The sequence below is a fragment of the Halichoerus grypus genome, chromosome 2 (genome assembly GCF_964656455.1).
Source record: "Halichoerus grypus chromosome 2, mHalGry1.hap1.1, whole genome shotgun sequence".
Lineage (NCBI taxonomy): Eukaryota > Metazoa > Chordata > Mammalia > Carnivora > Phocidae > Halichoerus > Halichoerus grypus.
In genome coordinates this window covers 189,993,105-190,119,010 of record NC_135713.1, presented here as the reverse complement: position 1 = coordinate 190,119,010, position 125,906 = coordinate 189,993,105, and the positions used below count along the sequence as shown (strand labels likewise).

The 125,906-nt window shown below is 48.1% G+C and overlaps 8 protein-coding genes and 2 long non-coding RNA genes across 21 annotated transcripts; 4 read left to right on the top strand and 6 right to left on the bottom strand.

The window, feature by feature from the left end:
- Positions 1 to 2,204: 2,204 nt before the first annotated feature.
- On the bottom strand, positions 2,205 to 10,581 carry RUNDC1 (RUN domain containing 1). Its single transcript, XM_036095547.2, has 5 exons — positions 10,038 to 10,581; positions 7,335 to 7,493; positions 6,108 to 6,306; positions 4,842 to 4,961; positions 2,205 to 4,452 (listed from the first exon to the last, which is right to left on the bottom strand). Exons 1-5 carry the CDS (start codon positions 10,533 to 10,535, stop codon positions 3,587 to 3,589), a joined length of 1,842 nt encoding a protein of 613 aa, XP_035951440.1. The 5' UTR covers positions 10,536 to 10,581; the 3' UTR covers positions 2,205 to 3,586.
- A 195-nt stretch (positions 10,582 to 10,776) lies between these two features.
- Positions 10,777 to 16,348, top strand: PTGES3L (prostaglandin E synthase 3 like). 4 transcript variants are annotated; one of them, XM_036095552.2, is made up of 8 exons: positions 10,783 to 11,061; positions 11,404 to 11,539; positions 11,646 to 11,712; positions 11,818 to 11,916; positions 13,817 to 13,906; positions 15,162 to 15,215; positions 15,721 to 15,761; positions 16,147 to 16,348. In XM_036095552.2, the coding sequence occupies exons 1-7, from the start codon at positions 11,028 to 11,030 to the stop codon at positions 15,754 to 15,756; spliced, it is 516 nt and encodes a 171-aa protein (XP_035951445.1). In that variant the 5' UTR covers positions 10,783 to 11,027; the 3' UTR covers positions 15,757 to 15,761; positions 16,147 to 16,348. The 4 variants fall into 4 exon arrangements, with proteins under 4 accessions (XP_035951446.1, XP_035951445.1, XP_035951444.1 ...); XM_036095551.2 differs by having other exon boundaries at positions 10,790 to 11,061; positions 15,721 to 15,748; XM_036095554.2 differs by having other exon boundaries at positions 10,922 to 11,061; positions 11,426 to 11,539; positions 15,721 to 15,748.
- Positions 16,349 to 19,933: 3,585 nt separating this feature from the next.
- Positions 19,934 to 29,694, top strand: AARSD1 (alanyl-tRNA synthetase domain containing 1). The gene is made up of 12 exons (XM_036095548.2): positions 19,934 to 20,082; positions 20,215 to 20,346; positions 22,525 to 22,684; positions 24,114 to 24,171; positions 24,590 to 24,746; positions 24,844 to 24,960; positions 25,186 to 25,316; positions 25,669 to 25,735; positions 25,924 to 26,015; positions 26,493 to 26,547; positions 27,615 to 27,709; positions 29,440 to 29,694. The coding sequence occupies exons 1-12, from the start codon at positions 20,044 to 20,046 to the stop codon at positions 29,573 to 29,575; spliced, it is 1,239 nt and encodes a 412-aa protein (XP_035951441.2). The 5' UTR covers positions 19,934 to 20,043; the 3' UTR covers positions 29,576 to 29,694.
- A 27,871-nt stretch (positions 29,695 to 57,565) lies between these two features.
- G6PC1 (glucose-6-phosphatase catalytic subunit 1) lies at positions 57,566 to 66,600 on the bottom strand. 2 transcript variants are annotated; one of them, XM_036095528.2, is made up of 5 exons: positions 66,371 to 66,600; positions 64,287 to 64,396; positions 61,979 to 62,084; positions 61,021 to 61,136; positions 57,566 to 59,015 (listed from the first exon to the last, which is right to left on the bottom strand). In XM_036095528.2, exons 1-5 carry the CDS (start codon positions 66,598 to 66,600, stop codon positions 58,504 to 58,506), a joined length of 1,074 nt encoding a protein of 357 aa, XP_035951421.1. In that variant the 3' UTR covers positions 57,566 to 58,503. The 2 variants fall into 2 exon arrangements, with proteins under 2 accessions (XP_035951421.1, XP_035951422.1); XM_036095529.2 differs by lacking the exon at positions 66,371 to 66,600 and adding an exon at positions 65,930 to 66,192.
- Positions 66,601 to 81,387: 14,787 nt separating this feature from the next.
- LOC118537784 (amine oxidase [copper-containing] 3-like) lies at positions 81,388 to 89,398 on the bottom strand. The gene is given in 6 exon segments (XM_078065776.1): positions 81,388 to 82,127; positions 82,130 to 82,274; positions 82,521 to 82,651; positions 83,371 to 83,509; positions 83,512 to 83,657; positions 87,731 to 89,398. Coding segments are annotated over 6 exon segments (2,316 nt in total). The 5' UTR covers positions 89,361 to 89,398; the 3' UTR covers positions 81,388 to 82,002.
- Positions 89,399 to 96,474: 7,076 nt separating this feature from the next.
- Positions 96,475 to 103,288, bottom strand: LOC118537785 (amine oxidase [copper-containing] 3). Of its 3 annotated transcripts, XM_078065771.1 has the most exons (5): positions 102,400 to 103,288; positions 101,689 to 101,919; positions 99,999 to 100,284; positions 99,480 to 99,609; positions 96,475 to 98,311 (listed from the first exon to the last, which is right to left on the bottom strand). In XM_078065771.1, the coding sequence occupies exons 1-5, from the start codon at positions 103,286 to 103,288 to the stop codon at positions 98,036 to 98,038; spliced, it is 1,812 nt and encodes a 603-aa protein (XP_077921897.1). In that variant the 3' UTR covers positions 96,475 to 98,035. The 3 variants fall into 3 exon arrangements, with proteins under 3 accessions (XP_077921897.1, XP_035951417.1, XP_077921898.1); XM_036095524.2 differs by having other exon boundaries at positions 101,689 to 103,288; XM_078065772.1 differs by lacking the exons at positions 101,689 to 101,919; positions 102,400 to 103,288 and adding an exon at positions 101,226 to 101,395.
- LOC144380861 (uncharacterized) lies at positions 102,664 to 125,044 on the top strand. Of its 2 annotated transcripts, XR_013445093.1 has the most exons (3): positions 102,664 to 102,760; positions 122,835 to 124,591; positions 124,879 to 125,044. It is a non-coding gene; the product is annotated as an uncharacterized LOC144380861 (long non-coding RNA). The 2 variants fall into 2 exon arrangements; XR_013445092.1 differs by having other exon boundaries at positions 122,835 to 125,044.
- Positions 103,372 to 110,298, bottom strand: AOC2 (amine oxidase copper containing 2). Of its 5 annotated transcripts, none has more exons than XM_036095526.2 (4): positions 107,481 to 110,298; positions 105,316 to 105,601; positions 104,954 to 105,083; positions 103,372 to 103,614 (listed from the first exon to the last, which is right to left on the bottom strand). In XM_036095526.2, exons 1-4 carry the CDS (start codon positions 109,066 to 109,068, stop codon positions 103,372 to 103,374), a joined length of 2,247 nt encoding a protein of 748 aa, XP_035951419.1. In that variant the 5' UTR covers positions 109,069 to 110,298. The 5 variants fall into 5 exon arrangements, with proteins under 5 accessions (XP_035951419.1, XP_035951418.1, XP_035951420.1 ...); XM_036095525.2 differs by lacking the exon at positions 103,372 to 103,614 and adding an exon at positions 103,978 to 104,625; XM_036095527.2 differs by lacking the exons at positions 103,372 to 103,614; positions 107,481 to 110,298 and adding exons at positions 103,978 to 104,625; positions 107,170 to 107,460.
- Positions 105,505 to 106,655, top strand: LOC144380862 (uncharacterized). Its single transcript, XR_013445094.1, has 2 exons — positions 105,505 to 106,179; positions 106,315 to 106,655. It is a non-coding gene; the product is annotated as an uncharacterized LOC144380862 (long non-coding RNA).
- PSME3 (proteasome activator subunit 3) lies at positions 110,450 to 117,173 on the bottom strand. Its single transcript, XM_036095531.2, has 11 exons — positions 116,900 to 117,173; positions 116,174 to 116,206; positions 115,990 to 116,052; positions 115,687 to 115,791; positions 114,728 to 114,776; positions 114,067 to 114,179; positions 113,766 to 113,834; positions 113,557 to 113,624; positions 113,403 to 113,457; positions 113,196 to 113,282; positions 110,450 to 112,256 (listed from the first exon to the last, which is right to left on the bottom strand). Exons 1-11 carry the CDS (start codon positions 116,939 to 116,941, stop codon positions 112,176 to 112,178), a joined length of 765 nt encoding a protein of 254 aa, XP_035951424.1. The 5' UTR covers positions 116,942 to 117,173; the 3' UTR covers positions 110,450 to 112,175.
- Positions 125,045 to 125,906: the final 862 nt, after the last annotated feature.

Below are 125,906 nucleotides of genomic sequence, written 5' to 3'. Positions count from 1 at the left end.
AGCCAGGCAAAAACCTGTCCAAATCCTCTCCAGAGTTCTACTGGGCAGAACCAATCTCTTCCTGCTGTGCTCCCTCAGCAATCCAATCCATATTTATCTTTATTATAGAATGTATTTGGTTTGCAGGTGCCTGGGTGGCTCAGTCGGTTGGGCGTCCGACTCTTGATTTCAGCTCAGGTCATAATCTTGGGGTTGTGAGATCAAGCCCTGCGTCAGCGTGGAGACTGTTTGGGATTCTTTCTTCCTCTCCCTCTGCTCCCCACCCCCCTAAGCTTGTGCACGCACTCTCTCTCAAATAAATAAATAAAATCTTAAAAAAAAAAAGAACATATTTGGTTTGGATCAGTGGTTCTCAAAGTGTGGTCCCCAGAGCAGCTGCATCAGCATAACCTGGGAACTTGTTAGGATTGCAAATTTTCAGGCCTCACCCCAGGACTACTGAATAAAAATCTCTGAGATGGGACCCAGCAATTTTTAACAAGCTATGCAAATCTCCAGTTGGTTTGGTATCTCCTTAGTTAGACTGTGTCCTCCTTGAGGACAGGGGGTATGTTTTATTGACTTCTTTCCTTAGTATCTAGCCTGGCCCAGGCAATTGGCAGGCATTCAAGAATGAATGAATGCAGAACACCTTAGGAAACTTTTTTTTTTTTTTAAGATTTTAAATAATCTCTACACCCAATGTGGGGCTTGAATTTATAACCCTGAGACCAAGAATCGCTTGGTCTACCAACTGAGCCAGCCAGGGGCCCCCATCTTAGAAATCTTTAAGAATGCTTTGCAGATCATACTTTTATAACAAAGGAGGCTGCACTTTTATGGATACATATCTATGGCTCTTTTTCATTCTGTTCTTGCATATGCTTAGACCTAGGCTGACTGTTTCCTTCTCTCCTCCCTTGTCCTGTGTGCCTCCCCCCAAGCCTTACTGTTTTAAGTAATAATGCAGATCATATCAGTGACTACCAGGTGTCTGACTATGGGATGCTGGCGGGCTTGTCTCTGTCTCTACACATTGCCTTTACGTTTCATGAAGAACTTGGTAGAGCAGCGGCTGTCTGCCCATGTCCTTGTGGCCTAGTCCGTTGGCAGCATGAATTTCTGGTGGGTATGTGGGAAATAACTTCTCTTTCCCAAAGTGATGGTGGAACGACGTGGTGGATAAAGGAGAGAGAGGAACAAAAGATCTGGAAGCAGCATGATACAATGAGATAACATGATAGAATATAAAGACCATAGGATTTGGATTCAGGCAGCTTGAGTTCAAATCTCAGCTCTTCCATTACATAAACCTGGACAAGATGTTTAACTTCAGTTTACTCAGCTATAAAATTGGGAGAATATTGTCCTGCCTTACAAATAGTGAGAATTATATCAGAATGACTTATGGGGTGCCTGGGTGGCTCAGTCGGTTAAGCGTCCGACTCTTGGTTTCAGCTCAGGTCATGATCTCAGGGTCTTGAGATCGAGCCCCACGTTGGGCTCCGCGCTCATCGGGGAGTCTGCTTCTCTCCTTCTCCCTCTGTCCCTCCCCCCCACTAGCGCTCGCTCTCTCTCAAATAATCTTTAAAAAAATTAGGATGACTTAAAAATGCTTCCCATTGATGCTAGCACAAAACCTTGATACAAATTAGTCTTTGTGAAGATTAGAAAAGGATAATACTGGGGTGATCCAGGGCTGTGCCATATAGTTATGGCAGTTATCATCCACCCTAAATGATATCTAGACAAATGGATTTAAAAGTGCCAGCTCCAGGGGCACCTGGGTGGTTCAGTTGGTTGGGTGTCCGACTCTTGGTTTCAGCTTGGGTCGTGATCTCGGGGTTGTGAGACTGAGCACCCAGTCAGACTCTGTGCTCAGCGTGGAGTCTGCTGGAGACTCTTTTTCCCTCTCCCACTGCCCCTCACCCCTGCGCGCTCTCTAATAAATAAATGAATCAATCTTTAAAAATAAAAGTGCCAGCTCCCAAAGTGGCATGTATGGGGAGGTGTGCTGTGGGAATGGGGCCGTAGGCCTGGGTGAGATAGCAGGGTAATGTCTGGGGGAAAAAAAACACCACCAAAGCTGAGCTGATCCAGGGTGGGGAGCCAAGAAGAGGCAGAAAGGCCAAGAGCCAGACATTGCTCAAGGAAATACTGATCTGGATCAGATGGGCTAATAATGCACAGACAGACTTATAAACCAAAGCCAAGAGTCTCTAAGGTCTTTGTAGAGAAGCTACATAAAATACTATGATTTTTATTAGCAACCACAGATATATCATTTTCCACATTTTACACTTACCCTGTTTCACACAGAAAGAGGACTAATTCTAATGAATTATCATTAATACATCTTAAATAACATGTCACTGAAAAAAATTAAGTTAACGCGGACTACGCAATAGCGCAGACACGAGTGCAGCTGGTAATTTAATACAGGAAACAATGCCGATCAGCGGTATGCAGATCCCATCTGGTTTTCCAGAAAGTGATAGGATACACTTTGCCCATCTTTGGTCAGTCCTGGAGCAGTATGCAAGCTGAATGATAAATACGAACTAAAAAGGCTAAAATACTGAAGGCCAAACAGGATCACTCTAGAGTCAGTTTTACAAGGAAATGCTCAGTCGCTGTCAGCGGTGATCTACTGCAGTCCCAACCCCCTCTGTAGTCCCTACTGCGTGATCAGACCCCCTCCATCATCCGGCCTCCAGGACAAGTGGAATCCCAACCCTGGGAGGAGTTGCTGCTGATCACTAAGGCGTATTCCCATTCAACTTGACTTGGGTGGCAAGGGTTCTCCCGAGGAGTATACCTCTGGCGTATGTACTTTCAAAAAGACTGGGTCAGCGCCTTGCCGGGAGGTGTGCCCAGGAAAGGTTATTTGCCAGAGGACGTGGTACCGACAGTGGTTGCCATTCCTCATAACTAACCAGCTCTAAATCCAAAAGACCGCCATCTGTGCCATGAGAAGTGGGCCACCTTGTCAGAACAGATCTCAGTTCTTACCCACAAAAAAGGGCTCACATTGAAATCAACTTGTGGTGAACTCCCTCAGAAATGCTGTTTTCCGATATCCCCATTCCTAGTTTTAGAAGCAACTGTGGAACACACACAGCCTCCCCTGACCTGGGGTCAGGAAGAAAGGGGTGTCAGTATTTGTAAAGGAATTCAAATTCTGGCCCAACGACTCTCGAACCTGCTCCAAGCGAAGGAATACGCATCCCAGCTTGACTGAATGTCTTCCGGGACCAACGACTCACTCATGTCACCACCATAAGGAGAATGGTTAGAGCAATCTGGGTTTTGGAGAAAGCAGATGTGGCACGATGAGGTGGTCCATTAACTGTGTGCCAGAGCTGATTTCTTTTACATCGGCTCAAATATTTGTGCCCACGTGTTACACGCCAGGGCAGAACCTTGGAACGAGAGGGTCTCCAGCATCTCTGAGATGCTACTTTGGCGGGGAAAACAGACTTTGCAGTCATTTGGCTAGGGAGACTGTCTTTAACCCCTCCTCCTCCTCTTTGTTTCTATCCTAGAAGACTAACCATCTACCCCTACTCTACTGAGGAAGGTGCTGGTGAAGGACCGGGCACTCTTATCAAAAGGCATCTTTGATGTTCTTGAGCTGGCGCACGGCCAGGTCCACGGGGAGGCTGAACTTGAGGCTGCTGAGGCGACTCAGCAGGTTGAGGGCGCTCTCAAAGCCTGTGTGCGCCATGTAGCTCCAGGGCTGGTAGTGGGGCTCGATGAGTGACCCCGACTTGCAGATTAGGTTCACCCAGGACACAAGACGCTGCTCATTCAGGGCCATGCACACCAAGGCCTTCAACTCTGAGTCTGCACTGCGTTTAAAGGGGTCGTGCTCCGTCAGCACCACATGGATGGCTGTCAGAAGGCTCTGCTTGGGGGTCACAACGGTGCCTCCCATAACTGGCAGGGCAAAGGACTGGGAGAGCTTCCGGGCGGGGGATTCCACGTAAGCACGGCCATTCTTAGCATGGTAGTACTTTACAAAGAGCTCCCACGGGTGCATGGCCTCAGGGGCCGAGGAGAAGGCTGGCAGCAAACAAGCAATGGGGGCCATGACCAGGCTCATCCCTGGTGAGGAGGCGTAGAGTCCATGGGCCAGCAGGTCCCTGACGGCCACGGTCAGCTCCTTCCGCACAGCCATGGTCAGCTCGTCCTTGCCTCCCAGAGACAGGTCCTGGAGGCTGGCAGAGGTGATGATGTGGTTGTGCGGCTGGTGCCTCAAGGCTAGCTGCTTCACTCTCTCTACTGACACCTCCAGCCTCTTCAGTAAGGGGGAGTAGTCCCTGTCAGCCTGGCCCCTCTGCCACAGGGTTTGTGGGATCTGGCCCGTGGCGCAACCAAACTGGCTAGCGGCAAAGATCTGGAGCACTGCCAGCGCGCGCCGCATGAGGTGCAGCCCCGTCTCCTGAACCTTCTTCACGTCTTCTGCCTTTGCTGTTTAGAAAATGCAACGGCTCATCAGTGAGGGCCATAATGGCACAGAGGTATATTCAACTAGTCACTAGCTGAGATCTAGTCTTGCTTCTGAGCTACAGCATGGGTCCCACATGAAGCCAAGAGCCACCTAGGAGGTTGCTGGACTTAACTGTTTCGGGTTAATAATAGCTATATTGAAATATAAATCACATGCCATATAAATCACCCATTTAAGTGTATAAATCAGTGACTTTTAGTATATTTACAGAGTTGTGCACCCATCGTCCCAAAAAGAAACCTTGTACTGTTAGCATCTCCCATTCCCATCCTCCCCAACCCCGTAAGCCCTAGGCAACCACTAATCTTCTTATCTGTCTAGACCGGCCTATTCTGGAAGCCGTACTTACTCTTGCTGTTTCCTGGAGGCAGTCGGCTGCTGCCCGTTCTTGTGGAGCCACTTCCTGTCTTCCCACTGGCCTTGCACTCACAGTGCGCGCTGTCTGCCTGCAACGGGCTTCCCACTTCATCTGTAGTCAGCAGTTACAAAGTGGAGGAAAAAGAATATTTCCTAGTGCCTCCCACATGATGAGACTTTTACACATATCATCTTATTTGTGTGGAATAGTGACTGGCTCAATACATATTTGCTCAATGACGGAAGCATGAATCATCCTTTCTTGGGTGAGGACAGTGGGGCTAAAGAAGTTAGGAACCTGCCCAAGGACCCAAGGCCAGGAAGTGGCAGAACTGGGATCTGAACTATCTGGCTCTAAAATCCATGTTTTTGGGGTGCCTAGGTGGCTCAGTCAGTGAAGTGTCTGCCTTCGGCTTGGGTCGTGATCCTGGGATCCTGGAATTGAGCCCCTGCTCCACAGGGGGCCTGCTTTTCCCTCTCTCTCTGCCTGCCACTCCCCCTGCTTATGTTCTCTCTCTGTCAAATAAATTAAAATAAAGTCTTAAAAAAAAAAAAATCCATGTTTTTGGGGCACCTGGCTGGCTCAGTCCGTGAAGTGTGTGACTCTTGATCTTGGAGTTGTGAGTTCGAACCCTACACTGGGTATAGAGATTACTTAAAAATAAAATCTTTTTTTTTTAAGATTTTATTTATTTATTTGACAGAGAGACAGAGCAGGAACACAAGCAGGGGGAGTGGGAGAGGGAGAAGCAGGCTTCCTGCTGAACAGGGAGCCCAATGCGGGGCTCGATCCCAGGACCCTGGGATCATGACCTGAGCCCAAGGCAGGCGCTTAACCAACTGAGCCACCCAGGTGCCCCTAAAAATAAAATCTTTAAAAAAATAAAATAAAATCCCTGTTCTTTCCATTCTACCATGCTGGCTCCTTTACTGAGTGGTCAAACTTCCTACACAGTATATCGAGAACTGGTACCCTTAGGTACCAGTACTTGGATTACATATAATTATTATTTTTTAAAGATTTTATTTATTTGAGAGAGAGAGAGCACGCACGTGCACACGCACAGAGGGAGAGGGAGAGGCAGAGGGAGAAGCAGACTCCCTGCCGAGCAGGGAGCCCGATGCGGGGCTCGATCCCAGGACTGAGATCATGACCTGAGCCGAAGGCAGACTCTTAACCGACTGAGCCACCCAGGTGCCCCTACATATAATTATTATGACATCTGTTCATGCTTCTCTTCCCATCCCCTCCTCTGACCTTGGATGAAGTTGATGAACATCTCGAGGTCTCGGATCTGAGTTTTCAACTGTTCAACCAACTGTTCTTTCACTCGGGCTGGGTTGACAATCTGAGCCACAGCTGAATCCACACGCTGCCGGAGCTCCTCGGTGGACAGCGAACTGATGTCCTCATTCAGATTCATGTCCAGTTTCTTTATTAATTCATCTATGATCACCTATCAAGACCACAAGCAATGAGCACAGCCTTTGGAATTTTCAGGGAGAGGGTTAGGAAGAAGGAGAATATTTGCTAGTAGGTACCTTTAAATGAAAATCAAAGACAGATAGAACTCCCAAATTTGTGAGAGAAAACGATGCAACTGCTGATCAAGGTGAGAGTACAGAGCTACTTTCTCCTATGGTAACAAGGGCCCTTGGTTCCTCTCGGACAGAAATGGCTCCTCTCAACGGCAAATTTTCTTTTCTTTTTCTTTTTTTTTTTAACTGCAAACTTTCTACCAGGCCAGGCAACTCTCAGGAGAACAACAGTATGAATAACCCAAAGTGGCTGATGATCCAAAAAGCCTCACAGTTAGCTTCCCCCAAGGCCTCCAAGAGAACAAATACTGACTTCTCTTAGTGTCTAGTCCTCTTCCTCCCTTCTTGCCCCATTCTAGGCAACTAAACAAAAATCTCTACTAAACATCAAAGTGTGTTACAGTCAAAATACCCTAGTGACAATATCTGGAACAATGTGAAATCCAGATAATGTAACTCCAGCTCAGTCAGAGAAACACCCACATCACAGTGGGAGACAAACATGTTAGTAGGGGAGACTGCAGCTGTATTTTGCTGGCAGGTTACCTGTCTACCCAGGTGTTGCTTAAATAAATATGGCGTTAAAACCAGTCTGGATTCCTGGAATATTTATCAACTGGTGGTGGGGAAAAAAAAGCTGATTTACATTGTAGGATGTGTCTAAATAGAACTGTTTTAATGATCAAATGAAAAATTATTATTATTATTATATATTATTATTACTAATAACCACCCAAAAGAAAGAGCTCAATTATCATATTATAAGGCTTTGGAACTTGTGTTTCCATGTGTGAATAAAGACGTGTCCGTTTCTCTTTGATATGGGCCAGCAAAGGGATTCTCAGTAAGGCCAAGGGTGAACATGCGAAGAAAGAACGTCCTGTGATCGCCAGCAGGAACAAGGTAACCTTAGGTAGAGGTGCAGGAACCTCTAGTCTCTGCTCACCCGCTGTCTTTCCAAGACCACGGACTGCGGCAGGGAGTCGTAATTACCCTCTTGATAAGCAAACGTTTCCAGGTCATCTAGCTGGGTTTTGAGCTGTAGTATAAGTTCCTTCTGCTTCTCCCTTTGGGCTTCCAGACGTTCCCGTTTTTCCTGTTCACTCTAAGACAAGAAAATACTTAGGTCTGTTTCACAGGAAAAGGAAAAATCAGGGCACATTAGGAAGCCTCTCAAGCTAATAATGACTAGTGAAACATAAAATGTTTCCAAATAATCCCAATGAAATACAGAATTCATAAGCTAGGTTCAAAAATGAGAATAAAGATTTCATCCAGGGCAATTTATTAAATGTGTTTTCTTTAAGAAGGTATTTGTCCCTTATTGGAAATAGGATATGAATACAATGGAACCTTTTGTTAAGATAGCTCCCCCCCCCACAAAGGTCTAGTTAGGATTGAGACAACTTATCTTAGCCAAAGACAGCCTCCCAGGAACTAAACATGCCATCCTCCACAGCCAATTACCACAGATCAACTCCTGAATACTTTCTGCAGCCATATTTTGCAAGAGAATCTAGAGATAAGGGTGTAGAGAAAGGATTTATAACTCGTAACCAGTTTTCTTAAGGTTCAAAACCCCTCCAATGTATTACAGACTTCTGCAAAATCAAAAGAATTAAAGCAGATGCCTGGGGCAGTGAAAAAAAAAAACACCAAAAAACCCAAAAGCCAAGTAATAGGAGTGGGAAGGTAACCATGTTTAAAAAAAAAAAAGAGGGCGCCTGGGTAGCTCAGTCGTTAAGCATCTGCCTTCGGCTCAGGTCATGGTCCCAGGGTCCTGGGATTGAGCCCCACATCAGGCTCCCTGCTCGGTGGGAAGCCTGCTTCTCCCTCCCCCACTCTGCCTGCTTGTGTTCCCTCTCTCGCTGTGTCTCTCTCTGTCAAATAAATAAATAAAATCTTAAAAAAAAAAAAAAAAAACCTCTGGTAAGTTTCCCCCACCAGTGACTCCTTTCTCCACTGTTGGCCATCAGGTAGTTTCTGCATTTAAATGATTAAAAACCCTTCAGGGTGGTAAAGTCTTGCCAATGTATTCTCAAATACTAGCTCTTCCTTAACTTTCTTGAGTGCCAGAAACAAAACAAAGCAAAACTAGCACGTCCTGTGCAGGTGTAAGGCTGCATTTTAAACCAGCAATCTATAGAATATTAACTTTAACTTTCAAATGGTACTTACCAAGCCCTCCAGAAGACACGAGAGAGAATAAATGAAAAACAACACATTAACTTTTTGTTCAAGCTATTTAAAAAGCAATCCTCTTGCTTTAGCTTTACTCAACATGAAAGCAAGCCTTTTCTCAGGATACTTCCTCTCCAAACCTGAGGGCTGTGGTCTCTTAGAAACCTACTGTGGGAGGGCCTAACTATCCTTCAGGTTTCCTAGATCTCCCTAGGCAAAGCTGACCGTTTCTCCATCTGTATTGTGTACACACTTCTCTAGCTCATGCCGCATTGCAATTCTTTGTTGAGGATTCTGTCCCTCAGTCAATGAACTCCTTTAGGGCAAAGGCTTTGATTTTGTACCCCCAACGCCTAGCACCATGTCTGGCAGAGGGTAAGCTCTCAATACACATTTGCTGTAGGCTACTGAACTAAAACAAGTACAGAACGACACATTCCGAATAACGAGCTCTGACCAGAAGAAGCTGTCTAGCCAGCGCAAGGAGAAAGAACGGGGAAAAACTGTATGTGGAGAGAAGGGTGGTACAGTAAACACAGGATTGCGCTGGAAACATTCCAGATTAAAATAAGCAAGTCAAATCTGCTACTGATAAGCCTTCTTGGTTAAAACCAATTTAAGTGGGAAGAAAGGCATAAGTGGGTTGTAACTTGAAGAATGAAAAGGTGGAGAAGACAGCAAGTCTCTTCAACACCTCCAACAAGCTATCTACAACTGTGCACTTCCAGAGAGTCAGACTGCAAGGAAATGTTCTCTTGGCATGGCATACACACTCTCATTACTCACTGGAGGCTAACTGAATGCATCTTGTCACAGTAAAGGGGCTTCATTTATAATATCTAGTTATTGGGCAGGATGGGCAAGGAGGTTTAAAATATCAGCTTCAGGAAATGCATATAATCAGGAGTTGTATTTCTTTCAATTACTAAGTGATCCTGCCGTTCACCAAAGCTCCCACCCACACGAAAGTCTAAATATTAAAGACGTTTTCTAGATTCCAGGAAGGCAGGTACAGGCAGTAGATCTAAGTTTCCATAGATTCCAAGTCACTTACACTTCATTAGCCAATGTTCTCAACCCCAGGTCGGGGGACTTATCAGCAAATGTCCTCGGGTCTTAGGTACATTATGAGGCAACGGCAAGGTGAGCGGGAGCAGCATTGCTTTGGTTGGTTGCTGTTCCCCTCTGAATACTCTCTGCTCACCACTCTTCTGTCCCGCACGTCACCACACCTGCATCTCTTTCCAAACTTCAGACAGACACCCCTCGCCATCAGGTTCCCAGGCCTCTCTGTCCTCCTGCCCTTCAGCAGGACTGGCACACCTGTCTCACCTCCTCGTCTCGGACGCGCGTAGTACTCACCCAGACCGGCCGGCTTCTTACCACCGCTACCTCCGTCCCGGTCAGCATCGCCACCCACCCAACCCCCTATTCCCATGTCCTTCGGGACCCGGCCCCAGCTGCTCACCTGGTTCTCGCCCCGCAATCGTGGCCGGTCCCCTGGCAGCCCATCGCCATCGTCGCTGGCGGGGTCCTCGGCCCCCCCGTAACCCAGGACGTGCGGGCAGCCGCGGAACGCGAAGTCCTCGAGCTCGCGCAGGAGGCGCTGCTGCTCCGCGGGCGCTCCGCGCACCACCTGGCGCAGGCGGAACTGCACTTGCGCGAAGTGCGAGGACAGCGCGAGCAGCGCCGAGTCCAGCCGCCGCCGCTCGGCCCGCAGCCGCCGCAGTGTCCGGCCGGGCGAGTCCGGAGGGGAGCCCGGGGCCGCGCCGGGCTCCTCGGCCGACGCCTCTTCCGAGAACGCGGCCGTCCCAGGCCCGGCCTCCGCCACTGCCCCCACCGGGGCCCAGCGCACCGCCTCGCACGGTGGCAGCGACTCCTCTTCCTCCTCCTCTTCGTCCTTCGCCTTTGGACCAACAGCTGCCACCACCGTTACCGGCTCCGCAGCCGCTTCGACAGCCGCCATCTTCCCGGAAACGCCGCCGCACGTCAGCCGCGCCCCCTCACTGCCATGGCAACGGCGCGCTGTCCGGGAAACCCGAAGGCGCGGGTGGGCGGGGCTTATACGACAAACAGTTCACAGTCACGCGGGGCGGGCCTTCCCAGGGGATTTAATTCGGGCCAATAATTTTTTATTGAGCGCCTACTGTGAATCAGGCACAGAATGCACTAAGCGTTGGAGAAACGGTTGAAGTCATTCGTTGTTCATCTAGTGTGGCCCTTGTCCTGGTTCCCCGCGGGTGGGTCGTCTATTCCTAATCTGTACATTTCTGGAGACACTGAGATGTGAAGGGCTGTCGGGATTACGCTCTTCTAGAGTCTCTCCGGAGTGCGGATCTCTTGGCTGTGGGGGCCACGTTCCCCCTTCCTCTAAAGCCTTCCCCGACCATATAAGGAGAGGCAGCTGCTGGGGGCGTCCCCAGGATCTAAAGATAGCAGTCCCTGGCTCGGAGTCGAAATGCCACCGGGTAGCGGGGAGCCGCCATGGCAAGGTGAGTGTTTCCGGCCGCCCTTTTCCTCGGAGATTCCTTGTCCCACATTTTCTGGGCGCTCCTGCGAGTTCCCATGGAAATTCCAGAGTCCAGGTCTCTGTAACTTTGGGGTGATGAGGAATGTTCTCCATAACCCCCTCCCTCTCAACTCTCGCACTCTGGATTCTCCCCAGGTTCACCCTCACCTCACCACACACCCCCGCTGCCATCACTCCTCTTTCACCCCCTTCTGTCTCATTTAGCTCCACTTTGACAGGGCCGTAGCATAAAACGTCCCTAAATTGTCCCTTCCTTCCACCTTTCCCAAATGCCCTCAGTCTTCCCTCTCCCACCCCTATGAAGCCCCACCGCAACTCCTCTGCAGGCAGCATGCCCGGACGCTGTGGTATGACAGGCCCAGGTACGTGTTCATGGAGTTTTGTGTTGAGGACAGCACCGATGTCCATGTGCTCATCGAGGACCACCGTATTGTGTTCAGGTAACGGCCCTCCTCTCTGAAGGTCCTGGTTTCCTGGAACCTTTCCCTTCTCCTAATGCCCCCATGCTCGGCCTCCCGCATTTCCTCAGCTCCCTTGTCTCCTCAGCTGCAAGAATGCCGACGGAGTGGAGTTGTACAATGAGATAGAATTCTATGCTAAGGTGAACTCCAAGGTAACTGTGGGGTGGGACAGTAAGGTCTGGATGGGAAGACTGCCTGGAAAATTGGAGATTCATTCTAAACCTCACATGCTAAGAATGAGGCTCTCTATCCGGCAGGACTCCCAGGATAAGCGCTCTGGTCGCTCCATTACTTGCTTTGTGAGGAAATGGAAGGAGAAGGTAGCCTGGCCCCGACTCACTAAAGAGGATATCAAGGTAGGTGTGTGGGGGAATGGCCTGCTCTCTCTCCTGTGCTATCTCTGCACTTGGGGACATAAGTCAGGGAATCACCCTTGGCTCCTTTCCCACCAACATTCAATCATTCACAAAGTCCTATTTGACTTCCTAAATATTCTTGAATCTGTTACTTCATCTTTTCCTAATTCAGGTCTCATCCATCACTGGGTGACGTTTATTGCATATTTTTAGACCGTCCCTCAGTCCATCCTTTGCATTGCTCCCAGCATGGTCTGTCTAAAACACCCATTTGACCTGGTTACTCTTCCACCTAAGACCCTCCAGTGGCTTCTTCCTTGCTAAAAGTTGAAAATTGGCTATCTCCTGGCTGATCTGGCTCTTGAATTTGTTTTTGTGGTCTTTACAGTATTTACAAATTATTTTGATTGGTTATTGACATTTAGTTTTCATTAATTGCTGACCTATAAAAATATGGAGATTTCATATAAAACTACAGATTATCAGCTTTTCTTAGAAAACGGAGACTCTGATCACACTGGTCTAAATTCCCAAATGCCGGGCGCCTGGGTGGCTCAGTTGGTTAAGCGACTGCCTTCGGCTCAGGTCATGATCCTGGAGTCCCTGGATCGAGTCCCGCATCGGGCTCCCTGCTCGGCAGGGAGTCTGCTTCTCCCTCTGACCCTCCCCCCTCTCATGTGCTCTCTCTCATTCTCTCTCTCTCAAATAAATAAATAAATAAATCTTAAAAAATAAAAAAAATAAAAAAAATAAAAAAATAAATTCCCAAATGCCAGGGGTGCCTGGCTGGCTCAGTTGGTAGAACATACGACTCTCGATCTCAGGGCTGTGAATTCAAGCCCCATGTGCAGAGGTTACTTAAAAAAAAAAGAAAGAAATTCCCAAACGCCTAGAGATGGGCTTTAAATGGAGCATGTGTACCAGCACACTTTAATCCTTTTCATTAGTTCCCTAACTCTTTTAGGCATATGAGCTTGTCACTTCCCGCCCTTTGGGTTGAAATCCAAGCACCATAGCATGGCATATAAACTCATGACCTGGCTACTCTTCCCTTCTGTAGCATTATATCCCATTAGTTTCAGCCTTAAACTTCACAGTCCAGCCACAGCAAATGGCCTGCAGCTCTTTGGCACAGACCAGGCCATTTCTCATGAATTTACCTTTGCTCAAGCTGTGCCTTCTTCCTGGAAAGCCTCCATCATTGCTACCTGTGCCCACCTAACCTTTGCTCATCCTTTAAGTCTCTGCTACTCTAAAAAGCCTGAGTTCCTATAGCTTCTGTCTGGGTTTCCATAATATCCCCCGTGTAAGCCATCACCATACCTTTCACACTGTATTTTAATGATTTTAAATAAATCGTTAAATAAATAGATTTCCCTTCCCCACTTGCTTTGTGATAGCTGGGACTATATAGCAAACATTTTCATAATCCCAATGCCAAGCTCAGAGTCTGTGTTCAATAAATAGCCATTACATTAATGAGTGAATAACTTCCTATCTAAGTGTAAGAACTTGGAACAGGATTCCAAGGGTTTTCTCCTGACTCCAGGGAATGCAGCTTGTCTATCTTGCTTGGTGACTCCCATGATACTTTATGACACAGTTATCTTTCCAGATGTATTACCTCTCTAGTCAGTCAGCTTCCGGAGGGCGGAATTTCTATGCTTTTCTATCTACCAAAATGCCTGGCATTGTGCTTGGCACTTAGTAGGTTCCTGGCAAATCTTTGTGGATGATGATATTGGCAACCTAGAGAGGAATTAGTCAAAGAGGTGCTTTTGGGAAGACTGCGCCCCCATTGACCTTCTTTTCCCCACGCGTGCCCCTGTGCACGCGGCCATGCTCTTCCATGCACTTCTGCGCTTCCTGCCCTGTGACGCTCTGTGCTTTCCTCTTGCAGCCAGTGTGGTTGTCTGTGGACTTTGATAACTGGAGGGACTGGGAAGGGGATGAAGAGGTGGAGCTGGCTCAGGTGGAACATTACGCAGAGGTAATGCCATTTTCTGCCCCTCCTGCTCATTCTCTGTGTCTCCCTGCACACATTTCTCTGGAGGACTGTCATCAGGGCTAGACAGACACATATGAGCTCCCCTCATTGGTGCTCATATTCTTTAAATGTTCTGTGCAATGTTTATTTAGTAGGATGAGAGAAATGTATACTAGTGGAACTGTATACATGCCTTCACTCACTAGTTACAGAATTTTGAGAAAGTTTGGCAAACCCTTTCACAACTCTTTTGTAACTCTTGTTCTTTCTTCTATTTTGTGTGTGTGTGTGTGTGTGTGTGTGTGTGTATATTTCCTGAGCCACACAACTTCATGGGAAGCTCAAACTAGGCAGTATACTGGGGCGCCTGGGTGGCTCAGATGGTTAAGCGTCTGCCTTCGGCTCAGGTCATGATCCCAGGGTCCTGGGATCGAGCCCCGCATCGGGCTCCCTGCTCAAGTGGGGAGCCTGCTTCTCCCTCTCCCTCTGCCATTCTCTCCACTTGTGCTCTCTGGTTCTATCTCTCTGTCAAATAAATAAATAAAATCTTAAAAAAAAAAAAACCAAACTAGGCAGTATAAAAATTCACATCATAAAACAAATTACTAGTTCCAATTAAGTTGCACCCTGCCATAGATTATTTGGTTTTAGAATTTCAGCTACTATTTATTCAAGTTGCAAAAACACTGACAGACCCTAACCTGGATTAGTAAGGAGGATGCTCTGTGTATGTCTATTTCCTTTTTTTTTTTTTTAATTTTATTTATTTATTTGACAGAGAGAGACACAGCGAGAGAGGGAACACAAGCAGGGGGAGTGGGAGGGAGAAGCAGGCTTCCCGCAGAGCAGGGAGCCCGATGCGGGGCTCGATCCCAGGACCCTGGGATCATGACCTGAGCCGAAGGCAGACGCTTAACGACTGAGCCACCCAGGCGCCCCTCTATTTCCTTTTAAAAAGGGGATCGGGGCGCCTGGCTGGCTCAGTCAGTGGAACGTGCGTCAACTCTTGATCTCAGGGCTGTGAGTTTGAGCCTCACATCAGGTGTTACTTAAAAATAAAATCTTAAAAGAAATAAAAATAAAAATAAATGAAAAGGGGATCGATTTACTTTTCTCCAATTCATTCCAGTGATGTGTTAGGGGCTGTAAAGATGGGGCAATTGTCTGGCTGGGACCATCATCCTATGGCCCATCAATATACAGGTTGCTCTCCCCTTGCCCTTCTTTTCTCTTGTAATTACTTTCCTCTTTCCACTAGCTTTTGAAGAAGGTCAGCACCAAGAGACCTCCCCCTGGCATGGATGACCTGGATGTAAGTAAAGCCTACCCTTCAACCCTTCGGTTTCCTTTTAGCCCTAAAATATAAGATACTAGAAAGCTCTTGTCGTGGTCCCTAGCACACAGTAGTTCTCAGTGCCTGTCAGCCAAATTTGAATTTGACACAGGAGGTCGAATGTTCTTCTCCAGGCTGTAGAAAACTCGAGCAAGACCCTCCTCCCTCCCATCTCCCCTTTACTTCTCTATCCTAGAGCCGACCTGGCCCCCTTGACTGTCTTTACAGCTGTCAGGAGCAGTGGCATGAATTGAAATTCTGAAACCAAATGATGCTTGACACAGTGTTGTTTATTGAGCACCAGGGGTTGATTTTATTTCCCAAAGTATTAATCCTTCCGTGTTAGCCTGCTGGGAAGTTGTGTGATTTAGAAAATCACAAAAGAAAACTTGGAGAGCAGGAAGGAGTGAGAAGAATTTGTGAACACAAATGTCCACGCTTTGCAGATTCTACAGGTGCTTTTGTCTTTTTTTTCTTTCCCTAGGATGATTCTGACAGCACTGAAGCAACAAGTAATTAACTTCTGTACGACAGAGCTGGGGAGGAAGCTGGGGTGGAAGCTGGGGCGTCTTCCAGTTGCTCTGAAAAGTTGGGGCCGGGGTCTTTGCCAGCTCTTTAGCCATGGGGTCTCTGGGATCTCTGAACCTAGAAGCTCTCTCTCTCTTTTTTTTTTTTAATTTATTTGAGAGGGGGCATGCACGTGAGCAGTAGGAGGGGCAGGGGGAGAGGGAATCTCAAGCAGACTCCCCACTGAGCATGGAACCCACGATGGGGCTCGATCCCAGGACGCTGAGATCATGACCTGAGCGGAAATCAAGAGTCGGCCACTTCACTGACTGAGCCACCCAGGCACCCCTTTTTTTGAAGCTCTTTTTAAGGGTCCTCTTCATGTTTTATTTCTTCTTCCTAGGCACCTGAGTATGGCTGCATCAGATGGCAGGATAGGAGAGGAGTAGACTGGTGGGGCTCCTGACTTGCTACCAATTGCCTGTAATCTTTGTGTTTGGGCCAGTCATCAGGGCTCTCTTGAGTATTTGAGCATGTGTATATATGTGGTGGAGCAAAAGCCAAAGAAGCAGCAGATAGATTATAATAAATCTGTAAGAACTGTTCTTTGTCTCTTTCCTTCTTGCACTTCTTCCACCTGGAGGCAAACCTCTTCTACTCTATTGTTCCTCTCAAGGGGAGGGGTGGGTGTCACGGATCCTGGTCCTCATTGTTGAGATTGGAAGCAGAAAGATGTTGGGAGCAGGCTTGTAACCAAACTGGGGAATTTTCCCGTGCCCAGCTCCTATTTCTCAGACCATACCCAGCCTTTTGCTATATTGCCGCCCCTAGAACCATATATCTACTGCACCCCTAGAACTAGCCAGAAACCCGCCTCAGCTTTCTGCATACTCCCAAAAATTTCTTTATACTTTCAAAGCTAATTGTTATATTAGCTGTTTACTGTTTACTCTTCTGTTTACTCTTCTATTCATCAGCTACCCCATTCATCCGTTAAAATTTTTTTTTTAAGATTTTATTTCTTTGTCAGAGAGAGCACAAGCAGAGGGAGAAGCAAGCAGAGGAAGAGGGAGAAGCAGGCTCCCTGCTGAGCAGGGAGCCCGATGTGGGACTTGATCCCAGGACCCTGGGATCGTGACCTGAGCAGAAGGCAGACGCTTAACCGACTGAGCCACCCAGGCGCCCCCATAAACATTTTTTGAGTGCCTAATATGTACTTAAACAAAATGCTATACCCAGACTTTGCCCTTGAACTCATGGTAAAGTACTAAGATTTATTTAAAAAATTGAACTTGAAGGTTTATATTGGTAATATATAGACATAGTTAATAATTAAAATAGTATAGAAATTTATTTGTTAAAGATTTTTTAAAAAGATTATTTATTTATTTATTTGACAGAGAGAGACAGCGAGAGAGGGAACACCAGCAGGGGGAGTGGGAGAAGGAGAAGCAGGCTTCCTGCGGAGCAGGGAGCCTGACGTGGGGCTCGATGCCAGGACCCTGAGATCATGACCCGAGCCGAAGGCAGGTGCTTAACGACAGAGCCACCCAGGAGCCTCTTGTTAAAGATTTTTTAAAAGATTTTATTTATTTATTTGAGAGAGAGCCAGCAAGCTCGCACGAATGGGGGGGAGGGGGAGAGGAAGAGGCAGACTCCCCACTGAGCAGGGAGCCCAACATGGGGCTCAATCCCAGGACCCCAAGTGGAAGGCCAACTGACTGAGCGATCCAGGTGCCCTGAAGGGTATAAAATTTAAAGTAGAATTTGTACTCCCTCAATAGGGGTAACCACTTTGTTTTTGTTTTTTAAATTTTATTTATTTATTAGAGAGAGAGACAGAGAGAGCATAAGCAGGGCAGAGGGAGAGGGACAAGCAGACTCCCAGCTGAGCAGAGAGCCCGAAGTGGGGCTCGATCCCAGGACTCTGGGATCATGACCGAAGCCAAAGGCAGACACTTAACCAACTGAGACACCCAAGTGTCCTGGGGTAACCACTGTTAACAGCTTTTAATTTTTAAAAAAGATTTTATTTAAGAGAGAAAGAGAGCAAAACAGGGGCAGAGGGAGAGGGAGAAGCAGGCTCCCCCTGAGCAGAGAGCCTGATGTGGGATTTAATCCCAGGACCCTGGGATCATGACCTGAGCCGAAGGCAGATGCCTAACTGAGACACCCAGGCGCCCCTCTCTGATAAATTTCTATATGTATATATGTATATACACTGTATATGTTATAAGTTCCATTAATACTATAATACATATGAAACATACGGTTTTGTATATTACTTATATATAGTATAATATATATTGAAATTTAAAAGACATATAAACCAATGCAGTGTGTGTACACAATTAGAATCACACTATGTACAACTTGAGCCCTGCTTTTTTTTTTTTTTTTTAAAGATTTTATTTATTTATTTGAGACAGAGAGAATGAGAGAGAGAGAGAGCACATGAGAGGGGGGAGGGTCAGAGGGAGAAGCAGGCTCCCCGCCGAGCAGGGAGCCCGATGCAGGACTCGATCCAGGGACTCCAGGATCATGACCTGAGCCGAAGGCAGTCGCTTAACCAACTGAGCCACCCAGGCGCCCTGAGCCCTGCTTTTTATTTTACTTAATATATATTGGGACTCTTTCCAAATTAGTATATGCAAATCTAACTCTTTTTCATGCCTACATGGTATTCAATTGAATATACTTTCCATAATTTAACTGATTCCTTATTGAGGGACATTTAGGTTGTTGGTGGTCTTTTTCAGTTTTCAAACAATGATGTAATGAACATTTAAAAATGTGTATCTTTACATATCCGGAAAGAATAAGGTAGATTTCTAGAAGTGGAATTGTCAGGTCAAAGAGTAGATACATTTAAACATTTTGATAGCTGTTGCTAGGTTACTCTTAGATGAACTTGAACAGCTTCCTGCTCCCACCAGTAGAGTGCCCCATTCTCCAAAACCTTTTAGATATTTGTGAAGGTAAAAAATTGTACCTGATTTAATTTACTTATATTAATTATAAGATGTTCATTGTTTATTTTTATTAGTGATTGGTATTTCTTTTAAAGTGCTCTGTATATATCTTTTGCCCATTTTGCTGTTGACATTAAAAAAATCTGATAATACAAAATTGTATCATGCTTTACAATTTACTAAGTCTATATATTATCTCATTAAAAATTTTTGAACCTCAAATCAACCTTATAATTAGGTCTTTTCTTTATAGGTGATTGAACAGGTCACAATAAGTGGCAGAGTCGGGACTTGAACTTGTATAGCATATGTTCCTCCTCTTACCCACAATTCTGAAAACCAAAAAGTTCTGAAAACCCAGTTTAAAAAAAAAACAAACAAACTGACAGCAAAACTCATTTGGCAGCAAAACCTGACCTAAAATGATATGGAGCTAATTACAGTATTTATTTATTCTATGCAGTGCATTTATTTGTCAGCATAAATAATGTGTTTGATGACATGATGTTGCTCCAGAGTTCCAAATGGAACGTGTTACAAAGCGGATGGGGTATGCTCTGCATTACTGCCTAAAATTTGAAAAGTCCTAAAATTTGAAAAGTCCTAAATTTTGAAACACCTGGAGTCTTCAAACTTTATTATTAGCCGATTTAAGAGAGCAGGAAGTTGATTTTAACATTTAATCCGTCTAACGTTTTAAGGTACTGATTACAGTTTGTAACTTGTGTTAGCCTTGCTTATCTACACTGTCCAATTAGGTAGTACTAGTCACCTGGTGTTATTGAGCGCATGTGATTATTGAGTATTAAGATGTGGCCAGTGCAAGCTGAGATGTGCTTTAAGTGCAAAATACACATCAGCTTTCGAAAATTTTGTGCGGAAACAAAATCTCACTCATTTTTACACTCGTTATTACGCATTGACATAATATTCTGGGTCTGTTGCTCTCAATACAACATTAGCATGTGGGGCTTGCGCTAATTTCTATTGGGCAGCGCTGCCGTGTCTCCAAATGAGTACCACCCAGCCGACACTGCGCGGGGCCAAAATTGAGGGCCTTGACAAGTTCAGGCCGCAAGCAGTTTTGTTTTATTTTGTCTTCTCGTTCTTTCCAAAGTCTTCACACAGTCGCTAGGCTCCCCGGAACGTCTGCAAATCGCAAATCGCAAATCGCGTTTGCAGGAAATTTGCCCAAGCCACACCCCGTCCTTTCCCCTCTTGCTTCTGCGCGGAGACGCGCCCGCAGGGAAGATTGGCCCGCGCGGCTCTCCGTCGGGCCGCGGGCGTCCCAGGGTGCGTGGGTCCCCGCGTCCCGGGCGACGGCGGCGATGGCGTTCCGGTGTCAGCGGGACAGCTACGCCCGCGAGGTGCGGCCGGCTGGGCGAGGGCGGATGGGGCGGTGCGGGAGGAGGGCGCCGCGTGGAGGGGTGCCGAGGGAGGCTCTGTCCCGGTAGCCTGAGGGCTGGGGTCGGGCTTCTTCTCTGTCCCTCTCCGTGCAGTTCACCACCACGGTGGTCTCCTGCCGCCCGGCCGAGCTGCAGATCGAAGGAAGCAACGGCAAGAAGGATGTGCTGAGTGGCTTCCATGTGGTGCTGGAAGACACGCTGCTTTTCCCGGAGGGCGGGGGACAGGTACCAGGCCCGCGCCTCACCCCGATCCCCTCCCAGGAAGCCCCTCGTTCCTTTCCGCTCAGGTGGGAAATGCCCTCCTGCCCCTCTGCCCCAGCCGTCGTGAATGCAGATGGAAGTTAGTTCAATTCAGGTCATTTGTTCACCCAACAGATATTTATCGGGCCATAACATATGCTGGGTACTTATTCCAGGGGCTAGGGATAAGGGGTGGAGAAGGCAGCATCTATACATACAGAGAATACTTACGGGAGAAAATAGACAAAGTGGTGAATAGATAAAATAGAATGCCCGGTATGGTAAGTGCTATAAAGAAAATGAAAGCTTGAGGGAAAGACAGTGCTGGGATGTTCTCCTAGGGAGGGGGCGAGTTATTTCAGTAGAGAGCTGGGTGAAGAGAGGTGGTAAGCCATTGCAGTTGCCAAATGGTGCTGGTGGGGAAGGGGGAAGTATTCCAGGCAGCGAGAAGAGCAAGTGCAAAGCAATGAGGCATTAGCTTAGGGTGTTTGCCAGGGCCTGGAAAAGATCCCCCTGAAGGAGCACAGCAGAAGACAGGCTTATCTGTGCTGTGATGGGGTAGGGGCATGGTCCAGCGGGAACACGGGAAAGGAGGGTAATAGCAGCAAAAAGGTGGGCTTTTCCAGCAGGGATAGTAGCACAAACCAAAGGCAGGGAAGCCTGAAGGAATCTGACCTGTCTAGTTAACTGCAAATAGTCCAGTGTAGTCAGAGCCTGTGGTGTGTGTTGATGGCAGGCTGGAAATGACCTTGGAAAGGTAAATTGGGGCCAGTGCAGAGGAACTTGAAGGATGTGTTAACTGTGTAGACTTCATTCAAGAAGCTGTGGTGAGGGGCGCCTGGGTGGCACAGTCTGTTAAGCGTTGGACTCTTGGTTTTGGCTCAGGTTGTGATCTCAGGGTTGTGAGATCGAGCCCTGCATTGGGCTCTGCGCTCAGCACGGGGTCTGCTTGAGATTCTCTCTCCCTTTGCTCCACCTACTCCTGCTCTCTCTCTCTCAAATAAGAAAAAATAAATCTTAAAAAAAAAAGAAGCTGTGGCGAGCCGTGGAGGTACTTAGGCAAAGAAGTGACACAAGAGAACATGTTTAGTAAACTTGATAGTGAGAAAGTTCTGATTTCATATCCGTGTCATCATTATTATAGGGATTTTCTGCTGAAGGAAAACCTGTGACCTCAGGCAACTATGGGAGGACTCATTTTATATGTCATTTTTTGCAGGAAGTCTTCCCTGATTCCTTAAGACTATTAGGTCTCTTTCCTCTGAGCTCGTCTAGAACAATGTACTTTTCACATTGTGGCATGTCGTAGATCATAGTGCAGTGACCTGTGTGTGTGTCTGTATTCTCTTCCAGATTCTTAAGTTCCATGAGGGGCCTTGTCTTTCTCACGTTGTATTCTTGGTTGTAGTGTCTTGTAAGCAGTTGGCACTAGATATATATGTATTTTCTAACAGAGGGAGAGAGAGAGAGCACAAGCAGGGGGAGCAGCAGGCAGAGGGAGAGGGAGAAGCAGACTCTCGCTGAGCAGGGAGCCCGATGCAGGACTCGATCCCAGGACCCTGGGATCATGACCTGAGCTGAAGGCAGACACTTAACCGACTGAGCCACCCAGGTGCCCCTAGATATTTTTTTAATGAATGATTTTTTTTTTTTTTTAAAGTAATCTCTGCACCCCAGGTGGGGCTCAAACTCATGACCCCAAGATCAAGAGTCACATGCTCCACCGACTGAGCCAGCCAGGCATCCCTAAAATGAGTGAATGTTTTTGAATCTAAGTCTAGTTAGTAGTGCAGAAGATGGAGTGGAGGGAGGGAGGAAACCATTTTAGAAACTATTGAAAGATAAGAATCTAAATTAAGGCAGTGAGAGTGACGATTAAGGTTCTTTGGGTTTTACTAAAATCTTCGTTGCTGTAGTTACAATCTTTGTTTCAGTTCTGTTATTTTGTTCTAAAGAACAATATATATGGGTATTCAGGGTGAAGAGAGCAGAGTCTCTCATGGAACAAAGTGGACCACCTCATTTGTCATTGCCTTTTCTCCCTTAGGGAATCTCAAATTCTGGGTGTGTTTCTCACACCCTTTCCCTAGAGGGTCTTTGTATCCAGGAGTTAAGGTAAGCTCTGCCTCCCGCCACACTGATCAGCTTTACTTCTTTCCTTAGCCTGATGACCATGGGACAATCAATGACATCTCTGTGCTGCGAGTGACCCGCCGGGGGGCCCAGGCTGATCATTTCACACAGACACCCCTGGCCCCTGGGACCAAGGTCCAGGTCCAGGTGGACTGGGAGCGGAGGTTTGACCACATGCAGCAGCATTCAGGTAGATGGGGCGGCGTGGGGACCCTGCAGGAGGGGGGGTTGCCGTGCATGGGGATGCCGTGAGGATTGAGATGTGGTTTGGGTTCTCTAGGAGGTAACCTTTTGTAAAGGACAGACATTCAGAATCAGCTCTGATTCACGAAGGTTACAATAAGTGGTATAAAAACAACATGAACAATTAAAGTAAAAGTATTAGAATAACTGCTGGATTTGAGTATTACCAACTTCCTACTTGTTATCTTTATCTCGATATATCTTGGGCTTCTTAAATTCAGTATGTCCAAAATGGACTTAAAAAGGCATCTCTTTCCCCAGACCTGATCTTCCATTCGCATCCACCTGGTTGCTCGAATCCTGAAAGTCAGTGCAGACACCTCTTTGGGGATAGCCAGCCATGGAGTCCTGTCAGTTTATCTTCTTCTTCTTTTTTTTTTTGATTTGTTTAAAGATTTTATTTATTTATTTGAGAGAGAGAGAGAGCACGCGAGGGGAGAGGGTCAGAGGGAGAAGCAGACTCCGTGCTGAGCAGGGAGCCCGACGCGGGACTCGATCCCAGGGCTCTGGGATCATGACCCGAGCGGAAGGCAGTCACTCAACCAGCTGAGCCACCCAGGCACATGTCAGTTTATCTTCTAAAAATACCTCTTCACTTCCTTCCATTGTCAGTGCAGTCATCCTGGTCCCAGCTCTCATTGTCTGTCCCCTGGACTTCTGACATAGGTCATTTGTGAAATGGCATCATAAAACTTCTTGTAGAGTTTTCACGAGGATCTTCATATTTATTTATTTATTATCACTATTTTTTTAGAGAGTGTGCATGTGGGGGGGGAGGGGCAGAGGGAGAGAGAATGAATCTTCTTTTTTTTAAGATTTTCTTTTTTTTTTTTTAAAGATTTTATATATTTATTTGACAGAGAGAGACAGTGAGAGAGGGAACACAAGCAGGGGGAGTGGGAGAGGGAGAAGCAGGCTTCCCGCTGAGCAGAGAGCCGGATGCGGGGCTCAATCCCAGGACCCTGGGATCATGACCTGAGCCAAAGGCAGACGCCCAATGACTGAGCCACCCAGGTGCCCCAAGATTTTATTTCTTTATTTGACAGAGCACGCGCGCACAAATGGGGAGAGGCAGGCAGAGGGAGAGGGAGACAGAGAGAGGGGGAGAAACAGGCTCCCTGCTCAGCAGGGAGCCCGATTCGGGGCTCGATCCCAGGACCCCGAGATCATGACCTGAGCGGAAATCAAGAGTTGGATGCTTAACTGACTGGGCCAGCCAGGTGCCCCCTCATGAGGATTTTCAGTAAAGTATCTGTCAAGAGTACGAGGCAGTGCCTGGGAGGTGTTCAATGGGAAGAGTATCTGGGACGATATTGTGGGAATATGTGGCCGGCTGCGCTGCTCACTCTTCCCTGTCTCTTGCTCTCTCTGCTCAGGGCAGCATCTCATCACAGCAGTTGCTGACCAGCTGTTTGGGTTGAAGACCACATCATGGTGAGCAGGGGACATAAGACTAACCATAGGTCACAGGTCCCCAACTACCAGCTCCCTTCCCAGTAATGGGTCAGTAGGTAGGGGGAGAAAAGAAAGGGTAGTATTCAAAATCTGCTGTGTTCTCCTCTTCCCCTTAGGATAGGGTGGTGGGTGACCTTGTGTGTCTCGGGACACACGAGGATGGGAGAAGGAAAGAACATGGAATTTGGAGCCCAGAGACCCAGGGGGTGAATTCTCCTACATGATGTTGCTCACATTCCTTCTTAGCCCTCACCTGTGAAAAGGAAACGACAGTCTCTACCTTGCGGGCTTCTTGTGAGCATTAAATAAGATAATTTGTATGAACCTTCTCTGTAAACCTTCTTATGTTATTGCGGTCATCCTCAGCATCCGGTGACCACTCCACGTCTTCTGGCAGGGAGTTAGGGCGGGTCCGGAGTGTGGTTGAACTGGATAGCCCCTCTGTGACAGCAGAGCAGGTGGCCGCCATCGAGCAGAGCGTCAATGAAAAAATCAGGGCCCGGCTGCCTGTGAACGTGCGAGAGCTGAGCCTGGATGACCCGGAGGTGGAGCAGGTATAGGGGAGAGCCAGTAGGGCAGCGTGTGTAGAATGGCCCTCCGAGGGCCCCTCCTCAGAAGTCAGACAGCCCTTCTCCTCCCGCCGCATTCCAGGTGAGGGGCCGGGGTTTGCCGGATGATCATGCGGGGCCCGTTCGAGTCGTTACCATCGAGAGCGTTGATGCCAACATGTGCTGTGGGACCCACGTGAGCAATCTTAGTGACCTTCAGGTAGGTGAGGAAGGGCTCCTGAGTGGTTGGCAGGGAGGGTGTTAGGGAAGTGGGGATCACGACCAGCTGGGAGTGATCGAGGGGGACAGTGGAGGAGGCCTTGGTGAAGTCACTTCTGTCTCGCTTCTGAGCTGGGGGGCAGGTCTAGGGAGCTCCTACTCTCAGGTCTCGCCCCCACTGCGGTTCATGCATGTGCGTGTGTTCCCCCACCCTTGCCTCATGTAGGTCATTAAAATTCTGGGCATCGAGAAGGGGAAAAAGAACAAGACCAACCTGGCATTTCTGGCCGGGAACCGGGTGCTGAAGTGGTTGGAGAGAAGCCATGGAAGTGAAAAAGCACTGACCACCTTGCTGAAGTACATCCCCTGCCCCCTGCCCCTGCCCCTGCCCCTGCTCCCTGCCCACGCCCCCCCCCCAACGTCTGAGGTCCTGCACGCCCCAAGCTCAGCTCTTCTACCGGTTGGGGAGACTAATCTCTAAGCTCGATGGGGTGAGATACAATCGTAAATGATCAAGCACTTTGGACAGTAAGTCAGACCTCCGTAAAATGGCTTGCTCTTTTATATCTTCTTCCTCAGTTGCTTAGGAATGTCCCCAGGTCCCCATCTGGAGGGAGGTGCACTATCAAGAAGGGCTTCATGGATTTACGCCTCGCACCACAAGCCATTTGGGAAGCTGGGCGGGTGACCACGTGCCTTTCCCTTGCAGGTGTGGAGCGGAGGATCACGTGGAAGCAGTGAAGAAGCTACAGAACTCTACCAAGCTCTTGCAGAAGGTGACTTATTCCACAGAGGATGGAGAGGGCAGGGGCTCTGCCTGGAGTAAGCTCCCCAGACTCAACCCCTCCGCCCAGCCGGCTGTGTAGTTCATCAGAGCTGGGAGGGAGGGGAGAGCGAAGTGGCGGGAGGATGGTGAGCTCGCCTGTTATTCCTTCTATCCGCTGAGCGCTGGCGTCCATTTCAGAACAACCTGAATCTGCTCAGAGACCTCGCCGTGCACGTCGCCCACAGCCTTCGGAACGGCCCGGACTGGGGAGGTGTGGTCACATTACATAGGTGAGAGACAAAGTGTGGGAGCGTTGGGCTTGGGGTTCAGCCTCTCCCCTGAGTGCAGTGCATTGTGGGAGGCGGGTTGCTCACCGGTTTCTCCAGGCTGAGCAGACCCTAGGAGATGTGTTACCTTCCAGTATACCTTTATCGTCCACATTTCCTGGGTTCGATGAGAGCATCTTCCCAGCAACACTGTGACTGTAACTTTCATCGCCAGCTTTCCTCACCCCCTTCACCATCTACCAGATCTCTCCTAACCTGGGTGATCATGTTTGAGAGAGGCGCACACGAACGCAAAGCATGCTGTAAACTGCTGAGAAGGGCTCGTTGCTGGCCGTCAGCCGCCCTCTCTGCCTTTGCTAAGGGGGCCTGGGACTTCGCATGGACAGCAGCAAGGCTAGCTTTGTGAGGGGGAGCGGGGCTCCCCGCGGTTTCCCAGCTCCCACTCCAAGCCGGCTTTCATGTCTGTGTCCTTTGTTGTAGGAAGGAGGGTGATTCTGAGTTCATGAATATCATCGCCAATGAGATTGGGTCAGAGGTAAGAGGAGCGTGAGATTCTCTGTCCACCGTGAGTGGAGACCTAAGCGAGGGGCATTAGTTCAGTTGAAATTCCTTCGAATGAATACATGAAGAGCAAAGAATAGAAGTTCATTCAGCATACAGGGTTTTTTTGTTCTTTTTTTTTTTTTTTTAGCACTAGCTAAAAAAGGTGCTGAGTTAGATCTAGGATATTGATCTAGGACTCAGCTTCTGAGTTCCTCTTATCAGAGCTGGAACTCCTCCAAGCCATGCAGATTTACGTGTGCCCAAGGCCTGGTTTTAGAAGTGATGGGCTGGCTAGGCCCTTCGAGGACCGTCCCTTCCATTTTCCTTTGCCTCTGGCTTCAAGTGCCCCTGCCCATCCTGACAGTCTGCAACTTCATGATTTCCCGGTCTCTCTTTTGCATTTACTCTAAAAAATACTTTTTGGGGTCCCTGCTCCGGGCCAAGCAGCGTGTATGCCTCTTTTCATAATTCCGTATAGAGCATCCTGATTCTCAAGGAGCTCACTCTGGAGTCTGGGAAACAAGTGTGTATGTCGACATTTCTGGTTGAGGGTGGTAAATGCTGGGGGTGAGGAACATGTCACCTGAAAGGGTGGGGGGGCCCCAGGGCAGGGGGCCTGGAGGATTGCTTAGTGGTCATCAGTCAGCGGGGAGTGGAGGCTGCCGCGCAGAGGGACACCGGGAGCTTTAGGCAGCGGCAGGTGCAGGGTGCGTGGGGCAAGGCGGTGGCCAGGCTGTGAAGGTAGGGGGGCAGTCAGATCACAAAAGGCATTTAGCACCTGGCCGTGGTCAGCAGCCTTCTGCCTGCCTTTTTTTTTTTTTCTTCTTTTTTCTCTCTGCCTCCTTCTTGATGTTTAATCTAAGTTCCCATAGTCATTCTCGAAAAGTTTCTGGGCCCCGGTGGGCTACGGTATAGGGGCTGCTTTATCACTCATCAGGAACATCACTCATGGTTTAGGGGCAAAAAGTCTGATCTTGAGACTGAGGAGAGGGCAGGGTTTAAGGGGATTGACCCCACTTTCTTAAGAATCGGGGCTAATCTCCTTATCTTACCTCCTAGGACATCCTCCTGTTCTTAACTGTGGGCGATGAGAAGGGTGCTGGGCTCTTCTTACTCGCAGGGCCGGCTGAGGCCGTGGAGACGCTGGGCCCCAGGTAATCTGTGGACCGCCTGCACTAACGGGCGCATACAGCCCTTGCCCGACGAAAAGGGCCCCCTCTGCGATCTCATTTTCATTCACGTCACAGGCATGTGGGGTGGGCCGAGCGGGGATAAGTATCGCCGCCATCATTCCTAAGCTTGCAGGGAAGGGACAGCACGTCCTGTGCCCAGGATCTCGCAGGTACCGTGGCAGAACTGAGACTCAAAGCTGGGTCTTTTTTGCTCCAAATCTCCTGTGCTTTCTGTTTTTTTTCTTTTAGAAATTGAGGTACGTAAATGCTACATGAATTCAGGTGCTGGGTTATCACTAGGCAGGTGCAGCACGCGCTTCAGGCACCGGCCGAGCAGACACACAGACCACCTTTTTTGGAGAAAAAAATTAGGATTTTAAGACAAAATAAAAATAGGCATTGATAGAGTTGTTATGGAAAAATTAGAACTTTGTTGGATTTCTTTACCTTCATATTATTGTTATTTTCTTACTTTAAGTTAGATACAGAGGTGTAGTGCGCCATACTCTTTCTGGTGTTGAGGGTTTTCAAAGTCCCAGTTGGCTATGATGAATATATCGTCAAAGGAAAACATAAGGATTTATTTATTTTTATTTTATTTATTTATTTTTTTAAAGATTTTATTTATCTGACAGAGAGAGACACAGCGAGAGAGGGAACACAAGCGGGGGGAGTGGGAGAGGGAGAAGCAGGCTTCCCGCAGAGCAGGGAGCCCGATGCGGGGCTCGATCCCAGGACCCTGGGATCATGACCTGAGCCAAAGGCAGACGCTTAACAACTGAGCCACCCAGGCGCCCCAGGAAAACATAAGAATTTAAAGCACAGGTCCCTGAGAGGCAGCCAGATGTGGCCTATAGATTGGTTTGGTCTGTGTACTGTTTTCAATTTTCAAAATCATGGTTATTTATTTATTTTTTTAAAGATTTTATTTATTTGACAGAGAGAGACACAGCGAGAGAGGGAACACAAGCAGGGGGAGTGGGAGAGGGAGAAGCAGGCTTCCCGCGGAGCAGGGACCTTGGGGATCATGACCTGAGCCGAAGGCAGACGCTTAAAGACTGAGCCACCCAGGCGCCCTTCATTGTTACATTTTAAAATTGGATTTGTACATAAAAATATAGAGTTCTGGCTTTTCTCAAAAAAGGAAAAGACCAAAAGGCCCACTGGGGTGACACTGGGCCACCGCATCCCCGCATGGCAGTAGCTGCAAGGAAAGGGGTGGTGGCGCCCTCTTGAGCCAGGACAGGCTCGTCGCGCTGCCGCAGCCCCCGCTTCTCCTCACCCCCCCCCCCCCCCCCCCCCCCCCCCCCGCTTGCGGCACTGCTGCTCCTGCCTGGCATTTGTGTCCACAGCCCCTTACCTCTCGGGGACGCTCGCCCTGCTCCCTGGAGGTTCCCATAATTTATCTAGGCCCCCTCCCCCCGTTTCTAGCTACTTCCGTTTTGTCCAGTTATTCACTCTTTTTTTTTTTAAATACCTGGAACAACAGATACTAGTTCATTTTTTGTTCCCTCAGTTACTCACTCTTACAGTAAACATGGTACATCTATATCTGTGCACATGTGTAAGTACTTTTTTAAGAAGGATTTCTAGAAGCCGTCTACTCTTTCTTTCCCTCCCTCGGCCCTGGGGGAAAGACTCAGGGCTGCCTTTGGTTTTTCTGTGGTTGTTCCCTCAAAGACGTCCTCCCTGACTGTGTCTCTGCTCCCCAGGGTGGCTGAGGTTCTGGAGGGCAAAGGAGCTGGGAAGAAAGGCCGCTTCCAGGGCAAGGCCACCAGGATGAGCCGGCGGGCAGAGGTGCAGGCCCTCCTCCAGGACTACATCAGCACTCAGAGCGCCGAGGAGTGAGGACTCAGTCCCTGGGGCAGGAGAGTGAGGACTCAGTCCCTGGGGCTCCTGCCGTTGAGAATAGGCCTCCTGTGACCACAGAAAGAGTCTCTTGGACAATAAAATAGTTTGACTTGAAATGGTCGTGGTACCACATGCATATGACTGATTTACACAGCATTCCCTGGGGTGTGTTTGCGATGAGTATCTGTGAATAAACAGCTTTCTAATTTGGCCCCCGGTGGGCATAACCCGCACCAGGGGGCGTTATGGTGATGCAGTGTGCTGATTTCTCTAAAGCTACTGCAACCTTTCTTCCTGTGGAAACCTACTGCCTAAGGGGAGGGCGAGCCAGTCATTCAGCTCTCCTTGTTTTCTTGTCCTTATTTTCCTAGTCCTGTGTTTTAGACCTAAAAAGCATCGATGACTTTGTAAATAGGTCAAGAGGCCACACAGATACGGGAGAGGGAGGCTCCGTGTCTGTTACTGAGGCAGAGAAGGGCTGGAGAAAGGTGTGGAAGACTAACCCAAAGAGAGCTGGTGTCAGACCAATGAGCCTTTCAGAATCATTGTTAGAGCTAAAGAGGGACCTGTAGTGATCAAAGGAAGACAAAGTAGTTCTAGATTTGTGTGCATCTAATAACAACCTCAACATACATAAAGCAGAAATTGACAGCTGAAAGAAGAAACACAAATTTCCACTCGATGGAAGATTGAAACCGATCTTTCAGTAACTGATAGGACAAGAGGAAGCATGACCTCGACGTTAAGAACATAGATGTTGGAGTTTCATAGACCTGAGTGGAAATCCTGGCTTTGTGCACCCATGGGTGGTAAAACTAGAAAAGAAAGCGTCTTTCTTTCGGAAAGTGGTTTTTAAAAGGACGGCGTTTACCTCTTGGGGAAGGGAATGAAGCAGGATGGAGAAGGGACCCAAGACGGGGGTGGGAGGGGGGTTTCTGGGGTGCCAGCAGTGTTCTGTATTCTTGAACTGGGTGGGAGTTACATAGTTGTTGGCTTTATAGTTGTTCATTATAGTCTTGTTTTATTCCATGATGTTCTATTTCGCTATTTAAGGATACAACCAAAAAAACAAAAACAAAAAATTGTGGGTTCTGTCACTTGTTTGCCTTGGGAAAGTGTTTTTCTTTTCAACTTCAGTTTGGTCCCCAGCAAAGTGGCCGAAATGGCAGCACTTAAATTCTCTGGGGTGTGGTGAAGTAATGCATTCAACTGTAAGTGGGGAAACCACTTTGTGTGTTCCCTGAGATGACCTAAGAACACTTAATTTTTGATTGCCTAAATGTTCTGTTCCTCTTTACCTGCAAATTGCGTATTGATTGTAAGTGCACTGGGCCCCTGGGTCAATACAGCTCTGGTGGGGAATCATGTTCCCTCGGGTCAAGACGCCCTGAGGAGAGCCGACAGGGTCCACTCTGTCTTCTCCCAAAGAGAATGCAGCTGAGATGGCTCTCTGGTAAGATCGAAAGCCACAAGGCAGCTTACTTGTAAGGGACAGGAGTCCTGTCTGAGGACTTCAGCGGGAGCCAGGAGGCGGATTAGAGCCCAGCAGCATGGGGGCGGAGGTGGGGCAGAAAGACAGGGAATTTGAGTTTCTGAGGCCAAATTTAGGCATTGATGCTGCATCAGTAGGCTGCCTAGGGATGTGGAAGGTGTCGTCGAGAGGTTTTTTTTTTTTTTTAAGATTTTACTTTTAAGTAATCTCTATACCCATTGTGGGGCTTGAACTCATAACCCCGAGATCAAGAGCTGCATGGGTCCACCAACTGAGCAGGCCAGGTGCCCCAAGAAATTTTTTAAATGTATTTTTAAAGTCCTCCTCCAACCCTGCCCCTGACTCACCCAATTTCCCAGAGACAACCACCGTTATCGATCTGTGGTGTATCCTTTGGTAGGATTTTTTTCACGGATGTGCATAAATCTTCCCTCTTTTGAAACAAATGGCAGCACACTTTTCTGCAACTTGCTTTTCTCAGTTAAATGAGTGCCATGTTTTGAGATAAAACCATACTATAAAAGTCACGCAGCAAAAATAAAAATAAAAAGTCACACAGCACAAAATAGATTCATTGGTGGGAGATAGGGATGTAATATTTACCTCACAGAAGATTCCTTATTTACAGAAGGGCTCAGGCAGGATTCCCTTCAACAGAGACCCATTTGAATTCATTTTCGTGTGTGTGTGTGTGTGTGTGTGAGAGAGAGAGAGAGAGATCTCCTTGTCCTCTGTTTCTGCTTCATCGGGGTGTAATGAAAAAGCAGTGGACTGGAGGCTACCCTTGCTTGCCATCACTCAGGTCAGTTCTGCTCACAAAGACCTAGAGTAACCATTTCATTTATGACCCGAACTCAGACACCTCTAAGGGCGAAAGGGGTGCTCCAGAACCACAGTCACAAACCAGGATGATCTCAGGAAAACCAGGGTGTCCAGTCTCCCTGCTGAGACTCTCCCTGAGTTTTAGTTTCTTGACTTGAAAATAGGGATGTGAACATGGCATCCTCAGAAAGAAGGAAATTTCTGGAATAAATTAGGAAAATACAGGGTTAGTTGTCTCTTGGGAGGTTCAGAAAACAAAGCAGAATGAGTTTAATCCTTTATTAGAGTAACGTTAAATGAGCACAAGCAGAATGAAGGTATTAGCACAAAATGTGATAGTTTTACGTACACACACACACACACACACAGATCATATATCCAGGAACATTGCTGTAACCCACTTTTACAGCATAGAAATAGTGAGAAGGGGCTCCTTCTCCTTAAGTCTTATGACTTAGGTGCCCGTGAATGGCTGGAGATGCAGATGCCGGGGCTAGTGCCCAGGTGAGGGTCTCCCGTGGGAGTGTATGTGCATATGTAGGTGCTGGATCAGATGTTAGAATGGAAAACAAGAGACGTCAGATGAGAGATGGAGGCAGACTGAATTCAGGAAGGCACCGTGCCCACATGTCCTGAAGCCCCACCCCATACTCTAGTCCTGAGTGGAAGCCAGGGAGTCAGCCAAGCTATGCTGGAATGCCAGGTCTTGTCCTTAATAAGAACTCAAACTCCTGGGCCTCACTGGGAAAACAGATGGCCCAACATACCCTAATGAAAAACCCTCTTGCAGAAAGCTTCTGTGTCTCCCATTCCTTTCCTGAATTAGATCCAAACGGTGACTAAAGTGTCCTCAACGGAGGGCAACCGAGGATATTCCAGAAAGAGTGATGGAGAAATTTCTTTCTTTTTCCAGAAAGGTCTGCACCTTCTGTGCAGACGACAGCCGGCAGGGGGCCAGGCTCTCAACTTGAAGGAAGGAGAGCTGGTGTCCAGAGCAAAGAGGCTCCCACAGGGACAGCCTTCTCTCTCTCTCTCTCTCTTTCTCTCTCTCGTCCTCTCATCAACTCCCTGCAGAAGTACCCTGCTGTCAAGGCGTGCTGGGAAATAGCCCTGTCCATCCTCCAACACCAACCTCAAAGCCAAGTTTTTCAGAAATAAGGGAGGAATCGACATTTTCTTCTGGGCAAAGTCCCTCCCTCTTCCTTTCATCTCATTGAACTGCTTTGGGTTGTTGTTGACTTGTGCATATAAGAAGCAACCACAGAGTTCGTTTGTCCATTTAGTCTGTAGCCAGTTGTCGAGGAGGTAATGTGTGCTGGCCACTGTTCTGAGAAGCGGGCCACTCCGGTAAATGACACGGCTGTGGTCCCCATGCTGACGGCATGGACGGCCACGGAGGAGAAAGACAGGAAAGAGACGAGCAAATAAATGTGAAATTATACACTCCGTCAAGTCACAGAGGAAAAGAACAGGGTGAAGTAAAAGAGGATAATGCAGGGGAGGAGAGCGGGGCGGGGTGGGGGGGTAGTCGTGGCAGTGATGGGGGAGGCCCTTCACGATCCCCAGCATCCGGGCCATCTCAAATAAAGCAGTGTGCTGACTAGGCAAACAAAACCAGTGTGTTTTGACAACTCTGCTGGTTTCCCTTCCAGGCAGATGGCTGCTTCTGAGCCCTTTATGGAAATTCTAGAGCTGTGAATTGTCCCTGAGCCCCAGACGGGGACCAGGGTCCAAAGGCGCTCCTGGATTCTTCTATGAGCCATATGTATTTTGAGTACCTTTTCTTTGGCTGTTACAAGGAGGCAAAAAATAAGACAGACATGAAGCTCATTTTGCTCTTCACCCAAATGAGCCTCTCCCACCACGGCTGGGCTATTTTTTTCTGACCCTAAGAGGCCATATTTCTCCCCATTAGCAGAAGGGAAAGCCTGAATTACACGTAAGGAGAAAGAGGGTGACAAAGAGGGGGCGCCTGGGTGGCTCAGTCGGGTCAGTGTCTGACTCTTGATGTCAGCTGGGGTCATGATCTCAGGGTTGCAAGATCAAGCCCCGAGACAGCTCCATGCTGAGTGTGGGGCCTGCTTAAGATTCTCTCTCGATTTTCTCTCCCTCTGCTCTTCCCCTCCCACATGCACGCTCTCTCTCTTAAAAAAACAAAAAGAGGGCGACAAAGACACCACAGTTGAAGACCTCATGAAAGCAGGGAAGGCGTACTTGATAAAAACCTCTGCTGATTGCAATTCCAGGTATTGAAAAGCAGATGTCAGGGACACCTGGGTGGCTGAGTCAGTTGGGCGTGCGCCTTCGGCTCAGGTCATGATCCCAGGGTCCTGGTATTGAGCCCCATGTCGGGCTCCTTGATCGGCAGGGAGCCTGCTTCTCCCTCTGCCTGCCGCTCCCCCTGCTTGTGCTCTCTCTCTCTCTCTGACAAATAAATAAATAAAATCTTGAAAAAAAAGAAAAGCAGATTTCAGTGCCACCACGCACTTTTTATTTTATTATTGTTTGGCACTGTTTAATCATCGATTGGTATTAAATCAACACTTAACCTAGTTCTGCCAGCATTGTTCGAAGGACTTTATAAATATCGACGCACTCAATTCTCATAACAACTCCATGAGATAGATCCTATTGTCATCCCCATTTTACAGATGAGGATACTGAGGCACAGAGAGGTAAGGAGCTTGCTTGAGGTCACTCAGCTAGTAAATGGCAGGGCACATTTTTGAACCAGCAGCCTGGCTCCTGGGCCCATCTGCCTGACCACCGTGCTGTGTGGCCTCTCTCTGTCTACTCACATACCTTAAAAGGTCACACAAATGTATATATATGATGAATATCTTTGTTTATAAACTAGTATCTCTTTCATGGTTAAATAAGTGATTTTGAGATGGGAGCATTTAAGGATCTCAAGGCTGTCTGGTGCCTTTGGGAGGAAAAAGGATCAATTAAGCAATCTACAAATAGAAGTGAAAACCTTCCATTATAACATTGTCATGTAGCCTCTAATTTTACGTCTGTTAGGGCACGCACGTACATTATAATGCTGGAACTGAAAAGCTAGGAGTTTATTCTTTGTGGGTTCCAGAAGATAAGCTCCTAAATCCCTACATTTACTTCTAAGCCCACTCCTCTCCCTCTCCCTATTACTCTGGGCTCAATCTCTATGGAGACAGTATTACATGTGCTTCAGAAATGACACTAGAAAAAGCGTATTTTTCCTGTTTTGGAGCCTTGGTGTGGGTGAATTGGGGTTTTCCACTCAGCTTGGAAAAGGCTGAGAAGCTGCCTTGCTGGAAAAGTTTAGCTGCCCGGTTTTATTCTGCTTTGTCTTTGCTGTCTGTTACCAGCAAGATGAACTCATCCTGAGGTTTCGCATGGAAACTAATTTCGAGTTTCTTCTGCTCTTGTAATTTGCCTCTTGCCCAAGACCAGAATCCATTAGCCGTCTTGGTCCCAACACCCAGGCACTGTCCTTTGCAGTTCAACAGCAGAGGGTGCTGCGGGCCTGTGGTTGCCCAGGGCTCTGCCAGGGAAAGAAAAAAAAGAGGACTAAAAGAGCCCCTGCTAGTTCAGCTAGCCTGAAAGAAGGCTTCTAATCATCTCGTTCCCTTGTTGCTCCGAAGACCTTGTCCGTGGATTGTGGGGTCATCAGCTGTTTCCCAAAATGCAAGCAGGGAATCAAGAGACGGGGTGTGGCCTTCTGGAAGGGATTTGTCGTTTGTGTTTTTGAGTTTTAAGCCTTCTCTGATTAAATAAATGCTCGATATTTTATGCATTTACGTCCACCAAGACCAGAGATTTTGAATAGTGCTGGGTCCTAACTTAATTCAGAAAACAGTATTCATTATTCCCATTTTCCAAGGCTCCCACTGAATTTCTTTGTACTGACTCTATCAATGGCTACAAGACAACAGACGGCTTTTTTTCTTTTTTTCATTTCTTCTTAAGCTGAGGCTTGAATGTCTTCTCCAGGTTGTCTCTCAATTTTTCTCCATTTTCCTGAAATTCTGCATCACTTTTTCCCCCTCTCCTTGACTTCCTCCAGCCTTTACCTCTTGATTGTTGATGGGAAAAGTGGACGGTCCACATTTCTGGCTATTTCATTTATCTTTTGCTCCAGGCAAGTTTGCTTTATAAGAAGCTAAATGTTCTCAGGGATAAATCAGTGGGTGATTTTTTTTTTTTTTTAAAGATTTTATCTATTTGAGAGAGAGAGAGAGAACACAAGTGGGAGAAGGGACGGAGGGAGAGGGAGAAGCAGACCCCGAGATCATAACCTGAGCCGAGGTCTGGTGCTTAAACAACCGAACCACTCAGGTGCCCCAGTGGGTGATTTGTTTTTACAAAATTCTTCACAGTAGGCTTTCATGGCAAGACACGCTGATGAGTTCATAATACAACCGGATGGACACACCTTGAATTTGTTCACTACTTCCTCCAGGCATAGAGAACGTCTATGTCAGAAAGCTGGCTTCCACTGTTTTTATGCAATTTCACAGACACTGAGAGGTTCGAGGGAGATGGGGATGCACAGGGAGCTTGAGCAACACGCAGAGGAAGTGGTGACAGCCAAGACTGGCCTCTGGGTATCAACAGTCACCTGGAATGTAAACTTGACAACATTCTAGACATGAACAAAAGAGAGACACTGGCTGAAGGACTCAGCAAGCTTACTGCCTCCTCTCCCTTTCTGGAACAAACAAACAACATTTGATTTGATTTGACGTGTTGGAAAAACCCCAGCAAAACAAGAGAAGAATTCAAGAAAGAGGAAAACATAACATTGTAAGAAACTGAAACTGACTGAGAACTTCAGGTAAAGACACTTTGAGTGACACCTGCATCCTAAAACGGGGAACAGTGAAATCCTCCGAGAGCTGATTAGAAACTTCCAAATGTTCAAGAAAAGTTACAATCTGAAATAAAGCAAGTTTTAACTCGGAAATGAACTTGAGAACCCACAAAGCAGAAGGAGCAGCATTTTCTACACCAGCAGGGCCATGCCTCCGTTAGTCGGGTAATTGAGGGCGTGGGCAGCGGGGCAGTGGGATGGTGGATATTCTAATTCTGCATACAACCATTTTGGATCTTTTCTTTTGTTTTCTTTTCCTTTTCTCTTCTTTTCTTCTTTTCTTTTCTTTCTCCCCCCACTTCTCCCTTCCTTCCTTCCCTCCTTGTGTGAGAGAGAGAGAGTGAGGGAGAGAGAAAATCTCAAGCCAGCTCCACACTCAGCGGGGAGCCCAAGGTGCAGCTCGATCTCACGACCCTGAGATCATGTCCTGAGCCAAAACCAAGAGTCCATCTGGGCCACCCAGACACCCCAATCTTTTTTTTTAAAGATTTTATTTTTATTTATTTGACAGAGAGAGAGACAGCCAGAGAGGGAACACAAGCAGGGGGAGCGGGAGAGGGGGAAGCAGGCTTCCCATGGAGCAGGGAGCCCGATGTGGGGCTCGATCCCAGGACCCTGGGATCATGACCTGAGCCGAAGGCAGACGCTTAACGACTGAGCCACCCAGGTGCCCTTCTTTTTTTTTTTTTTTAAGATTTTATTTATTTATTTGACAGAGAGAGACACAGCGAGAGAGGGAACACATGCAGGGGGAGTGGGAGAGGGAGAAGCAGGCTTCCCGCTGAGCAGGGAGCCTGATGCGGGGCTGATCCCAGGACTCTGAGATCATGAGCTGAGGCGAAGTCAGACGCTTAATGACTGAGCCACCCAGGCGCCCCACACCCGAATCATTTTGGATTTATAGTGGTTGCTAACGTCAGTTATTTTCCCATGATGTGCTTTGCTTCTTTTCTTTCTTTCTTCTTTCTTTCTTTCTTTCTTTCTTTCTTTCTTTCTTTCTTCTTTCTTTCTTTCTTTCTTTCTTTCTTCTTCTTTCTTTCTTTTTCTTCCTTTCTTTCTTTCTTTCTTTCTTCTTTCTTTCTTTTTCTTCTTTCTTTCTTTCTTTTTCTTTCTTTCTCTCTTTCTTTCTTCTTTCTTTCTTTCGTCTTTGTTTCTTTTATCCTTTGGCTGCTTTTTAAAGGATACTTTTATAAGGTATTTTTAGCTGATGTATTCAAATTATTTACTAATTGCTATGGTGTGAGCACTAACCAATTTCAACAAATCTTTACCGAGCGCCTACCATATGCCAGGCACAATTCTAAGTGCTTGGAATATGTCAGTGAACAGGACAAATCTTGCCCTAGTATAGCTTATATTTTAGCGATGCAGACACACAGCAAACCATAAATCTGATCAACACGGGAAAGCAAAAGAAAAGATAAAAGGGAAGGGAAGGAGATTGGGAACACAGAGGGTGGCGAGAGAGAGGAGGGTAGTAGGGTGGGTTGGCGTTTTAAATAGGGTGGTCATGGGGATGCCTGGGTGGTTCAGTCGGTTAAGCCTTCAGCTCTTGAAGGGTCCTGGCATCGAGCCCCGGGTTGGGCTCCACGCTGAGTCTGCTTAGGATTCTCTCCCTCTGCCTCTGCCCCTCCCCCCACTCTAAATAAATAAATAAAAATTTTAAGATTTTATTTATTGATTTGTCAGAGAGAGAGAGCGCGCGAGTGAGCACAAGCGGGGTGGGGGGGGGGCAGAGGCAGAGGGAGAAGCAGGCTCCTTGCTGAGCAAGAAGCCCAAAGTGGGACTAAATCCCAGGATCCTGGGATCATGACTTCAGCCAAAGGCAGATGCTTAACCGCCTGAGCCACCCAGGCATCTCAGTAAATAAAATCTTAAAAAAAAAAAACCCAACCTTTTCTTTAAAAAGATTTTATGTATTTATTTGACAGAGAGAGACACAGCGAGAGAGGGAACACAAGCAGGGGGAGTGGGAGAGGGAGAAGCAAGCTTCCCGCCGAGCAGGGAGCACGACGCGGGGCTCGATCCCGGACCCTGAGATCATGACCTGAGCCGAAGGCAGACGCTTAACGACTGAGCCACCCAGGCGCTCCAAGATTTTATTTTTAAAATAATCTCTAGGGCGCCTGGGTGGCTCAGTCGTTAAGCGTCTGCCTTCGGCTCAGGTCATGATCCCAGGGTCCTGGGATCGAGTCCCACATCGGGCTCCCTGCTCTGCGGGAAGCCTGCTTCTCCCTCTCCCACTCCCCCTGCTTGTGTTCCTGCTCTCGCTGTGTCTCTCTCTGTCAAAAAAATAAATAAAATCTTTAAAAATAAATAAATAAATAAAATAAAATAAAATAAAATAAAATAATCTCTATACCCAAGGTGGGCCTAGAACTCACTACCCTGAGATCAAGAGTCCCATGCTCCACCCACTGAGCCAGCCAGGCACCCACATAAATACATACTTTTAAATCAGGATTATACCATCATTGATAACTTTTCATTACAACTCTTTTTTAAATTTTATTTTAATATTTTAATATTTTATTTATTTATTTGAGAGAGAGCAAGAGAGACAGTACATGAGCAGGGGAGAGGGGCAGGGCAAGGAGAAGCAGACTCCCTGCCCAGCAGGGAGCCCGACTGAGGGCCGACTGGGGGCTCCATCCCAGGACCCTGGGATCATGACCTGAGCCAAAGGCAGATGCTTAACCAACTGAGCCACCCAGACGCTCTTCATTACAACTCTTTTTTTTTTTTTTTAAAGATTTTATTTATTTGACAGAGAGAGACACAGCGAGAGAGGGAACACAAGCAGGGGGAGTGGGAGAGGGAGAAGTAGGCTTCCCGCGGAGCAGGGAGCCCGATGCAGGGAGCTGGATCCCAGGAGCCTGGGATCATGACCTGAGCCGAAGGCAGACGCTTAACGACTGAGCCACCGAGGCGCCCCCTCATTACAACTCTTAAGCATAGTGGCCCACCAGCTCTTCATATTTCTCAGATTTTTTTAACCTTTTAGAGCAACCCTAAGAAATCTCAGACGAAATATTTGCCTGAGGCTCAGCAGCTCTTTCAGGTTCATGTTGATTCCTTTTTGTTATAGTCAACACGTCTTATTTCAAAATGTTAGCAGGAGTTATTTCTGGGTGATGAGATTGGAGTGCTTTTCATTTTCATCTTTATGCTTTTCAGTGGTTCCCAGCACTTCTGAAAGGAAATGGTCTTCTTTATTATTCCTTTGTGGGACGCTCTTCAAATGAGAAACAGCAAGAACTATAATTTTAAAAAATTAAAATATCCTGCAAGAATAAATGTCACTTCCCAAAGGACAACTTAGCAAAACAGTAACAACAAAAACCAAACATTCCCTGAAACTCCCTCAGTTAGGATTTTAGTCCAGAAGGAGTCATTGTCTTAAAAGGTGTCTGGCTCTCAGGAGGCCTCTGGGAACAATGTGCATAAGGACGCTGGCTCTGGTCCGTGTGTGTGTGTGTGTGTGTGTGTGTGTGTGTGTGTGTGTTGGGGGTTTGAGTTTCCTGATGTTTGTGGAGGGAGGACAGGTTGGTCAAGAGCAGCAAGGAGACCAACCCAACAGACAACAAAGGGATGGCATGATGGTGGCTGGCAAGGTGTCGGAGGAATACAGAACAGAAGGAAATGTGATGGCATTATTGATGAAGGAATAAAAAACTGGAAGCAGAAATATTGTAGAGAAGGTAAGTTAAAAGATTTTTATATTGGAAAAAAAAAAGTAAATTCGATTGGTCTGAGCTCATGATCTTTAACAAGACTGTGCTTTTCTGTTCGGACCCTGACTGGAGCCCATCCACAGCAGGGCTCGTGCTACCCCTGCCCCCCATCCCCCCCCCCGACTTACCCAAGGACGATTCTACATCCTGGGGCAAGGCAACTTTAGAAGGGCCTAGGAAGCAAGGATTTCAGACAGTAGTGGTGGAAGGATAAGGAAGCCACTGACCAAACTGTAACAATTTTGACGTTAAAAAGGGAAAAGTAATTATGATGAACTAAAATAAGTTACGCAGGGCGCCTGGGTGGCTCAGTCGTTAAGCGTCTGCCTTCGGCTCAGCTCATGATCTCAGGGTCCTGGGATCGAGCCCCGCGTCGGGCTCCCTGCTCTGTGGGAAGCCTGCTTTTCCCTCTCCTTCTGCCTGCCCGATCCCCCTGCTTGTGTGCGCTCTCTCTCTGTCAAATAAAAAAACATTTTTTTAAATGTTAAAAAAATAAAATACAATACAATAAGTTAAGCATGTGAAGACCTCAAAACAAAAAAGGTGATATATGACTTATGAAAAGGGTCAATACACCAAGATATGTTAATTTTTATTTTTATTTATTTTATTTTATTTTATTTTTTTAAAGATTTTATTTATTTATTTGAGAGAGAGAGAATGAGAGAGAGCACATGAGAGGGGGGAGGGTCAGAGGGAGAAGCAGACTCCCTGCTGAGCAGGGAGCCCGATGCGGGACTCGATCCAGGGAGTCCAGGATCATGACCTGAGCCGAAGGTAGTCACTAAACCAACTGAGCCACCCAGGCGCCCCAAGATATGTTAATTTTTAAAAAAGGTTTTATTTATTTATTTGAGATAGAGCGAGAGAGAGAGCACAAACAGGGCTGAGAGGCAGAGCGAGAGGGAGAGAGAAGAAGAATCACATCTCTCTAGAGAGATGACGAAGCCTCTGGAGCACACTGTTCATCATAATGAGATATGATAAGGTCCATTTTTAATAATCATAACAGACCCGGCCAGTACTGCACATTCGAATGACAAGACAGTGGGATTCGGTGAAGCAAGCAAGATTAGTAGAAAGCACTATTCTGGTGAGCAACACCAACTTCCAAGGGATGGATTTTTCAGATCTTATTGATGTATTTAGTCAAGTTTAAAAATGGAAAACGGAAGCTCAGGTTGGAAAGTGTGACCAGTTTCCATACGCCGGTCCCAAATCAGTCGGTTTACAGTGCAGAAACTGAACCTTGGCTTCTCAGAGATATTATTATTTTTCCTCTTGGTTCTGAAGATTACTGTAACTCTACAAAGATAGAGGAGTAAAGAAAAATTGCTCTGAACCTAGGAGAGTGTCAAACAACCCTGGAAAGGGAACGCAGGAAAGTAAGACAAGTGTATCTACGGATGGTGCGGATGAAACTTGACATCACGGTATTAATACTTACCTGTATAATAACAAGTTCTGTATCACTGTGGTGTTTTGTATGTATCTTCGCTGCGTTCATGATGTCCAAAGCATCATAAAGGTGACAGGGAACTGCGGTGTCACCGGGGCTGAGGCTATTGGTAAAAGCAAACATCCTCCGTTGAAAGCCCATGGGGCTGAAGTAAGGTTCGGTTAACACTATCTCTCTTATCCTAGGACCTGGGAGGGTCAGTCTCTATCTTGCAAAACAGCAGCAAGCCTTAGTCATGACTTTCTAGAATGGGTGGCTGAGAGAGTTGGTTCCCCACCTACTGGGGAGTCAACTTCTCTTGGGAAGAGGCCAGCGTTTCTATTCTGCATAAGCCTACCTTGTCCTTTGGGTTTTCAACCTCTTTCTAATTTTCAGTTGGGAGTGCCTGAGAATGTCTTCTCCGCGCATCTATAATTTGTTAACTGGTTTTCCAACTCTTCAGCAAATAGCTGTATATTGTCATTATTATTCAACAAAGACATACTGAGGCCTCCTTCTGCCTTCCCTGAGGTCACTCCCAATGGTGATCAAAGCAGGCGTGGAGCTGCCTTCTTGGGGCTTTGAGTCTAGTGGGGAAGACAGACGTGACTCAGAGAATCACAAACTGACGCGCTGGAGAGCAGGGTGAAGGGAGAGCTGAGCAGGGGCCCAGCCAGGGCTCTCGATCTGGGCTTGGGGTAGGCGGGCAAGGAGGTGATTTGGACTGGAGAGGGACTTGTGAAGTGGGCACAGAGTTCTGAGAAGAGGTCTGGGCAAAAGCCCAGAGGAGGCCGGGGTGGCACCTGGAGGAGCGAGGCTATCTACATGGAGCGAGGTGAGGGGGCAAGGTAGGTGAGGCCCAGACCAGGCCGGCTCAGATCAAGCCGGCTCATGGAGGTCAGATAATTTTTTTTCGGTAAGTGCTTTATTGAGATATAATTCACATGGTGTAAAATTCATCCATTTAAAGTGTACAATTCATTGTTTTTTTAGTATATCCACAGAATGGAATAATCACTATGATCAATTTTATTTTATTTTTATTTAAAAAAATTTTTTTTAAGATTTATTTATTGGGGCACCTGGGTTGCTCAGTGGGTTAAGCATCTGCCTTCGGCTCAGGTCATGATCCTGGAGTCCCGAGATCGAACCCCACATCGGGCTTCCTGCTCAGTGAGGAGCCTGCTTCTCCCTCTCCCTCTGCTCCTCTCCCTGATCATGCTCTCTCTCTTGCTTGCTCTGTCTCTAATAAATAAATTTATTTATTATTTTAGAGAGAGAGCGAGAGCGCGGGTGAGGGAAGGGGCAGAGGGAGAGGGAGAGAGAGAATCTCAAGTAGGCTCTACATCCAGCACAGAGCCAAACACGAGACTCGATCTCACAACCCTGAGATCATGACCTGAGCCAAAATCAAGAGTCAGGCGCTTAACCATCTGAGCCACCCAGGTGCCCCTAAGAGTCAGGCGCTTAACCAACTGAGCCACCCAGGCTCCCCACTAAGATCAATTTTAGAACGTTTTTATTGCCTCTGCATAGAAATCCCATACCCTTTAGTAGTTATCCCCATTCCCCACTATTTGGGTTCTGGACCCAATTCCAGTGTGCGGAGAGAGTCGTTTGCCCACACATCCAACAGGCAATTCTCACAACACCCGCTGGGTGTCCTTTAGTTCAATTCGGACACTGTCTACCTGAAGATAGTGTCAGATCCCCCAGAGTGAGGGTTCAGTCCTACAAGACCCCCCCCCCCCCGCCCCTTCAGATGAGCAGGTCATCACCTGTGCTTCTGACAGACTGACAATAGATCCATATTTCAGGCATTCCAACGACTCCCTCCTTGGGTCGGATTAATCTGCTAGAGTGGCTCACAGAACTCAGAGGAATATTTTACCTACTAAATTGCTAGTTTATTGTTTTATTTATTTATTTATTTACTTATTTATTTATTATTTTTTTTAGATTTTATTTATTTATTTGACAGAGAGAGACACAGCGAGAGAGGGAACACAAGCAGGGGGAGTGGGAGAGGGAGAAGCAGGCTTCCCGCTGAGCAGGGAGCCTGATGCGGGGCTCGATCCCAGGGCCCTGGGATCATGACCTGAGCCGAAGGCAGACGCTTAATGACCCAGGCGCTCCTAGTTTATTGTTTTATTATAAAAAGATAGAACTCAGGAACAGCCAGATGGAAGAGAGACACAGGGCACGGTATGGGGGTAAGGCGGGAGCTTCCATGCCCTCTCTGGGTGCACTGCTCTCCCCACATCTCCACGTGTTCACCAGCCTAGGGACTCCCCAACCCCGTCCTTTTGGGGTTTTATGGAGAATTCATCACATGGGCATGATTTATGAAATCACTGGCCATTGGCGACTGATTCAACCTCCAGTCCCTCTCCCCTCCCTGCTCCCCCCAGGTCACAGTGAGAGGATGGCAAGTTCCAACCCATGATAATCACATGGCTGGTTCCCCTGGCAAACTCTCCTTAGGTGCTTTCCAGAAGTCACCTCATTAATATGAACTCAGGTGTGGTTCAAAGGGATTTGTTATGAATATCAAGACACTTTTATCACTCTTATCGCTTAGAAATTCCAAGGGTTTTAAGAGCTCTGTGCCAGAAACAGGGGACAAAGACCGTATATATTATTATACCACGCTGGGTTTGTATGTTTTGCGTTTGAGGCACCCGTGAGAAATCCAGGTAGAAAAGTGGAATGAGTAGTTGAACGCACAGCTCTAGAAAACAGTGGCTGTTTGTCTGGATGGGGGATATTGATGTGACAGTCCCTGGGGGTTAGGCAGAGGCCCGTGCGGGAAGCAGAGGGCATGCTCCAGCTGGATACTTGGAGGAGAGTGTAAGAAGGATATTGTTAATAAAAGTGTGGGTAGGGTTGATGGAAATCAATTTAAAAAGGGTGCAGCGTCCGCCGTCACAGCTCAGTGACCCCTCAGGAATAAATACCCTGGCCTTTCTCTCCATCTTGTCCCTTGTTGGTAGCTCTCCTCTGCAAAACCCAAATGCAAGCCCAGGGAAAAGAGCCTGATGAATTCCACCCAGCCCAGAGCAGGAGGCAAAAGGGTCAAACAGAAGATACACAGTGCAGACGGTAGTTTTAACCTTGGATGGGACGTGAGGGAAGCGAGGCTTGAGCCAGAGCCTGAGTCCTTGAGACATTGAAAGCCAGGGTGAAGGAGGATGAGCAGGCTGGCAGAGGAGATGGTACGAGTGGCTAGAGGGAGTAGAAATAGCAAGAATATCCTGGAAGCCAAGTTAAGTAAGGCCAAGACTCCATTGTCAGTGTTTATGGAAATAATTACCCACACAGAGGCATACTTTTCTTGCTGTTACCTGTTTTATCTGCTAGCAGCCAGAAGCAGGGGAAATGGAACTGCCTTTTGGGTTTCCTCCTCGACCACAACCAACCCCATCTAAGGCAAGCATCCCCGCTATCTCACAAGTGCTGGTGTTCTTGCTGGCCCCACAGATGAGCCTCCCCTTGGGGAACCCCCAGCAGTATTACCTGGTGCCTGTGAGCATGAGTTCTGGACAGAGGCAGATTGCCTGCCTCGGAATTCTGGCTAGTTGTACAACCTTGGGCAAATTACTTAACTTCTCCATTTACCCATCTGGAAAATGGGAACGGTGATAGTTGTGAGGATTAACTCAGGTGTCCCAGGTGAAGGACCTGGGACATGTTAATTGCTTAAAAGTGCTAGCTACTTTTTTTTTTTTTTAAATCAGAGAGAGAGAGAAAGAGAGAGCACAAGCAGGGGGAGTGGCAGGCAGAGGGAGAAGCAGGCTCCCTGCTGAGCAATGCAGGACTCGATCCCAGGACCCTAGGATAATGACCTGTCATTATGCTTAACTGGCTGAGCCACGCAGGCGTCCCTAAAGTGCTAGCTACTTTAATTCCAACAATGCCCAAGATATAGTAGGTGCTCAATAAATACTAGTTAAATGAATAAATTATTTTAGTTGAAAAATCATTAAATTGAAAGAGGGACCCTGTTTACCTAAGTTGTAATTATAAGAGATTTTATGAAGAAATAATTAAAAACCTTTAGGATTTTAAAATTTCCATTACAGTAATAAGATAATGATATTAATTTTAAACTAATCTGAGTGTTATGGTAATTAAATAAGCAACTTGTTGGCTTTCAGAGAAGGAAGGAAGTGCATAGATTGGTACCAAGACCAGTGGTGTCAAGGAGTCAAAAGTGTTCTGGAAAGTTCCCCAGCAGAGATGGAGTACAGCTGGGCAGGTGGACAAGGACTAATCAGGGCAAGTGAGCTTCAAGGAGCAAGGAAAGGCCATTTAACCTGCAGTTTATGGTAATGAAACAAAATATTTAGTTTATTGTTAATTATTTGTTTTCTTTTTTTATTTCTTTAGAGAGAGAGAGCAAGTGCACGAGCAGGAGGGACAGAGGCAGAGGGAGAGAGAGAATCCCAAGCAGGCCCCATGCTCAGTGTGAAGCCTGACGTGGGGCTCAGTCCCTCAACCCTGAGATCATGACCTGAGCCAAAATCAAGAGTTGAATGCTCAACTGACTGTACCACCCAGGGGCTCCTAGTTATTTGTTTTTCTTAAACTGAGGTCCTTTGGGATTAAAAAAATAACACATGTTACTGTTATGTAAGAGAATGTCCGTGTTCGTAGGAAACACATCAAGCATATAGCAGTAAAGGAGTCATGATTGCAAATTATCCTTAAATGACTGATCTAAAATAAGAATATGTACATATATATAGTGAGAGACATAAGGCAAACATCGCAAAATGTGAATAGTTGATGATTCAGATGTTCATTGCACTTCCTTTTTTATTTGAAATTTTTTTCAAAATACAGAGTAAGGAAAAAGGTAACACATGCTTAGAACAATTAAGAAGGGGACGCCTGGGTGGCTTATTCGGTTAAGCGTCTGCCTTCGGCTCAGGTCATGATCCCAGGGTCCTGGGATCGAGCCCCGCATCGGGCTCCCTGCTCTGCGGGAAGCCTGCTTCTCCCTCTGCCTGCCACTCCCCCTGCTTGTGCTCTCTCTCTCTGACAAATAAATAAATAAATAAATAAATATTTTTTAAAAAAGAACTATTTAGAAGTGTTTGAGAGAGCCCAAAATTGGATATTCTAGTGCGTCATCGAACCATCCCTGAGCCCCTTTTCTCTTGCTGCACCCGAGGCGGTATGGTGCAGTGGTCAGAGCACAAGGCATGGTGGTCAATTGTCTGGGTTTGAGTCTGGTCTGACATTTACTAGCTCTGTGACTTCGGGAAAGCTTCTCAGCTTTCCGATTCTGTTTTCTCACCTGCAAAGGGGGCACAATTATGGAAGTTGAGGGGATGAAATGACTGATGTGGGTAAAGCCCTTCGAAAAGTGACAGGCACATAGTACTTGGCGCATGTTCCATGTCACCATCATCATCACTATTATTAGCCTGAGGAACCAGATGGCAAGGATGACTCAGTGGGTTATTTTTGTTTGGTTTGGTTTTGATTCTTAAACTGAGGGTACCAAGGTCCTCAGGCATCACAGTTCTTAGAAGTCACTTTCAGGAGGTAAATAATCTGAATCAGAACCGGCTTATTTCTCTCTGTGTTGCTGCCATCACCAAAGAGGCAGCAATGAAAACAGAGCACGTCCCTTCTTTTTCTTTTCTTTTCTTTTTTGAGAAAGAGCGAGAGAGCGAGCATGAGTTGGGGGCAGAAGAGGGAGAGAACCTAAGCAGGCTCCCCACTGAGCAAGGAGCCCAGTGCAGGGCTCGATCTCACGACCCTGAGATCATGACCCGAGCCGAAATCAAGAGTCAGATGCTTAAACAACTGAGTCACCCAGGCACCCCTTCTTTTTATTTTCTACCTCCCTGCCCACCCTGCTCACCAAGTGCCAGCTTTAAATTCTCCCTGGAACTACTCAGCCGCAGCTATGAGCTGACGATACTTCACAGAAGCTTGGGTGTTGTTTTCTGTTCTGCCTGGAACACAGATATTTTACCCAGCCCCCGTGGTGGACATTTTACCAAGTTAGCCTAAGAGAGCTCGTCTCTGCTACAAGAGTGCGACTGTCTTCACTTTTGCTTTGTTTTGAAATTTTGTAACTCACTCCCTCACTGAAGACTATGAGAAATTAAATGCAAGTTACTCTTATTGTATATCGTGGGAAACCCGGTTAAACATTTCAAGTGCTCAAATATACCACAGTCTGTCTCAAGAATATTCTGGCAATGGGTAACAGAGCTATGAAACTTTTCAAACCTTTGACCCAGTAATACCAGTCTTGGGAATATACCCCAAGGAAATAACCCAAAAGGGAAAAAATGTAATTTGTGCAAAGATATTCATGTGTTGCTATTTATAATCCAAATAATCCAAAAGCCAAATAAGGAAATGACTCGGCAAACTATGGTATAGTGACATAAGGAAACACCAGTGACCAATTTTAAAAACAGGAATGCAGCCTTTGCTGGCTCTAGGGAATGTGTGGATTTAAGTATTTTAAGTGACAAGGAACACCACATGGAAAGTTTACAACTCTGTAAAATGCTCTGTTGCACAAAAAAGTCTGGAAGTGAGTTTTAAGGAAGGAAAAATGTAGTTTAGAGCTGAGTCTGATAACTCTTCTGTAAGGTTGCATGTGAATTACAATATCTGTTGCAGGACATTCTGGGGTCTGACCGTTTTGAGTCTGAAACAGTTATTTAAGTATGTAAAGGAGACAGTTATAATATAAATCAAGCAATTTTGTTTTGCAGCAGGAAGTCTTCATAGGTATGTGCCAAGGCATGGAAAAATGTGAACTCTGGCATCCGAACTCTTTGCTCTACAATCTAGAGATGCCTGGGAAGGACTGGAGGGCTGCTGGTATGAAGGAGACGTGTTGGGTACGAAAACCTGTTTGGAATCCGTCTGTTGTCCCCTGGCAGATCAGTCCTCAGACCTTGCTGAGGGCTCACCAATAAGCAGCCGAGTGGCAGGGACTTATTTTTTTCATGGGGAGAGAGGAGGAAATTAGATTTCAGAAGCCAGAATAAATCGGAGCTGCCAAAGGAACATTTACAAAAAGTAACACCAATTCTTCAGTTACAATTACAGAGTCAGGTCTATAGCAGACTGGCACTTCTTTTTTTAAAAACTGGGAAGAATTCAGAATAGAAAATGGGACAGTCATATCAAGAGGCTAAGAGGAGGGGTGCGTGGGTGGCTCATTCGGTGAAGCCTCGGATTTCCGTTCAGGTCCTGATCTCAGGGTCCTGGGATCAAGCCCCTCGACAGGCTCTGCACTCAGTGCAGTCTGCTTGTCCCTCCTGCCTCTCTCCCTGCTCTCTCTCTCTCTCAAATAAATAAATAAAATCTTAAAAAAAAAAAAAGAAGCTAAGAGGACATTAAATCAAGGAGCAGGAAGGAGATGGATAAATATTTGTGGCAAGTTCAGGGTTGTTTTATTTTTTTTAATAATTTATCTTGGGTAGGAGTTAATATTTAACAACTAGAAAGCAAGGAAACGTGTTCACTGGAATGGACTATTATTAGTTAAAGTTTACATATCATTTAAAATCAAATTTTCTAGTGGAGTCCCTTTTTTTTTTTTTTTAAGATTTTGTTTATTTTAGAGAGAGAGGTGCCGGGGGAGGGGCAGAGGGGGAGGGAATGGGACAAGCAGACTTTGTGTCCAGTGCAGAGCCCGACTCAGGCTCCATCCCAGAGCTCTGAGATCGTGACCTGAGCTGAAACCAAGAGTCAGATGCTTAACCAACTGAGCCATCCAGGCACCCCTACTAGTGGATTCTTAACATCATCATCAGAAGGCTATTTGTCCTGGGATTGATATTTTTCCTTTCTCAACCTTAATTTGGGCAGGAGACACAATCCAATTAGAATTTTTTTTCATTAGCAATTAACAAAAAATAAAAGAGGAGTTTGTACCAATAGTAATGGACACTGAGTTTTGTAGCAATGAGATATCAAAGAAGTATCTCTTCTGCTTTCTTTAAATAAATCAAGCCCAAGCTCGGAGGAATTAAGCCCAGTGTTATGCAGTGTGTTTTAACTACGTTCTTTGTCCAGCTAAGAATGTGTTTTGTTTCACTCATTCTTCTCCCTGGTGATTTAACAACAATGTTAAATACATCCAGAGCCTTTCCAGGGGAGCGCAATTTGTCTACCAAACTCATACTTGGTGGCTCCTGGTCAGGCCCCGCTCGCCTCCCTCACCCTAACTCTTTAGCTGAAACTCTCAACCCATCTATACCTTTATCTTGTATTTAATGATGGCCACATTTGTGGATACCCGCAACTGGTTCAGCTTCAGGGTCTCTACGAAAAGCCTGGAGGCAAGATTGATTTTACTTGCAGGCACCCAGATGCAAGGACTCCAGTTACTTTAACAAGTGGACTTTGTTGGACGGAAAGATGTTAGAATTTAGCACCATAAATCTCCCACTTGAGACAGGACTGGAGGAGGGGCTGCTGGGCACACCAGAAGGACCCATTTGCAAAGCAGTGCTCTGGTGCTGGGTTGAAAAACATTCACTGGAGAAAATTCTTTCAGGTAAACTGATTGATTCTCCTTTCTCTGGGGTTTGTTAAAGGGGATTCTCAGTCCTGGCACTATGAACATTTGGGGGAGGATAATTCTTTGTTGGGGGAGGCGCGCTGTGCCTTGTAGGATGATTAGCCACCTGCCTGGGCTCTACCCACTAGACACCACTGGCAACATCTCCAGTTATGACAACCAAAAAATGTCTCTAGACGTGGCCAAGTGTCATCTGGGAGGCAAAATCACTCCCGGTTGAGAACCATTGGTTTATTAGATATTTTGTGTGGAAATAATGGTATTGGGGTAATAGCGTGAGATTATCCTCTCTTGATGAAGACAATGAAACACTCCAACTTCATCTTCTCTGCCCCCGCTTCCCAGGAGGCTCAGCCCCAAATAAAAATTGAGGGCGACTCTTCCCCTCGTTGAACTCTTCTCCAGCACTTTCCTATCCTTCATCAAATTATTTCCCCGATTCTTTTTCCTCAGGGTTGGAGTCTTACAGGCATCCTGTAACTAACTGGAAATCAGATAAAAGAGTCCAAAGTGGGCAGAATCCTCTCCAGGTCTTTTCTCTTTCTTAACATAGGTTGAGTTCAGCCATCCCCTAATTTGAGGAGTTAACTCACCAGTCTGACAGTTACTGCGTGGGGGGTCATTTGCCCCATGGAAGTTCGTAGAAGCATACCCTGTAGGAAAGGAGAGAGGGCATAGTTCTGGAGATAACAGTGTGGTGGCCACCGTGCCTCGTGAGCCTGCTGGCAATGCATGGAGAGCCAGATCAAAGAAGGGCTGTTTGCATCAGCTTTTTCTGAAGCAACTCTGATACGTGTCAGGAGCGAGGGAGCCTCACCCAAAGCTCCCGAAACAAAGGAACCCTTTGGAGGTCTGGTGCAGGGTGTCCTCGGTGGTTTCACTGCAGTTTGTAGGGAGAGATGCTGCCGCTGTCATTCCCTTGCAGTCATTGTATGGGAGGGGTGGGGAGGGGGTGGGAAAGGGACCCATAAGGAGGGCCCTGGTCGTCTAAAGACATAACCAAAATAAAGAAAATTGATTTATGCCACTGGGGCTATCAAATCAATTCCGCTAAATTACCTCTCTCAAAGGCTCATTTGAGGGGGCGCCTGGGTGGCTCAGTCGTTGAACGTCTGCCTTCGGCTCAGGTCATGGTCCCAGGGTCCTGGGATCGAGCCCCGCATCGGGCTCCCTGCTCCGCGGGAAGCCTGCTTCTCCCTCTCCCACTCCCCCTGCTTGTGTTCCCTCTCTCGCTGTCTCTCTCTCTGTCAAATAAATAAATAAAATCTTAAAAAAAAAAAGAGGCTCATTTGTGTTCTTCAGGTGGGAGGATCAAGCACGGGTCAGGGGTGGCCTTGCCGACAGGCTGAGGTCACCCTGTTGAAGGAGGAGGTTAGTGGGGAAGACGGAGGAGAAAAGATGGGATTCTGGCGGCATGCCCTGGTCAAGGAGTGCAAACAGTTCACCGTGGAGGAGAAGGAACTCGGTTTTCTTCCTTTTGCCTCTGGGTAGAAAGTAACGAGCGCAGCTGACACAGCACTAGAATTCCCAGTTCCACGCTGGAGCGGAATGAGAGGAGTCCTAGCAGCTTTCAGACTTGGAGTTGAATTAGCTGATCTGAAGGAAATGACTGTGAACTGTGAAAAGCAGAAAATGAGAGCGAGAAGAAAGAAAAGTATTGAAAATGTGCTTCCTGGAAAACCACCCTCCTGCTTAAAAAACAACAGCAACAACTCCCCACCCCAAAAAAGACCCCACAAAAACCCTAAAACTCCATAAAAACACCAAATTGCTTCTTGTTTTAGTTACACTTCTGCCCTGGAAAGATTTTTGAGAGCAAAGGCGGAGAGGAGCACATGACATAATTAAGAACAGGCCACCTTGAGGGGCGCCTAGGGGGCTCAGTTGTTAAGTGTCTGCCTTCGGCTCAGGTCATGATCTTGGGGTCCTGGGATCAAGATCAGTATGGGGGGCGGTCCCTGCTCAGCAGGGAGTCTGCTTCTCCCTCTTTCTCTGTCCTGCCCCCCTGTTTGTACTTTTTCTCTCAAATAAATAAATAAAAAATCTTTAAGGCGGGGCGCCTGGGTAGCTCAGTCGTTAAGCGTCTGCCTTCGGTCAGGTCATGATCTCAGGGTCCTGGGATCGAACCCCCGGGGTCCCTGCTCGGCGGGAAGCCTGCTTCTCCCTCTCCCACTCCCCCTGCTTGTGTTCCCTCTCTCGCTGTGCCTCTCTCTGTCAAATAAAAAAATCTTAAAAAAAAAAAAAAGTCTTTAAGGGGCGCCTGGGGGTCTTAGTTGGTTAAGTGTCTACCTTCAGCTCAGGTCATGATTCCAGGGTCCTGGGATTGAACGTGGGGCTCCCTGCTTGGCGGGGAGTCTGCTTCTCCTTCTCCCTCTGCCCCAACCCCTGCTCATTCTCTTTCTTTCTCTTGCTCACTCTCTCTCGAATAAATAAATAAAATCTTTTTAAAATATCTTTTAAAAGAACCCTTGAGCATGGTTATTGTAGCTGCGGCTCTCATGGGGTTAACAAGCCTGGTTCTGGTTCAAATACGCTCTGCGTTCACTTCTGTTTCAACAGCTGCATGTTGACACACAGGAGACAGGCAAAGGGGAGACTGCTCTCTGCTAAGAATCAGGAGACTTGAGGACAGGTTACGTATATAGCTTAGACGAGCTGTTTTCCCTCCCTAGGCCTTATTTTCTGTATCTATGAAATAATTTTTTTTAAGATTTATTTATTTATTTATTCGACAGAGAGAGACACAGCGAGAGAGGGAACACAGCAGGGGGAGTGGGAGAGGGAGAAGCAGGCTTCCCGCGGAGCAAGGAGCCCGATGCGGGACTCGGTCCCAGGACCCTGGGACCACGACCTGAGTCGAAGGCAGACGCTTAACGGCTGAGCCACCCAGGCGCCCCTGAAATAAATTTTTGAATAGGATTAAGAGTGAGCAGCTTTTTCTTTTTTTTTTTTTAAATAAGGGCCAGTTCAGGAAAAGTAAAAATATTTATAGACTTTTTTCTTTTTTATGAAGAAGCAGCAACCCAGAGACAGCTTTTTATTTTTATTTATTTTATTATTATTTTTTATTGCAGTGCAGCTGAGACACAATGGTATGTGAGTTTCAGGTGTGCAACATAGTGATTCAGTATCTATACATTATGCTGTGCTCACTGCAAATGTAGCCACCATCTGTCTCCGTACAACACTATTACAATACCGTCCACTGTATTCCCTGTGTTGTACCTTTCATCCCAATGACTTACTGAGTCCATAACTGGAAGCCTGCTCCTTTTACTCCCCTTCACCCATTTTACCCATCCCTCCACCCCCCGCCCCTCTGCCAACCACCAGTTTGTTCTCTGTATTTATGGGTTTCTGCTTTTTTTGTTTGTTCCCGAGGCAGCTTTTTAATCTTTCACCCTGAAGTTAGATTTTGGGTTTTGGGTCGCCCATCACTGGACTAGACAATTGCTAGTTTCTTTTCCAGATTAATTAAGTTCTTGGTTCTCTAATGGAAGTGACTTTTGCTGGCTGTTTCTTCATACCATTTCTAGCCAATTCTTTCCTTAACAACATCATCTGAAGGCTCTTTGGCCAGCGTGTTTTCCGTTCTCAAGAGGCTCTTGAAAAACCCTTGGATACAAATGATATTGTCCTATTTTATTTACACATACCAGCCTTAAAGGCATCTGTCCTAGTTTGGCAGTTACCATGGAATGAAATCAATAAATATTAATAATTCAGCAGCTAAAGGAATGGTGTTCAGAAAACAGGTTAGCAAATTTTGACGGGTTACAACCAGTCAATTGATTAGGGCTGGAACTTCAAATATCCAGACATGTCTTCAATGAAATGCTCTTGGAATGCACGTTGGAACAATGAAATAAAGCCATTGCTTTATTAAAGCAGCAGGAGCTCACTGACATTTCCTCATGTGAAATCTGAACCCCTCATCAATCCTGCTGCGAAACTCTTCCAAAGTAAGGAAGTAGACAAAGCTATCAGACAGGGTATGCTTCTAGGAAATCAAAAGAGATGGCAGAACAAAAAACACTGTAAAACTTTTCCTTGCTAAACCTTTGGGAAAACAGTCTGGCACTTCCTTGAAGGGTTAAACACAGCATTACCATATGATCCAGCAATTCCACTCCTATATACATACCTAAGAGAAATGAAATCATGCATCCACACAAAAATTTGTACACAAGTGTTCACAGCAGTATTATTCATAATAGCCAAAATGTGGAAGCAACCCAAATACCATAAACAAAATTCAGTATATCCATACAGTGGAATATTATTTGGCCAAAAAAAGAAATGTAGTACTAATACATGTTATTACGACATTGATGAACCTTGAAAACATCATGCTAAGGGAAAGAAGCAGACACAAAGGGTCACATATTGCATGATTCCATTGGTATGAAATGTCTACAACAGGCAAATCTATGAAACAGGAAGTAGTTCAGTGGTGGCCTAGGGCAAGGGGGGAGCTGGGGATAAAAATGGAATTGACTTCTTTATTTTTTATTTTTTAAAGATTTTATTTATTTATTTGATAGAGAGAGAGAGAGAGGGACCATAAGCAGGTGGAGTGGCAGGCAGAGGGAGAGGGAGAAGCAGGCTCCCCGCTGAGCAGGGAGCCCGATGCGGGACTCCATCCCAGGACCCTGGGATCATGACCTGAGCCGAAGGCAGACGCTTAACCAACTGAGCCACCCAGGCATCCGAAAGCTGTACTTTCTTAATGGATCTGTTTTCCTAGGGCAGTAATACAAGTGTATAATGTGTGTGTGTGTGTGTGTGTGTGTGTATCATCCCCAAGTGTACTTCCTCAAAACTGATAGACTGCTAGAACAATCTATCAAATTATGCGGTGACATGACATGGATCTTGGTTTAAAACTGTCATCTGTCACTTATGTTTACTTCCATCCTGAGGACTCACCAGTCATTTCTAAAGCAAGCACACCTCTATAACTTGGGCAGCGGGTCAGTGATCAGAATATGCTAACACATTGGCTACCGTCTATTAGGAGTTGATCATGGGCTGATGCTCTTTCTGCTCAGCCTTTCCCATCACAAATTCTAAGCCTTTAGCACTGTTTCTCGAGGAGACAGGTGGCCATCCTAAGGAAAGGTAGCAATCTTGTCTTTGTGGATTCTCTGACCTAAGCAATTTTCACAGTCTCTTCATTTTCTACACCTGTACATGGATCTGTACCAAAAGTTCTTTGTGGTAATTCTGTCTTCTCATTTTATCTCCGTTGTAGAAATAGTCAGTTACTTCCTGTCTGACCTAGATAGTCTGAGCGTGACTCTTAAACTCTTTTTTTGAAAGAAAGAAAAGAAAGAGCTAAAGTTAAACTAATATGGTTAGTTCTAAGAGTTATGTTGTAAAATTGCTTTTGAAATATGGTATCTTCATACTTGGAAACTAAGACTAGCTCACTGGGAAGATCACTCAAAGTTTTATAATTCCTTCGACCACAAGAAAACAAATTCTCTTTGGGCTGAATTCAAAGTTGTATCTGGCATCTGAAGGAAGGTTTGAAACAGTCCCTGGTTTTTTTTTTTTTTTTCTTTCAATAATGTATTAATTTGAAGTAGGCTCCACACCCAGTGTGGGGCTTGAACTCAGGACAATGAGATCAAGAGTCGCAGGCTCCATCGACTGAGCCAGCCAGAAAGAGCCACCAGTCTACTGGCATCCATCCCTGTGACGGGGCTACAGGGTGGAGTATGGACTCTGGAATCAGGCTGCTTGGTTCTTAAACTGGCTTCACCATTCTGGGCAAGATACCTATAAGAACCTATAAGAACCCTCTACCTATAAGAACCCTTTGTTCTTATTCATATGTAATGTGCGGATAAATTATAGCCCCCACCTCACAGAGATGTTGGGAGGATTAAGTGAATTAATTGTATGAATAAATAAAATGCATAGAACAGAGCCTGGCAGAGAAGCAGTACTCAGTAAATTTTATCTGTCATGTGTCCCTATCAACCTCACCAACTGCCAGGGGCTGGGGCACTATTCACTTTCTGCAAGAATCCTCTTGCAAGGAACCTGGACCTAGTCCCTGAGAACAAATAAATCATCAAGGATGAGGTCAGGCCTGAGCAATGGGGCTTGGTTTAGGCAGAGCAAGACCATTTCCCTTCTTCCTTGGGAAGACCAGTAGCGTCTCTGAGGAGTTTCATGCCCCCTGAAGAAACCAAATCCAGTAAGAGGACTCAACTTTCCTGAAGATACACATGCAAAGTTCTGAAGTGAGTGAGCAGATGTCATCCTCAGTAGATCCAGGGTTATGCCTTTGGAGGGGGTGCCCTGCACCCAGGATGAAATGGATCATTTGGAGAGAAAACTTCGATAACTCCCTTGAGCATTCCTTGCTGCTGTGACTTGCTCTGTTTAGACTTTCTTTAACCATAACCCCAAACCTTGCTGATGCCGGCTTCCTGGATTCCAGAGTCTACCCAGTCTTTTTCCGCTGCTATGACTTACATCCCCTGATTGCTTAGTTTGGTAATGACCCTGTGTATTTGCCTTTAAGTTGCAGCTTGGTCCCTTAGAGCAACTCATGCTGACCTGTGGTCTGGTAACTAATGTTCAATCTTGGCCAATGATATCGTGTCTGTGTTGATACCCTCAAGGCTATCTGTGCCCCACGGACACTGTAGGTCCCCTGGCTCCACTGGCAATCCTGGCCAGCCCAAGACTTTCTTTCTCCAAAGGGAAAATATAGGTACACAGAGACTAAATGATTTGTTTAGGGAAAAAGAAAAGAGCTTGAAATTTAGCTGAGCCAGAATTAGAACCTTCAGATCACATTGCATCTAAAATACAGTAATCAGCAAGACTTCATTCTTAAATAAAATGTTGTTTTAATAAAATACTGCAATATATATTTTTCTTTTCAAAGATGTTATGACCAGGATGGCTGGTATGAATGGTAATATATGGTGAACTATATAATTAGTAGCAAAAACAAGGACTCTCAAATAAATAGGCTTAAGCATTTTTTTTTTAAGACATATTCTGCAAATCAGCTGAGACTTAAGAACAGGCAAGGGAGAGCTGGCTTTTCCTCCAAGCATGTGCTCTTGGTTGGCTTGGGATAGAGAAAGGAGTCATATTTACCCTCTAGGAATCAAAAGTAACATTGGAGTGACCTTCTGGAGAGAGGAATCCTTGCCGTCTCCTTGACTTTTTGCCCGAGATTTCAGAGTTTAACTAAACCATACAAAAGCACTACCCCCAGAGCTGCATTTAGGCATCTCTGTATCTGGCAGGATGTGGAGCCAGTGGAAAATTCTAGGGAAGGCCGAGCTGGGCTAACAAGGAGGAAGATCTAGTGTGATAGAGGAGAAGTTGACTATATCTGCATGCTCTGACCCAGTACAAATCTAGGTCACTGCGGCCATTAGGAAATCCTAGTAAATGCAAAGACCATGGATATATAATAGAAAAATATAAGAAGCAGAATTACCCCACTAACTACCTATTAATTATACTTTAAGTTGGTCCCTCACTATTGAGAGTCCCTTACCTAAAGATTCAAATATAATCAAAGCCATTTAGATATGGTGTAACATAATTTGCATGATGTGCAGGATATGAAAAAGTCTTCCTTAATCCATCACTCTTCTTTCTCTATCAAATCCACTGCTCCTTTCCCTTTTCTGTGTAAGGATGGGGACAGGTAGAAAATTCTCAGTTGAGATCCCCAGCCTGGGATTATGAGCTGGCCCTACCTGGAAGTCTTGTTTTTGTATATCTCAAAGAAGAACAAGTAAGTCTTTAGGGAAAAATCCAGAAGGACCCAACTTCTAACAGATAAGGCTTTCTCAACTAGCCTTATTAGTTTTTCAAAAAAAAAAACCCCACCCAATACAATTAGAATTGCAAAGGAGGAAGGGGTCAGCTGAGCTGACTCTAGCACCTCTGGCCTCAAAATGGGCTAGCAGAAGACCCTAGCCACCCTCAATGGTTGGCACGGTCATTGACTTTGAATACTGAAGGCTCCACATCCCTTACAAAGACTTCTTATCCTGCTGGCCCAGGACCCGGGCAAGGCAGTAGGGGATGAGGCCGACAGATGCCAGGGGCACGGCTGCGCTCTTGCAGAAGGACAGGACATAGAAGATCAGCTCAACTTGGGATGGGGGTTTCAAAGAGTCAAAGAGGTGCAGGAGGATGAGAGAGACCACAATGCAGCTGAGGCGGAATGGGAACCACTTGTTGAGCTTGCCCTTGCAACTCTCCCTATACATGCTGGAGTTGAGAGCCAAGCCCAGGCCAAAGAGGGTCCCCAAGTTCTTGAGGAGGCTGGCAAAGGGCGTGGTGTCAATGTGGACCCATTCCGGCCGCTCACACCATCTCTTGGCTTTTTCTAGTGTCCACAGGAGGTCTACACCCAGTCCCTTGAGCAGCAGGTAAAATCCAATGGCAAAACCAAACAAGAAGAAGGTAATGAGAAAATACTTCTTGAGGCTGGCATTGTAGATGCTCTGGATGTGACGGAAAGTTTCAGCAACAGCAATGCCTGTGTGGAAGAAAGAATGACTGTGAGAAATAGGGAAGACTCTGGACCTTCAGCTATGGGGCGGGGTTTGGAGCAATCAGTGACATATCATCCATCCTGCCATTTGTGGTAATAGATCCCAGATGCTAGATTAGAGCATCACCTGGTTTATTCCCATGTGTGACTCCAGTCTGTCCTCAGCCATAGACTCTTTCAGATGGAAGAGTCCTATCACATACATTCTCCCACCACACGCATGTTTCCTGTCGGGGGTCCTCATTTTTCTACTTGAATACCCGCAGGGGTAGAGAGCTCACTCCCACTTGGGCAGCCCATTTCATCTTTGAATGGCTTTGATTATCAAAAATTCTTCCTTGTGCTAATCTGAAATGTGACCCCCCCCTCCAATGCCATCTATTGGTCTCAGTTATTTCTGTAGGAGTTGAGTTGTAAATCTAGAACCTCTTTATAGAGCACATTTGAAGACAGTTACTCTTATCTCTAACCTATACCTTCTCAGGTCTTTCATGTAACATGGCTTCTGGGTTCTTCCTCAAACATGGCACCCAGTACTAAACGCTGCGTTACTTTTGTGGTTGTCATGAAACCATTATCTCCCCTGTACTCAATGCTCTTCTTGTAATGCTACTGTGTTCTGCTCCAACCTGTCTTCTACAATTTCCCTAAGGTCTTATATTCCAGTACCTCCCATAATGTAAAGAAAGTCTTTCTTACACTTAACCTAAGTCTTTTCTGCCCCTTATAAATGGGATCTAAGAAAACACAAGTATAGTTGACCCTTGAACAACATGGGTTTGAACTAGGTAGGTCCACTTATATGCACATTTTTTTTGATAAATATAGCAGAGCCCTGTAAATGTATTTTCTCTTCCTGCTGATTTTTTTTTTTTTTAAAGATTTTATTTATTTATTTGAAAGAGAGAGAGTGTGTGAGGTAGCATGAGCAGGAGGGAGGGGCAAAGGGAGAAGCAGACTCCCCGTTGAGTAGGGAGCCCCACATGGGGCTTGATCCCAGGACTCCGAGATCATGACTGAGCCGAAGGCAGACTCTTAACCCACTGAGCCACCCAGGTGCCCCTGATCCTGCTGATTTTCTGAAGAACATTTTCTTTTCTCTCGCTTGCTTTATTGTAAGAATGCAGGCTATAATACATATAACATGCAAAATATGTGTTAATTGACTGTTTATGTTATCGGTAAGGTTTCCAGTAGGCTATTAGTAATTAAGTTTTGGGAGAGTCAAAGTTATATGTGGATTTTCGAGTGCACGGAGCGGGGCGGGGCATCAATGCTGCTCCTAACCCTTGCATTGTTCAAGTATCAACTGTATCCAAAACTCTGAACCTATAAGAAAGACCAACTGTGGGTCTGAAAATTACCCAAATAAAGAGCTTTTCTAGGACACTGTTAATTTGTTAAATTTGGTAGATTCCCTTAAAACTAAACTAAGGGCCAGGGCTCCTGGGTGGCTCAGTCAGTTAAGCATCCGACTCGATTTCAGCTCAGGTCATGATCTCAGGGTCCTGGGATTGAGCCCCACGTCTGGCTTCACGCTCAGCGTGGAGTCTGTTTGAGGTTCTTTCTCCCTCTCCCTCTGCCCCTCCCCAACTCTCTCTATAAATAAATAAATAAATAAATAAATAAATAAATAAATAAATAAAATATTAAAAACAACAACAACTAATGAGGGGCCATTTCCAATTGAAGACCAGTAAAAAATAAAGAATATGAAAAGTAAGGAAATTTCAAGCTAATTCAATTGGTAAGTTAACTTGAAGTACTGCAACTTTTCTGAATTGTATTTAATTGTGTAGATCTGGGCCCTCCTATAGAAATGAACGGTTTCACCCACCCTTAACTCGTAGCCCACTGAAGTGCTAACAGCATTGATAGTAAGAACTCAGTAAGAACACACAGAATATGACTGGCTGGCTGGGATGGTGTCCCAGTTAGGGAGACACGGCATAGGAGGGGCAGGAAGGGAGCGAGCCAGAGCAGCTGATACCTGACAGGACTCCGGCAATGACCTGATGGGGAAAATGAGCAGCAAGGTAGATTCGGGACAGACAGACGTTTAGCTGCACGGCCCAGAATCCCAACCACAAAATGACGTTCAAGCACCTGCAACAGAAGAAGCAATCATAACAGAACCCAGATATGCACACTTTAGCAAGGAGAACAGCCTGGCAAGAACGCCGGCGCCTGGCCAACTTAGGTGCAGTCAGTGGAATTTTTGTAAATTGAAGCCTGTACCCCACAGCTCAGAGATGATGCCTGTGTCATGTACTTAACCCTTCCACACGTGAACGTTAAGTTCCCGCATTTTATATGTGTGATAATGCAGCATTTGCCCAGTGGCCGCATGCTCAGAATTCTCTGTAGTAGGAATGTCTTACGTTTCTTTGTTTTTCTTTTCTTTTTTTTTTTTTTTAAAGATTTTATTTATTTATTTGACAGAGAGAGACACAGCGAGAGAGGGAACACAAGCAGGGGGAGTGGGAGAGGGAGAAGCAGGCCTCCTGCGGAGCAGGGAGCCCGATGCGGGGCTCGATCCCAGGACCCTGAGATCATGACCTGAGCTGAAGGCAGACGCTTAACGACTGAGCCACCCAGGCGCCCCCGTTTCTTTGTTTTTCAACTTGGACCAGGCAACTCTTTGGTTGGCACAGAAATGGGTTTTTATTTAAACCCTGCCAGAACTACACTGTCTGATCTTGAGCAGTCCCTTTACCCTGTTAGGCCTTGTTTCCTTATCTGTAAAGTTAGGGGTTGCTCTTGTAGGTCCCTGACATCTTGTGCCCTTCACGTTTGCCCTCAGCAGAAATGCCACAACTCTGCTCAGTACCAACCCAAGGTGGGGTGGGCCAGCTGTGGGGAATGTGAGGGAGAGCAAGTGGTGTGTCTGTTACAGAGACAGTCACCTCCTGCCCTCCACCGCCCGCACCCCAGTGCCGAGTTCTTACCGAAATCTGTAGGTTGGCTTTCTCTTTCCCCGAAAGATAGCGAGGGTGGATGTGACCATCACGTAGTATACACCCGCTGTACCCATGGCATGGCCAGAGGGACTCCCTAAAGGGTAGGGAACAGACGAATGGATGAACTAAAGGTGAAAAGTCTCCATCTGGGACATTGTAATGGGGTGTCCTTTATCCATCCATCCATCTACCCATCCAGCTTTCCATCCATCTATCCATCCAACTGTCTGTCCATCCACCACCCATCTTTCCATCCTTTCATCCATCCATCCACCCATCCTGCCATCCATCCATTTATCCATTTAGACATTTATTAAACAAATATCTATGGGCGCCTGGGTGACTCAGTCATTAAGCGTCTGCCTTCGGCTCAGGTCATGATCCCAGGGTCCTGGGATCTAGTCTCGCTTTGGGCTCCTTACTCAGCGGGGAGCCTGCTTCTCCCTCTGCCTGTTGTTCCCCCGCTTGTACTCTCTCTCTCTGACAAATAAACAAAATCTTAAAAAAAAAACCCAAATATCTATTGGGCTCCTACCACATGCACCGCACGGTACTAGGCTCTGGGAGTAATGGTAAGCAAAACCAGAGAAGGCCCCAGCTCTTGTAGTTATATACAGTCTAGAGGCTACACAAAGAATCAGCATACTGGGTGTATAACTGCAAATCAATCTGCCCTCCATCACCTCCCTCTACTCCCTTGTTGCTCACTCTGTTCCAGTCATCTTGGCCTCGTTGCTCTCCTTTAAACATACTCCTACCTCAGGGTCTTTGTGCTATTGGTCTTTCTGGCCAGAGAACTCTTCTACCAGAAATTTACTTGCTAATTTCCTTGCCTCCTTCAAGTTTCTGCTCAAATCTCTCCTCAGGGAGTCCTACCCTGACCACCCTACTTAATACTTCAACCCATACTTCCTGATCATTCTACCCTGAGAGATAGAAGGTCTTGAGATGCACCACCCAGATTCCCTTCCAGACTGAAGGACTTATCTTCCCAGTTGAGAATGTGGTCATGGATGGCCCTCAGCTCTCAACCTTCTTCCAGCATTGCCCTGAGCTGAAGAGAGCCATTTTGATCAGGGTTACCTTTCCCCAGGGGCAGCCTCCTCCCAATCACTGCTCTAAATTGGGATATAAGGGCCTGATCCTCTTGACACAAATCTGGGCAACTCTGAAGGGCCATCCTCAGCCTCAGAGCTCCCTGTGGGGTTGGCTGAGACTGATTCCAAATTAGACTTCTCCTGCCCAGGTAGTTTCTGTTCCTTCCTTCCACATGTGTTGCTCCTGCATGCAACACATGGGAACATGGACTCCTGCATGCTAATCTACATCTGAGTCTGCTTCCCAGGGAGTCCCATAGATAAAACCTTGCCTCTCCTTTCCTCGTCATCCTCCTCCTCCTTCTTTGCTCCTTCCTCCTCCTCTCCTCCTCCTCCCATTCTTCTTCCTCTTCCTCCTCTTCATTATCATCTTCTAATATCTTATATCTTTTACTCATGTATTATGATTTTGTATATTGTGCATGCACACGCACACACACACACATCATTCAAATTTCAGCTGCACAAGGGCAGCAATATTTGTTTTATTCACTAAGGTACTCCAAGTACCTAGAGCAGTGTCTGGCACAACATAGGTGCTCAATAAATAACATCTGAATGAATGAATATGCTCTGAAGTGAACAAAGGGTTTGTGAGAACAAATAACTAAGGGCCATGCCCTAGTTTGAGAGTCAGGGATAGGGTCCCTGAGGAAGGGATGCTGGCACCGAGACTTAAGGGTGAGTGAAGAGGTTGGATATTCTATTGCCTACCGAAAAAGGAAATCTAATCTATCATTTGATTACACAAGAACTGTCTGGTTGTATCTAGTAAAGCACAAGCATGGCATGGGATTGGACAGTCAGCTCAGGAAGATACATCTACTTGGCCAAGCCTTGGGGAAGGACAGCCAGGGGCTTAGCTTCTCTTGCTCTCCCTCCCTGGACAAAGGGCTATAATGCAGTTACTCTCATGAGCCTTTTGCCCATAAGAGTACCTTTGCCTCTCTGGACTAGCAATGTAGGTTCTGGAAGTATTAGGCAGATTTCTAAAGTAGCAGTAATGTGTTCTTCAGGAAGGCCTCCTTGAATTAAATTAAACTGGAGTTGTACCCTATTGAAGACTATGCCTAAAGCTTGAAGGAGCAGTCCTCCTCATGTCCCCTCAAAGACAGCTTCGTCTGCAGTGACGGCTGACAGGTGGCCACAGTGAGCAAGGTCCACCCAGCTTCTGTCTCTACCGGGGCTGGGACTCTCACCTGGTCCAGTCTCACAGGTGACTGGAAACTGCTTAATCAGTGGCACGGAGGTGTTGCTGTAGTAATCAGTGTCCATGACCCACCAGTATGGGCGCTGTCCAAATAGAATCCTGTAAAAAAGCAGAACAAGCGTCTGGAGTTACTGCAAGAACCCTTTTGCCTGAAGCCCACACCTTTGAGAAAAGAGAGTAGTGTGAGGAGAAGATTCATGTGATCCTAAACAGAAAACTATTAGCTTTGGCTGCCTCCAAGAAGGGGACCGGGGTGGCTGGAAAGCGGTAGGGGAGGGAGACTTTTTCTGGTACATCCTTTATATAACTTTGGAATTTTGAACTATTTGAATGTATTATTTATTCAAACAGAAATAAACTCAAGAGCCTAAAAAATCCCTATTAACGGAAGCTATGTGACTTTTTTTAAATCCCAGGAAGAATTTGTCCTTCCAGGACACATACAGAACTATAGTTTGCAACTTGGACTTGCAAATCCTGCCAGGACCCTATGCTCTTTCCTCAGATCTCAGGGAGTCTTGGGTTTCCTCTGACATCAGAGAATGTGCCCTAGCCCCAGGGACAAGCACCCTCAGGAGATGTGGCCTCCTTGCCCTAAGAATTACTCTCTGTAAGGACATAGATAGCTTCAGGTGATTGCTTTGTATCCTTTCTACCTTGGAAGAGGGTATAGCTCAGACAAACCACTTCCCCCTTAAAAGTACTAGATATGTTTTTCGTTGTGGAAACAGATGTCAACGGTCAGCCCCTCGAGGGATGGAATAGTGATTTTTCACCAAAATCAGAGACAGCCACTAACTCTGACCTTTGCCAACTCAGAGAAAATGCATGATTCTTCAACTGAGATCAGATGTTTAAAATAACCCTTTATCTGTTTACTTTTTAAGGTCATGCTGTTGAATAGGGGACATTACAGACAACATTTAGATTATTCAACAGAGATTTCAGAACCATATCGATATGCCTTGGGCCTCTCGACCCCATGACAATTTTTTTTTTTTGGACACTAAGAGATGGTTTATTGTTTATGGCCAAAGAATATTAGAGCTAGAAGGGTCTTCAGAATCACTTGACAGTAGACATAGATAGTTTAGGGACGGTAAAGGTCTTAGCTGGCCCAAGCTCTTTATTTTGTAGATGAGGAAACAGAGGCCAAGCCGGTAATGTGCTAGAGTCAACAGGTACTGGCTAATAATTGTAAAATATTTAGGATTTTGGCAAGCTTGACCCACCAGTAGATTGAAAGTGGCCCCAATGGGAATATAAACACAGGAGAAATTGACAAATGCTAACATTAGGGCTTCCTCCTGCCCCCTGAGAGAGTTGGTTCATCAGCATTGAATATAACATAATTTTTAAGAACCTTGCCTCTGAAATCAGCCTGCCTGGGCTTAAATGATGCCTCTGCCATTGACTGCCACGTTGGTCTAGTTGTGGTCGTTTATCTCAATGCCTCGGTCTCTTCGTCTGTTATATTAATTATAGTAACTACCCCACAGCAAAGCACGTGGCACATGGCCTAGTACCTACTAAATGTTCAATAAATGTTAACTAGAATTATTATTAAGGTCCCAGAGATAACTTAAGTTTACAGATTATAAAACAGAAACTCAGAGAGTTGCTTGGACTTGCCCAGGACATACAGCCGGTAGGTGCCGAACAAGGGTTGGAGCCCAGTTCTCTGGGTTACTTCTCATTTTTCCATGCAATGGGTTTTTAAGTTATCAACCTGTTTCCTGTTTTCAGACATCATCTTTCATACATCTATCTTCATGTTACCTATTCTGCTTCAAAGTAATAAAACTCGGCTTCTTTGCTTATAACCTATACTTCAGACTTTTCACTAAGTCCAGCTGGCCTTCCATCCACATGAAATAGCCTTGCCTGTATCTTCAACTTATTGATGGGGTTTTCTCTGTCTTCCTTCTTTAGGTAGACGATCCAAAGTCGGAGGGGAGTAACCTGTGGCTTCCCGAATAGCACAGAGAAGGCAACTTCCGATGCACAGACATTTCCAGAGAGAATGCCGGCTTCTTCCCTTGCCGAGCTCCTCTCTGTCTGGCTCTTACTCACCACTTAAAGACGAGGTTGAGCCAGTCTCCAATCACAGCTACCCAGAGGAGCTTGATGCCCACAGCTTCACGGAGATGGAACCAGATGGGGAAGAGGACGTAGAAGGCATTCCTGAGGTCTGCGATCACGGACACCAAGATGAACCAATCCTGGGAGTCCTGGTAATTCACCTGGAGGTAGTGCGTTGACTGGATCCCAAAGTCATGAAGAGCATTCATTCCTTGCTCCATCCTTCCTCCCTGGCTCCTCAGGCAGCCTTCCGTTAAGCCCTTGCAGCGTTTACAGACTTGGTGGTGATTGCTCTGCTATCAGCCTGCGCCTTGCCCCTGTTTTTATACACCCTGGATCCAGTCTGCAGGTCAACCCAGCCCTGATCTTTGGACTCAAAAACCACTTTTGTCTAAAATCTATTGATCAAAGGTGCATCACCAGTAGGTTGATGCAAACATGTTCGGGGTGATTTACGTAAAATAGAAAAACAGGCACACAAAAACAGCCTGATCTGCCATGTACTCGGCTGGGCCAATTATTAACTTTGGCAGGCTGCTTGGTAGCACAAGGGCTGCCCTCCTGGCTCCCAAACCAGGCCAGAGACACAGGACAGAGTCTACGTCTGCCATGGTTCTTGCAAAGATCCTGATTTCCTATCTGCAAGTGCACTTATTTGCAGGCAAATAAAAGTCTTGGTGCTCTAGCTATCACGTTTTAAGAATATTCCTTTTAAAATGCGGTAAGTTCTCTCATCCTGGGAACCATCACCTTGCTGGGCCTTTCTTAACTGCAGAGGGTCTCTGAAGTGCCTCTGGTCTGGGAGCTCAAACCCTCTTCCCAGCGTTGGCTCTGTATCTCTTAGGGCCAGAAAATAATCATCTTTGAATGCACTGATTAATTCACTTAATGTCCTTCAAGTTGGGACCTCTGGGGTTTTAACACACAAGTTGAAGCAGTAGAATGAACGTGTGTTCATGCAAAAACAATGTGATAATATGTGGTTTTCAACAAAAACACCAGCAAATTGGGACGCCTGGGTGGCTCAGTTGGTTGGGTGTCTGCCTTCGGCTCAGGTCATGATCCCGGGGTCCTGGGATCGAGTCCAGCGTTGGGCTCCTTGCTTAGCAGGGAGCCTGCTTCTCCCTCTACCTGCCGCTCCCCCTGCTCATGTGTTCTCTTTCTCTCTTTCAATCTGACAAATAAATAAAATCTTAAAAAAAAAAAAAAACAACCAAAAACCAAAAAACATCAGCAAATTGGTGACTGGGGACTCTGGAAAGGGCTTCTGTACTTTTTTAATGCATTTGAATGTAGCTGAAACACAATGTTACATGAGTTTCAGGTGTACAACTTGGTGATTCAACAACTCTACACATTATGCTGTGCTCACCACAGTGTAGCCACCATCTGTCACCGTACGACATTATTACAATACCACTCACTGTATTCCCTGTGCTGTACCTTTCATCCAGGTGACTTATTCATGCCATGAGGTCTGGAAGCCTGTATCTCCCGTTCCTCTTCTCCCATTTTGCCCATCCTCCCACCCTTCTTCCCTCTGGCAACCATTAGTTTGTTCTCTGTAGTTATAGGTTTGATTCTGCTTTTTGTTGTTTATTCATTTGTTTTGTTTTTTTAGATTCCACATATAAATGAAATCATATGATATTTGTCTTTCTCAGTCTGACTTATTTCACTTAGCATAGTACCCTCTAGGTCCATCTGTGTTGTCACAAATGGCAAAAAAAAAAAACTCATCCTTTTTTATGGATGAGTAATATTCCTGTGTGTATGTGTGTGTGTGTATCTATACGTATCTATATATATACACCATATCTTTATTAATTTATCTATGGATAGATAGTTGATTTGCTTCCTTATCTTGGCTATTGTAAATAATGCTGCAATAAACACAGGAATGTATGTATCTTTTTGAACTAGTGTTTTTGTTTTCTTTGGGTAAATGCCCAGAAGTGGAATTACTGGGTCATATGGTATTTCTACTTTTTTTAAAGATTTTATTTATTTGAGAGAGAGAGAGGGAGCGGGGGGTGGGGCAGAGGGAGAGGGAGAAGCAGACTCCCTGCTGAGCAGGGAGCCCAATGTGGGGCTTGATCCTTGGGACTCCAGGGTCATGACCTGAGCCAAAGGCAGACGCTTAACCGACTGAGCCACCCAGACGCCCCTGGTATTTCTATTTTTTATTTTCGGAGGAAACTCCATACTCTTTTCCACAGTGACTGTACTAATTTACATTCTCACCAACAGTACATTAGAGTCTCTTCTTCATCACATCCTTGTCAACACTTGTTATTTCTTGTTTTGATTTTAACCATTCTGACAGGTGTATAGTGATATATATATATATATTTTTTTTAGAATAGAAGTTCAGATTTTCAAGTTTTTTTTTTTTTTAAGATTTATTTATTTATTTGAGAGAGCGAGAATGAGAGAGAAAGAGAGTACATGAGAGGGGGGAGGGTCAGAGGGAGAAGCAGACTCCGTGCTGAGCAGGGAGCCCGATGCGGCACTCGATCCAGGGACTCCAGGATCATGACCTGAGCCGAAGGCAGTCGCTTAACCAACTGAGCCACCCAGGCGCCCGATATATATTTTTAAAAATATTTATATATTAAGTAATTTCTAAACCCAGTGTGGGGCTCGATCTCATGACCCTGAGATCAAGAGTCAACACTCCTCTTACTGAGCCAGCCAGGTGCCCATGTGAGGTGATATTTTATTATGGTTTTAATTTGCATCTTCTTGAGGAGTTTCTGTATTTTCTTTCTTTCATTTGTACTTGGAGATTATATATATATATATATATATATAGTCTCCAGGAAGTCAATACAATTTTATTATAGCCCTGGATATAGACAAGGAGTAAATAAAAGTAACAGATACCAAGTTATGAGAAACAATGCTGCCTGCTTACCTGCACAAGCAGAAATCATTCTGTAGCAGTGCATAGACCAAAACCTCACACACTGGGTCACCTAGACCTCTGAAGGGAGCAGGGGGCTGAATCAGGTGACCAACTGACATTTTCAAAGATTAGAGCTAGTTAGAAAAAAGCTTTTCAAAACTTGCTTGGATTTCCCATCAGTAAGTGCATATTGCCTTGTAAGGGGTAGACTGGGGACAAGGAAAAGAAACTCAGAGCTAATGAGTGGGTAGTAAAGGTTGACAACATTCCATGCTGGAATTGATTACAATGTCATCCAGGAGGTATGATCTGGAATCCCTGCCCCCCCCCCCCCGGGCTCCCACCCAGCTCAAGCGGACTCCAGCTGCCCTTGGCCACATTGTCTGCTGGTCCAAGCAACCCCATCCCACCACCTCTAGCCTAGAGAGCAGCTAATGGTGGTGGTGGCGGCTGTGGGGTGAGGTGAGAGTGCAGATGAGGCTCGTGGTTGGCAATGTTGTGGAGGGGGGGTGTTCTGCATTGTCAGGACTGCGAGGCCACGGGTATTAGGCCTCATCAGAAAAGATGGCCCCTTCCCTCTACTAGATTAGCCCTCTTCAAAAGTATTGAGGAACTATTGTGGTGATCCCTGGGGACTGGAGTTTTTATGGTCTGAGGTGAGTCGAGGGTGAATAGGGCAGATCCTCTGACAAAATATTCAAAGGCCACTGTCTGGGTCTCCACAGGGCTGCTAGGAGCCAGAGCGTCTGACTCGGGTGGGGTTCCATCATATGCCTCAGCAGATGAGAAGCCAGTGGAGAGTCCTATCTTCTGGAAGAACCACAGGGAGAAGGCTCGTGTTGATAAAGAGTCATGATGGGGCTGATAACCCATTCTGGGCATACTGGGCAGCCTTCTGGCAGGCTGCCCTCCAGGGAGGGGGACCCTCTTGGTCAGAGCAATTGTGTACATCATGAGACCATTTACTAGTCTTTACCTTTCCACCCTCCAGCTCCTTCCTGCTGCCTCCAGCAAATTTTTATCATGTGCAGAAAAGAATGAGGCCCCAAAGGACCTGACTCTGCTAGAAAGCTGACTGAAGAGAGAAATTGTAGAGTTCTCAGATCCTCAACGGACTTGTGGATATTTGAGGTGAATACCGTGGACAAAGCGTGTGCGTTGCTAGAGATTTGGCTGAGGATCCACTCAGTTAGAGACCTGTCTCCCAGAGGCAGGGTTCCATCATTTCCCCCAAATCCTGTCAGCTTCCCCTTCAAGAAGTTCTCCAGTTTAACTCAACAAATGTTTCCTGAGCAAAGCACTTTGCCTGGCTCTCTGAGGATTCAAAGTTAAATCCCCATGTTCTCAGGGACCTCGACAATGTGGTGGGGCAGAGAGGCCAGGCCTTTAACAGCCATGTCAACTGGAGGACCCTTTAATTAAAGCTGAATCCATTTGTACAAATATAAATGAGTTCCTTATTATTTTGTTCTCAGTGGAGATGACTCAAGACTTACTAACGTCCTCTGGGGAAATGACCAGCTGAGTCTGGGAAGCAATGAAGATGGAAAATTATAGAGGCCCCCCCCCCCTTTTTTTTTTGACAGGTACACTAGCCGGGCACTCCTCAGGCACTTTCTCCACAAACAGAAACTCAGAGGCCTGGGGATCTTGGTTTGGGAAGAACATGAAGGAAAGGGGCCAGAAAGTACAGTCTGGTCTGTTATTAAGTAAGCACAGCTGATTCCAGTGTCCTGGCACATCCTTCTCCAAGAACAAGTTTGACTCACTCAATCAAACAAGTTTATTTGCCGACAGGAAAGTGAAGAGGAAAAGGAGCCAGAATTTGCCACACACCTCATCCAAAAATTGTATTTCTTACCAAAAAAGAAATTCTGACTTCACCTGCAGCCATGTCCTCTATTCTGGTTGGGGCTCTGCGTTCTGTTGAGGAAGGAGCTGCCTTTACCTCGCTCAGCTGTCATCACTAGAGGGGTCTTGTCTGCACACGGAAGCAGGGATGCAAAACCCAGCTTCAATCCAGGGCTTTGAGCAGAGTAGACTTCTCTGAAGGATGATAGCTCAAACTGTACAAGATCCAGTTTTATTTTTTTTAATTTCTTTATTTTGGGGTGTGTGTGTGTTTTGTTTTCCTATGAAGTGATCAGTGGGGGTAAGGTGTTTAGGGGTAGACAGTAGACACTGGCTGGATTGACGACTGTCACCCTTTCAACGAGTGACCCAGTTCATTTTTTACGAAAACATGTTGGGGAAAGCAGGTGGAGGGAGAGGTGGGTTAATCATTGTTAGCCAGTGAAAATGGCTGACTAATCTCTGGCGTGGTGAGAAAGTTCAGCTTCAGGACCTTGAACTGTGCATCTATTGACCAGGTGAAGGGAGCATGGTTGATGTCTCAGGATGGGCTGGACATTTTGTCCACAGAAAAATCCTGGAGGGCATTTGCTTCATCGTCAACAGTGAAGAACTCCCCGCTCGCTCCCTTTCTCCTGCCAGCCCAGGGTCTGCCTTCTACCAGCATCAGGTGGATCAGGAGAACTTTTACAGGAAGCATGGACGGACCGTCCTTTGCCTCCCGGCCATCTTCCTTAACCGTCCTCCCCAAAGACGCTGTTGTTCCCTCCAGAGAATACCCTGTTTCCACCAATGGTCAACCAGCCCCCTCCCCACCAGACGGTAGACAGTTCTCCCACTCTTCATCAACCCTGTGGCAGGGCCAAATCACCCGAGCCCTCAGGACACATTCTTGCTGTCAGATTTGATCCTTCCTGCCAGGCGTTAAACTTTGTCGATGGTGCACTGCACAGGCAGAAGCAAGGGAAGTAAGTCTCCAAAACAGTGGTCGGAACTATTTGCAAAAAGCTCATTTTCCCCTTTGTTTTGGTCTGTACCCCAGAGGCAAAGAGGGGGTGTCTGAGGTGAGACGGGAAATGTGACTCAAGCTAAGGATCCAGTCCCAACCTGCCATGCCCTCCTTGCTTCTTTTTTTTATTTTTTATTTTTTTTTAAAGATTTTATTTATTTATTTGACAGAGAGAGAGCACAAGCAGGGGGAGCAGCAGAGAGAGAGGGAGAAGCAGGATCTCCGCTGAGCAGGGAGCCCGATGCGGGGCTCCATCCCAGGACCCTGGGATCATGACCTGAGCCAAAGGCAGAGGCTCAACCGCTCAACCGACTGAGCCACCCAGGTGCCACCCCCCCTCCTCGCTCCTTGCTTCAACTCACAGATTCTTCGAAATTCTTTGAAAGAATCAGGACCGGGGAGAGAAGAAGGGAAGGGAAACTAAGTCCTACAGCAGCCAGAGCTCAGCCAGGTGGGAGGTGGAGTGAGGTGGGGGCTGTGGGGTATCGGTGGCTGTGGGGCAGAAGGAGGGTCTTTGGTTTTCCTCAGAAGATTCTCGGAAACACTCTCAGGCCTCCAGTGGGCAGCCCCGGAGACCGCCCCTCCCCCACCGCTATCACTAGGATTTAAAAGGAAAAGAAAATATTACAAGGGAATATTAAAGAGCTATGTGACCTTGGCTGAGTCACTACAGTTGTCTGGGTTTGACTTTTGTCAACAGTTAAATCAGACTTGGCGACTGTCACCCTCTGTTCTGAGTTAACCTTCCTGAGTCTTTGGTAGCTCCAGGGAGGTGGTGCCTGGCTTTTAATGATCTAACAGAAGTCAATGATCCATGATTGCTCGAAGGAAAAGATAAATATTTTCATATCTTTTTCATTAAAATACTTTCTAAAGTCCTATAGTCACAGGGCGCCTGGCTGGCTCAATTGGGGGAGGGGGCAACTCTTGATCTTGGGAGTGGGTTTGAGCCCTACATTGGGGTGTAGAGATTACCTAAAAAAAAAAAAAAAAAAGGCGGGACGCCTGGGTGGCTCAGTCGTTAAGCGTCTGCCTTCGGCTCAGGTCATGATCCCAGGGTCCTGGGATCGAGCCCCACATCGGGCTCCCTGCTCAGCGGAGAGCCTGCTTCTCCCTCTCCCTTTGCCCCTCCCCCGCTTATGCGTGCTCTCTCTCTCTCTCTCATATAAATAAATAAAATCTTTAAAAAAAAAGGCAATATAGTCACACAGTTTTTAAAAAATTCAGAGTTCAAAGGAGTATTCAGTGAAGCCAGTTCCTCCTCCTACCTCTGGGCACCTTCCAGACACTGGTGGGGCCAGCATGCAGCCCAGAGCTGCCGGGGGCCAGGGGGCCAGGAAGCCCCCCACGGGTCTCCAGTGGAGGGGAGCTCCCCCCACCAAAGCAGGCAGCCAGCCCAGACCCAGATTGGAGGAGGGGGCTGTCCCCTCCCCCTCTCTCCTCCCCTGTCTCTTTCTCCCCCAGCTCCGCCCTGCAGTCTTTTAATCAACTCTTTCCTTAATGGCCGCAGCATTTTCATCCCAACCCAAACACCATACTGTACAGCCAGTTATTAGCCCTTCCCTCTTCTGGAGCCCGGCTTGGGGGGACATAATTAGGAAATCAGTAGTCTTGGACCCTCTGAGCCCACACCTTATCCCCTCTGAGAATTCCCAAGTGAGGACCACAATGCAGAGAAAGAGGAAGAGGTGAGGCCTGGAATTGTCCAGAAAACAAACAGTGAGGCTTCCCCGCCCCCCAGGCCTGCAGAGGGCCAAGGAACTATTCTGAGCTATGAAAACACGGCAGGGCTCTGCTAGGAAGTAAACAGCCGTCTGTCCCGCCAACGCCTGTCTCCCTGGACACGGGTCCTGACAGTGCCCGATCTCCGGCCAACAGGCAGGAGACAGAGGGAGAAAGGCAGGGAGAGTCTTGCGTGCCTCCCTCCTCTAGGATGAAAAGGAAAGACAGTGTTTGCTCTATTTTTAGGATTTTAAAGATTTCCTTCACTTTAGTAGGGCTGAAGTGGAAGGAGGGTGGCACTGGAGTCCCGGAAGTCAAGGGGATCTCTCCAACCTTGAATTCCAGAAGGCAGGAAGCCTGCTGCTCCCTCCTCAGCCCTGTGCAACCTCAGCCTCTGCTCTCCTGGGGACTCACCATGACCTTTTCACTGTCAGCTCTGCTGGTTGGTCTTTTCTCATCCTTCTTCTTCCTTGATCTTTTGGTCACATCTGACATTTCTGACAGCTGTCTTGAAGCGTTCACGCTCTTTGCGCTCCAGCAAGCTCTCCTTTCCTTTCTCCTCTTCCTCCTCCCACAGCATGATGTTGGACTCTGCTTGGACACCACTTGGATGTCCCACACATTCCCCTTCCAGACCTGTTCCTCCTCCGGACTTTCTTGCTTTGCATACACCTCTCTTCTTCTGCCATCCTCCAGGCACTGAGCCTGGCACTTTGAGTCATCCTTGATGCCGCCTCATTGGGTTCTGACCATATATTTTCTACTCTTGCTTCTCCTTGTCAATCTCTCTGCTTAGACCTGCTGGTCACTCCCTTACCTAATTATCTCCTACTCCCCTTCTCGCTGCTGGCCCAAGCCATCCAATATACTACTGGCAAAAGAGCCTTCTTACAATACAGCTCTTCTCACTTGTCACCTGGAAAATATCCAGTGGCTCCCCATTGCCTCCAGAGTGAAGTTCAAATTCAAGCTTACTCACAATCAGACCCCAGGTTATCTTTCTAGTCTCATGTTTCCAATCTCTCCTTCATGGACCCCCTCACTCTAGTTTTATACTAGATGGGTTTGGATTTCCCAGATGCATCTTGGTTTTCCTAAATTTGCTCTTCCCTCCACCTGGAATACAATTTTCCCCATCCCCACGTGTCCAGATTCTAACCATGTTCAAAGGCAAGCTAATAAAGCCTTCCCAACCCACCAATGCTCACCCTTCCTCAGCTATAAAGGATCACACTGACCTGAACTCCCCTAGCACTTCACTGTTCCTAACTTGGGGGCACTTCTCATGTTCAAACCTTGCATTACAGTTACTTTGCTTATGTCTCAACCCTTTCCCTACTACCCTGGGCCCTGAGGGCCATGAAAACTTCCCTTCCAGCCTTCAGAACCAGGTTCTGTGTGTATGTCTAGTACCAGCATGGTGGCCTGTGTAAATGGCTGTGACAGTTCTTCTCATCATGGCCACCTGTTCTTTTGCATTGTGACTTTGCCTGTCTTCTTATCAACATGTAAAGTTTACATCTCCATTCTTTGAATCTGGGCTTGATCTTCTGCCTTGGCCAGTGGGACATTAGCAAATGTGACGCAAGCAGAGGCTTGGAAAGCCTTCGCTCACTAGGGCGTATCCGTTTGGGGCTGCAATTGGAATCCTGGGCCCCAAAGGGGAAAAGTCAAGGCTGGTCTGCTGAGACTCACTGCTGTAACATGTGAACTGACAGCCAGCCCCAGCTACCAGACATGTGAGTGACACCAAATTAGACCATCCAGCTCCAGTGCATCTGCCAGAGATCTGTGGTTGGGTGAGTGATCCCGGCTGACTCCAGCAGAAGTTCCCATCTGAGCCCAGCCCAGATAGCTGACCTATGGAATAAAGAACAAATAAAACAGTTTGTTGTTTTAAGTCATTAAATTTCAGGGTGGTTTGTTATGCAGTAACAAACACGCAGCAGATGCTGGTTAATAAACTATTAAATACTAGCTAGTATTCATTGAGCATTTACGATATGTCAAGAACTGGTTTTGGAAAATTACACGGATTAACTCATTGAATCCTCATAAAAATTCCAAGGTAGATTTTATTACTGTCCCCATTTTACAAGTGTGGAAAATGAGCTACAGAGAAGTTAAGTAAGTTGCCCAGCGGTGACATTTGCCAGATCCAAATGTCAGCAATCTGGTTCTAGAAGCCACACCATGAACACCATACCATGTTGTGGAATGAGTGAACTCATTGAGGATGTTGCCTCACAAACACCATTTCCCACAGGCATGCCAAATTCTACAGCATTTGGGGGTCCACAGCTCAGCTTCTGCCTCTAACCCTCCCACCCCGTGCTTCTTTGGGTCTATCCCAGGCTCTGGGCCTTTCCTGTTTCAGGAAAAGCCCGGCGTGGGGAACTGATTTACAGATCTGCCAATGTCCACCTACTCAGAAACCTTCTGTGCCATCTCCCCCCCTTCCTGTGACCTTTGCTGGGTAATGGTTCCAGCGGTGCAGGTCTCATCTGGAGAGGGAATGCTCAGGCTCAGCGTGTCAGTGTCGCCCTTTGGCCCCATGTCCTGGCTTAACCGGTACAACCAGGGTGATTTCTCACTTGGAATCTTTGGGCTTTCTTAGATCTTCTTTTCTGAGGTAGTCAAAAAGGAAAAACTGGATATGAAACGGCTTTTTACAAAACTGAGAATTACTTGAATATAACAATAGTTACTGTTTTTTCAGATTTCAACAAAGATGTATTTAAGCACCAATAATGGACATGACACCATGCTAGGCGCCAGGCCAGGGAAGCCAACAGGACATGGGTTTTGCCCCTGAGAGCTCAGTCTCTCAGATGGGGAGTGAAGGGAGGATACGTGGAGATGATGAACTAGGAATCAGTGAATGAACCTCTTTTGTAGGGTTCTGTCCAAAGTACCAAGGGAACAGGGAGAACAAAGCAACTAGGTTTGCTCAGGGGGTGCTATTTGAGGATGAGTAAATGGAGGAAGGAGGAGGAAGGGGGAAGAGGAAGGAACCAGAGGAAGGAAGGAGGAGAGTGCAGAGACGTGAGTGGTTGGGAATGGACTGGGGAAAGACACATGGTTGGGGCATCTGGAGTGTGGGACATCAGGATGGCAGGGGCTGCTGAAACCAGTTTGTGAATGATCTCATATGTCTACTCTCTAGTAAGGAGCTCTGAAGATTTATTTACACTTTTATTTTTTTAGAGAGAGAGCAGGTGCGTGCGAGCCGTGCTGGAGGGGCAGAGGGAGAGGGAGAATCTTAAGCAGGCTTAAGATTTCACCCAGTGCGGAGCCTGATGTGGGGCTCGATCTCATGACCCTGAGATCATGACCTGAGCTGAAAACAAGAGTCGGATGCTTAACCAACTGAGCCACCCAGGTGCCCCCAAGGAGTTCTGAATATTTATAAGGATCAGTTGGCCAAGGAAAAACTGTAGGAAGAGAAGGGAAGGAAGGTGAGGATTTGCTTGCAGTGAGTTTCTGCTCTGGAAGTTAGATGTGAAATCCAGGCAAGGCTGGGTGGGTTGTGACAGGAGAGTCTGGCTGATGTCTCCAGGACACCCCATGATGGTTTCTTGGTGACTTCACCACAGTCCAGGGGAGGGACATAAATCAGAAACCAGATTCATCAGATCACCAAGGGAGATCATCTTTCAGGGAAGATCTAAATTTATCAAAGTAACACCTGCAGGCTAATCTTCATTTACAGTAACTGTCAAAGCCAAAGCAATTTTTATCAAGATACCAATTAATTCATTTCCACAAGAGATATAATTGACTTGCCCATTTTCTTCCCATGACCAAGGTGTGGTGGGAAGCTGGCCCAAGAAGCTGTGAATCAGAATCAGCAGTTGGTCATGAGCTAGGTTTGACAGGGTCTCGTGCCTCCATCCAAGGTCTAGTGTGCCTCCAGAGCTAGACATGCCCAGCCTTGGGCCGGGTCCTCTGTTCTAGACATGGTCAGATTGTCCTGCTGGGACAGACTCTGTAATGCCCCTTTTCTGTGCCTTCTGATGAACACATTACTTCTATATCTTAGACACATTCTTTGTAGATCTTTATATATCAAGCCTCCTCTGGCCAGCTTGGAACTGAACTGCTGTCCCAGGGTTTTCACAACCTTGGATACATGTTAGAATCACCAGGGGGAGACTTAAAAGCTGCAAATATCTTGAGCCTCACCCCCAGAGATTCTGATGTGATTGGTCTGAGGTACAGCCTGGGCAGGTGGAGTTTTACAAGCTCCACCAATGATTTAATGCGCAGTCAAGGTTGAGAGCCTTTGCTTTAAGGCAACTGTGCATATTTCTGCTCTGGTCCATTGCGTGTTGATTTTGCTCTTAGAGGGTCACTTACCATGGACCAGGTGTCAAGTTCAACAATGCTTCTCAAGCATCACCTTGTTGAATTCTTTAACCAGGCCTGCCAGGCAGTGAGGAAGAGCAGTGGGATGGGAGAAAGCAGTCAGATATAATACCACAAAGACTTGGGTTCAAGCCCAGCCTCCTGCTTACTAGCCAGATGACTTGGGGCAAGTTACCTAATCCTTCTGAATCTTACTTTTCTCATCTGTAAAATGGGAATGATAATAATATCTGCTTCTCAAGGTTGTTGTGAAGCAACAGATAGAAATTAGCTCACCATCGTAGTCTCCACCATACTGGCTCCATTTCAGTGGGAGAAGCAGGAAAAACTGAGACAGCACGCTCCTTGAGGGGCCTTAAGAAAGGGGGAGTCCCCCCATCATATTCTGGCCCACAGACATAAGGTCAAGGAGTATGAGGAACATGCCATAGGCAGGTGTCTAGGATAAAAGCCTTATAATTGATTTCCCTTCACAGAGTCCAGACGTGGGGAGGAAGAAGAATTCTACAGAAGCTGCAGATACCTGCCTGCAGAGCCTGAGTAGAGCAAACATGGGCAACCATTGGCCATGGGCCACATTTTGGAGTGGGGACACGAAGCAGGTGCACTAAGAGGCCAGCTCACATGGATAGTGTGTGTGTGTGTATGTGTGTGTGTGTGTGTGTGTGTGTGTGTGTGTGTGGTAGTCGCGGTCCTTTCAGTGGGGTCTGTAGGTCCAACAGTCCCTGGAGGGCCCACATCACCAGACTTCTTTCCCACTCACCAGGTTGTCCCCACAATTTTGCTACTCTGACCCTTTGGGCTACATTCCTCAGGGTCTGGTTGCTCTTTTTCTTGTGGCTGGAAGGGTGTGTTCCCAGGAAGGCCTTCCAACAAGGCTGCCTCAGGGCTTTTCCTGAGAGTTCCCTGTGCACCCACTCCTTTGGGGTGGCTCAGATTGTCCCCTCTGACCCCACTGGGGAGCCCCCTCGCACCCTCATCGGTTAGCCGGTGAGCTACAGCGGCAGAGCCCCTCAGGCAGACCTCAGCCTGGGGGCACAGGCCCCCTCTCCCCATCCTTGCAAGTGGAGAAGCAGAGCTGGAACTGCCGAGAGAAGCATCATCCTTGGCTCCTCCCCCAGCATTTGCTTGGTGGTGGGTGGGAGGCAAGATGAGAGCATCTATACCCATCAAGGTTCAAAATTTTTTTTTTTTAAAGATGTTATTTATTTATTTGACAGAGACAGACACAGCCAGAGAGGGAACACAAGCAGGGGGAGTGGGAGAGGGAGAAGCAGGCTTCCCGCTGAGCAGGGAGCCCGATGCGGGGCTCGATCCCAGGACCCTGGGATCATGACCTGAGCCGAAGGCAGACGCTTAATGACTGAGCCACCCAGGCGCCCCAAGGGAGGCAAGATGAGAGCATCTATACCCATCAAGGTTCAAATTTTTTTACACAAGAAAACACAAGAAAGTAAAAAGAGAATATTTATCTGGGCTGAGAGGATAAAGAGACACTAAATCACTGAGCCTAGAAACAAAATGGAAAGAAGCATCAGCTTAACTGTCTTAACCAGCTCTGCCTTCACCCCTTCTCCATCTGAGAGCTTTTCACCATATCCTGCTGCTATTCTTGAATCAAGAATGTGGTTCCCATGGCTTTTAGTCTTTGTATGAAGGTCCCTTTGCCAGAACTTAGGTCCTTTCTGGCTCACCTGGCTGAGCCTGGGTGTGTAGGCAGTTCTTGAGGGAACCACAGGATTTCCACGGTGTCTGAACTCTGGTTTGCCATTTCTCTCTGCTCACAAGCTGAGCTGGACCCGAATCTCTGTGCCCTCAATTACCTTCTTGCCACGGCCTGCCCTCCCCGAGGGCTGGGTCAGTGGCCCGGACTTCCTCCTGGGGAAGGAATCCCCTCTCTGCCTGACCCCACAACCCCCTTCTCTAGAAAAGAGACTGACAGAAGTAGGCAAGCTATCAAAGCAGAGGTGTGAACACACATACCCCATGGATTTCTCTGGTCTGGAGGCACCTCCCCACCTTACTCCTGCCCCCACACTCTTTTCTGGAAAATATTCCAGTTTTTATTTATGCCCATCCATAGTTTACACCCCAGGAAGGCCAGTGGGGATGGGAGGACCTGGAGGCTGTTGCCTGACCAGGCCAGCTGGTCCCCACTGAGACACCCCTGGTCGCTGGCATGCCCGCCCCGGATCAGACAGCTCCTGGTCTGGGGCCCAGGCTCCTGATGCTTTCTGGTTCCTATCTTCGGTGACGTTCTGGTCATCTGTGTTCGCTGCTGCTGCGGAGGCCCCTGTCACTCTTGGCCCTGGGAACATTCTACCCACAAAACCCCCTCAACTGCTGCTGTCACCTGACCATCCTACCCTTTCTCAAAAGCTTATTCCACACGGTCTCCGTCCATGGCAGGAACTCAGAAGAAGATTATTCGGCAGTGTAAACAGATGACAAGATGACAGGAGGAACATTTTTATTCAGGTAGTGAGAGGAAGGAAATGCCAGGGAGGAGAAGCTGAAGTAGCAAGAAGAGGGGGAGGAGGAAGAAGAGAAACACAGGGAGGAGAAGGAATGTGCTGGAATAAGAGGGACACAGACCTAGTGGGGACCCTGCCCTGGTACTTGAGAGAACAGCTGGTCTCTAGAGGCCTCATCTTCAGATTCCAGACCGAAGGGCAGAGGAGGAGCCTGGCAGGCCCCAGAAAGCTTCTGAATGTTAATGACACTCAACTGTACATCTAAAAATGATCACTTTTTGTAAATTGTAAATTTTATGTAATGTATGTTTTAGCACAATTAAAAGAAGAAGAAAGGAAAAGTAATGGTGCAGTCACTTTGGACAACAAAGTGTCTGCGGTTTCTCAAAAAGTTAAGCCTCGGGTGACCGTGCGCCCCAGCAGATCCCCCCACTCCTGCCCCGGCGTGTGCCCGAGAGAAACAAAAACGTCTGTCCACGTGAGAGCTTGTCCACGAATGTTCACAGGAGCATTGTCCACAAAGTGGAAACAACTCAAATGGCCATCAGTGGAAGAGTGGATGAACAAAGTGTGGTCTATCCATGTGGTGGAACGGTGCTCAGCCGTAAGGGACCAACACAGCTCAGAAACGTGATGCTGAGGGAAAGAAGCCAACCACAGAAGGCCACGTACTGTACGAATTTATTTATACGAAATGTCCAGAATGTCAGCAAATCTATAGTGACAGAAAGACGAGTGGTTGCCTAGAGCCGGGAAGGGGTTGGAGGGGAAAGAGAGAGTGAGTGCTAACAGATCCCGGGTTTCTTTCTCAGATGATGAGAATGCTCTGGAATTGGATAGGGGTGACAGTTGTACAACTTTGTAAATATACTAAAACCCCCTAACTTGTACATATTAAAAGGGTGGATTTAATGCATGCGAATCATATCTTGTTAAAAAAAAAAAAGTAAGATTAAAAAACTGTTAGAAGAAACACGAATCTTCTGGGAAAAGCTTGGCCATCAATCCGGGCTTCAGCTGGCCATTCTCTCTGGGACAGGAACCCAGCAGGTCTCGGGTCAACAAAGCTGAGTCATGTCTGTCCCTCCCCCAGTGCCAGGCATCACAGGCTCAGGGTGCTCCCAGCAGGGAGGGGGTGTCAGGGAGGGCGATAGAGAGGGGGCCTGGGGAGAAGGGGACGTGGGGAGCTTTGGGGTGGAAAGAAGAAGAAGAGGGCACCAGGCCGCCTGGCCCAGCACCCACTGCTCCTCTCCCCACGCACCCTGGCCACATTCCCCATCCCGAGGACCCCCTAGTTGTGAGAGAAACCCCCATGGGAGAAGGCAGGGAGGTCTGGGGCACAGGCAGCAGCATGGGGAAGGCAAGCCAGGGGGTTGACCTCACAGGCCCCAGCATCCTGGTCCCCCTGGAAATAGAGTCCACAGACTCAAAGGAGGGGTCCTGGTCAAAGAAGTTGTAGGGTCGGAGGAAGAAGCCCACACCATTCCCCACCGTCACCGTGTTGAGAACATCTTCTGCGTGTGGGATGTGCAGGAAACTAGCTGTCACCCAGGCCACCAAGTCCTGGCAGGAGGGAAGAAAGAGGATCCTGAGGCCTGGCTTTGTGAAGGACAGGCCTGCCTCCTTCAGCAGCCTTGGATGTGAGGATTCACCTTGCCAGCCCAGGAAAAATGTGAAATCACAAAGCTTTCTTTCTTAGTAGGTCCTAAAGACCCCCAAGGAATGTGGCTTTAGGAGTGGACAAGGTGGCTCATCCTTGCTTCCTTTGCACCCCCCTCTTGCTTCCACCTCTTCCCACGGTCAGCTGACCTCTCCAGCAATGGTCTCGTTGTTGATGAAGTCAGCGAAGTCCACGGTGGGGGCCCAAGGGTCATTCAAATTGTAGATGCTGGTGCTGCTTCGCTCCGCCTCCTTCCCCTGGGTCACCGCCAGATGGTACCCCGTAGGAGATTTGGATTAGATCACGAGGTCACCAACCTGTCCTACTGCCCGAAGCCGCAGTGAAGAGGGAACACAAAGGGGAAATGAGCACAAAGGTCTCCCGGCGTCGAGCCTCATTATCATTCTCTGTGCACTTGTTCTCTTTCTGTCCCTCTGTCCCATAGAGTTCATGAGTTTGTTCCATATCCCGTATCACCAACGTCCACCGGCCCACTGTTCAGACCTCAGATAGGAATGTCATCCTCACGCGTCCATCCAGATCTGAGCCTGCACCGTGGACGCATGTGTGTAGATGTGGCCTGATTCCCATCTTCAGGCCATTCCAGGATGTCAAATGCCTGGATGTTAGGGCATATTCCCTCAGATCCGTGTTCCTCTCTTACTCTTTGTTTTCTCCTCCAACTTTTATTGTGAACATTTTAAACGTGCAGAAAAGTTGAAAGAATGGCCCAGTGAACACCCGTGAACCCACAACCTAGATTCCACCTTCAACATCTTATTATATTTGAGTCAGCATGGAGTTCTCCATCTATCCGTCCATCCAGTAGGCTTCATTTGGAGTGGCACTAAGATTGTGGCCACAGGAATGAGTGTGTGTGTGTGATTGTGTATGTACATGCACACCCACGGGAGGTTGGGGCAAAGTAGCTTCTCAGCAACATGGGCCTTTCTTACAGTCCACCTCCCCCAGCTTCTCTCTGACACCCCGCCACTCACCTCCCCCAGCTGAAGGCTCTCTCCAAGGAGCTGTTCTGCGGCAGCGGCTCCCCAGCAAAGCTGAGCAGCTGGATGCGGTAGCCCCGCGGGTGGCCCCACTTGTTGCTGTGGTTGCTGGCCAGGTACACGTAGCGGGGGGGGGGGTGCCTCCCAGGGGGAAGGCGGCCTGCTCCTCGGTCTCCAGCAGCTTCCGGGTCACCTGCAGCCTCTGCATCTGGTGCTCGGGGCTCCAGGGTACCGGCGTGGGGACACAGGTCATGTCCTCAGCCCGGACCCTGTTCTCCAGTCCTGCAGCGGGGCGGGGGAGTGGAGGCGGGGGGGGCGGGGGGTGGGAGGGAGGGCTGGTCATGCAGCTGCCATGTCCCCTCTGGACTCTGTCCCCTCCCCGCCACTCACCGCTTCAGAGTGGGGCCAAGGAGAAACCCAGAACGGAGTGTGTCCCTGTTTCCCTTTCCCCCGCCCAAGATATCCCTGATCCAGAGATTTGGAGAAGGTCTTTCTGCCTGATGTCATCTCTGGTAATAATGCTGGATGCCTTGTGACTGGGCCTCCACTGATGTCCTCCTTCTGAGGGCCTGCAAGGGAGGATGGTTGAACCGAAGTTGGAGCAGCCTAGCAGGCGATGTGCAGAGTCGGATTCCTTCTGACCCTATGCCTCATGTCTGAAGCCCTATAGCATCACCAGAACTGCCTTATCATGAACATAGGAACAGTGGTCACTCACCTGCACTACTCCTCAAGGAGCTCTGCACCGCAGAGCACTGATGCTTTACTTGTACTGCAGCCTTATGAAGGAGGAACTACACTTGTGCCCATTGTACAGATGGGACAACTGAGGTTTAGAGGATTTAAGTAATGTGCTCTGGCTTGTCACCAAGGGCATGTGGTTACCATCATGGTGGTGCTGGCGATCCCAATCTTACTCTGGCTCTGCACCTGCCCACACAGCGGCACACGCAGGAGAGCCACACAGAGGGGGCGCATCCCACGCAGACAGCTGCGGTGCAGGCCAGAGGGAAGGAAAGTCGGAGCCAGGGCCCGATGCTGCTGGAGCTTGGTGGTGCTTCCTATCATCTGGGGCTTGGCAAGGAATTAAGAACAGGGCCAAAGGCACAGTGTGTTCCTTGAACTCTGGGAATTTTGAATGATTTTTATCAGAATCTCACTAGGTACCCTACTAGGAGTCAATTTAAGTGATCTGAGACCAAAGAGCAGTAAACGAACACGAGCCAAAGCTCCCTCTATACCTTCCAAGGACCAGCAGAGAGCAGAGACTGATGAAGTAGACTCTCGCTTTCCTTTTGTGGATTCACTGACCCTCCGTCCACACCCCAGGGTTTCTACCCATAGGTAACAATTAAAGGCCAACAGTTCTTTCTGGAACATCCACACAGTGGGCTCATATGGACAACAACGACAGCAACAATGGCTAATACTTCTCACTACTTGTCAGGCACGGTTCAAAGAGCTTGAAGAGACATCCTCGCTTAGGTACAGAGATAAAGAGAGATGTGTGTGTCAGGTGGAATACATATGCATCTTTTCTAGCTAAGTCCAATGAGCGAGCCTAAAAGCAATGATGTCCCAGTGCTAATGAGCACTCCCGGTACCCTGGGCTTGGTTTCTAAAGAGTATCCTCCAGTAAAAAGGAACCAGAGCTCCTTGGAGAGGGGGTTGGATTCCAGGGCTGGAGCAGGGAAAATACAAGATCAAATTGGAATATCCTGGGGCGCCTGGGTGGCTCAGTTGGTTAGGCATCTGTCTTTGGCTCAGGTCATGATCTCAGAGTCCTGGGATTGAGCCCTGCGTCAGGCTCCCTGTTCAGCGGGGATTCTGCTTCTCCCTCTCCTTCTGCCTCTCCCCCTGCTTGTGCTCTGTCTCTCTCTCTCAAATGAATAAAAAAAAAAATTGGAACATCCTGTGGTGCCAAAAAGAAAGAAGCACTCCAAAAAGGATGGAGGCATATTGAAAGGACACAAGAACCAACCGGAAGCATCTCCCAATGGCCAATACTGGAACAGTGCAAGGAACAGAATAAATAACACTGCTGGGTTGTAAACCTTAGGATAAAATAAATATCCATGAATCAATGCAGTTATGAATAATTGCATGTATAAATCAATGTAAAAGGAGGATAACTTTTCCTTTGGAGAATTCTAATTAATCAATGTATAAAGAATAAAGAAAAAAATTTGAAATGACCAGTAGGGAAATATTTCAGTAATAATTCTTGCAAAAAAAAAAAAAAGTCTACCAACAGATGCTAAAAATCAGTGGGCAAGAATTTAAGAAGAAAAGAAATAGGATATTTGCATAGCATCACAGTAATTGCCCCAAGATATTTATTAACTGCAAATGGAAAAATACTAACTTTTTAAAAAAGATTTTATTTATTATTTATTTATTTATTTATTTATTTATTTATTTATTTATTTGACAGAGAGAGAGAGAGAGCACAGCAGGAGGACTGACAGACAGAGGGAGAGGGAGAAGCAGGCTTCCTGCTGAGCAGAGAGCCCGAAGTGGGGCTTGATCCCAGGACCCTGGGCTCATGACCCAAGCTGAAGGCAGACACTTAACTGACTGAGCCACCCAGGTGCCCCGGAAAAGTAGTAACTTGTACAATGGAGAAAGCCAGAAGACACCATCTTAACCAGGTTCTTGAGGTCAACATCTCTGGTAATAAGACATCTCAAACTCATGTACCCCTTGATATGATGCGCTGAGAAGGGCATAATGTCATTTCTCTGGTTTTCTTGCAAAAAAAAGAAGTACAATCTCAATCTAATCATGAGAAAATAACAGAGAAATCCGATTTGAGAGACGCTGTATAAAATAATGACCAAAATCTTCCTTAGTGTCAAGGTCATGAAAGACAAGAAAAGCCTAAGGAGCTGTCATAGATTGGAGGAAACTAAGGAGAAAATTTACCTAAATGCAGTGTGGGATCCTGGATTAGATCCTGGAACAGAAAAAGAAAGTTAATGAAAGAACTAATGAAACTCTAATAAGGTCTGTAGTTTAGTTAATAGTACTGTAATAATGTTAATCTCCTGGTTTTGATCGCCATACTGTGGTTGTGTAAGATGTTAACATTAGGGGGAACTGGGTGAAGGGTATATGGGAACTGGACAATGTTTGCAACTTTTCGTAAGTCTAAAATTATTTCAAAAGAGAAAGTGTTTTGGGCCACCAGCCTGGCTCAGTCGGAAAAGCATGCAACTCTCAATCTCAGGGTTGTGAGTTCGAGTCCCATGCTGGGTGTAGAGATTATTGCAAGAAAGAAAGAAAGAAGTTTTGTTTGTTTGGTTTTTTAAAGAGAAAGCATTTTAAAGTGCTCATCATTAATCCTCAAATAGTCTTACTAAGAATGCACTGTTACACCATTTTTACACTTGGGTAAAGTGAGGCACAGAGCAGTTAATCATAAAAGTATTTCTATCATACACATTTTTCGAGGCACTCCACATGTTCACCACTCCTCCATTAGAATGTAAGCCTCTTGAGAGTAGGGATGTTGTTTCTTTTGTTAAATTGCATTAGCGCAGTGATTGGTGTAAATATGCATTCATGGGCCGCCTGGGTGGCAGGTCAGCTAGGCGTCCGACTCTTGATTTCAGTTCAGGTCATGATCTCAGAGTCATGAGATGGCGCTCCACATTGGGCTCCGTTCCTGGTGTAGAACCGGCATAAGATTCTCTCTCTCTCCCTCTGCCCCTCCCCCTGCTCCCTCTCTCTAAAAAAGAAAAACTGCATTCAGTAACTGTTGCTTGCGTGAGTGATATGTAGTTATGTGAAAAAACAGAGGTGGCAAAATATATGTATGTTATGATCCAAATTTGGTAATAAAAATTTGAAATACTTATATCAGTATGTCATATTTACAGATGATATACAATATAACAAATGTTATGATTTATTAAATATTGCAGATGCCATATTTAAAAATATGGAAGAATTTTATTTTTAAGTACGGAAGAATAACCGATCTGCTAAGGATGAAAATGTCTGTGGAATCCGACTTTCACCTTTACTTCATATGCTTTTATATTTTTAATGTTTCAGTGATAATTCTTTTTTTTTTTTTTTTAAAGATTTTATTTATTTATTTGACAGAGAGAGACACAGCGAGAGAGGGAACACAAGCAGGGGAGTGGGAGAGGGAGAAGCAGGCTTCCCTCCGAGCAGGGAGCCCGATGCGGGGCTCGATCCCAGGACGCTGGGATCATGACCTGAGCCGAAGGCAGACGCTTAACGACTGAGCCACCCAGGCGCCCCTGTTTCAGTGATAATTCTTAAAGCTAGGCATGGAGACCTCAGTCCCCTCTGCTGGAATCCTTGCTTCCCCAGGGATGTCTTACCTCCTACATCCAGATCCACCTTGAAGTGGGCGCTGTGGGTATGGACGGTGCCCAGCGTTTGCTCCCCAACCTGGTTCCCGTACCTTCGGGCGGCACCAAAGAGGAATGCTGAGCTGATGTAGCCGGTGGTGTGGAGTCGGACTTCTATGGCCCCACTGGAATGGAAGACCATATCCCACAGGTAGTCATAATTGAGCAAGGTCGACACAGATCTGACCACCAGCACGGTCTCTGCAAGGCCCCCAAAATAATGGGAGTAGAAATTTGAGTGGTGTCGCCTCAGGGGGAGGCCCTGGTTCTGTTCAAACACACAAATGGCATCACGTATTGTCTCGGGCGTGTGGGATTCCAGAAGGAAGTGCCAGTCCACGTAGGTGGCCAGGTAGGGGCAGTCCACCCCCCGGGTCAGGGGAGTGGAGTACTTGCCCAGGCCAAAGCTGCCATCGATATAGCGGGTCAGCATCGCTGCGGGGGAATTTCCACCATAGACGACCAAGGCCTCCTGGAGGCTGATCTCATAAGCTAGTCGTTCTCCCCGGAAGCGGATGTCAAAGATCCTGGGGCCACTGAAAGCTCCAAGGCCAAAGGAGAAAGTCCACAACGAGGAGGTCACTCGGCTCCCCTGCACACTGAAGCGGGGGCCCTGGGGATGGACTTGCAGAGGAGGAGCCGGACCGGGAGGCCCCTGGGACTTGAGGGACCAGGACCCACCTGTGCCATTGTCTGGGATCAGCACCACGTTCACCAGGCCAGCCTCAAACTGGTCCTCCAGCTGGGCCAAACTCTCATAGTAGCGGCCTTGAAAGAACACCTTCTGGATGGCCCAGCGGGCAGGGTCCAGAGCCTTGTGGCCTACCAGCAGCTCCAACCCCACGGGGTGCAGGAAGAACCCAGCCCCTGAGATGTTGTAGTAGAGGCCAAACCAGGCGGCCCGGTCTCCTGACTGCAAGCCTCGGGGGGCCGTGGTCACCGTCACCAGGTTCTGTCCTTGGCGCTTATAGAAGCAGCAGTGGTGCAGGAGCCCGGCAGCCTGGGGCAGCTCTCTGCCGAAGATCAGCTGGTCTATGTCCAGGTACTCTCGCCTCAGCACGGGGCGGCGGTGGTAGGGCAGGGGGCCCCCGTGACGCTCCACCGTCACATCCCGCAGGTAGGAGGGCCGGGGCAGTGGCCCCACCACCAGCTCACTCACGTTGGGCTGGGGTTGTCCGCCAAAGAAGACGATGGCCAGTGCCTCCCGGGCAGGTGGGGGGCTCCCCCTGTCCAGGTGGGCCAGGGCTGCGGCCTTGGGGGGCAGGTGCAGCTCCACCGAGAAGACGCAGTTGTCCGAGGGGCGGGCCTGGGCTGCATCCACCAGGCCTGGCCCTAGCTGCCGGGTCAGGAAGCTCATCACAGCCGTCAGCTCCTCTCGGCTCAGGTCTGCAAACAGCTGGCTCTGGCCGGGGTGTGTCCCGGGCTGGGCACTGGGGGACACGGAGGGGCAGCGGGGAGGCTGGCTGGGTTTACATTCCCTCTCCACTCCTTTCTCACTCCCACCATCACCCATGGCTGTCACCAGCACACTACACAGGGACAAAATAATGAAGATAGCCATAGTTAAATCTCCTGGATGGTCCTTAGGCTCCTGAATCATTATGCAGAATGGGAAATAGAAAGATAAAAGACAGACAGGACCTGGGTGCAGGATGTCTCTTTGAGTCTCTGGAGTTTACTGGTCTCTGAGAGGTGCCACTGGGCAAGAGGCACATTGAAGATAAGCAGCCAAGGGCAGATGGTTGGGTGGGGGTGGGGGTGGAGCTGGAGGGCTCAGGGGTCAGGCCAAACTCGGGAGGTGGGGCTGAAGTAGGAACCTGGACTTTAAGTGGCCCACGTAATCCTCTGTCCTCTTGTTCCAAATCAAACACTCAGGGTCAGGGTTGGGGAACCAAGTTGGAGGAAGGGTAGGTTTTGGAAATAACACAGCTGGAGGGAGGCAAGAGGAAGAAGGAACTGGGACAGAAAGGGACTGTCCTTGGGTTCTTCCTCCACCCTCCAGATGGAACCTTTTCCTTGGCTACGAGGCTGCAAGCGAAACTCACCTGCCCACACCTCTCCAGTGGGATTCCGCCCCTTCCCTCCAGGCTCTGCTTCCCATCACTCTCTCCTACTCCTCACCAGCCATCAGCCAGAACCCTACCGGCAGGCTCCAGGCTGGAGAGTAATGCTGAGAACACAAAGCACCTGGGAGGAGTTGGGAGGCTGAAGGGCTGAGCCAGATCTACAATGGGGAGGCTCTGAGCACCCTAGATCACTGGAGGGGAGTGGACAGGGTGGGGAGCCAGTCAGAAATTGGGGTGGTGGGGGGCAGGTGCAGAGTGTAACAGAAATCCCTTGTCTCCCCTTTAAGCAGGACTGATGGGCCAGGTCAGAGGTCAGGGGGCTTGGAAAACTGGCTGTGGAATTAACTTAGCAGCCCACAGCCCTCAGCTCCAGGAAACCCTCCACTGAAATGTTGCAGAAGCAGAGAGCGAAGCCACCTCCATTCTCCGCCAGGTGACGTGTAGGAGGCCACCCTCATCTGGACGGCCAGGTCCTGAGGGGAATAAGGAGAGACTGAGGGTTCCACGGAGGGGACATGCTTCCCTCATGAGCCTGGGGGAGAATCCTTTCCAACGTGGACCTGCCCAGGAAGATTTGCCTGGGAAGACATTAGTTCGACCTTGCAGGCAGAATGCGTACGTGGGACAGAGAAGAGGAAAGACATGATGGCCAAAGGAAACAGAAGGTGCAAAGGTAAAGAAACTCAAAACAGCCCAGCATGGGCAGGAAACAGCCAAAAGGTCGGTGTATTTGGTGTGAGGTGGGGACAAAATGGGGGGCAGAAGAGGTAAGATCAGGAAGTTTTGTGTTGTACGTGTTTCCAGCAAGGTCGTAATTGCAGGTAGATGGTGAGGCATCTCAGAACCTGGGAGAGTTAAACCAGGTAAATCGATAACAAAAAAGGCAGGTTATCCAGAAACATTAATACATCCAGCTGTAGTTTTGTTTTTGTTTTTAAAGATAGTATCTTCAAGTAATCTCTACAAGTGGGGCTCAAACTCGCAACCCCAAGATCCAGAGGCGCTTGCTCCACCCAGTGAGCCAGCCAGGCGCCCTGCATTCAGCTGTATTTTGATCTGGAAACTCAAAGGGTTTTCCTTTCCCTTGTTCGTTAAAGTGGTAGGGGTAGCGGTGCCCAGTCCAAAGTGGTGCGAAAGGCATGGCCCTCCATCCCATAATAACACCCCCCCCCCTTGCTGATCTGGTTTCAGACTCTGCAGAAGCACTTTGTGGAAAAAAAGCATTTTAAATATATTTTTTAAAGATTTTATTTATTTATTTGACAGAGAGAGACACAGTGAGAGAGGGAACACAAGCAGGGGGAGTGGGAGAGGGAGAAGCAGGCTTCCCGCCGAGCAGGGAGCCCGATGCGGGGCTCGATCCCAGGACCCCGGGATCAGGACCTGAGCCGAAGGCAGACGCTTAACCAACTGAGCCACCCAGGCACCCCAGCATTTTAAATATTTTTAATTTTAAAAATGTTCTGAAAACACCTTGATGAACAAACACAAAATGTTTGGTAAAAAATCTAGAAAACATAAAGGAATATACTGTGACAAATGTACTTCCCTTTCGTCCCTCAAGTCCCCTCCGCAGAAACAAGCCCTTTAACCAGTACCCCGTGGGTCATCCAGGGCTACTGTGGGGTGAGAGGAAAAGGAGGGAATAGGGCTTTGGCACAGGAGAAAGTGGGTGTGGGTCAACGCCCAGGGCAGGTCCCCCCTCCCATCACCACCCTAGCAAGGCTGGCCTCAGGGCCGCAGAAAGTGAACATAATAGCCATGACGGCTGTCACCTGAAGACTAGCTGACCACCACCCCCCAAATCCCAGACTACAGAGTCTTTCCTAACCCTGAAGATGAGCAGCCCCCAAATCATGCCTGTTATTCAATTTCCCGCCAACCAGGTACCAGGGCACTGAGCTTGTTACCTGATATAGAAACATAAAGAAACATGACATTTAATACCTACCCCTGAGTGTTGGGGAGTGGAATCCACACCCAGGGCTCCCATCCACTGAGCAGTAACATGGAGACAAGGGACTGGAGAATTTCTTGCAGTCAAGACAGGGACAATAGGATTACTACCACGAAGGCAGGAAGGGGTCATTGGAAATGGGCTGTGTGACATTTAGAATAAGAGGGTCCAGAATCTTTTTTTTTTTTTTTAACCACTGGCATTACAAGATACTGTCAATCTTTTTTTTTTTTTAAGATTTTATTTATTTATTTAATAGAGAGAGAGAGCACACACAAGCAGGGGGTAGCGGGAGAGGGAGAGGCAGGCTCCCCGCTGAGCAGGGAGCCCGATGTGGGGCTCCATCCCAGGACCCTGGGATCATGACCTGAGCTGAAGGCACACGCTTAACGACTGAGCCACCCAGACACCAGATACTGTCAATCTTAAAATTCTTTTGACAATATTCATGTAAAAAAATAGTATCTCATTATTATTTTGTATTTACTATATTACTAGAGAGATTGAATATCTTTTCATATGTTCATTGGTTATTTGTATATCTTTTGCTAATTGCTTATTCATATTTTTTGTCCTACACACAAAGATAAAACATTTCTTTTTCTGCTGGACTTAACAGGAGTTTTTCCTTCGGTGACCAGAGTTCTTGGTCACGCCGCTTTGAAGAATGAAGAGGTAAACCAGACGAAGAGTGGTGGGCAGCAAAGCAAAGTTTCTTGAGCGATAGTAAAGTTTATTGAGTGACAGTACAAAGCTCCTGAAGAGGGAGGGGACCTGAGAGGGTTGCTTAAGATGGACCAGGATCTAATGTCGAGGCCTTGCCCTGGCCACAACGCAGTGCGCCAGCCAGGGAACTCGAGTCCGGGCTCTTCGGGGAGTTACTGTCTCAGCTCCCAGCTAAGAACACACTGTTATGATGGCTCCTATTTCTCTAACCAGTGTTGCCAAGCAGAGGTCAACGTTCGCTCCAGTAAGGTATCGCCAGGCTCTCATATGGGGAGGTGGGTCACCACTGGGGGAGAACCCTTTGCCTTGGCTGGTGGGGAAGCTGGTATATAAGAGAGGCCACCCCTGACCACCTTCTCTACGTGTCTTGCTGTCACATTGTGCCCTCTGATATCGTTTCATTCAAATCTTCCCAACCGTTGGGCCCAAATACCCTAAAAACTTGCTGGAAAAGTGTCCCTTTTTGGAGAATTACTCAGGAAACAGGAACACCCACCCTGCTCCTCTCATTAGGTCGTATTTCCCTTTGAATAAACGTGGCCCCAGCCTCTATGAATGGGATGAGTTGATCCCTGGGAGCTAGGGTCCACCCCCAGCCTGCAGGCTGAAGACTGGGCCCCAGAACGTGGTATCTGAGCAGAACTGCCACCCCAGAGGCCTTGAGCAGTCGGCCAGGCCCACCTGGTCCTCACAGGTCGCGCTCCTCTTGGATCTGCATTATAGGGGGATGGCTCTGGCTACAGCGTGGGTATGGGTGGGTGCTTGGGTATGGGACAGACTAGAGGCAGAGGGCCAGGATGAGGCCAGCGACCTTGAGGACAGAGAAGAAGGCATGAGTCTGAGATGTTTAAGGGCAGAGGTGATGGGGCCAGGTGCCTGACTGGGTGTGGGTAGGTGATAATGAGCACAGTGTCTTAGGTGACACAAAGGTTTCCTGTGACCTGATGGGCTTTTTACCAGAAAGGACGTACCTGAAGAGCAGCAAGTTTAAGGGAGAACCAACAAGGTTGAGTTTGAGGTGCACACGGGAATTCCCAGTATAGATGCCTAGAAATAGGGCCATTGGCTCTATGGGTCTGGAGTGTAGGAGAGATGTTCTAAGCTAGAAATCCAGATTTGGGCCAACAACAAGTATTAGCAGTTAAAGTAAGAGAGGCTGAGATCACCTGGGGGGTACTTCTGGACAGAGAAGAGAGGAGACCCAAGACAGAGTCCTGGAAAATGCCAAGGTTTGGGGCTATGTGGGCTGGTGGGGGGGCAGAAGTAAAGGAGCCATCGTGGAAGACTGTGAAGCAGCAAATACGGACAAGGAGGGGTCAGAATGCGGGGTAGTCAAGACAGGAGAGAATTTCAAGAAGGAGGTAGGCGGTGTTGTCAGATGTCACTGAGAGGACCAGAAGGTAGGTGCCCAGAAAGGCCCATTGATTAGAAGTCACTGGTGACCTTTGTCGGGGCAGCGTCTGTGGCTGTGGGCCAGCAGAGGGAGGGCAGTGGGTGGAGGAGTGACTGGGGTGGAGGGACACTCCTTGGAGGAAGGAGTTTTTGTGAAGTCACAGGCAGAGAGAAGACCCCCGCCCAGGAGATGCAGGGTCCCCGGGGAAGGCTTGGCAAGATGAGAGTCGAGAAGAAGAGCCAGACAAGAGGGAGAGAGGGAAAATACAAGCGGAAGAGTGGATAAATGAAGGAGAACCTTCTGGAAGGAGCCCGAAGGCTGGGGTCCCCCTTAACCAGGTAAAGAGGCTGTGGAATTAATGAGCCCATCCTCATCGCCAAATCCAGTCAAAGAAGCTGTCGGGGGGGGGCGCCAGGTACTTTCTCTTTTATAGGGGTTTAATTTTTTTTCAAACCCACTTTGCACCATATGAAGTCTACAAGGATGATCTAACCAATTATCACATAACCACACCGACTTCAGAAGAGCCTGATTGTTGGGTAGGATTTTTTCTTCAGCAACTGACTTTCCCAAGTGATCCGTTAATTGAACTATAATTACTCTTCCATTCAGGAGGTAATGGGCTGCTAGGAGAAAGACCAGTCAGGGGCCAGAGAGCCCACCTCGTTTTCCCAGCAACCTCGGCAGAAGGTGGGAGGAGAGAGGCCTCCAGATGTGGGGTTCTGATCGGGGTGCTCTGAAACAGGGCCTCATGGGGCCAGACTCTCCACAGGAGTCTGCCGGGGGGCCCTGCCACAGTTCAGGCCACCACCATTTCTTACTTCTGACTCACTGCCCATGGCCAGGTCTTCTGTCAACTCCATTCTTTGTAGCTGGGCCAAAGGGAATGTCCTGAAAGGCAAATCTGACTCTTGTCACTCCTTGCCCCAAATCCTTTCATGACTCTGCATTTTTCTTTAGGGTAACCGTGGCTTACAAGAACATGCCTCATCTGTCCCCTGCTTGTCCCTCCAGGCTCTCCTTAGAGCCCACATGCCTGTCAATGAACTTAGGTACTTGGATGGTGCTGCTTTGTCACCTCCTGGCCTTTGATCATGCTGTTTCCCCAGCCTGGAAGATTCTCTTCCCTGTCCTCCTTGTCCCCAGTTTAGACATCATGTCCCCCAGGAGCCTTCCACAGCCCCTCAGTTTGAGTCAGGAGCCCCTGCTCTTGTCCTCCTCTCTCCTCCCTGCAGTCCTGACTGCAACTCTCCTTTACTAGCCTCGCTCCTCTGAGGACAAAAATTGTGCATCTTATTCACTAACGTATCCTAGTGCCTCGCACGTGCCTGGCCCTTAGAAGGCACGCTATAAATCTTTGTTGGGTGTATGAAGGAATCCTCTTGCACTTGGAGCTGGAGCCCTTCCCAGGGGCTGCAGGAGGAGAGCAGAGGCAGAACACATGTTGTGCTCCTTCCAGAACATTCTGGTGTCTACGTTCCTAGAGAAGTCCCAGCTATGCCCTCTGGGCTAAGCCTCAGGCTCTCCTTGTCCAGCTCCTCTTAGGGCAAGGGGCCCATGTCCTAAAGACTTTAGCTTTGGGGGCACTGGTTCCTTCAGAACTTAACATGCTTGGTAAGTATTCACTCCTATCACTGGATCACAAATGTGAGGCCAACACTCTAAGCTGGCCTCAGTGGTCTAAGGAAGAGACTAGGTTGGGGTAGGGGGCTGCAGATCCACACTGCAGCCCTCCTGACCCCAGCTGGGCAGGCGTTCTAATGATCCACATGTCCCTCCTGCCTCCTCTCATTGGAGGCTGGAACACGTGGTCACCCCTGCGAGGAAATGCAGAGACCCAACCACGCACAAAAGCTGGTGAGCATTCACACCCACTCACACATATGACCGCGTATAAACACTCATGTCCTTTGGTGTGGATGTGGGTTTCAAGGTCATGAGCTTCACGTGAGTGTGATGGGCTGGGGGGAGGGGCGGACACCAGCATTCCCTCCGTCCCTTTCCCCCAGCACTGACCGCCCTGCGGCTGCTCATAAGAACGAGCCATACGAGGTGGAAAACCGATCTGCATGTGATAGAGAAAAGTACTCAGGGCAGGGAGAGAGGAAGTACGAGGTCCGTATCGGAGTCACAGTTGGCCCTGGCATCCATGGCTTTTCTCCTCTGTCCCAGGCTTCAGTGGCTCCTCGCCCTCAGTCTCCGTGTCCTCTCACTCCGGCCTCCGGCTCAGGCAGTGGCCATAAATGAACCCAGCCCAGGCTCTCAGCAGGCAGAAGTCACCTCTCCCCATTGCTTCCCATTGTCCCCTCTTTTAAGAGACACAGAGAGGAAACAAGAGAGGGACAGAGACGGAGACAGGGAGAGAGAGCACGACCGAGGCTTAAGATTGTCCTCAGGGATGGACAGGCAAGGGAGTGCAGAGGAGTTACCTACCAGAGGCCACAGCCATTTCTCTGGGTCTCAGAGACTGACCAAATTGAGTCCCTGGGTCCATACCTCATTCACTTTATTTTACCCCTACCCTCACCCCTTCTTAAAAGACTTGTCAGTAGCAAACAAACCAACCAACAAATAAGTCAGGTCCTGTTTGGGCCCATTTTTTATTTATTTTGAATAGGTAATACAGTCACATGGCTCAAATTTCAAAATATACAAAAGGGTATGGAGTGCTAAGTCTCCTCCTTCCTCTTTCCCCACCCCTCCCCAAAAGCAACCAGTAGCACTGGTTTCTTCTGGATATGCATATATAGTAAATACGTATAGTTTCCTCCTTTCTACCTCACAAAGGCAAAGTGCACCACACACACTTCCGTGCCTTGCCGTTTTCACTGGAAGATCGTTCCCTATTAGTACACAGAGAGCGTTCTTGTTAGAGCTGCACAGCCCCGCACTGGAAGGCTGCGTAGGAGTTCACTTAACCAATCCTCGAGGAAAGGATGTTTCTGTAGTTTCCAATCTCTCACTATGGGCGCACTCGCCCCTCACCCAGAGCCCCTGAGGGACAGCATGGTGGGAGCCAGCCCCCCAGCTCATTTGCGTGGCCACAAGTGGTGGCCACTGGAGTTCCAAGGTCTCAGAGCTTCCCACCATTGGCGCCCACCTGTCGTCCGTGTCTGCTGCTGCGGAGTCTGTGAGCTCACTGGTCACACACACGCCTGGCCCAGATGACCGCCCCTCATCACCCCGGTACCCACAGATCCGCCTCAGATGCTAACTTGAGAGGCTGCCGTGAGACCGTCCTTTGCCAGAAAGTGCAAAGCAGGCGAATACCAAGGGGCCGAGGGGACTTCCGGGAATTACAGCCTGCCCCAGGACAGGGGTGGGGACAACGCCTACTCCAGTCTGTGACAGACACAGGGGGACAGACAGGGATTGTCCTCTCAAACCAGATGTCCCTTGCATTTTGAGACTTCCACAGGCAGAGAGCTGGGAGAGGAGACCTAAGTTAGAATTGAAGATGAGGGGAGCATCGGGACAGAGGCACATCCTCTCAGGGCTGGGAGGGAAATCCGAGGCTTTAAGAACAGGTGGGAACAGGAAGAGGAGGCAGTAGGCAAAGGAAGGAAGAGGGAGAGGAGGACTTGGATAAGAGGAATGTGGGCTAAGGACCCCCTTCTAGCTCATCCGTGGAGGCGTAGGCCTGGCAGGAACCCTGCCCTGGGGCTTCTAGGGGCCTATCCCCAGTGCAGCAACACCATCCTCACCTTCCAAGGAAGGAACTGAGGAGGCTCAGGAGATGGGTTAAAAAAAAACAGGGGAAAGCCGGAAAGCAAAAAAATAAAACCACAAAAAAAACAGGAGTCTTCTGGGAAAAGCTTGGCCATCAGTCCGGGCTTCAGCTGGCCATTCTTCTCTCTGGGACAGGAACCCAGCAGGTCTGGGGTCAACAAAGCTGAGTCATGTCTCTGCCCCTCCCCCGGTGCCAGGCATCACAGGCTCAGGCTGCTCCCAGCAGGGAGGGGGTGTCAGGGAGGGCGATAGAGAGGGGGCCTGGGGAGAAGGGGACGTGGGGAGCTTTGGGGTGGAAAGAAGAAGAAGAGGGCACCAGGCCGCCTGGCCCAGCACCTACCGCTCCCCTCCCCATGCACCCTGGCCCTGGGGCCCCTGGCCACATTCCCCGTCCCGGGGACCCCCTAATTGTGAGAGAAGCCCCCATGGGAGAAGGCAGGGAGGTCTGGGGCACAGGCAGCAGCGTGGGGAAGGCAAGCCAGGGGGTTGACCTCGCAGGCCCCAGCATCCTGTTCCTCCCGGAAATAGACAGAATCCGCAGACTCGAAGGAGGGGTCCTGGTCAAAGAAGTTGTAGGGTTGGAGGAAGAAGCCCACACCATTCCCCACAGTCACCGTGTTGGGAACGTCTTCTGCGTGTGGGATGTGCAGGAAACCAGCTGTCACCCAGGCCACCAAGTCCTGGCAGGGGAGAAGAAAGAGGATCCTGAGGCCTGGCTTTGTGAAGGACAGGCCTGCCTCCTTCAGCAGCCTTGGATGTGAGGATTCATCTTGCCAGCCCATTTTCCCTCAAAAGGATCTTAAGTCTTTTTTTTTTTTTTTTTTTAAAGATTTTATTTATTTATTTGACAGAGAGAGACACAGCGAGAGAGGGAACACAAGCAGGGGGAGTGGGAGAGGGAGAAGCAGGCTTCCCACTGAGCAGGGAGCCCGATGTGGGGCTCGATCCCAGGACCCTGGGATCATGACCTGAGCCGAAGGCAGACGCTTAACGACTGAGCCACCCAGGCGTCCCAAAAGGATCTTAAGTCTTGAAACAGTTTTTCCTACCGGCCCAGGAGTCAAAGCCCAGTCAATTTCATATTGGGAGCAAGCCCCACTTCCCTGTCCCAGCCTGGGCCCTCCATCTCTGACATTTCCCATCACAGCGCCATCACACCCACCCCCAGAGGTATGACACCCAGAGGTGATTTCAGCTCGCCTCTCCCTCACTCTCCAAGAGTTCCCTACCAATGACTGAAACGAGGATGGAGCGGGGAGATCAGGGTTTAGGAGGCAGAAAAGGCTGACATTCAGAAATGAATCCTTCAGAGGTCAAGTCCGAAATGAGAGAAGCGCTAGACACAAGAGAGCTGGTCTTCCAGCCCTCCTTGAACCCTGGGGCCCGAAAAGGACAAAGTCCATGAAGCTAAGACTCAGAGAGCTGCAGGGTCTCCACGACGGGCTGGGGCCTCAGCCAGCGTCTGCAAATGAGCTCCCAGCTAGGGAAGATTCCTCAGGAAGTAATGACTCGGGAAAGCACAGAAGGCAGGAGTCAGCTCCACCCCTCGGGAGGCCAGATGGTTTCAGGGAACTTAAGAGAAGGTGGGGTTCGGGCGCCTGGGTGGCTCAGTTGGTTAAGCAACTGCCTTCGGCTCAGGTCATGATCCTGGAGTCCCGGGATCGAGTCCCGCATCGGGCTCCCTGCTCAGCGGGGAGTCTGCTTCTCCCTCTCCCGCTCCCCCCTCTTGTGCTCTCTCTCTCTCTCAAATAAATAAATAAAATCTTTAAAAAAAAAAAAAAAAAGAGAAGGTGGGGTTCATCTCTGTGCCCTGGTCTCCCTCCCGTGACCCTCCCACAGTCAGCTGACCTCTCCAGCAATGGTCTCGTTGTTAATGAAGTCAGCGAAGTCCACGGTGGGGGCCCAAGGGTCGTTCTGATTGTAGATGCTGGTGCTGCTTTGCTCCGCCTCCTTCCGCTGGGTCACCGCCAGATGGTACCTAGGGAGGCACTGGTCAGGCCTCCATGGTCACTAACCCCGTCCTGCTGCCTGACTGTGACGATGGAAGGGGGCTGAGGTCATGGACCTCGGGCTTTCCATGTCCTTCACACGATGACTTTGGTGCCACCCGGGTGGGTCAGCCAACCTCCTTCCACATCCTTCTGTTCGTCCCCCTGCCATTTCACAGGATGGCCTCTGCCCGCATCCAAAATGGGGAAGCGTTCTCTGGCCTCAGCGCTGCACAGACAGCGTAGGCCCGGGGCTTGTGTTTCGATAACCGGGAAATCCTAATGGAGCTCTCACCTCTGCTCCCATACAGTTCCAACTGAGTTCCCAGTTGTCCCTCCCGCTCCTCCCCCAGCTTCTCTCTGACACCCCGCCACTCACCTGCCCCAGCTGACGGCTCTCTCCAAGGAGCTGTTCTGTGGCAGCGGCTCCCCAGCAAAGCTGAGCAGCTGGATGCGGTAGCCCCGCGGGTGGCCCCACTTGTTGCTGTGGTTGCTGGCCAGGTACACGTAGCGGGGGGGGGCGCCTCCCAGGGGGAAGGCGGCCTGCTCCTCGGTCTCCAGCAGCTTCCGGGTCACCTGCAGCCTCTGCATCTGGTGCTCGGGGCTCCAGGGTACCGGCGTGGGGACATAGGTCATGTCCTCAGCCCAGACCCAGTTCTCCAGTCCTGCGGGGGGGGAGGGGTGGAGGGTGGGAGAGAGGGCTGGTCATGCAGCTGCCCTGTCCCCTCTGGACTCTGTCTCCTCCCCACCATTCACCGCTTCAGAGTGGGGCCAAGGAGAAACCCAGAACGGAGTGTGTCCCTGCTTCCCTTCCCTCTCCCTAAGCTATGCCCGGTCTTTCGGCCAAAGCGGTTGACCTGTAAGGTATTTCTTCAGGGACTTCATTCACTAACCCTTCACACTTATTAGTGGAGAGGACTGGGCTCAGCCCTGGGAGGCACAGAGGAGTGAAGCCCCATCCCCTTCCTCCTGCTCTCCCGGAGGCTGCAGGAGGCAAAGCCCTGAGAGGCCAGCCGTGTGAGAAGAGCACAGTCAAGGTCACGGATACAGGTGCAGGCAGGAAAAGGGGGCCTTCCCGGGTGCCTTTCAGCCTTGTCTCAGGAAACGTGAGTAGCAGAGATGACACGGCTGGGCATTCTAGGCGGGGGCGGGGGGGGGACAGGAGCAAAAGCAGGAAGCCTGTGGGGGGACAGGGAGGGTGTGGGCGTGGCTAAGGCAGCACTGGGGTGGGGGCCAGGGAGCCGAAGGGCAGGCTGGAGCTGCAATCTGAGGGGAAGGGCCTTCTAGGAAAGTTGGGGCTAGACGGGGGAGCAAGCTGGCCCCTGGATCTGAGAGGAAGAAGAGTGGAAGGGGCAGAGAGAAGGCCGGCCCAGCAAGGCTCTGACATGTCTCAGAGGCAGACTGGAAAAAAAAATGGGTGATCGACTCAATGTGCAGAAGGAAAGTGAGAAGACGGACTCTAAGACATCATGGATCTTTGGCTCTCTCTGTGACCACCAACCCCAGGAACTACCTGAACATTCCACGGCACCCACTCTACCCCCCTGCACTTAAGTGTGTGGTGCCCAGGGAAGAGCAGGGTTCACCTCCCCAGGAAATGTACAACCTGCGGGGTTCCGGGGCTGGCCTGCGTGTGCCAGGGACTTGGCAGGAGGCAGACAGGTCCCCAAACCCTTGGCACCGCAGGCCAGACACAGAGAAATGAACTACAAAACAAATGGTCGCCTCCCTGAAGTGGGGCCTCTAGGAGAACAAGGGAGGGACGAAGGCAAAGGGGATCTTGTGAGCCCAGATCCTGCCTCCTCCCTGAGCTTTGCCATTTCTCAAGATTTTCTGATGAGGTCATGTGGAGGGAGGGAGGCAGCTCTGCACCCAGCCAATGAGCTAGGATCCAAATAAAATGCAGCAGTCAGCTTTCTCCCATCCAGCTAAAGAGGAAGTACAGAACTCCAAAACTGCAACTCATGCTCAACTCTTCCTTTCCTGGATAACTTCCATAAATCCCAAAGCAAATAGACAACTTTTCAGTCCCCTCTTCCAGAATCCTTGCTTCCCCAGGGATGTCTTACCTCCTACATCCAGATCCACCTTGAAGTGGGCACTGTGGGTATGGACGGTGCCCAGCGTTTGCTCCCCAACCTGGTTCCCGTACCTTCGGGCGGCACCAAAGAGGAATGCTGAGCTGATGTAGCCGGTGGTGTGGAGTCGGACTTCTATGGCCCCACTGGAATGGAAGACCATATCCCACAGGTAGTCATAATTGAGCAAGGTCGACACAGATCTGACCACCAGCACGGTCTCTGCAAGGCCCCCGAAATAATGGGAGTAGAAATTTGAGTGGTGTCGCCTCAGGGGGAGGCCCTGGTTCTGTTCAAACACACAAATGGCATCACGTATTGTCTCGGGGGTGTGGGATTCCAGAAGGAAGTGCCAGTCCACGTAGGTGGCCAGGTAGGGGCAGTCCACCCCCCGGGTCAGGGGAGTGGAGTACTTGCCCAGGCCAAAGCTGCCATCGATATAGCGGGTCAGCATCGCTGCGGGGGAATTTCCACCATAGACGACCAAGGCCTCCTGGAGGCTGATCTCATAAGCTAGTCGTTCTCCCCGGAAGCGGATGTCAAAGATCCTGGGGCCACTGAAAGCTCCAAGGCCAAAGGAGAAAGTCCACAACGAGGAGGTCACTCGGCTCCCCTGCACACTGAAGCGGGGGCCCTGGGGATGGACTTGCAGAGGAGGAGCCGGACCGGGAGGCCCCTGGGACTTGAGGGACCAGGACCCACCTGTGCCATTGTCTGGGATCAGCACCACGTTCACCAGGCCAGCCTCAAACTGGTCCTCCAGCTGGGCCAAACTCTCATAGTAGCGGCCTTGAAAGAACACCTTCTGGATGGCCCAGCGGGCAGGGTCCAGAGCCTTGTGGTCTACCAGCAGCTCCAACCCCACGGGGTGCAGGAAGAACCCAGCCCCTGAGATGTTGTAGTAGAGGCCAAACCAGGCGGCCCGGTCTCCTGACTGCAAGCCTCGGGGGGCCGTGGTCACCGTCACCAGGTTCTGTCCTTGGCGCTTATAGAAGCAGCAGTGGTGCAGGAGCCCGGCAGCCTGGGGCAGCTCTCTGCCGAAGATCAGCTGGTCTATGTCCAGGTACTCTCGCCTCAGCACGGGGCGGCGGTGGTAGGGCAGGGGGCCCCCGTGACGCTCCACCGTCACATCCCGCAGGTAGGAGGGCCGGGGCAGTGGCCCCACCACCAGCTCACTCACGTTGGGCTGGGGTTGTCCGCCAAAGAAGACGATGGCCAGTGCCTCCCGGGCAGGTGGGGGGCTCCCCCTGTCCAGGTGGGCCAGGGCTGCGGCCTTGGGGGGCAGGTGCAGCTCCACCGAGAAGACGCAGTTGTCCGAGGGGCGGGCCTGGGCTGCATCCACCAGGCCTGGCCCTAGCTGCCGGGTCAGGAAGCTCATCACAGCCGTCAGCTCCTCTCGGCTCAGGTCTGCAAACAGCTGGCTCTGGCCGGGGTGTGTCCCGGGCTGGGCACTGGGGGACACGGAGGGGCAGCGGGGAGGCTGGCTGGGTTCACCCCCATCTCCTCCCCTGCCAGCTAGTAGGACACACACCAAGGCAAAAATGGTGATGACAGCTAGAGCGAGGAGCACCAGAGTGGTCTTCTGGTTCATTGTCCGTGAACAGCGGGACAGAGGACTGAACCAGAGTGGAGATGTGTATTCTCAGGTCAGCAGAGTTAGGTCTCTCTTAGCTCCTATAAGGGGGGTCGGGGGGCTCCTGGGCTCTGGCTGAGGTTCCCAGTGTTCAGCCGCTCAGGATACTGAGGGTGGGGAGGGTGGGAAGGACACAGGAAGGCTGGGGAGGGGGCGGGGCAGGCCGGGCTTGCGGGGCGGGCCCCAAGCAGGGCGGGAGTGATTTCCACAGACCTTACATGGCTTTGTCTTCCAGGCTCCAAATCAGACTCCGCTTTCTGGGTCAGGGTTGAAACTGGGGAGAGCTGGAGGAGGCAGGAGAGTGGGATTTAAAAATAATGCAACTGACCAGTTGAGCCTGGAAAGGCACCAGCAGTAAGGAGCTGGGTCTGCGCAGAGCAGCCCCTCGTCCCCCTCGCCTGGCTTCTTCCCCCAACCCCCACCTTCCAGGGCCAGATGTTCCCTTTCCTGTAACTTGGAACTATTGTTGTGCTTCCAAGGAAACCCCCACCCCCAGCCCCGCAGCCTCCCAAGCGGCATTCCTTGGCCTGGTCTGTCCCTCTTGCCCTCTCTTCTTCCATTGCTAATTTCCTTGGCCAGAGTTCTTAATATTCTCGGGGTGATTCTAGATACTTCAAAAGTCAAATAGAAGAAATTCAAGCGATAAATCTTGTAGCACCTTTTATTATAAATCACACACACCATCTATTTTTACAAAATTCTATCTATTCTTCCATTTCAATGCACATGCATAAAGAAATGTCTGGTATAACGTTCACCAAATGTGAACACTGGCTATTTCTGAGTGGTAGAATTTGTGGGGTTTCGCTTGAATATCTTAATAATCATATCATTTGTATAAATCCATCATTTAAACAAAATGAACTGGAAATAAGAATTAACGGAAGGGATATATAGGGGTTTAGTGTGGGAGGCTGTTTCCTAAGGGACATTAAGAGGGTAGGAATCAAGGGAGCAGGAAGTGGGAACAGAGAGAAAGGTACAAATGTCTCAGCAACCCCCCTCCATGTCCCACCACACCCTTGGGGCTAAAAGTCCTGGTAAAAGAAAGGGGGCAGGTCTGGGACACAGGCCGCCAGGTGGGGGATGCAGGCCACAGGGTTGACACTGCAGAGCCCAGCATCCTGGCCCTTCTCAAAGTAGACGCTGCCAGGGGAGAAGATGGAGGGATCCTCATCAAAGAAGTTATAGGGTCGGAGCAAGAAGCCAACTCTGTTCCCCAGAGTCACTGTGTTGGGGACATCCTCAGCATGGGGGATATGCAGGAAGCTGGCTGTAACCCAAGCCACCAGGTCCTGTGGGAAGAGGGAGAGGCTGAAAGACTTTGTGGAGACAAGACCCAAAGAACCACCCCTCCTCAGCCACAATCCCCAACCTCTAGCCTCAGCCTCGTTTCTACCTCCACCCAGCCCCGGGTCCACACAGCAGGCGGGGTGATCCTTGTGAGAAGCTGCAAGGTGGTCGGTGTCCCAGGGCTAATCTCACCCCAAGAGAGATGACCCACATTGGCCCCTGAATCTGAGAACTGGAAACCTACCATTCCCTCCGACCTACGGTCAGGAGCTGGGCAGCCAAGACTTCGGGCTTAAGTTGCCCCTCTCCTCTGCCCCTAGGGCTACCAACCTCTCCTAAGAGGGTCTCATTGTTGATGAAGTCAGCAAAGGCCATAGTGGGGGTCCAGATGTCATTCTGGTAATAGATGCTGCTGCTCTGTGACTCCTCCTCCTTCCTCCGGGTCACCACGAGCTGGTATCTGACCAGGAGTGTTGAAGGAAGGTGGTGTCAGATCAGGGGCCATTCCTGGCCTTGAAGTCCTTTGGACCAGATTCTGCGTGAGACCACTCCCCATCCCGTATCTACTTGGAGCTGAGAGGAGGCACAGGGGTGAATGGTAAACCAAGGGTAGTGAGTTGGGGTCTTCAAGAGCTGGGACGGGGAAGAGGACCAGTACTTCCCTTCCACCCAATGCCCAGAGCCCTCCTCACCTCCCCCAGCTGAGGGCCCTCTCCATGTCGCTCTCCAGGGGCATGTGTATGCCGAGGGGGCTGTGGATCTGGATTCGGTACCCACGCTGGTGACCCCAGGCATTAGTCTGGTTGCCAGCCAGATAAAGGTAGCGGGGCAGGGGCTTTCCCAAGGAAAAAGCTGTCAGGTCCTCCCTTCCGAGGACCTGCCGAGTCAGCTGTGGGCGCTGCAGCTGGTGCTCTGGACTCCAAGGGGCTGCCACAGGTTTAAACACCACGTCTTCAGCTACCACCCAGTTTTTCAGCCCTGCCAGGGGGAGGGGGGAGAGGAGTTCCACACCAGGTGAGACAGTCCCTTGTCTTCCCCATGATGCCCCACTGCGCTGGCCTGACAAAGGGCAGTGGGGCTCGTCAGAGAGCACTGTGCTGGGAGCCAGAAGGTCTGGATTCAAGCGCTAACCCTTCTTTGAACCTGCCCCGTTCAATATGGCTATGACCAGTCACAAGTGGCTAGTTCCATTTAAAAATTCAGTACCTCAGTCACACTAGCCACATTTCAAGTGTTCAACTGCCACATGCATCAGACGACACGGATGGAGAATATCCATCACCGCAGCGTTCTGTTAGCACTGGTCTACCCAGTGGACCTTGGACCGATTCTATGCTTCTCTGATTCTCTTTCTGAATCTCTACAGTAGGCATAATAAAAGCTGTTCTGTGGCTGAGCTCTGTAAGTGGAAAAGCACACGCAGGTGGCTAGTTACATTCTTGTAACTATGAAAGAGAGATTTGTCTTGGAGAAGCTGGCTGGAAAAACCCAATCCCCTTCCAGGGCGCCCTGCATCTACCTCCCAGCTCTGAAACTTTGCTTTCCTTCTCCACAAGGTAGGGACCCCTTTGTTTTTTTCTGAAGGGAGCAGTTTTAGATCTTATATTGCCTGAAAGCTCCCTAGAACTCGACTGCACTCATAATGTACACCCACCTTCCCCACTCAGCACTTGATGATACTCTCTTTGCAGGTTCGGGTGTGAGTTCCTTTAAACAGGACCGATCGTGAAGGCCCCCGGCCCCCCACAGAGCGCTGTACCGAGGCCAGCATCTCTGCTGCTTGTCCCTCGCGCTCCACACTACAGGGATCCAATACATGTGACTCGACTTTACTTCCCGAGACAAGGCTCTTTAATGTCAAAAATGCTGAAGAGAAACTTCAAAGTCTTATCCCAAATATGTCAAAGAACAGATAATAGACTCCTTTCAGTCATGCAATTTTCTTAGTTCTCCTCCCACCCAAAACCACGTCTTTGTAGTCTAGAGGGTAAGAAAACGTTTCACAGAAAAGATACCTAGTTACAAACCATTATACCGGGGCAGTCGCTTCTTCCTCCATCTCCCCCCACCCTCCTCAGTTTGGCGAGGGTCTGGTAGGTCGCTACTTTTCTTTCTGGGTCTAATAGTCTGTGATTCAGTAAGCTCGTTATTTTGTTGTTGACAAACGTCCGTCAGGAGCAGCAAGTCCTCTCTGTGCTTTAAGCCCCACTTGAGAAATCCCTTTCTACACTTGCAGCAAGCCTATTGCGTGCCTGCCGTGTCACCGGAGGGCCGGCGGTGAGGACATACACTGGCAGGGATGAGAGGACCCTCCCCAGGACGACAGTGAGGCCACCAACCTATGTCCTGTTTTATGAAATCCTGTTAAACAACCCCCCACTAGCACCCCCCTCCTCGTGCCCCAGGACCACTCTACACTGAAAACCTCCATAGGCTGCTTCCTATCTCTGCTCAGGCCCCTGCTTTCCCCACCTCCACTGGCCCCCAGAATCAGGAAAAAAACTTAAGTGCCCCCCCTCCAGCCCCAACTGCCCAGGCAAACTCACTAGCCGCAGAGGCACTCGAGAGGAAGCCAGCCAGGCACGGCCGTTGCATTTAAGCCAGTTTCACAACCGCAGTGAGGCAGAGGGGCCGGGTGAGCAGGGTCAGGTAGGGACACCCCTTCTACCTCCGGCCAGATACCCAGCACGCCCAGGGTTTCAGGCTGACTGCAGCCGAATACGCTCCAATCAGCCCCTGCTCCGCCGCCACCGTATGTCGTGGTGCCGGCCTGCCACCCTCTGCCGCTTCTGGCTCGATCTGGGGGCCTCCCTTCCCTCTGCTCCCCCCAAGTCTCAGTCCTCACCCGAGCACTCACCTGCCACGTCCAGGTCCAGCTTGAAGTGGAAGGCATGCGTGTGCACTGCCCCCAGCACTCGTTCCCCCACACGGTTCCCAAAGAGGAGGCTCTCCTCACCCCCACTCAGGAAAGCCGTGTTGACATAGCCCGTGGCATGGACCCGCCCTTCCAGCGCCCCATTTGGGTGCAGTACAAAGTCCCAAACGTAGTCATAGTTGCCTACTGATGACACAGACCTGACTACAAGGGCCGAGCCAGCCAAACCACCATAGAAATGACTCTCAAGGTGATTGTGGTGCCTCCGAAGGGGTAGTCCTTGTGCCTCCTCAAATACACACACAGCCCCCGGGAGCAACTGGACTGCCCCTGTACCCACTAGTATGTGGATGTCCACCATCGTCGATTGATAGGGGCAGTCGACTCCCCGAACCAAGCCCCGGCTGTGACGGCCAAGTCCATAGCTGCTATCCAAGTATCTGGTCATCATTGTCTTGGGTGAGTCAGCACCATAGACGGATACACACTCCTGGACACTGACTTCATAGGCCACCCGCTCGCCCTTGAATCGAATATCAAAAATCCTCATGCCACTGAACACCCCATGACCGAAGGTAAATGTCCAGAGGGAGGATGCCACCAGGTTCCCTTGCACACTATATTGGGAGCCCTGGGGTGAGAACTGAAGAGGAGGGAGAGGACCTGGGGAGGTCCGGGACTTCAAGGATGAAGCCCCATTTGGCAGGGGGAGAGGAACCCTAACCACTTCCAGCCGGCCAGCCTTAAACTCCCATTCCAACTGGCCCAAGTCTGCATAGTAGCGCCCGAGGTAGAAGACCCGTTGGACAGCCCAATGGGCAGGGTCCAGGGCCCTGTGGTCCAGCAGTAGCTCCAGCCCCACTGGGTGAAGGAAAATCCCAACACCTGAGATGTTATGGTAGAGGGCTATCCAGGTAGCACGGTCCCCCGAGCGCAGGCCACTGGGGGTGGCATGCAGAGGTGCCAAAGTGGAGCCATTGTAGTTGAAGACAGAAGCCAGAAAGACTGGTGCCTTGGGGAGCTCCACCTCCTTCAAATGCTTCCACATCTGGGTAAACTCAGCTCCCAGCATGGGGCGGCGGTGGTAGGGCACGGGGCCCCCATGACGCTCCACCGTCACATCCCGCAGGTAGGAGGGCCGGGGCAGTGGCCCCACCACCAGCTCACTCACGTTGGGCTGGGGTTGTCCGCCAAAGAAGACGATGGCCAGTGCCTCCCGGGCAGGTGGGGGGCTCCCCCTGTCCAGGTGGGCCAGGGCTGCGGCCTTGGGGGGCAGGTGCAGCTCCACCGAGAAGATGCAGTTGTCCGAGGGGCGGGCCTGGGCTGCATCCACCAGGCCTGGCCCTAGCTGCCGGGTCAGGAAGCTCATCACAGCCGTCAGCTCCTCTCTGCTCAGGTCTGCAAACAGCTGGCTCTGGCTGGGGTGTGTCCCGGGCTGGGCACTGGGGGACACGGAGGGGCAGCGGGGAGGCTGGCTGGAGCCACCTTGGCTGGTCAGCAAGACATAGGCCAAGGCAAAGATGGTAATGAGGGACAGTGCCAGGAACACGAGGACTACCTTGAAGTTCATGCTGAATGCAGACAGCTGAAAGGGGAGTCCTCCCAGCTGCTCCTTCCAGTTACTGACATCAAATCAGGGCTTATATTCAGTAGGATGGATAGGAATGGAGAAAACTCCACCCTGTGGGTTGGACAGGAAATTTCTGACCTTAATTTATATAATTCTGTTCCAATTTTCTGTTCGGTGGTTTGGCTCCAGGCACCACTTCCACGTGCACAGGCTCTCCCCTGCCCCTGAGCTCCTGGCGGCAGCATGGCAGGAGCTCTGGCTACCATCACTCAGACCAGGCTAGAGGGCATGTGGATCAACCCTAAACTCTACCTTTCCCTCAGAATAGGTCTGAGGAAGAATGCAAGTCTCAGGTGCCCAGTTAAGTGCTGTGTGCTACACGCAGGCACCAGAACTATCCATTTCCCTACCTCCTAGCAGGCACCACCCGCCAATATTCCCACAACCCATGGCCCAGGTCAGCAATAAGCACTTGGCCAGCTGCCAGAGGCCAAGACCTTGCTTCGTAGTATCAAGCCTCTTCTACCTAGTCAGTGGGAAAGGAAAGGTGAGAGCCTGGGATCAGCAGTCAGATCCCTACGCTGTAGGACCTCAGAGGAGTTACTTCTTATGAGTTTCAGTGTCCTCACCTACAAAGGCGGGGTAAACTACCCCAGATTCGTGAAAATTAAATGTGGTCACGCACGTAAAGCACTTAACAGAGCCTAACACAGGCTAGGCATTCAAAAATTGTTACTACTGGTACCGATCTCTGAAACAGACTACAGCACACGTTCCTCCACTGTTCAAGACCTTAAATCTCTTTTCGCAGAGAAAATGAGGGGATCATTGGATATCAAAAGGCTACTCTGCAAGGTGGAAGTTGAGGAAACTTTATTTCAGAGAGAGCTAGGATCCTAGACAGCCCTCCCCAATCACTGGAAAACCAAAAGCAGGAATCCCTGGCATCTCCTCAAGAGATTAAGACACTGTTCAGCAGGGAGAATTAGTATAAGGTCAAGAAAATGACCGGGTAGGCTGTGCCTCAAACCAGGTGATCCCCCACACGCGGAACTAGGGCGGCCTCTACTGGCAGTTCATGGGTATCACCGGGGAGAGAGAGCAAGGAATTGCAATCCTGGGAAGTTAGACAGAAGGAGCTTAGGTTTGGGAAGAGCTAACTTTCACATAAATTCAGACTGAACACAAATGAAGGACCCACCCCTGCCTCTTGGTAGGCAGAAGCCTCAGTCTTTCCATTATTTTAGAGAAAAGAGGCAGCTCAATTGGTAATAAAAACACCCAATAGGGTGGCTGGAGGTGTATGTGGAGGTGGGTGTCCCCGTATGCACGCACTTGAGTGTGGGTATGTCCCTAGCCACCAGAGCATCGCACCAGGGTCTGCAGCTTTAGAAAGAGGTCAAAGTACCTGCATTTTTAATAATTTCTTGACATGGTAAAAGAATTTTACATTACGATCCAAGGGTGATAGAGTGAGTGGGGCAGCAGAATAATCCAACAAACAAAAAGGGAAACTGAGAAACACATGGTGGGGGGGGTAGGGTTTTAGCTGGAAGGGATCTGGAGGGTGGGTAGGGGCACTGCCCAACTAAAATGCAATTGGTTTGTTACTGAGTACTATTCATGAGAAGACAGCATCCTGACTCCTTCTCTACAGCATACTGGGAGTAAAAACGATGCAGCCGGGTGGAAATGTGATTGGGGTTGAAGGCAAGAGGAAGAGAGGGGAAGAATAAAAGTCAGAAACAGACACCGAGAGAGTCACTGGCAGGCTGACCGCAGATACGGACTCTCCAGTAGCGGCAGAATAAAAAAGTGGGGGTTTGATGAGGGTTAACAGAAAAGCTGTAACAAGTGATATCTCTGGAAGTTTTGAGGAATAGGAGGCAACTCTTCTATGGTTTTGATTGCCCAGTAGATTTTCACATACACACAACGCGTACACGCATGTGTGTGCATGCACACACACGTACGCACAGGTGCTGCTGTCCTTGGAAGCACGGTGCTATAAATAAGAAAACTATCTGTCCCATAGGAAAGCCCAGCAGGGGCAGCAGCGTCTGGCCCTCACAGCCGCAGACAGCCCCACCCCAATTTACAACTGGCCTAGGAAGAGGCAACCAGCAGAGGACCAGCCTTTGCAATAACACCCAAAAAGACCCGAGTCAGAGAGGAAGGGCCCTTCCCCAAATCCTCTGCTTCTCATCTCTCAGCTCTCCTCCAATTCACCAGCCTCTGGGCACCAAGAGGCTATATGTAATAGCAGAACGATGGGCCCCGGTGGGTGAGGACCAAGACGACGATCACCTTCTGAATGGTGTGTTTGTGACAGAATTCATAGGGTGGGGGTTGGGGGGGACGGCGGGACAAAGGAAAACAACACAGACGATGGGATGAGGAAATCAGGTAATGGAGTAGGAAGGCATGTGCGTGCATGTCTGTACGTATGTGTCCATCACACACATATGTGTATGTGAAAATCCTAGTTATAAAAACATTTCAAGGAGCTAGGGACTTGGTGGAAGGCCTAAGGTGTTTCTTGTCATGATCAGGTTCAAGGTGGAACATATGTGGATGGGAGACCCTAAGTTATCATCAGGGAAACTGTGGGAGGGAGGATCCAATGTCCCACACAGTGGCAAGAGACACTAACCTTACATCAGAGGAGAGGAGCTGAAAACCTCCCCCCACCCCAGTTCCTAAAAAACACCTAGCACTTTCCTTCCAGTTCCCTCAGCTTCTAATCCGCTAATCAACAGAAGAAAACACAAAGCTCAAGACACAGGAGGGAGAGGGCAGGGAGAGAAAACACAAGTATTCTTGTGCCAACATCCTGCAGACACAAACCTGGACTTCTCCAGAAATTAGGACAGGTCGGGTGTGGGGTATTAGGGAAGGAAAGAGAAGAGTTCCTGAGGCCTGAAAAAAGAGGTAAACACGTCACAGAACTACATGAGAGTTTCATTAGACTCTAACTAAAAACAGAGAGAGGTGTGATTACTATTTCCAGCCAGTTTCCCCATCACGATAGTCATGTAACAAACCAAGGCAATGTCGGTCTTGAGCCAGACTCACAGAGTCCCCTGGCCCTGGCCCCGGCCCTGGCCTCAGTACAGTGTCTCTGCATTGCTGCTCCGGGGCCGTTTGATCTTCTCGATATTTTTCAGGATCATGTCATGTAGAGTGACCTGGGAGAAGAGGCCAGGGAGTCACATTTGTTCCACCCCAACCTCCCAAAGAAACCAGATACCCCACAAAGCCCCAAGCAATGATATGCAGAATCCCCATCTCACTCACTGGAACCTCAATTCAGGGCGGCTGCTTCTCCTCTCTATACCCACACACCGGGGATTCCTGGGAAATTCCCAGGCCCCAGGTGTCTAATAACAACTAGCATTCATTGAGCACCTAACATAACCAACAACTGTACTGGGTCTTTTAATGTGTTATTTTACTTTACTTTTTTTTTTTTGTCTTTTGATGTGTTACTTTACTTTTTTTTTTAAGATTTATTTATTTGAGAGAGAGAGAGAGCACGCACACAGACGCGCATGCACGGGAGTGAGGGAGGGGCAGAGGGAGAGGATCTCAAGCAGCCTCCCTGCTGAGCGTGGAGCCCGGCACAGGGCTCAATCCCACTACATATGAGATCATGCCCTGAGCCGAAATCACGAGTTGGATGCTTAACCGACTGCACCACCCAGGCGCTCCTATTTCACTCATTTTTAAAAACCATCTTTGTAAAAAACAAAACAAAAAAACCCCCCATCTTCGTGCCATAGATACTCTAAGTTCTATCTTAGTGATGTTCTAGCTTAGAGATGAGAAAACTGAAGTCTAAGGTTCAACAACTTGCCCAAGGCCACAGATTACAGGAAGAATTGGCTCTAAACCCGAGCCTGTCTGACTCTAATGTCTACATCTTCACACCTCTACTGCACCGCACCCCCTGCCGTCCAAACAGAAAGGGAGATCCCCAGCTACGCACCCGCAACGAGCTCATAATTCTCACCACTCAATGGATGAGAATTTATCCTTTTATCCCACTCCCTCTCCCATCTCGAACCCCAGGGAGTGGCCAGGACTAACAGCCAGGGTGACTGTGGGCAGGGACCAAGGTTACTTACATATTGATTCCTTAGCTCTGATATAATGAGCCGAAGGCTGATATATTCTTTCTCATCAATCTCTGTCACGGTGCGGCGATAGTCCTCCTGAAAGGGGGGCAGGGGAAAGGCTAGTCCCCGAGGCCGGCCTGTCCACAGGCAGCTCTGGCCGAGAAATGGCCACTCCTCCCTCTCCCTTCCACCCTCAGACCCCAAACCCTTACTTACCACATGGGGATATTTAGCTATTTTAGAAACCAATTTGGCTCTTGTAATATAATATCTGAAAGGAGAGATAAGAGGAGGAAGCTGCAGGAGACCCTGGACGGTGCTGGCCACATCACCAGCCCCCAAGTCCTGGGCCAAGCCCAAGAAGCCCTACCTAGAAATCTGGTCCAGATAAGATGCAGCTTCACTCTCAACAGTTCTTAGTTCTGCAACTGTCTCCTCCTAAAAAAAAAACAAGTGTTGAGGTCAAGTCACTTCCACGTCACCCGAAGAGCAGACCAAGAAAAACACACACAAAGCAGGTTGAAAAGGAGAATAAACCTTCCGGACCTTCCTGTCCAGTTTGTAATACAAGCATGTTACCTGAATGGAGACCCCGAAGTTGTTCCCATCTTCTATCCTGGGAATCAGGAGCTGTACCCACATTTTGACCTGAAGGGTGAGAGGACCAATATATACATATGAGGACCCTTGCCTTTTCTGCCAAAGCCACGAAGTACACAATCCATGCTGCTAGGACCAGATGCCAGGAGCACGGGAGCCAAGACACTTCATGTGCCAACTCCTCTATCACCGCCATGCCTCCTGCCCCACATCCAACATTTTTCATAGTTTAAGCCAGGCTCTTTGGGGTCAGCCCATAGGTCACTAGCCCCTGCCTCACCGTATTGCATTTCTCAATCAGCAGCCGGATCTCAGGTTTCACTTTCTCAATAATGTCCACTAGCTGCTGGTTGCTTTTTAGCATCCCATTGGGCATCACGAACACCTTGGTTCCTGGAAGGGACATGAAGAAGGTCAAATGACTGGGGTGGAGGACAGGACATTAACACCCCCCACCTTCCTCTCTTCTTCCCCAGACCCATGAGATGCTATGACCTCTGCCTTTTATCTGTCACAATCCTATCTACAAACCATGACCCCACCAACAGAATCAAAAAGAGAAAATGCATGGATTAGCAAATGAGTGTCTAAAGTATGCCAAAAGTCTGAAGAACAAAGAAATTAAAATGTGCTCTAAAGATTTAATGTACCAACTATTACTGAAGAAGAGAAAATAATGTGAAACTGGGACTTCTGTGAAAAACCTGAGATGTGTAGCCACCTCCAACCTCTCTCCCTTGGCAGTCGACACTAAGTCAAGCCCTCCCTGTTTATTGGGAAATTAGGTTTTGTGCGCTAAATAATGACCATGTTTGGAGAACTTAGGAATGCTAACTCTGGAAAAGCAAATCCGATCTTGTTTCCTGACCAGAGACTGCCAGATCAATCCTCCTGCTCAGGGCTGCAAGCCAGGGAGTAGGTGGGGTAAGGTTGGCTCTTACCTTGGAAGGCCTCTTCACACTCATCCAACCTTCGCTTCTTGTAAGTGGGCTAAGGATACAGAGACAGGAATTAGCCTGCTCCTGACACCCATAACCCCATCACAAGTTACCCTTCCAGCAAATCTAATCCCCTCTTTGGCCCCATAGGTTGTTTTAATTTATGCACAATTTACTAAGCACAGTCAGGGCTTTAAGGAAAGATTCTTGCCACAAAGCAACTTACACTCTAGTTGGGAAGACCAACCTTTCAACTAACACATTAAGCAATTAGGGGAGAGGAGTTGATACTATAAATAAACAGTAAAAATAAACCATTCAATGCAGGGTGAGGATAATTAAGGGAATATGTACAAATCTTCTGGTTCCACAAAGAAGCACAATATTCAATCAACAAACATGTATTTAGCACCTGCTATGTACCAGGTGCAGAACTAGGTGCTGGGGATACAAAGTTGATTAAGACAGTTTCTGCTTTCCAGAATTGCAAGCTCTATCAATGAGACAGTAACTCAGACAACAATACAGTGTTATCACTGTTGTTATAAAACGTGGACATGTAACTGACAAGCACTAGGTGCTAAAGATATGGAGCAAAGACAGGGACTGCAGTTATACAGCAAGAACTGCTCATCCTGTGACAATACTCAAGACACAAACAGGTGAGAAAAATCTTGCTTAGAGCCACAGGGACAGACCAGACAGCTTGAGGGAACCTGTAGCTATTAGTCCTATTTGGAACTTACTCTAAGACAGAGCAGCATTAGGTTATACACTTCATGCTATAAACAAAAATCAGGGTCTAAAAGTGGTATACTGGAATCATCATGTCATTAAGAGTCCTCGTTCCTAGATCCTAAGACCACTGTTTCCTCTGTACATGTTCAAATTGACTAGGAAGTAGAGAACAGAGAATAGAGAACTACTGCTTCAGAATACAAAGAAAAATGCAGGACACTCACACCGTCCAGTCCATCGTGGCTATTGGTGAGAAGAATGGGGTCAGGGACTGGGAGATTCATGTCTGAGTGGATCTGAGTTAGGTCATGGATGTTTAGGATTGGTTCCTGAAAGAGAGACACCCACCCCCAAAACAACATTAGTCTTTTCAAAATGAACAAAGAACTATTTCATTTGAAGGGCAAGAAATGAGAGTATTTTACTGCACAAAACAAAATAGAATCAACACATGATTTCTCCCATTTGACAGAAAGACCAGAGCCAAAAAAACTGGGGAATTTGAAGAAAAGAAAAGGGTCTCTCACCTTCAAAAAACTATCAAGTTCTAACAACTTCTTTGGGAAAAAATTTGCCACCAAGTCTTCTGCCTAAAGATGAAGGAAAATACAGCTCAATTAATAACTGTGGGAAGGTCTCTCTCCACAAATCTCTTCTTTAGGAAATTCCCAACTATCAACCAATGCTTATTTTGCTATTTATTGCACTCACCTCACTTGTGATCCGCTCCCTGAAAGAATCAACCTAAAATTAACAAAGAGAACAATTCAGTAACAGCAAATCAGTACCTGGCAACAGCGGTAAGGGCAGGATGGGAAAACCCAAATTCAGCTGTCTTCCCCTCACCTTGTAATTGTAATGAGAGGCTGAGAGGCCCCCAGACTGTAAGTACTTTACTTTTTTGAGGATCCATTTCTCCATCTCAGGAGAGGGAAGCGGGGCTTGAGGGTAGCACCCACCTGTCTTCCCTCCCACCCTCCCTCCCTGTATCTGAAGCTGTCTGAATTTGAGAGCAAACAAAAGGCAGGTAGACAGGCGAGATGTGAGCTCACAAACGTGCCAAGCCCCATCCAGACCTAGCCTTTGATACCAGGCAGGCCCGATGCCAAGGGTAGGGGTACAGCAGCAGTAGCATCCAGAGGCGGGGACGTTGCCGGGCTGGGGGACTTCCAGCTGTCACTGGCCTAAAGTGCTGAGTCCACCACGTGTCCGCGGAGGTCTCCCCGGGACTCTCCACCACCAGACGCGGTTCAGAAGGCCACCCTATATTATCCTCTCCCCTGATGCCGTCTCCGGGAGTGGGGGGCTGGGCTGAGCTGAGCGGAAGCTCAGAGCTGGTGTCCCCAGGGAGACAAAGACGCCACGGGGAGTGGGGAGCCGGTCAGACTGCTCGGGGATCGAAGCGAGGGGTTAGGAGGCCCGGACCGGTGCCGCTACCTTGAGCTTCACTTCCTGATCCACCTTCAGCAACGAGGCCATGGCCGGGCCGGGCCGTGTCCGCTCCACTGGAGACCGGAGGCGCTGTGGGCTCCGGGGAGGGGGTCAGAGGGACGGGGAGAATCTCGGCTGTTCTAGGGACGCGGCCGCCCTCGCTGGCTCACTCACTGCTCGCTCGCTCGCTCCCTCCCTCCGTGCCGTCCGCCCGCCCGCCTGCTGCCTGCTGCCTGCTCGCTCTCTCGTTCGCCCTCCCGGCTTTCGCCGCTCACGCCGGAAGTTACGTCACAGCCAATCGCCGGGACTCCGGAGAGGCGCACGTGCCCTGCGCAGCCGCGCTGGGGTCCAGCACTGGACGCTCGGGGCCGGACTCGTATTTCCCGGCTTCCTGTGCGGGTTAAGGGTGAAGTAGGAGGGAGGGCGGCAGAGGGTGGTTTGCTGAAAACTGAGCGTTGGAGAGACTCGAGTACTATTTGACATTGTGTTAGCTCGGCGCTCGCCCTCGCCGGAGGGACCCTCTGAACCGCTGCAGCATCAAGGACCGGACGGACCACGCCGTCGCGCCCCAGTGACGTCGGCCCGAGGAAGCCGGCGGGCCGGGGGTTTCTAGTCTGTGATTCTTGCTGCCTCCTCCCGTCGCCCGAAGCTCTGGTGTTGGGCTGGAGCCAAACAGAAGTCAAGTTCTGTTGTACCAGGCTTCCCCACCTTTCTCCGCCACTAATTCTCATACACTTCGAGACCTCAGAGATCAGCTGCCTGATGGGCAAATTGACACCCAGAGTTGGGCATTGCTTGTCCAAGGCTACATAGTGTTTCTAGTAAACCTGGACCAGAACCCAGATCTCCTGACTTCCAGGACAATGCCGTATCTATTTTCTTAATAAGAGGCAGAGATCATACTCAGTCGTTAAGCGTCTGACTTCGGCTCAGGTCATGATCCCGGGGTCCTGGGATCGAGCCCCGCATCGGGCTCCCTGCCCGGCAGGAAGCCTGCTTCTCCCTCTCCCACTCCCCCTGCTTGTGTTCCCTCTCTAGCTGTCTCTCTCTCTGTCAAATAAATAAATAAAATCTTAAAAAAAAAAAAAAAAGAGGCAGAGACCATAGCTCTTCACTCATCCATTCATTTGGTTTGTCTCTTAACATTGGTTATTTCGCGCAATAAAATGGGGGTAGGACACTGTACTAGGCCCTGGGACAGCATTGTCCCAGAGCCCAGAAATATGCGAGGCACTTATATGAGTGAAAATTATCTAGTAGCCACATTAAAATGTAAAACAGGTGAAAATAATTTTAATCATAGATTTAACCCAGTTTATCCAAACATTATCATTTCAACATGTAATCAATATAAAAATATGAATGAGATCTTACATATTCTTTGCTCATGCCAAGTCTTTGAAATCCAGTATGAATTTCACACTGACTGTACATCTCAATTCAGAGGTTCCACATATGACTAGGACTCCTGTATTGAAAAGCACATTTCAGGGAAGTCAAAGGTAAACAGGACTCAAGTTCTTTGGCCTCCTGGGTCCTAATACTGGGGAAAGACATCAGAAAATAACCTGACAACATAATTGCAAAATTTGATAAATGTTAGGAAAGAAATGACTGACGTAGAGAACACCAGGGGTCTATTTTAGATAGAATGGCCAGGGCCAGCCTCTCAGATGAAGTGATGAGCTAGGATATAAAGGGGGGGGGGGGCGCCGGGGTGGCTTAGTTGGTTAAGCGACTGCCTTCGGCTCAGGTCATGAGCTCGGGGTCCTGGGATCCAGCCCCGCATCAGGCTCCCTGCCCCACGGGAAGCCTGCTTCTCCCTCTCCCACTCCCCCTGCTTGTGTTCCCTCTCTCGCTGTGTCTCTCTCTCTCTCAAATAAATAAATAAAATCTTTAAAAAATAAAGGATATAAAGGGGTTAGCATGGGAAGAGTGAGGGGAAGAGCCTCCAAAAGTACAGGTGCGGCACAGGCAAACACCCTGGGGAAGGAAAGAGGTTGTCCTGTTGAAGAAATTGAAAGACTAGTTAGTGAGTGGGGGATGGGAGTGGGGTGGGGAGGGTTGTTGGGAAACAATTTGGATTAAGTACGAAGGCAGGTTGTCTGATTTACATTTTGGGGTCATTCTCGCTGCTCAGCATTTATCCTGGGTAGGCCTCTGCGTTAAGCACAAGGGAAATGGTGGGAATACACAGTTAAATGAAGTGCCATTGACTATGGCCTTTGGAATCAGAGACACCTCGGTTCAAATCCTACCTCAGCTCCTTACTGTGATATTTTGGGGAAATGACTGAAATGCTGGGTCTCAATTCCCTCATCTGTGAGAAGGAATTTTATTATAAATAAATAATATGTAATTCTGTGGGGTATTTGTGAATATTGGAAATCATACATATGTAAAAGAACTAACAGTTAGTGTGTGGACACAGGCAGGGACCAGATAAATAGAAGCCATTGTCAATTAAGCTAACTGTTAGTGCTTAGCATGAAGAGGTTACTCCTTAAACTATGTAATTATTGTCATCGCTGCTTCCAAACTCCAGGTCCTTTTCCATTTCTTCAAGATATATGCAACATAGCCCATACTACCCATCTTGCTTATTAATGTCTACTAGTTTTCTCTCTTTTACCTCTGCTTTCTGATAACACTTGTACCTAGTAACTTTTGAACTCTTATCTGGAACTTAACTTCAGGAATGCTTTCCCAAATTAACTTCATGCTATCTTAAGTATGAAATTACCCTGCATTTCGGGGCACCTGGGTGGCTCAAGTCGTTAAGCGTCTGCCTTCGGCTCGGGTCATGATCCCAGGATCCTGGGATCGAGCCCCACATCAGGGTCCCTGCTCGGCGGGAAGCCTGCTTTTCCCTCTCCCACTCCCCCTGCTTGTGTTCCCTCTCTCGCTGTGTCTCGCTGTGTCTCTCTGTGTCAAATAAATAAAATCTAAAAAAAAAAAAAAAAAAAAGAAATTACCCTGCATTTCTTTCAGAATTAATAACTTTAAGTTGAAAACTTAATATGTTTGTGTTTGTTGAAATATGGCTTTGTTCTCAAATAATTGTGTTTTGTCTTCAGGTAGGTTGTAAGAAGACAGATACCCATTCGTTCTTTATTTCCCTTCCTAATTCCCTATCCAAATGTTTTATATAATACTCCACTCATTTATTTATTTATTCAGTGAACAGTTGTTGAGGGCCACTACATTTAACAAACTCTATTCATTTCTGGTCCTTGTGAATCAAATGTGATTACTGATGACTGGTACCACTTTAAATTCATGTCCACAAATCTCAAATGGGTGCACAACACTGCCGAAGAGCCTACTACATGCTCTTGACAAGTGTACTCTCCTACACTCCAAATGAGTGTTATGCTTTCTCATTTCCCTAATCCTTGACTATCCCTCCCCCACCACATCCAATTTATGATTTTGGCTCATTCTTCATTGAGAAAACAGAAGCAAATGAGAACTTCCTCTCCCCACCAAATTTGCCAGCCTGCAAGTACTTTCTGCCCTTCCTCCTCTTTCATTGACGGAAAGATCCCTGTTCCCATCAAAAACCAACTCTTCGTGCATTGGGTCCCATACACTTCACTTTCTCTAGGTCTGTGCTCCTGTGATTATCCATTTTTCCCCTATATTACATTTATCCCTCTCTACTGGATCATTTCCAAACATGACAAATTTCTCCCATCTTGAGAAAAATGGACCCAGATTCCTCTGTAGCTATCACTCCATTTCTGTGCTCTTCTCCATGCCAAGATTTCTTGAATGATATTATTGTCTCTTACTCTACTTCATCTCCCACTCATTCCAATCCACTCCACTCAGGCTCTCCCACCCCATGTTCTCATTGAGATAGTTCTTGTTAGTTTACCAATTACTGCCATACTGATAGTCACCTCTTCATCTTGAATTTCTTGGTGGTATACATTAATCACTCCACCTTGTAAAAAATTTTTTTAAAGATTTCATTTATTTATTTAGAGAGTGCGCGAGCAGGGGAGGGCCAGAGGGAGAGGGAGAGAGATGATCTCAAGCCGACTCACCACTGAACGCGGAGCCTGACACGGGGCTCGATCTCATAACCCTGAGATCATGACCAAAAATCAGAGGTCAGAATCAAGAGTTGGACACTCAACTGACTGAGCCTCCCAGGCATCCCTAACCACTCCACCTTTTAAAACATATATGGCGGGGCACCTGGGTGGCTCAGTCAGTTGGGCGTCTGCCTTTGACTCAAGGCATGATCCCGAACTCCTGAGATCGAGCCCCACGTCAGGCTCCCTGCTCAGCGGGGAGTCTGCTTCTCCCTCTGCCCTTCATCCCACTCGTGCTCTCTCTCTCTCAAATAAATAAATAAAATCTTAAAAAAAAAACACATATGGCAAACTGTTCTTCCAACATTCCTCCAGACTCACCAGTGACCTATTTCCTTTGCTGGCTCTTCCTCTACTGCTCACTTCCTAATGGTGGCATGCTCCAGGGCTTAGTCCTACATCCTTAAGTCTTCTCCACTTACACTTTCTCCCTAAGAGGTATTACCCATGTTCATAGCTATGAATACCATCTGTATGCTGAATGGTTCTAAATTTGTATCTCCAGTCCTGACATCTTCACTGAGCTCCAATTGTCTATTTGACATTCCTACTTGGGTAGCAAATAGGCATCTCAAGCTTGATGTGGCCAAACCAGGATTCTTGATTCTTCCATACAGCTGTTATTTTCCTGCTCTTCCCCATCTCAGTAACAGACAACTATCCACTTAGTTTTCCAAACCAAACATTGAACTGTCAACCTTGATTCCTCTCTATCCCTCGGCTCCCCACATCTAATTCATCAGCAGGTCCTGTTAGCTTTACCTGTATGATGCATCCTGTATGAGTATGCTTTTCTCCATCTCCTCACTTGTTGTTTTTAAAAAGATTTTTTATTTTTATTTTTTTAAGAGAGAGAGCACGAGCAGGGAGGAGAGGGAGAAGGGAGGAGAGGGAGAAGGGAGCCCAATGTGGGGCTTGATCCCAGGACCCTGGGATCATGACCTGAACCGAAGGCAGGTGCTTAACCAACTGAGCCACCCAGGTGCTCCTCCATCTCTTCACTTGTTATCCTAGTTGAAGCCACTGTCACCCTTTACTAGGACTATTACAATAGACTCCTATTTGGTCTCTCCATTTTCACTCTTGCTGCCACCCTCCACTACCATATTCTATTCTCTACTCAACACCCAAATTATCTTTTAATATGTCATCCACGGTTATGGCAGTATCTACTAAAGCTGAGTAAGTTTATGTATTTTAAAATATTTTAATATTATGTCATCATATATATACACACAGATGTACATACACGTATGTACGTATACATATATACGTGTAAATATATATTTAATACACAAATAAATATATATATGTATTTCTGGGTCATATTCCCAACTCTAGGAATATACCTAACAGAAATGCATAAATATATTCACCAAAAGACATGACTAAAAATGTTCATAGCAAAGCTATTTACAATAGCACCAACCAGAAACTACCCAAATGTCTCTCAACAGTAGGACAGATAACTAAATTTTAATATATTCACACAGTGGAATACTGCACAGTATTGAAAATGAATGAAATAAAACTACACACAAGACAAATGCATCTACAAACATAATATTGAGTAAAAGAAACCAGAAACGAGTACATACTGTATGACTCCATTTACACAAAGTTCAAAACAGTCAAAACTAATCTATGGTGTTAGAATTGAGGATATCGTTTCCCCTTGGGGTGAGTAGTGACTGGAAGGGGACACGGGCGAAGGGAGTTGGGTCCTGGTTACATGGGTGTGTTCATTTGTGAAAATTCATTGAGCTGTACATTTAGGATTTTTGTCCTTTTCTATTTGTATTTTATAATTCAGTAAACAGTTGTTTTTTTTTTTAAAGTAAGCCAGATCAACAAGACAGGAGGAAGATGGCAGCAGAGTAGGAGGACCCTGGATTCGTCTCATCCCAGGAACACAACTAGATAAGTATCATTTCACTCATATGTGGAATTTAAGAAACAAAACAAACAAGCAAAGGGGGGAAAAAAGAGAGAGGGGAAGACAAGCCAAGAAACAGACTCTTAACTATAGAGAACAAACTGATGGTTACCAGAGGGGAGGTGGGTGAAGGGATGGGTGAAATAGATGATGGGGATTAGGGATGTACTTGTTGTGATGAGTGTCGGGTGATGTATAGGAGTGTTGAATCACTATATTGTACACCTGAAACTAATATTACACTGTATGTTAACCAACTGGAATTTAAATGAAAACTTTAAAAATAAATAAATAAATAATAAGCCAGATCATGTCTTTTCCCTGCTTATCACCCTCAATGGTTTGCCAGCTGACAGAGAGCCTCCTGAATCTCCCAGTGAAGTAACTCCACCCACCCTTGCCCCTACTTATTCTCTATCAGATCATCCTCTTTTATTTTCCTCATCATACCTATTATATTGGTTATATTCGTTTGATGACAAACTGGGTGGCTTAGAACAAGAGAAAGGAATTCTCTTACAGTTCTGGGGACTAGAAGTCTGAAATCAAAGTGTCAGCAGGATGTGTTCCCTCTAAAGGTGCTGGGAAAGAACCTGCTCCAGGCCTATCTCCTGGCTCCCGGGAGCCTCAAGTGTCCCTTGGCTTGGAGACAATCATCTCCCTATGTCTCTTCACGCGTCTTCCCTCTGTCCGCGTGTATCTTTGTATCCAGATTGCCCCTTTTTATTTATTTATTTTTGTTTTTTTGAAGATTTTATTTATTTATTTGACAGAGAGAGACCCAGCGAGAGAGGGAATGCAAGCAGGGGGAGTGGGAGAAGGAGAAGCAGGCTTTCCGCCAAGCAGGGAGCCTAATGCGGGGTTCGCTCCTAGGACCCTGGGACCATGACCTGAGCTGAAGGCAGACGCTTAACGACTGAGCCACCCAAGTGCCCCATAGATTGCCCCTTTTTAGAAGGATACCCGTGGAATTGAATTAGGGCTCACCCTAAAGACCTCATTGATTTGATCATCAGCAATGGCCCTATTTCCAAATAAGGCCACATTCACAGGTACTGGAGGTCAGGACTTCAACATATTTTGTGGGGGCACAATTCAACCCCTAATACCTACCATTATCTGATCATCTTATTTGTTTACAAGTTTATTGTCAAATTCTCTCCTCTAGAATATAAACTATTCATATAGTTCGCCAGTGCATCCTGCCAGACGTAGAAGAGTGACTAGCACATAGTAGGTCCTCAATAAATATTTGTTGAATCGATGACTTAGGGTATTTTGTCCATTATTAACAATTCTTCAAACACTCTGCATGCTTATTGTCATTTATCCTCCAAGCAGCAGGGCACACAGAATTTACTATGTGCCAGGCGTTGCTCTTTGTGCTTCATATTATTAGCTCATTTAATCATCACACTACCCTATATGACATATACTATTATTCTCATTTTATAAATAAGGAAACAAGGCACAGACTTGTATGAATGACAAAGATAGGTTTTTGAACCCAGGCAATCTAGACCTCTAAACCCTCAGTTGTAATCTCTATATGCTCTACTCTTTAGAAGCTTGTTACATCTATACGCCTTTCTGAGATGGTGTTAGCGGCAGCCAGGCAGGAAGAAATGTGGGACTATGAACCGGCCACACCAGGTCAAGGTGAGAATTCTTTGGCGATGATTCCACTCACCTCCTCCAGAGTGAGGGGGGGTCTCATGCTGAAAGATCCAAGAGGAAGAAGGGTGTAATCTCTAATTAGTTAGCAATACCGGGAGAAGATCAATCTGGTTCCACATAATACATCTAATACCAGTTATAGGAAGATCACATACATTTAAAATAATAGGAACGGTATTCCTGGAAGTGGGAACAACTTTCTTTTTTTAAATTTAATTTAGGGGCACCTGGGTGGCTCAGTCAGTTAAGTGTCCAACTCTTGATTTCAGCTCCAGTCACGATCTCAGGGTTGTGGGATCAAGCCCCACGTCAGGCTCTGTGATCAGCGGGGAGTCTGCTGGTCCCTCTCCGTCTGCTCCTCCCCCTGCTCCAGCTCGTGCTCTCTCTCTCCCTCTCTCTCTCAAATAAGTAAATAAAGTCTTTTAAAAATTTTAATTTCATTATAATATTTATTTATTCTGTGGAAACAACTTTCTAAGCAACGTAAGTCACCAAGAAAAAAAGCAGATTTGACTTTGTAAAAATGCAAAACTTTTGCACACCTGGAAAACACCTTTATTAAACAGAATTCACATCAATTGATGAAAAATGTTAAGAAAAATATTAAGAACCTAGGACATCGGGGCACCTGGATGACTCAGTCGTTAGGCATCTGCCTTCGGCTCAGGTCATGATCCCAGTGTCCTAGGATCAAGCCCCGCATCGGGCTTCCTGCTCAGAGGGGGGCCTGCTTCTCCCTCTCCAGCCTGCTTCTCCCTCTCCAGCTCACCAGTGCTTGTGTTCCCTCTCTCACTATCTCTGTCAAATAAATAAATGAAATCTTAAAAAAAAAAAAAAAAAACCTAGAAGATAAATGAGCAAAGGATGCAAACAGAAAATTCCAAAAAAGAGAAACTACAGCAAGCCAATATGTACAAGTAACCAATGATGCCAATGAAAATAACAGGGAAGTGCCATTTTTGGGGGCCCTTATTCCTCAGATATATGATATCTAATACTGGTCAGGGCATCATGAAACAGGCTCTCTCATACACTGCTGGAGGCAGAATATAATTATGTGCAACCATTTTCTAAAGAAATTGCTAATGTTAGTCAGCAGACATGAAATAGCCATGCTCTTTTAATTCAGTAATTCCAATTGTGAGACCCTAACACAGGAAGCAGTCAGCTCTTCATTGCAGCATTATTGTAATCACCAAAACTGGAAACAATGGAAATTTCCAGCAAAGAAGAAATACATTAAGGTCACTCATTTGATGTACATAATGCAGCCATGAGAATAACAATTACAAAAATT

What these genes read in the sequence shown, in the direction of transcription:
- RUNDC1 (XM_036095547.2), bottom strand. Translation starts at nt 10,535, where the DNA reads ATGGCGGCTGTCGAAGCGGCTGCGGAGCCGGTAACGGTGGTGGCAGCT. An exon ending in GATTGCGGGGCGAGAACCAG is followed by an intron (nt 7,494 to 10,037) that starts GTGAGCAGCTGG and finishes TTCTTGTCTTAG; the next exon opens with AGTGAACAGGAAAAACGGGA. An exon ending in GCCTCCAGGAAACAGCAAGA is followed by an intron (nt 4,453 to 4,841) that starts GTAAGTACGGCT and finishes TTTTCTAAACAG; the next exon opens with CAAAGGCAGAAGACGTGAAG.
- PTGES3L (XM_036095552.2), top strand. Translation starts at nt 11,028, where the DNA reads ATGCCACCGGGTAGCGGGGAGCCGCCATGGCAAG. An exon ending in GACCACCGTATTGTGTTCAG is followed by an intron (nt 11,540 to 11,645) that starts GTAACGGCCCTC and finishes TTGTCTCCTCAG; the next exon opens with CTGCAAGAATGCCGACGGAG. An exon ending in CTGGCATGGATGACCTGGAT is followed by an intron (nt 15,216 to 15,720) that starts GTAAGTAAAGCC and finishes TTCTTTCCCTAG; the next exon opens with GATGATTCTGACAGCACTGA.
- LOC118537785 (XM_036095524.2), bottom strand. Translation starts at nt 103,288, where the DNA reads ATGAACCAGAAGACCACTCTGGTGCTCCTCGCTCTAGCTGTCATCACC. An exon ending in GGTGGATCTGGATGTAGGAG is followed by an intron (nt 100,285 to 101,688) that starts GTAAGACATCCC and finishes CCCCCCCCGCAG; the next exon opens with GACTGGAGAACTGGGTCTGG. An exon ending in ACGAGACCATTGCTGGAGAG is followed by an intron (nt 98,312 to 99,479) that starts GTCAGCTGACTG and finishes CTCCCCTGCCAG; the next exon opens with GACTTGGTGGCCTGGGTGAC.
- G6PC1 (XM_036095528.2), bottom strand. Translation starts at nt 66,600, where the DNA reads ATGGAGCAAGGAATGAATGCTCTTCATGACTTTGGGATCCAGTCAACG. An exon ending in CTCAACCTCGTCTTTAAGTG is followed by an intron (nt 64,397 to 66,370) that starts GTGAGTAAGAGC and finishes GCTTTTTTACAG; the next exon opens with GATTCTATTTGGACAGCGCC. An exon ending in CATTGCCGGAGTCCTGTCAG is followed by an intron (nt 59,016 to 61,020) that starts GTATCAGCTGCT and finishes TCTTCCACACAG; the next exon opens with GCATTGCTGTTGCTGAAACT.
- PSME3 (XM_036095531.2), bottom strand. Translation starts at nt 116,941, where the DNA reads ATGGCCTCGTTGCTGAAGGTGGATCAGGAAGTGAAGCTCAAG. An exon ending in GGGAGCGGATCACAAGTGAG is followed by an intron (nt 116,053 to 116,173) that starts GTGAGTGCAATA and finishes CTTCATCTTTAG; the next exon opens with GCAGAAGACTTGGTGGCAAA. An exon ending in GTGTGAAGAGGCCTTCCAAG is followed by an intron (nt 114,180 to 114,727) that starts GTAAGAGCCAAC and finishes TGTCCCTTCCAG; the next exon opens with GAACCAAGGTGTTCGTGATG.
- AARSD1 (XM_036095548.2), top strand. Translation starts at nt 20,044, where the DNA reads ATGGCGTTCCGGTGTCAGCGGGACAGCTACGCCCGCGAG. An exon ending in GGGTTGAAGACCACATCATG is followed by an intron (nt 24,172 to 24,589) that starts GTGAGCAGGGGA and finishes GTCTTCTGGCAG; the next exon opens with GGAGTTAGGGCGGGTCCGGA. An exon ending in ATGACCCGGAGGTGGAGCAG is followed by an intron (nt 24,747 to 24,843) that starts GTATAGGGGAGA and finishes GCCGCATTCCAG; the next exon opens with GTGAGGGGCCGGGGTTTGCC.
- AOC2 (XM_036095525.2), bottom strand. Translation starts at nt 109,068, where the DNA reads ATGAACTTCAAGGTAGTCCTCGTGTTCCTGGCACTGTCCCTCATTACC. An exon ending in AGGGCCCTCAGCTGGGGGAG is followed by an intron (nt 105,084 to 105,315) that starts GTGAGGAGGGCT and finishes ACTCCTGGTCAG; the next exon opens with ATACCAGCTCGTGGTGACCC. An exon ending in ATGAGACCCTCTTAGGAGAG is followed by an intron (nt 104,626 to 104,953) that starts GTTGGTAGCCCT and finishes CTCTTCCCACAG; the next exon opens with GACCTGGTGGCTTGGGTTAC.